The sequence below is a fragment of the Vicia villosa genome, linkage group LG4 (genome assembly GCF_029867415.1).
Source record: "Vicia villosa cultivar HV-30 ecotype Madison, WI linkage group LG4, Vvil1.0, whole genome shotgun sequence".
Taxonomy (NCBI): domain Eukaryota; kingdom Viridiplantae; phylum Streptophyta; class Magnoliopsida; order Fabales; family Fabaceae; genus Vicia; species Vicia villosa.
The window spans coordinates 172,080,768-172,223,724 of record NC_081183.1 but is presented as its reverse complement, the minus strand read 5'-3'; the positions used below and the strand labels follow the sequence as shown (position 1 = coordinate 172,223,724).

The 142,957-nt window shown below is 33.9% G+C and overlaps 12 protein-coding genes and 9 non-coding genes across 25 annotated transcripts; 15 read left to right on the top strand and 6 right to left on the bottom strand.

The window, feature by feature from the left end:
* Positions 1–1,722: 1,722 nt before the first annotated feature.
* LOC131595947 (DNA gyrase subunit A, chloroplastic/mitochondrial) lies at positions 1,723–18,115 on the bottom strand. The gene is made up of 27 exons (XM_058868489.1): positions 17,517–18,115; positions 16,333–16,402; positions 16,147–16,212; positions 14,773–14,874; positions 13,695–13,739; positions 13,503–13,601; positions 13,310–13,396; positions 12,691–12,761; positions 12,064–12,172; positions 11,904–11,966; positions 10,026–10,091; positions 9,804–9,892; positions 9,225–9,273; positions 8,470–8,556; positions 7,914–8,007; positions 7,602–7,672; positions 7,394–7,483; positions 6,202–6,327; positions 5,941–6,098; positions 5,024–5,105; positions 4,500–4,664; positions 4,280–4,381; positions 3,776–3,912; positions 2,982–3,102; positions 2,839–2,893; positions 2,384–2,483; positions 1,723–2,175 (listed from the first exon to the last, which is right to left on the bottom strand). Exons 1-27 carry the CDS (start codon positions 17,933–17,935, stop codon positions 2,067–2,069), a joined length of 2,832 nt encoding a protein of 943 aa, XP_058724472.1. The 5' UTR covers positions 17,936–18,115; the 3' UTR covers positions 1,723–2,066.
* Positions 18,116–26,395: 8,280 nt separating this feature from the next.
* On the bottom strand, positions 26,396–28,012 carry LOC131600302 (transcription factor GTE1-like). The gene is made up of 6 exons (XM_058872486.1): positions 27,939–28,012; positions 27,455–27,679; positions 27,280–27,375; positions 27,105–27,163; positions 26,810–26,960; positions 26,396–26,674 (listed from the first exon to the last, which is right to left on the bottom strand). The coding sequence occupies exons 2-6, from the start codon at positions 27,662–27,664 to the stop codon at positions 26,501–26,503; spliced, it is 690 nt and encodes a 229-aa protein (XP_058728469.1). The 5' UTR covers positions 27,665–27,679; positions 27,939–28,012; the 3' UTR covers positions 26,396–26,500.
* An 11,281-nt stretch (positions 28,013–39,293) lies between these two features.
* Positions 39,294–42,992, bottom strand: LOC131595946 (pentatricopeptide repeat-containing protein At1g22960, mitochondrial). The gene is made up of 2 exons (XM_058868488.1): positions 40,543–42,992; positions 39,294–40,450 (listed from the first exon to the last, which is right to left on the bottom strand). Exon 1 carries the CDS (start codon positions 42,809–42,811, stop codon positions 40,712–40,714), a length of 2,100 nt encoding a protein of 699 aa, XP_058724471.1. The 5' UTR covers positions 42,812–42,992; the 3' UTR covers positions 39,294–40,450; positions 40,543–40,711.
* An 8,177-nt stretch (positions 42,993–51,169) lies between these two features.
* LOC131595945 (uncharacterized) lies at positions 51,170–56,348 on the bottom strand. The gene is made up of 9 exons (XM_058868487.1): positions 56,159–56,348; positions 55,886–55,998; positions 54,571–54,700; positions 53,850–53,963; positions 53,664–53,717; positions 53,332–53,378; positions 53,056–53,166; positions 51,603–51,657; positions 51,170–51,491 (listed from the first exon to the last, which is right to left on the bottom strand). The coding sequence occupies exons 2-9, from the start codon at positions 55,961–55,963 to the stop codon at positions 51,475–51,477; spliced, it is 606 nt and encodes a 201-aa protein (XP_058724470.1). The 5' UTR covers positions 55,964–55,998; positions 56,159–56,348; the 3' UTR covers positions 51,170–51,474.
* A 32,350-nt stretch (positions 56,349–88,698) lies between these two features.
* Positions 88,699–91,651, top strand: LOC131595944 (probable NAD(P)H dehydrogenase subunit CRR3, chloroplastic). The gene is made up of 3 exons (XM_058868486.1): positions 88,699–89,036; positions 89,169–89,314; positions 91,328–91,651. The coding sequence occupies exons 1-3, from the start codon at positions 88,792–88,794 to the stop codon at positions 91,450–91,452; spliced, it is 516 nt and encodes a 171-aa protein (XP_058724469.1). The 5' UTR covers positions 88,699–88,791; the 3' UTR covers positions 91,453–91,651.
* A 1,409-nt stretch (positions 91,652–93,060) lies between these two features.
* Positions 93,061–97,286, bottom strand: LOC131595943 (uncharacterized). Of its 3 annotated transcripts, none has more exons than XM_058868483.1 (9): positions 96,919–97,286; positions 96,470–96,823; positions 96,153–96,368; positions 95,062–95,705; positions 94,881–94,977; positions 94,727–94,780; positions 94,534–94,649; positions 94,159–94,355; positions 93,061–93,928 (listed from the first exon to the last, which is right to left on the bottom strand). In XM_058868483.1, exons 1-9 carry the CDS (start codon positions 97,120–97,122, stop codon positions 93,282–93,284), a joined length of 2,529 nt encoding a protein of 842 aa, XP_058724466.1. In that variant the 5' UTR covers positions 97,123–97,286; the 3' UTR covers positions 93,061–93,281. The 3 variants fall into 3 exon arrangements, with proteins under 3 accessions (XP_058724466.1, XP_058724467.1, XP_058724468.1); XM_058868484.1 differs by having other exon boundaries at positions 93,061–93,919; XM_058868485.1 differs by having other exon boundaries at positions 93,061–93,916.
* A 6,808-nt stretch (positions 97,287–104,094) lies between these two features.
* On the top strand, positions 104,095–104,165 carry TRNAG-GCC (transfer RNA glycine (anticodon GCC)). Its single transcript has one exon. It is a non-coding gene; the product is annotated as a tRNA-Gly (tRNA).
* Positions 104,166–104,527: 362 nt separating this feature from the next.
* LOC131600901 (small nucleolar RNA R16) lies at positions 104,528–104,615 on the top strand. The gene has a single exon (XR_009283503.1). It is a non-coding gene; the product is annotated as a small nucleolar RNA R16 (small nucleolar RNA).
* A 550-nt stretch (positions 104,616–105,165) lies between these two features.
* LOC131600896 (small nucleolar RNA R38) lies at positions 105,166–105,253 on the top strand. The gene has a single exon (XR_009283499.1). It is a non-coding gene; the product is annotated as a small nucleolar RNA R38 (small nucleolar RNA).
* A 90-nt stretch (positions 105,254–105,343) lies between these two features.
* Positions 105,344–105,430, top strand: LOC131600908 (small nucleolar RNA Z221/R21b). Its single transcript, XR_009283510.1, has one exon. It is a non-coding gene; the product is annotated as a small nucleolar RNA Z221/R21b (small nucleolar RNA).
* Positions 105,431–105,929: 499 nt separating this feature from the next.
* LOC131600916 (small nucleolar RNA snoR64a) lies at positions 105,930–106,007 on the top strand. The gene has a single exon (XR_009283517.1). It is a non-coding gene; the product is annotated as a small nucleolar RNA snoR64a (small nucleolar RNA).
* Positions 106,008–106,253: 246 nt separating this feature from the next.
* On the top strand, positions 106,254–106,341 carry LOC131600895 (small nucleolar RNA R38). Its single transcript, XR_009283498.1, has one exon. It is a non-coding gene; the product is annotated as a small nucleolar RNA R38 (small nucleolar RNA).
* Positions 106,342–106,495: 154 nt separating this feature from the next.
* Positions 106,496–106,583, top strand: LOC131600905 (small nucleolar RNA Z221/R21b). Its single transcript, XR_009283507.1, has one exon. It is a non-coding gene; the product is annotated as a small nucleolar RNA Z221/R21b (small nucleolar RNA).
* Positions 106,584–107,325: 742 nt separating this feature from the next.
* Positions 107,326–107,413, top strand: LOC131600893 (small nucleolar RNA R38). Its single transcript, XR_009283496.1, has one exon. It is a non-coding gene; the product is annotated as a small nucleolar RNA R38 (small nucleolar RNA).
* A 149-nt stretch (positions 107,414–107,562) lies between these two features.
* Positions 107,563–107,650, top strand: LOC131600907 (small nucleolar RNA Z221/R21b). Its single transcript, XR_009283509.1, has one exon. It is a non-coding gene; the product is annotated as a small nucleolar RNA Z221/R21b (small nucleolar RNA).
* Positions 107,651–112,983: 5,333 nt separating this feature from the next.
* On the top strand, positions 112,984–117,158 carry LOC131595942 (cysteine-rich receptor-like protein kinase 43). The gene is made up of 6 exons (XM_058868482.1): positions 112,984–113,321; positions 113,396–113,535; positions 113,824–114,034; positions 115,452–115,686; positions 116,109–116,259; positions 116,538–117,158. The coding sequence occupies exons 1-6, from the start codon at positions 113,258–113,260 to the stop codon at positions 116,973–116,975; spliced, it is 1,239 nt and encodes a 412-aa protein (XP_058724465.1). The 5' UTR covers positions 112,984–113,257; the 3' UTR covers positions 116,976–117,158.
* A 2,466-nt stretch (positions 117,159–119,624) lies between these two features.
* On the top strand, positions 119,625–120,956 carry LOC131595941 (uncharacterized). The gene has a single exon (XM_058868481.1). It carries the CDS (start codon positions 119,756–119,758, stop codon positions 120,824–120,826), a length of 1,071 nt encoding a protein of 356 aa, XP_058724464.1. The 5' UTR covers positions 119,625–119,755; the 3' UTR covers positions 120,827–120,956.
* Positions 120,957–122,648: 1,692 nt separating this feature from the next.
* Positions 122,649–128,705, top strand: LOC131595940 (uncharacterized). The gene is made up of 8 exons (XM_058868480.1): positions 122,649–122,789; positions 125,445–125,578; positions 125,695–125,751; positions 125,878–125,970; positions 126,607–126,685; positions 126,796–126,920; positions 128,045–128,188; positions 128,263–128,705. The coding sequence occupies exons 2-8, from the start codon at positions 125,453–125,455 to the stop codon at positions 128,497–128,499; spliced, it is 861 nt and encodes a 286-aa protein (XP_058724463.1). The 5' UTR covers positions 122,649–122,789; positions 125,445–125,452; the 3' UTR covers positions 128,500–128,705.
* Positions 122,660–125,436, top strand: LOC131595939 (uncharacterized). Its single transcript, XM_058868479.1, has 2 exons — positions 122,660–122,789; positions 123,468–125,436. Exon 2 carries the CDS (start codon positions 123,474–123,476, stop codon positions 124,725–124,727), a length of 1,254 nt encoding a protein of 417 aa, XP_058724462.1. The 5' UTR covers positions 122,660–122,789; positions 123,468–123,473; the 3' UTR covers positions 124,728–125,436.
* Positions 128,706–129,798: 1,093 nt separating the features above from the next.
* LOC131595938 (uncharacterized) lies at positions 129,799–131,035 on the top strand. Its single transcript, XM_058868478.1, has 2 exons — positions 129,799–130,371; positions 130,695–131,035. The coding sequence occupies exons 1-2, from the start codon at positions 130,060–130,062 to the stop codon at positions 130,866–130,868; spliced, it is 486 nt and encodes a 161-aa protein (XP_058724461.1). The 5' UTR covers positions 129,799–130,059; the 3' UTR covers positions 130,869–131,035.
* Positions 131,036–131,211: 176 nt separating this feature from the next.
* Positions 131,212–135,124, bottom strand: LOC131595937 (glucan endo-1,3-beta-glucosidase 3). Of its 3 annotated transcripts, none has more exons than XM_058868475.1 (4): positions 134,850–135,124; positions 132,158–133,411; positions 132,004–132,031; positions 131,212–131,532 (listed from the first exon to the last, which is right to left on the bottom strand). In XM_058868475.1, the coding sequence occupies exons 1-4, from the start codon at positions 134,911–134,913 to the stop codon at positions 131,379–131,381; spliced, it is 1,500 nt and encodes a 499-aa protein (XP_058724458.1). In that variant the 5' UTR covers positions 134,914–135,124; the 3' UTR covers positions 131,212–131,378. The 3 variants fall into 3 exon arrangements, with proteins under 3 accessions (XP_058724458.1, XP_058724459.1, XP_058724460.1); XM_058868476.1 differs by lacking the exon at positions 134,850–135,124 and adding an exon at positions 134,296–134,807; XM_058868477.1 differs by lacking the exon at positions 134,850–135,124 and adding an exon at positions 133,669–134,261.
* Between the last annotated feature and the right edge of the window lie 7,833 nt (positions 135,125–142,957).

Sequence of the window (142,957 nt, the reverse complement as noted above, 5' to 3'; positions counted from 1 at the left end):
TCAAATGACTTGGGCCTGCTCGGCTAGTGAGAAGAGTTGGGCCTGCTCGGCCCAGGCCAGAACAATATATATATATATAGGGGACGACTCAAGTGAGAACACTTTGTTATTATGAGAAATGAGAACAATGAATCACGACCATTAAATTTTGATTTTGTTGATTTTAATGGACTCGATTGATTTCTCTTTCTATGATCCTTAATATTTATTTTAAATAAATATAGAAAGAGAAACCAATCTAGTCCATTAAAATCAACAAAATCAAAATTTAATGGTCGTGATTCATTGTTCTCATTTCTAATAATAACCAAGTGTTCTCACTTGAGTCGTCCCATATATATATATATATATATATATATATATATATATATATATATATATATATATATATATATATTACAGTTAATAATATGATATAGTTGATTAGAGACTATTTTAAGTGTATCCTTTGGCTACCAAGTAAGCTTTGAATCAATCAATCTTACAATATGGACCAACCTTTAGTGTATTAAACCAGCGACAACCTACCAAAGATTTCCTAGGGGAAAGAGGAACCAGTTCACAGAGGAACCAGTTCACATGTACCATTGCTTCGAAGAGTACACATCTTGTCAATCATTACTTGCCTCCACTCAGGATGAGATAACGCTTCACTTGAAATTTTAAGAATAGAAACAGAAGACAAGGAAGGCAAGCAAGTATAATGCAAAAGGGAAAGACGGTGATAACATAAAACAATATAATGTGGAGAAGAATTTCATGTTTGACGTATACCTTTTTGAATAGCAATCGGGAGATCAGACTCACGTGGCAGGATCAGATCTGGTGATGATGGAGGGCTTCGAATAGGGGTGGAAATAGGCTGGCTGAGCTAGGCTTTGCCAAGCCTAAGCCTGACCTGTAAAAAAAATAAAGCCTGAGTCTGACCTGTAAATAAAAATAAAGCCTATGTCTGACGTGTGGCTTGTCGTAGGCTTATATTTTAGGCCTGAACCTGACCATTTCGAAGGCCTAGTTAGTCTGCTAGCCTATATAAAAGCCTATTTGTTCTAGACATGTGTTTAAATAAACTAATTAAAAGACCAAGAGACTAAAAGTTTATTTGCATTGATTTATTTTAACTTACCTCTTAGCATAAGTTTTAGGAGACTATTTGTTTAAGAGAACTTATAAAAATAATATTTATCAGATGTTTTCATCTTATTTTCACAAGATAACCAAATTTTATTTATGTATTGTAATTCTAAGTATAAAACATATCATAATAATAATAATAAATATTCAAATTTATTTAAATAGGTCGGCCTTAAAATGCTTCTTTTAGGGTCTGAAGCCTAGCCTTTTTAATTAAATATGCTTATAAAAAAGCCTAAGTCTTTTTTATTTAAAAATAATGTATAGTCTGAGCCTATATAAACTAGCCTGGAGATCCCAGTTATCGGTCTGACCTATTTCCACCCCGAACATCGGAGGAGAGTCTGCAAGTTCTTTTGACATACTATTAGCCATGAATCGTGAATATTAGCAATGTATCCTTAGAATCTATGGAAAGAGTCTAACTTCTATGGCATAGTCTAATTGACCAAAACAGTCACCGATAATAGTTGTAAAAATGCTACTGATACAAAAAGTAGTATAAAAGAAAACATCACGAAAGACTCTGGTTTTTGCCTCTCTGCAATAAATACAATTCTAAATAAAAAACTTAATACTCGTCCCCAGTTGAAATTCATTAGTAGAATTTTGCATTACAGTTCTTTCATTACAAGCATTTTCCTTTAAACTAACCCTCAGATTTGTGGTTTCAATAGTTTAGTCACAATATACAGATGTAACAAACTAAAAGTGGCCCTTCTCTCAACCACAGTAGGAAGCCAAAATCACCTGCCTGTGAAAGGTAAATAAATATATCACACTTTACACGAGGACTAGAACAATCACCAGTGAAATCATATTTCGACGGACAGATTCAAGACCGAGCAGCAGCATATTGTAAAAGGCTCGAGTCCAAGTTAGATAGGCATCTGGGCAAGTATACTCTTCTAGACATGGAGTTGCATCTACAACTAGACTTGGGCAATATCAAGAACTTCTTCAGGCTCGCATTCTGTTGCTGAGATTAAGGAAGCAGATTGAATCTTTCCAGCGTGATCAAGTCGCATCAAAATAACTCCCCTGATCAAAATTCACCAAACAAAATAGTTATTAAAGATGCAACAGGTAAGTAGGTATCCATGACACCTGTCAGAAGCATATAGCTATAATGACTCAAATCAAATAATAAGCACTGAGGTAAGCGAGACAATTCATAACCTTACAAATCCTTATATATAATGACTCATTTAAGCAGGAAATATGTGAAAGGGGCACAATTCAAATTTACCTTGCAAATCGAGATTGAATCGAAATATCCCGAACTTTAATCCTGTTGACTGTGCCACTTTGGCTAACAAGAACCACTTGTTCATCACTTTCACCATCCTCTGTAGAGACGTATTTTTTATAATTAAATAATTTTCAAGTAAGCAGTAAAATCAGTACTTCTAAAGGTTCAGCCGTTTACATTCAACTCTGGCAAACTAGTGATAATTAAATAGCTATAGCTAATTTTACATATAACAAGTAACTAATTAACATAAATATTAAGAAATGAAGACATTAAATAAACATAAAATAATCATATGTGTTATGTAAGATGAATAAATAATAAACGCAACTAATCATATATTTCTAATTTAACCGACTACCATCTAATCTAGCCCAGTCCAATTTTTTAAACAATGATCGGAACTACAATCAAATGTATCAATGTTAAACAAAGTTACAGTGAGAGAATACCTGCTAATGTGAATCCTACTACAAATACGGCAGCCAGACAATCCTCATCAGAAAACTGAAACACAGACCAGAAAGAAAAAATATTATTGAATGAATAGTTTATTATTGTCAAGAGTCATTGCTGTGAAAGGTGAAAAAAATACCTTGTATCCAATCAGACCAGCTCGATTCAAAGATGACATTCGGAAACGGCTTAAAGGAACCCGCTTTCCATGACCACTCTCGGAAATAAACAACAGCCATGGGCCATCGTGGCTCTTTCCACTGTGGGCATATAGTAAATAAATATATTAAGGACAAATGTGATCAGTTATTCCCAACTAGCATTAAAATGACAATTAGTTGTGATTAAATCTTCCAGTCTGTGCAATTGGAGTCATGTCAAGAGCTAGAGAAAGAATTAGATTTATTATAATCTAACATATTTTGGGAATAAAAAAATCATGTTCCAAAAGCAGGAAAATAACAAAATAATGATAATACTGATGATGATAACCAAACAAATAGATTCTCACTTTATTATATAAATAAGCCTATGCATGCCAACAAGAGTCTTCAAATCACAATGCCATTTCATAAAATTTGATTTATTTTGTAATTTAAATATATTTAAACCTTCTGTTCCAAATTTTGGAGGTTTAAGTAGTCATAATAAAACTAAAAGATAACTGTTCAGTGCAAATGCAATTCTTGTTGACGGATCATCCAAAAAAATATGCCAATATTATTGAAATGAAGTTTGTCAGAAAATATACAAACCACATAAGGAAACTATATGAAAATTGTGTTGAACTTAAAATGTTCCAATTATGGAAAACATGCAGTTATAAGGACATCTGAATATTGTTTCCTAAACAATCAAGATCAAGGACAATTTTCTCAATCAGTGCATCATGAACTGACATATAGAAAACATGCAAGATCTCATCATAATTACTTGCTCCCAGGAAGATTTGATATGGTTTCCAAGTTGTTCCACATGGCTGCTGGTATGATGTCCACACTTGCCATCCTATCCCCTTCTTTGAGTCTCATTGCCGGGGCACCCCTCGTATTTCTTCCTTGCGTGCGAATCTGGGCTTAAATCAAGACAAACATTGTAAGAACAAAATTTTACAACTCATGGCAATAAACTGGAAACCAGACTCAATCACTCAACAAAGAAATACTAGTACTTCTAGCAGTTTGCTTGGATAGCTTGATAGAAATAAATGGGATTAGCGTGTTTGAGAGGTTTAAAAAAACACTTCTACAACGTGGTTTCTATTTTTGAAGTTATAGAGTTTAGTCATTTAGAAAGAAAAAGAATACTCGGAATAATAAAATAGATATGATGTGAATAATACATTAGGGATTAGTAGAAAAGGCACTAATTTTTGTTTATACAAAATATTTTAGGTATTAGTAGTTATTGTAGAAATAATAAAAGATAGCAACTTGCCTTACTGCATAGACACAATACGACCTTTCCATTGTGTGAAGCCATAGCCACAAAGTCATCATTTGTGCAACAACGGACCCATTTCAGCTCGTCACCAGGAACCTTTGAAGTTAAATGATATATATGAATATCCTTAGACAAGGATTTTAACCACTAATCTAATCACGCGACAACAAAATTAAGATAGCAATGTAGACAGAATTTAAATAAGAGAACAAACCAATTGTGTTGCAATGATTCCAGTTGATCTGATTGATGAAAATGAATTCAAGGGTACTCTCTTGACATATCCTTGCACTGTAAGCATCAGTAAAAACTGATCTTCGGTAAACTCACTCACAGGAATTATGGATGTTATTCTTTCGCCGTCAGATAAAGATAAGATCTGTCCCAAAAGAACAAAATATGTTATTTAGGGCAACGTGTGTTACTTTCAAGTCTCTACCTGTTAAACTGTTATTAAAAAGAGGCACAAATAAGTTTTCAAATAAAAATGTTATTTTATAATAACCCCATTAAATTGTACTATCTCGATTGCCACAGTCTCTAAACCATTTTATGAGCCCATAGTCTTACACTACACAGTACACACCCAAACATATGTATCTGTTGCTCATTTTTCTCCATTATCTCACTTTCACCCAAACCTTTAAGTTGCTGTATGTAAACATTGTATACAAGTATACCCATTTTTCTAGTGTGTGCAGGTGTGTTGGTGTGTACAGAGAGAATAAGAAGAGATACTTGAACAAGTGGTGTGCCAGAAGCAGTCCGGCTACACTCTGGAATTTTGTAGGCGCGAGCTGAGTATACCGTTCCCTTATCACTGAAAATTGAATTTCACAAGCCACGAAATATTCAAATGAAATGAACTAAATTTGCTACAAGGCAATGATTTCAAATACTAACAATAACATAATTAACCACAACCAAGAAAAGAAACAAAAACTAAGGATTCTAAATAATGACCATATAATGTCATTTCTTAGATAAAGAATGACTGTTAACAAGCACGGCAATACCATACCCTAAACCCACCTATAAGTTTAGTATTTGTTAGAGAGCATCTCCATAAAGAAGTCAGGACCAAAAAAACAGAGTATCTCTAGAAAGAAGCGAAACCATAATGCCATTAAATATATTATGAGTTTTTTTTTTATATGTATTTTATATCCTATAAACATAGAGTATCCTCTATTTTTCAAGGAACGATGTATCGCCATAATGGTAATACATATTCAATACTGTATCTGTGCATCACATGAAGGTGCATATTTATATTTAAAAATCTAGGTACTGCTCAAACCAAGATCGAAAACAAAGTTAAAAATATTTTTACTTATATTAAGATAAATGCTAGCAAAATTATCCTTGAGACTTGTTTCAACAGTATTTAATATTGGGTGAAATCTAATGCTGATCTCACTAATAGATATTGGATAGGGTGAATAGTGGGATTGTGGGAATAACATGTTCAGGCTATTTGTCCAAAAGGTTAGGGTTTTTTTTTCAATATGCCTTACAGAACTTCTATAGGTATGAGTCTCTTGAACAAAAAAAAAAAAAACAAGTCTCTTCATGTTTTTTCTGCATTGACCAAAATGGTTAGCTCGAATTTCAACAGATACCAGTCCACTTTAGAAACCACAATGAAAACATACCTGAAATAAAGGACATAATCATGTGCGCGACAAACAATGAAATCAGACATTGAATCATTCATTTTTAGTTTGCCTACTGATTTGCCAATTGTTCCACGATGTTGTAGGTTAAAAGTATTTGGCTTCATACGCTTCATATAACCTTTTCCACTAAGTGCCTGAAAGCAAAAGACACTGTCATGAACACAGTATCCATTTCCTGACCGATAGATAGAAGAAAAAAAGTGAAAAAGTAAGATTTATACTATAGTTGCCATGTACCAATAGCATTTCTTCATTTGGAATAACATCAATGTCCTCAAGCTGACCATTATCTGTGTCCTCCAAAATTGAACGCCTCGGACTAGCAAACTTGTTTTTCAAATCAACTGCTTCTTGTTCTATAAGCTAAAAACATGAGAAAATCAACAAAATTGTCAATCCCATATAAATTTAAAAAATTTCAGCAATGCTAACTGCCTCTCTATTAAGTCACATGTCACCTCTTTAAAAATTTAGAAAGAGGGAATAGTATGGTTTCGTAATTTCATTAGATCTCAAATATAAACTTCAACTATTAAAAATTGCAGTCAAGTCCAAACATTCACTTGAAGGTTGATGAGAATTGTTTAAGATAATTTTAAGGCCTGTTTTGAGACATCTATTTTTAATTACAAAATTGTCACCTTATTTTCCTTCTTAGAATTGGGAAATTAGTAGAATTTGTTATATAACTAAGAGGTGATGTGCATTTAATAGAAAAAACTTTAATAGAAATTGTCACTTTATTTTCCTTTCAAGGCCAATAAAGTTAAGACCTCCTAAGTAAACAAGCCAAGGATATTCCAAACAAATATCAAGTCTACAAGAAACACAGCATTCAAGAGGCATTCCTAGCCTTTCCCCTTGACGACAATGGAGCGTGTATTATTTTATTTTGGAAGTGGGGCATTGATAGGAAACCCTGAATAGGAGGGTTTATAAACGGAGAACAGCAATAACAGGAAAACTAAGTACAGTTAGGTAGTCAGGTTAGGTTGGAAATAAAAAAGTACTGAGGAAAGAGGGATAGTACAAGGATTCTTGGGAATTCTTGAATATAATAGCCTGGAAGATTCTTTGAATTATTCATGCTGTTGTTCTGTATTTCTCAATAACAGTGCACGATTGGAGCAGATTGCTAATTAGGAATTTCTAAATAAAACTAATTGGTTATCTAACTGCTGAACTCGTATTATGATCTATTGTATTTAGCCTTCACTTGTGCGCAATATCTCCTTGTTGATTATAGGAATAGCATTAACAATTTGGCTGAAACTTAAATAATACAATTTCATTTTTTTTTCATACCAGTATGCACTGACAAGTTGACTTAATAAGCTAACTCGGTAAGTAGACTGATCAACCAAAACTTCACAGAGCTAATTCAGTGACTTTTGAATGAGAAGAATACAGATTCAAAGTGATACTATACCTCCAGAATATTTTTCCTGGTGGACAACAGTTCCTCTAACTTGGAAATTTGTTCGATCAGAGATTTATTTTCAGCCACAAAGTGTTCGCTCTGCACAGTACAAAGCTTATAGTTCAGATATGCTCCTAGTACAGGTAAACTTAGAGAAATCTCAATAAAATAAAAACAACAATCATTATAGCCAGTGAAAGGTAGGATTCTAGAGCACCTCCCGAAGGGTCAGTCTTCTTAGGCTCATGTCCAAAAGAGCTTCAGCTTGTTTCTCAGAGAGATTGAACTCTGCAAAAAGATATTCTCGTTCACATTAAACAGCTATAAGATAGAGAATTTTAAGTCAAGGTTACATGGATATAATTTCAACAAAAAATAAGTTTTCAAACAACAAGGATGCAAAATAGAGTTTCCAACAGAAAAACTTCTAAGAAAATAGCCTATGTATATCATGTCTTAATTTACATATTCCGAGAAGAAAATTTGGAACCAATGAAATCAATCAACAAACTTAAAATTAGGAGTTCACCATTCCGTAGCCCGGCTGCAGCTATTGAGTTACTTGAAGCTCCACGTATTATGCGAATCACCGCATCCAGATTATTGAACCCAACAAGAATACCCTGAGTTTGTACATAACAACATTCAGTTAAAATGCTCATTAAAAAAGTGTACCTTCACTAATTAGTCTCACTCAATACTTGTCAGAAATTTAATATAAAACCATTCATACATTGACAAATGGGTCTAGAGTTCAATATTGCCGCCCACACACAAAATAATAGCAATCTATATGTTGGCCTTTGTAGCTTGGCATAGGGCATTCATTTGGATAAAAAATATTGTTCAATTAATCACTTAACACCAGCTTGGCCAGTTCCCACAAATTTGGTGATCAATCATTTTTTTTGGTTAAAGGGACCAAACCGAAACTCTTGTGATTAACCAATTTCGGCCAGACTAGTTATCCAGCCTTTCAACCAATGATTATACTTTGTGCAATGTGTCCAAGCTTTATACTCTATGTACAAGGGAAATTGACAGTACAAACACACACATAGATTCTCTGTTTTTTTGTGACATACCTCGACAATATGTCTTCTCTGTTGTGCTTTTGATAACTGAAATCTTGCACGTCTCTCAACAACAGAGCATCTGAAGTCTAAGAATGCCTGAAGTAACATTAAAGATTAAGCCAGGAAAATAGAAAGTAGCACTTCAACTTACAAAAACAAAGCCATCACCCTACAAAAAAATGACTAACACCAAATATAAAGAAAAAAAAGTCATTACAGGATACACACCAGTATAAGAAGCTAAAAATATTAGTGACTCCTGGCAGAAAGAATGTGTTATTAGGGAAAGTGGATACTGAATATAGTTTTTCAAATTAATAATTTTAGCTTTATTGCAGGTTAAATTTAAATGTTTCTATAGATTGTACAGGAAGAAAAATCAAATATTCATATTACACTACCAAAAACTCAAAAGAAAGCTTGTTGGCTAGAGAGGCCTTTTAAAGAAAGGGTAGGTTAAAAGAGCAATTTGGTCATGGAACTTGGACATGTAAAAAGTTACTTTACAACAACTGTGAGCACTCATTTTAAAGAGAGGATGAACACACTGCAGTTACAGTTGTGACAGCTAATGGTTAATTATTTGGTTGTTACTGGAAATTAACTAAATTGACTAACTAACACCTGAATAAACAAACTACGACAGAGAAGATTATTCTCTCACCAACGTAATGCAGTGGTGAGTCACTTAGAGAGATTTTTTTTCAAATAACCATAGATGATATGGGAAAAACACTGGACTACTGAAGCCATTAAGTACTCACCTGCAAAATTTCTTTCAATCCCATTTGTTTAGGTTGTCCGTTAAGAATGCTACAAAATTTCAAACGAAAAAGGTATGTTCAAATTAAGATGTGAAGTATTAATAAAGCATAATAATACAGATATAATATAATCAAGAAGTGACAGACAATATGCTGACAAATTCTTTAGAACCCATAGAGCCCAGATCAAGGACAAGAAGAAGCAATATGCATTTGGTTTAGTATATATAAAAATACCATGGAACCACTCCCTTCCAACGGAAGTGAAAAAAGAACCATCTATCATATGGAATAAGATAGAGGTCTGGCTCGGCCTATCCAATTCCACAATTCCAAATCAATATATGTAAATTTTCCTTAAATATACCAAGTACAAGTTGTATGCCGGTAAGAGAACCATACACCCACAGGGGATTCAGCGAGTGCAAAACTAAACGATATTTATTTATTAAAATGCAATCCCTAGATATGGCGAAAAGTAATAACAATCAATTGTCAGAATGGCCTTCATGATCAGAGAATCAGAGTATTTAAATTGGCTATTTTGAAGGAAAATAAAGGTGTAGACAACAAACTTACCCCACCATGTTACAACTAAATGTAGACTGCAGAGAAGTTAAGCGATAAAGATTATTCAAAACAATCAATGGATCTGAACCCCGCTTCAGCTGCAAAGTAGGCGAAATTAATCATCGTGTAATACAACAGTGTCTTTTTTTCATTTTTTTTTTAGGTTTCTTGCATGTGTCGTAGAACAAGAGAAAATAGGAATTAGAACCAAAGCCTATTTATATATTTTACCTCAATGACTACACGCATTCCAGAACGATCACTCTCATCCCTGATATCACTTATCCCATCTAAACTCTGCAAAGAAAACAAAATTAAAAAAAAAAAATGTAAAAGCAGAAATTTTAGGTTGTGGCTGCCTGTTAAAATGATTGGCACCCTTCAAAAACCCAGAGAAGGCAGAAAACATCAACAATATTTGAAACTTACAAAGTGGAAACCTCTTGAGTATAAAACATATGATATGAGACAAAAACCACAGGCAAAATCCAAAGGTTCAAAACAAATGTTAGAAGAGGAAAAACAAGAGAAAGTAAAATTGATATTTAATATATTTGTTGAATCTTTTCTAAACATAAGAATATATTCAGATTACAAAAGTTTATACGGACATCATCCTTCACTTAATTGGGGCTAAACCTGCTCCTATTTCTAACTAACTCTGACGCAGTTAATTAAGACTTACGACTAACGGTGCTGATGTGGCACTCTAACAAAACTAATTAGAGCCATGTGGCTCTATTACAAGCTGTCATATTGCATATTAATAGTAAACCCTTAGATAACTATCTCAAATACTCACACAACAAGATACAAGACCAGTGCAATATCTCTACAATACCGAATAGGAAATTGCATTTCCCTTGAGAAGGAAAACCAATAGAACAGAAGTTCTGGGAGACAATAGAACAGAAGTTCAGCTGAAATTCAAGAGGAGAACCAACAAGAACCAATGAAACAGGTAGAAACTGATACAGAAAAACAATAAAGGGCAGCACCCAATAAAGAGGCGAAGAATGTGGAAGCAAAAGCAAAGACATATAATGGTCAAGAATCCGAGTCATATTCAGCCATGTATGGGGGTAGAGGTCATGGAAACTAGCCTACAAATGCAATAACCTGCAGAATCAAAGTCATGCCGTGGACGGGGTAACAAAGGTATGTACACTTGTGACGTACAGTAAAAGCACCAATGGTTGTGCGGGTGATGATGGCGCGGATGAAATGATGAGGGTGCCAGAAATACAAGACCTGGTGACAACCTTGAAGACCTACCACCACTACCCAAATCATTGGACACGGTCTTGGCCAATCTGTGGGCCTAATGGGCCCTTCAAACCAAAAGAATTGGGTATTTCAGAAACAAAAGACCATCATCCATCTATATCAGAGCCATCATGTTTCATGCAATGGGATCCTGGTGGAAATTTTAAAAAGAATAAAAAATTCTTCTTTTTTCCACCTCAAGGACAAGGTCAATGTTTAGGGAGGGAGTACTAAAAATTGAGAGGGTTGTAAAGGCTCACTTTGTTAACAGAAAAACATAGGGAAAGTTAACGAGAGTTGAGAGGAAGACGGGTCTTTGGGTGAGGATTAACATCAAGGAAGGTCCAAGATCACTTGAATATCCAAGGATAGTGAGTGATCTGTTACATTCTATTTATTCGATAATAATTCAGTTTTATTAAATGTGGTTGAGTTCCTATAACAGCCCAGTATTATATATTATCCAATAACTACCCCTACAAATAGCTGAAGAAGAGAGAAAGGGAGAAAAGGTAGTAAGACTAAAGAAAAGTTGGGCTAGGAAATTAAAAAAGTTTCCACAAAATTTATATAATAATAATTAATATTGTCTCAAAAAACTTACATGGCACTCATGTTTCAAAATTTAGGTACTAAACACCTTGTTTAAAAAGTGACCTCACAGAAGTTAGATCAAATATCTAGTTTTAGAAGGCATAGTCCTTTTTATCCCTCAGACAGAGCCTTATTACACTTAAACAGAAGTCAGTTACATGCAATTCCAAGAAGACGTAAATTGACAATGACATTTATAGCATTTGAATGAAAAAGAAGAAAAAAATACTATTTAAAACACATCAATACCTTGCTTTCCACAAGATCAGCAATCTTCTCAACCAAAGCTGATTTGTTTGTCTGGTAAGGAATCTATTCCAATCATAAAACAGAACTTGTAAGGAATCTGAATCCAGAGAATAAAGCATGTATTTCAAATGTCAGAATCTGAAAGAATCTAGAGAACTACCTCTTTAATTATTATTGCATTCCGTTTCGACTTAGAATCAAGCAATTCAACATCAGTTTTTCCTCTGACAACAACACGTCCACGACCAGTACGGTATGCTTCCAAGATCCTTAAGAAAAGTAAGTATATACATCTATCATACGAGACATCAAACGGTGCATAATTTTTGGGAAGGCACAAAATGTAATACAACATACTCGTGAAGGTTTGATATCAAACTTATAGATTAAAACAAGGTCACAGTTTTCAAGTGCCACAGACTTCTGTAACAGAAGATGCCAGATTCTCTTCAAGGCTTGTTTTATTTTATGTGAAGCCCTCAATTTCTATCATGTAATCACCATTCTTGATTGAAGAACGAAAGAGATGAAAATGCAAATAATGTATGATGCAACACATCAACTTTCCATATACCATCACCAAAACATTCACCGTGTTTATTGATTTGCAACTGACAAGTAATCAGTTAAATTGCTACTACCAGCTAAACGGAATGCTACAGACAACATGATATTTTAAGTTTATATTGACACAGTTAATATAAATTTGTCAGCCAACATAAAAAACTAAAAACCTTTATGAAATATAAATAAAAAAGGGGTCCTTCCAAGAACTTGATAGACTCACCCAAGGTTTCCCATAATCAGCCCTCCTGTTGGAAAGTCGGGTCCCGGCATGTATTCAAGTAATTCTTGCAGCTACAACAGACCAGGTAAAATTATAAAAGTTAAAAGGAAAGAGGGGACAAAATAATAAGATTAAAAAGCCTACAAAATAGTAACTGAAAAATAATAAAATGACTATGCTTTCATTTCTCAAGAACTATTTTACTTATGAACGCTGAATTGGCATTTGCATTACACAGTTATGCAAATGAACAGTTACAAGACAATTCTTAATTTGACAACTGGCAAGTTTATTAAGGAATTGGCTGTTCTTAGTTAGTGGAAAAAATTTGGTTTGTTGTAACAGTGACTTTTTAGTTGTGATAAGACCAACACATTCTTCAATACATTATGATTGATCCATTCCAAAAAAGCTGACAAATTTGATTCAAATTAATCGCTTTTTGAAAGTTTGTCAACCTTCTAAAAAAAATAATCATGAAGTGTGTCTCAGAGACCTTTCCAAAAAGTGCATTGCAAGTAACTGTACTTTGTTAGCTGTTCTGTGGTGTATCTGGCTGTACCTATGTTCTTAATGGATTTCCATTTTATCAAAAAAGAAAGTGAATTTGGGCACTCACAGTAGCCTCTGGATTATGTATTATAGCACAGAGCACATCTACTACTTCTCCGAGATTATGAGGAGGGATATTAGTTGCCATGCCAACCTGGTGAATATAAGAATATAAAGCTCTACGTCAGAAGATGCATATGTATGATTTACTGATGAACAAATATCAGGAATTCCAATATGCAAAAGGGATCCAAAATCACCGCAATCCCAGAAGAACCGTTCAACAATAAGGTTGGAAGACGAGCAGGTAGGACTGACGGCTCTTTCTGTGAGTTATCAAAATTTGGAACGAAATTAACCTGCAACGAGGAATGAATACACATATAAAGCACTCAATATTGATGTCAAATTAAATCAGAAAACCCAAAAGGCAAAGAACTGCAGTGACTGACTGTATCTTGATCAAGATCTGCCAACAACATTGCTTCAGCAAGTTCCTGCATATTTAGACCAAGAACTAATTAAATTCTTTCAAAATGTATGCCAAAATGCAAATCTATTCAAAGAACATGAAAGACAATGATCGCAAATCCAAAACTCTGAACATTTTCTTTTAGGCTAATAAAACTTCATGTCAATCCCCTAAAACAGGTATTTGGACAAGAAAGATTCATACAATTCCTTCCCTATATTTTCATATAAGCAAAAGCAAGAACTATGTAACAATAAATTCTTTTAATCACTAAAATACTATGGAGAAATGCACTTCCAGCACCTTCTGCAAAAAATAATTAGTGACTCTTTAGGTTTAATTAAACACCAAGTTCTTAAGTCATGGTCCCTTTAACACTCCCTTCCAATATTAAAAAGGAATAAGACTCTTTGAAGAAGAGAATTCCAACTATAATCATTTGTTAACAACAGAAATTTAGATAAGAAATGTGCATATGATGTCTAAGCAACACAATACCAAACAATAACTAACTAAAACTCAAGAACTGGTCATTCATGTTTATGAAGACAAAAGTTGTGTTTCCTAGAAGTTCCTTGTTAGATTAATCCTCAAGACCCAATTTAAACAATTCTTTTTAGCACATCCTGCAATAGCTTCTCAAGAACAAATCCTTCAGACTTCTGATCTGTAGCTAAATCAAGTACAAAAAACATTATTTTAAAAGCAGAATCCCTTCAATAACTGATGGATGTAAGTTATATGATCTTTCAATTTTCCTTTCCTCACATTTGTGAAAAGGAAACATATCTCATAATATCAAATTTCAAGTTTGGCGTCTCGAATGTATTTTTAAAACTGCTTACAATTGGACAAAAAATAACTGTTTGTTTACTGACATCAGAACTCTGGCATGACTAAAAATTTGTGCACAACTTTACCTACCAGTAATTAGCAAACACAAATAACTATTGATTGGAGAGTCTGATAATATATATCAAACTTTGTGGTATAAAATTGAAGTTAAACTATTAGAAAAGTAGAGTTAATATTTAAAGAGTAAGGCGTTAAACACATACTTCCAATCTGCACTCTGTGTAACGCATCGCAGCAGGAGGATCAGCATCAATTGACCCAAAATTTCCATGACCTGAGACCAAAGGACTTCGTAATGAAAAATCCTGAAAAACATTGGAAAAATATAAATATAAAAGCAGAAAATAAAATGATAGTAAAAGTCTAGGAGAGAATCTGCAAACAGCATCACTACAAAAAGTAATTGCATAAATTACATGCCAAAAGACACTAGGTGAAACAACAGGAAATTGCACTCTCAGTAGAGAGAAAGGATATTTCTTCAGTTCCAACTTCCAATCCCCCATAACACACAAAACATAGGCAGACTAAGAAAATGATGGAATGTCAAATTACCACATCCAAAAAAACTAACATCCATCCCACGCTTCAGGGGAATAGCTAGAATATTTGGCCAAAAGAAGAAACTGGGTGGTGGGAAAACGAGTAGTAAGCACTGTTGTCAATAGCGCTCAATAAATTGACGGCCTTGTTTACACCAAGCTGGTGCCCTGCTCTCCAGTGACAGGTCGAACACCAGCAACTATGATATGTGGGCGTCTGACATCAACTTTGGCTTGGAGGTCTAGATTATGAAGATTGCCTCATCCATGACAGATGAACTTTTGCATGTCACTGACCGTCCTTGATGGGATAGCATTGATGTCCAACTTTGTATTGTCACCAAATCAACCATTTCTCATTTGGAGAGGAAGTTGTTTAACGCTACGGGCCAAACGCATTGAGAAAAATTGAAATTTTATTAAGGGTAAGAATTATCAGGGGAAATTATGATTAGCTTCATAAATTCAAATTATCCTCTTGAAGGGTAGTAGCTTGTCTCTTAAGTAAAATACTTATCTACCTGGTATCTATAACATATCCATAGATGGAAATAGCAATACTGTTGATTATTCCAAACTCATACTTACATAAGGCACCATAAGGTTACTTATAACCTAAGAATAGTAAAAACTTGGACAAATCATGATAAGACATAATCTTAACAAATTTCCATATACTACTTATCGTATAAAAGATAAATTCCCTACAAGTAAGGGAAGATATAATTTATAAATAATCTAAATAGTAAAATTTTTATCAAATCCCAAAATAAAAAAGAATCATAATCAATTGTGGAATGATAGTCGTGCATAATTAACTACAAAGAATGATAGCAATTTAGAGAAAAGCAGCTATTAAGTGTTTGGATTAGCTCATTTTAGGGATATAAATCACAATGGCTCCTTTTATCAACTTTCTATGATATGTGTTATATGATACTACAGATAAGAAACTATTGACTCGGCAATCCAGTATATCTTTAAGATGAAGAGAAAATAAAACAAAAACAAAAAAGCAAAAAAACATTGTTTTACCTGGGCCATCCGAACCATTGAATCATATACAGCAGAGTCACCATGAGGGTGGAATTTTCCCAATACCTACAAGAAAAATGGGGTATAGCAGCTTATATTACACTGTTCAAACTCCAAACATAGGTCTAGATGAATTTATTGAATGCTTCATTATTATTAACTAATATTTAAAATTTTGTTATTAACCTCTCCAACAACTCTTGCACATTTCTTGAATGGTTTTTTGGACGCAAGGCCGAGCTCGTGCATTGCAAATCTGCATTCAGAATATTAGCTTGTCTTGCAATAACATCTCAATGAGAACTGTCAAATTTAAGCAAACTCCAAATGTAAAAAGTATGATACAGTGTGAATTCCGTATGATATGTAATGGATAATGGATCTATATCCTAATTAATTACTTTTTTCTATAATTTCCTAAAGTTCCCTCAAGTTAAAAGTTTTATAGTATTCAAATAAGTGGTTAATGGTAAATTTTATGTGTCTATTCATGTTTCAGTTCCATCGATAGTAAGTTGTGAAACTAAAATCAAAAGAAGTTAGTGGAGAATTTGAATAGACATTCAAGAGTTCAAAATATATTCCCCTAGATTATTGCTACTTTGCAAACTATAAGTGGTCATCTCAAATTGAAAATCTTCATAAGAACTAAACAATGACAACAACCATTAATTCACTATATTGAGACATCAATCTGAGTGAGTTTTTCATTACAATATCTTTCAATGTTTGGTTTGAGATTTAAGAAAAAAAGAAGAAAATTATTAAAATTGGCCTCCTTTTAGGACTAAGTCAAAATTAAAGAAGGAAAAATCTCAATGATTAATTTAAAAAATCTCCGGCAACCCTCAGAAACTATTTAATAATTGATGTAAATAACCAAAACAAAAAAGCAACCGAATTCACAAATTTGTAAAATTTTTCAAACCAGAAAAATCACCACAAGGGGAAAAGCCATCAAATCCATTTAAATTTCAACCTTTATATCTCATGAACGAAATATAAATAAATTTCAAATGAAAAAATTCAAAACTTCCAACAAACATCAATCAGTAATCTCATTGACTTGTCTCCTAACAAACTAACTCAACATGAGAGTTTCGAAAATGAGTGTCAAAAAGACTCTACATGCTCTTGCAAGAGCGGCCACATCCCAAGCTAGTTTCCATATTTTTATCGATAGCCCGACATGCATTCAATTCATTATTATGAAATAAATCCTATAAACATCCTTGGTAGCAAAAAAATAAAAAAATAAAAACATGATAAAATTAGCATATACGTCAAAATTTTCTTCAGTTCTTCAATCAGAAAATCACACAATAATAATAATAAAAAAAACAATTAAGTTTGCAATAAAAAGTACTAACAGAATCCTTCTATGAACCGGCTTCAACCCATCCCTAACATCCGGCAAAGCACGACCAAGCAAAACCGACATAGCATACGCCATATAAGCTTCCGTCGCCTCTTTATGAAGTTCAGTCAACACAATCCTCCCCTCACTCCTCTTAACAACATCACTCCCGTTACTATCCACCACCGCCAAACCTCCATTTCCATTTTGCTCCGGTTCGTCACGGAATCCAACGGAACTAGAAGCCTTGATAGACGTGGAGGGAGGACGGCGTCGGGAAGAGGCGGAGAGGAATCGGATGTCCGACGTAGTGCGGCGGAGAAATGAGAGGCGAGTGACGGGAGTGAAAGGGGAGAGTGTGAGGAGTCTGAGTGCGGAAGAGAATGCCATTGAGGAGTTGGTGTGGAGATTGAGGGAAGAAGAGGGTTTCATAGGGTTGTTGAAGGCATTGGAGATAGTGTAGTGTGGATTTTGAGTTCGAAAATTTTAGGGATTTTGTTGAGAGAGAGAAGAAAAATGAAGAGATTCTTAAACCCTTTTGGTGAGGTTCTCTATGGTGTTGTTGCGCGCCAAGGTGTGGATTTCGGGATTTTTGGATGTAGAAATATCTATCTAATGCTCACAATCTATCTTCTTTACTTACAGTTTTTAATCTTAAACAAGGGTTTTTTAATTTATTATTTTTAAAAAAATTAAAGCTATAATCTCTAAATTTCTCTTGTTATTAATTTTGGAATTTTTTTTAAATAACCATGTATTATAAACAAATTACGCAAATAACCATACTTCGAAAAAAATTACACAAATAACCAAGTTTCAGAAAACATTGACACCAAGGCGCCATGTGAGATGGCGCCACCATTGTATCAGATGAAGGGAGGCGCCATTTGGGATAGCTCCTATGTACAACTTTTCTGCAATAAGCCATCTCAGATGGTGCCTTGGTGCATTTTCAAATGGAAAATTGAACAAAAATATACAAGGAGGCGCCATATGAGATGACTCCTCCTCCTAAAAGTTGAAGGGAGGCACCATTTGATATGGCTTATTGGGACTGAGTGTGCCATGTCAGATGGCGCCTAGGACTAAAAAAAAGGGAATAAGCCATATGAGATGGCGCCTTGGTGTTAAGGATTTCAGAAATCTGGTTATTTGCGTAATTTTTTTCGAAACGTGGTTATTTGCGTAATTTTTTTTTAATACATGGTTATCTTTAAAAAAATTCATTAATTTTAGTCTCGTTTATTTTTAAGATCAAGTTTCATATTTTAAATGATTTTTTATAAAATGTTATTTGATAAACCAAGTATTTGGGCTCTAGTGCTAAAGGACTTCCTGCAAAGGACGATATTCGGGGAATACTAAACTCTGGATTAATAGGGTCTTTTTTCCCTAGGAATCAGAGAGCTATAAGCCAAAAAAAAAAGTTATTGATAAAATTTTAAAATATTATTTATAAAATGGTATTTCTTTCGTTTCATAAGTGACTCAGCCTACCATTTTACACAGAAAAAAAAGTGAATAAAAACAAGAGAGAATAGTATTTTTAAAATAGTAGTGTAATTTAATTTCAAGTGGTTAAAATTTAACAAATTTTTGGGTTTGTTCCAAGAAGCTTGTCTTTGAAGATATCAAGAAATTTTAGTGATGATTCCAAGTTGAATGGATCAACATGCAAATGCCATGGTAATGATAAAATCTTGAGAGGTTGGTACATGGTTAAGTTACAATAACATAAATATGAAATTTGTAATTTGTACAAATGTCGTGTCATTCATTATATTGCAATACAATTTTTGAAAAATGAGCACAATCATCTGACCAAAAGTAATTTACCTTGTGACGGGGCGAGAATTTGTTAATTCATTTGAGCCTTAGTATCATGATCCATATCGATGTTAGAACTGTGAATTTGTGCATAAGTAATTAGTTCAACGTTGATTTTTGCATGGATTCTTATTTTGTTTTTTGAAACACCGGAACCAAAACCATGTATTGTGATTGGAAAATGTTGGTTGCTAGGAGGTTGAAAAAGAAAGAAAATTATGGTGAAGAAAAGAAAGAAAATTGTGGTGAAGAAAAGAAAGAAAAAAAGAAGAAAAAGAAAAGAACATGAAAAAGCCTTGAAAGAAAAAAATTGGCAACCATTATATGATAACATTAAGGTTTAGCAAAAGAGCAAAGAGAAAACGGTGAATAATTTTTTACTATTTAAAATTTTGAGAAGTGATTGCTCTCATAGGTTTAGGCAATTTTAATTCATTTACCTTTATATATGATACTTTTTTGTTAACAAGTCATGTTACAACCCATGAAAATACTCTGCGATTTGTACTTTTATGCTTATAATATGAGCTTTTTATCAATGCATAATTTAATCATGGTGTTAGCAAGATTGTTGGGTGTGAGTCAAGTCCTTCATTTTTGTTCTTTATCTTTTGACGAAGACGTGAGCTAGGTGTGATTCATAATTGAGCATGGGTTATCTTGGAATGCTGGACATTAGTTTTTTGTTTAGAATTTGTTTCTTGGTCATGGTTTGGTTGTAGTATAGTGATAAGCATTACTTTGATTGCGCTTTTGAAAATTTGAGTCATGCCTTTCTTGTTTCATCTTGTGATTTCTTAGAGGTTGCTCTTATTTTTTTAAAGGTTTTTAAGACTCTTGTTTGAGGACAAACAAAGATTCAATTTGGGGAGAGTTTGATGATGTAAACTCAAGCTTCTTAATGAAGGACTTTGTTTTGATAAAGACAAATCTCTTAGTATCAAGAAGGCAGAAATGTTATTCAAACATAAAGTATTTTAGTCAAGACTATGGTTCAAGCATAAAAAAAAAAGGTATAATAATGACTCTTACAAAATACTTAAGTCTTAGCTGCTCAAAGTAATAAAAATCACTACATACCTTATCCATGCCCATAACACAAAAGTCTTAGGCAAATTTATCAAGTTTTCCTTTGTGCAATGAATTGTTGCATTGGTGCAATTGATTGCTCACTGAAGCATTTTCAAAAATATTGCCTGAAAGACTTGGCAGATTTTCTGTCTTATTTGTGCAATCGATTGCTGTTTTTGAGCAATCGATTACTCACTGAAGCTTTTTCAAAAATATTGCCTAAAAACACTTAGCAGATTTACTATCTTATTTGTGCAACCGATTGTTGTTTTTGTGCAATCGATTGCTCACTGAAATTTTTTGAAAAAATATAGTTGTTGGCACTTGTGCAATCAATTGTTGTTTTTATGCAATCAATTGCACCCCGTGTTGAAGCAGGCATAGCGGCAAACAACAAAAGTTTTGGAAATATTTATCCGGGATTTATCATGTCCACAGAGATGGTGAGAATGTCATTCAACAGTTTCTACGGTTTCGAACTTGGGTTTGAATGACAAAAGTATAGGAACGGAAAAGTAAAATATATGAACAGAAAATAATCCATTCTTCGGAAAGATAAGACTTATCAAGCTTTGCACATGGTCTACTTCTTACAGACTTAAACTTGTCAACCAGTTATACTCAACCCACGATATTCGTCTATGTTATCACATATTTCTCACATAAGTGTTCATCTCTGAAGCACCTACGAGACAATTCACAACTAAGGTTATCTCTAACGCAAAGTCGCGAGAACATTCGTATTCTCGCGTCGACGATCGCTCGTGCGCCGCTCAAACACGAAAGCATTAAGTACAGATACCCACAATGATTGTTAGCTCTAAATCTATCTCTAGAGTTCAGAAACTAACAAATAATCATCCTAGATAAGGATTCAAGAAGTTTATCTCTAAAGCAACCCAAATCCCAAGCACAAAGCAAAAATCTAAGACAACAATCAACACTGATTTATAAAGCAAGTTAAATATAACGTCATGGGCGACAAATATACATGAGTTTAAAGTAAATACATACACAAAACCCAACTATAAGAGAAAACACAAAGAAGATGAGAAATAAACTGAAGATCTCCCGGGTTGTCAGCTCCGATTGATGAGCAATCCACCTCTGATCATCCAAATGCAAGCTCCATAGGTGTTTTCTAAGTTAATCTAACCAAAAAATGATGTTGATGGTGTTGGGACTCAAAAATACTCAACCCATGACCTAAAAATGTTATTTTTTTCCATTTTTAACAAGTCTAAAAATCTTCAGATCGCTTAGCGGCACAGACATCCACTTAGCGGACTCTGATGTCATGAAAAAAAATCAGATTTTGTTTTCGCCATAACTCGAGAACCGTAACTCTGATTTGCGTCTGGTTGAAGCGTTGGAAAGCTTATTCAATGCTCTATCTAATAATGACTAAATGGTAACCAAATTGATGATTTTTATCATCCTTATTTTAAGCCTTATTCTTTGATGAATTGGTAAAATTTGCATTCTTGAAGCTTAGCCTTTGGTCTTTATTATTCAATGCTCCAAATATGCATTAATACCTATAAAATGAATGGAAAACTATTGATTGGTATCAAAATAAATCAAAAACACAAGTATGCACATAGTTACACAAAAGTTAGGATTTTATTACAAAAACCATAAGAATAGCATTGATAAGTGCCACAAATATATACTCAAAATATCGATATTTTGACACTTATCGCCCTGTACGAATCTGAAAAACCATAAGTTTTTTCAACACCCTTTCATGCACCACTTCGTGGAACCATTTCATTTTAACTTGACATTTGTTCATGGTAATTCTTCATTCTTTTGTCATGTTTCAAAAGAGTGTTATGTACATATAAATACAAAGAATTTCAAATCACAAATTACCTCTTCCAATCAAACTTTTAGAAATTTCCAGAATCCACATTGTCATTCTTCAACCTTTATTCAAGATATTTTTTGCATACTTTCATACTATCCAAACCAGAAAATACTTGAGCAATCAATTACTTTAAGTACTTGTGAATTATTGTTATTGGAAGGGAAGATCAATCATATTGATACATCACTCAAAGTGATAATTATTCTACAAATTTCATATTCCTAAAAACTTGTTGTATTCATATCTTATTTCCAGGATTGTTGGAATTAAGATTACTTGGTTTTGTAATTTCTTGTTGTCCACAATTGTTGGAAACAATAGAGTAGCAAGGAAAGGATTGTTTTTTTTGTTCTAATTGGTTGGTTGTATCTTGCTGTACAGAATTGTTGGAAGCGAGAAAGTCACTTTGGGAGGATTGTTCTCTTAGTGGACTTAGTGTAAAATCCAATAAGATTGTTCTTGGTGTTTGTGTGGGTATTGTACAAGTCACAAACAATAGTAAAATCTCTTTCATGTTGAAAGGGGATTGGAGTACTATCGGACTGTGAGGGGAACCAGTATACATCCGCGTGTCCTTTATTTTTCCGCACTCTATTGCTTTCATAATCTCACCATAAACCAGAAAAATAATATCCTTCATAACTAAAACCAGATAATTTTTCAAAGTTCTAATTCACCCCCCCCCTCTCAGGCGCACTCTTAAACTTACAATTGGCATCAAAGCAGGTTATAGGTAACTTGTTTTCCAAAAGATCCTGATGGCTTCCGCAAATCAAAATCCAATTTTTAGAGACGGTGACAGCAACAACAGACCTCAATTGTTCTGTGGACAATACTTCGACTTTTGGAAATTTCGGATGAAGGCTCACTTAGAAGCACAAGGAGAAGAAGTATGGGAGGTTGTCCTAGATAGTCCTTTTGTTCTTACAACTGTTGTCGATGGCGTTGGTTTAAATAAACCTAAAGGCTCATGGAATGACAACGATAAGAAATAAGTTCTTGCTGACAAAAAGGAAATCAATCTTCTTCAAGGTTCAGTTAGCATGGATGGATTTTTTTGTGTTTCGGCATGCACAACGGCAAAAGGAATATGGGATACATTAGTAGAAACTCATGAAGGAACCGTTGAAGTTAAGAGATCTCTATTAACTACATTGAGTCAAGAATGCGAGTTATTTAGAATGCAACTTAGAGAATCCATTCTCGACTTACAAAAAAGATTTGTTCACTTAGTAAATCAATTAAGCGCACTTGGAAAGAAACTCACTACCGAGGAACAAAATCTAAAAGTGCCTAAATCCATAACCAGAGAATGGCAACCGAAAGTAACGGCGATGTGCGAGAAGAATAATCTATCTAGAATGACTTCTGCAACATTGTTCGATAAACTTCAAGAATATGAAACAAAACTCGGAAGACTTGAAACACATAAAATTCAAGTAAAAGATTCAAAAGACATTGTCTTAAAGACGATAGTAAAACATCATGATAGCAATCAAGAAGAGCCCACTAGTGAAGATGAAGATGATTTTATCAAGAAATTTGAAAGTTTCTACGAAAAGAAAGGAAAAAGGAGATCATTAAAGGGGAAGCACCAACAAAGAAGGTTAAATGCTTTGAATGCGGATAAAAAGGACATGTCAAAAGTGAATTCCCTACACTTGAAAAGAAGAATAATTTTTTAAAAAGAAATAAGGACAAAAGGCCAAAGAAAGCATATGTAGCATGAGAGGACAGTGAAATAAGTTCATCTTCAGATAAAGAACATGTGAATCTTGCATTGTTAGCAACACATCATTCTGATGATGAAGACGACGAGGTTAGTAATGAATTTTTCATTTATGCCAATGATGCACAAGGTGCCATAAATGAACTCTTGAATGAATACAAAATGTTGTATAGAACTGTATCAACATAAGAGAAACAAATCAAATCTCTTGAAGAGAAAATTGATATTATGCAAAAAGATTTCGAGGTTGCAAAATAATAATATGTTAATAAGAAAAACAAAAATCTACATGTAATAATTGTGAATCACTTTCTTTCCAAATTGTCCAATTAAAGAGAGTTCTTAGAAGATATGAAAAAGGACAAATTGGTTTGGAGGGTGTCCTTAGTCAACAAAGATATTCTAATGATAAAAGTGGGTTTGGTTATTCAAAGTTCTCAAAACCAAGTTCTAACAAAACTATTTTTGTTAAGGATAATGACCATACATCCCAAGAGAAAGCTAACAAGCCTAAAGTGGTTCATCACCATCCTAAGAAAAGATTTCCTAAAAAGAAACCTTATGTTCCTAGATATTGAAGTAATTTTGTTCCTACATGTTTTTATTGTGGTATTGTTGGCCATACACCTAATGCTTGCTATGTTCGAAACTTTAGTGTGGCAAGTAGACATTATGTGTGGGTTAAGAAGGGAACTAACTATGATGGACCCAAAGCATATTGGACACCAAATCAAACTTAATTTGTTTTGTAGGTGTGCTTAAGGGCCACGTAACTCTATGATGTTTTGACTAATGGTGGTTCTAAGCATTTGATAGGAGACATAAACTATTTTTCGTATCTAGTTCTAAAAGCCCAAGGGTTATTTCACATTTGGGGAATACCTTAAAGGAAGAATTCTTGGTATTGGCAAAGTTGAAGTACTAACTTTCACATCCAATTGAAGATGTACTTTATGTTGAACGACTAAAGCAAACTCTTCTATGTTCTATGTTAAATGATTAATGCATGTTTATCATTTTATTATCTTTCACCCATCTCTCCCTTCTTTTTTATAATGTCAAAGGGGGAGAAAGGTGTTATGTGTTATGCTTGTGTATTTTCTTGTCTTAAAATTTGAAGGTACAAAAAATCCTTCAAGATGATCAAGTTCAAATAATCATAAGTAGGGGTGCTCGCGGTGCGGTTTGGGCGGTTTTGACGAAAAAAATCATCCGAACCGCAAGAGAAAAAATAGTGCGGTTTGGTTTGGTTCGGTTGGCTTTTAAAAAAAATCCGAACCAAACCAAACTAATGCGGTTTGGTTCGGCTCGGTTGGTTCGGTTTTTTACAAATATTTTATTGAGCCATACATACACATATAGATGACTATATAATTTTGTATTTAGACAATCATACACTATCAAATAACAACAAAACTCGTCATATTTTGACAACAATTTTCCATTTAATATGTAAAAATTAAATTAGACAAAAGTGGAATATTAAACATAAAATAATAGCATAAAATAATATAAAAATTATTATAATGAAACAAAAAATTGAAGAGACGAAAGATTAGTGAAGGTGAAAAAGAAAAAAAAAGTGTTAAGAGATTAGATAAGAAGATGTGCGATAAAAACGAAACTGAAATACAAAACATTTACATAAAAATGAGAAGTTGAAAAAGAAAGAATATAAGAGAGTACAGAGACTATAGAAGAAGAGAGAAGATGTATGTGGCAAAGAAGGTGCGATAATGTTATTAGAGATTTGAGAAGATCAGGATTGAAATTATATGTGTAAGAATGAGAAAGTTGTTCGTAATCATAAGGCTAATGTATAATAGGTTTAAGTTTGGGTTGGATGTGAGTTAAGTAAATTTTAGGTTGTAACATAATGCGGTTTGATTCAGTTTGGTTCAGTTTACAAAATACAAACCGCAAACCGAACCGAACCGTGCAGTTTTGTTAAAAAATGACTCAAACTAATCCGAACCAAATGCAGTTTTTTGCGGTTTTGGTTTGCGGTTTTCTATTGGGTTGGTTTGGTTTTGAACACCCCTAATCATAAGCTTCACATACAAAGAGAGAAGCTAGACCGTAAACACAAGAAAGAGGGTCTACCTTTATGTCAAAAGTATATGGAGTGCGTATAAGGTGAATCTAAAAATATACTTCCGGATTAAATTTTGAAAAAAAATATGAGGTACATCTCAAACATATTTTGGTGGGAAAATGATGCGCCATGAAATGCAAAGAGGCATTTTCAAAAAATTTTAGGATGTTTGGTGGGATTAGCAATCCCCGTTTTATAAAATATGAACTATACACCTACCCAAAGTTTGAACTATATACCAGGTGAATGGATAGTCTAAAACTACTCAAATATTTTTCTGAGACAACTTATAAGCCATGAAATCACATCATACATTGATGTTTGCAAATACTCTACAAAGTTTAAGTTTGCAATGTGACATGGATAATTTTTCTGGGACTTTATTACATGTCATTGGCACGAGAATCACATCATTCTCCTCCTTTTGAAATCGGATTTTTTCTCTTCCTCAATATTGTCTGCACGAGTTATCGCTTCCTTTTCCTCAATGTTGTCTACGTGCGTAATCCCGCTTGATGCATCTTGAAGTTCTAGTGCATTTTTTACAAACATAAACAGTCTCCACAATGTGTAGTTGCTCTATATATCACAATGATAATAAAATGAGTGAGTAGTTCAATTACATTTGCTAAACAAAATCAAAACTTTACAGACAAGTTTAGAAATGAAGGAAAGCAAGCAACATCAGTATCGAAAGAAAATAACACGACAAACCTGAGAGTCAAGATCAAGGGTTACATCTTCCATATTAACTTTGAAATCTGGATTACTCTCATTAACTATCTCTAATGCCTTGCGGAGGTTATCATGAGACAATTTACTGATATCCGCTGCAAGTAACGGTTTCTCCATAGATGACAGTTTCCTAAAGTATTGTCAATCATAAGGGAGTTTTAGAAAAGAATAATTTGCGAGACTAAACACTAAACTAACAGATAATATGTAGCACTATTTTACTGAAATTTGACTTAGACCACAAAAAAGAATATCGGGCGACTCTTTCACAAACCTGCACTTTGCAATCATTGTTGATTTGAGATTCGTCAAAGCTTGATCAGCCTCAGACAACTGGAACAACAGAAATTAAATGTGCAAATTACCATCTGAAATACTTTTCCTAAGTAACATACATCAGTTGATTTTAAAGTTTAAACACAACTCTGTAAAAAAAAAAATGAACCAACCTCATCGCTTAATTTCCTAGTCATGTTGGCATAAGTGGCTTCTTGTGCAAGCTTTTTGTTCAAATTCTCATGTGCTTCCTTTGATAGTTCATTCTCCTGAAATAATCAAATAAAGAAAAATTATGTAGTTACCGACAAAGCAAGTTTCATTCATCTGAAAAAAGTTTAAAATTACCAATTTAGTGACTTTAGGCGAAAGATGCGACCATTTCTCCTCAAATTCGCCCAGCAAGAACTTGGCCATCTTATGGACATCATGGTCTTTATCATTGTACTTCATTGCATTATTAAAAATCAGCCTTACATCAGCATATATCTCCCTCGCATTTTTATAACCAGAGCCATCTTTAGCCTTCATTTTTCTTTGTATTGTGCTAAAATCCATAGGCTGTTCAATGATCTAGGGGAAGAAAAACAAACAAATTGGGTTTGAACGAAGAGTTAGCAGTGAGATATGATAAAATAGATAAATACCAAGCTCTCGGGAAAGCTACCACTAGTACTAGAAACTATGAAGCATGGACACTAGTAATATTTTTTCAGAAGTGTCGGTGCTACAATGCCAGAAACACTGACCAAGCAAATATCTAAACCATTTATGTAATGATTATAGTTATAGTATAAGGGAATAGAAAAGCTTAAAAATGAAGAAAAAATACCTCATAATAATCATACAGCTTAAGACCTTTAACATCTACAGGATCCTTAAAGGGCCATGCTTCTTTGTGCCGAGTTATCTGAGAAAAAGAAAATGAATCATTATTGAGCTATTGCAGAAAATAAAGTTTTGTTCAAATTCCGCTGCATAGCATTGCTATAGTGCTGCTATAGCTATTCTTTGACAATACTTTGTAGTAGTAAATAGTGTATCGCGCAAGAATAGCGATTTGTTCAAATTCCACTATGCTATAACGCTGTTATTTAACATCACTTGCCTCGCTTAAAATTTTGGAAACATGACGCATGATTTCTTCCGAAGCAAGTTGCAGTGGCTTCTTAGATCCAGTAGGAGGCTTCTTCCAGCCCTTGGTTTTGCAATCATTGTTTTGAACATCGGTAGATTGGTAAAACTGTTCAACCTCTGTTACTTGGTTCTCAAGCTACACTCAATAAGCAACACAAATAATGATCAAAATTCAAACTCACAAACACACAATTGATAAAAGATAAATTAACAAATAAAAATCAGAGAATTGTCTAGGGTTTAGTCATGATATGGAGCCCAATTTTATCTAGGGTTTATGGTGATCATAAACCTTTAAAGCCTTTAGAATCAAGAAATTCAAAATAGAATTGTGCAATATCATCCAGGGTTTTAAAAAACCGTCCGCGACAACCACGATCAGTGTCAGTTGTACAGACCGAACCGTGACCGTTTTTTAAAACCCTGATATCATGCCAAGCACATTTTGTACAATATTTCTAATTCAATATTCAATCGACCATGCTATAGAGAATTTGATTGATCACGATAAGACGTGAAAAGTATACAAAAGAATGATCATAAAATAAGAAATTATAAAAAAGAAAAAAAATAACCTGATTAATTTGGGTGTGAAGTTGATCGAGAAAACGTCCATAACTGATTAAATCTTGATTAGAGATATAGGGATTATAGGGAGGTTGATGAGAATAATACACCATTGGTTTAGTGATTGGTAATGCTTAATTTGGATTTATGAAATTGAAACACTCTGTAAGTGCTAATTAGTAGTAGCTTACACTAGTGTTAACGATAACGTGGCATGGCAAGTACAAAATCTATGCTGCAACTACATTTTCGGTCAAAGCTGTTAAGCCAGTATTTCTCTTTTTAATTTTTTTTTATTGAATTTTTCCTCTTAATATTATTAAATAGTTAATTTAACATTTATATTATTAATGATATATTGATTTAATTGATTCATTGATATGCTATAATAATAAAAAATTACGGTTAATAAAAAAATATATAAGGTGTATTTTTTAATTGTTAATCAATTTTATTTTAAACCCATGTAAAATTCTAGGAAGGAATTAGGTCACATCCTTTCAATTTATTTTATTTTTATTTTACAATTATTTGAAATTTTGGAATAGATCTAGGATCGTAAACAAAAATATTGTGTATTTTTTATTTTTTAAACTAATTTCATCTAAAATTTTGGGATTAATATGAAGCAGTAAATATAATACCATGTATTTTTTATTTAATAATTAATTTATCACAAATTCATTCAAAATTTAAAATTGTATGATTAATTTGAGACTATTGATGGTTAGAAATTAGAACTACAAGGTCGATAACACAATAAATAGAAATTTTGATTGTGGATGGTGAAAGCACTACGCCAAATGTTACATTTAGCAGCGCAGCTACGACAGCGCTTTGAGAGAAAGCGCTGCTATAGCTTTCACTAAAGACAAAAATATAAAACAAGGGGAATAAAACGCTGGTATATGGGGGTCCTACGAAAGCGCTTTTAAAAAACGCTGTTATAGGCTGGACTACGAAAGCGCTTTATAGAAGCGCCGGTATAGGGTAGGCTACGAAAGCGCTTTCAAAAGCGCTGCTATAGGGGTAGCCTACGAAAGCGCTTTTCTCCTAAAAAACGCTGGTATAAGGGGTGTTACTAAAGCGCTTTTCAAAAGCGCTCTCGTAGCTATTTTAAAATTAAATTAATTAAACTAATTAACACAAAAACACGTTTTGCCCCAATTAATTTCTCAGTCTCTCTTCTACTCCTCGCGTACCTGAAGCCCTAACCACCTTCATCACTGTTCTCCGACCGTTCCTCCGCCACGACCTTCATCTTCAATTGCAGCTCCGGCCGTCACTCCACCACTACCTTCATCCACAGTTCTCCGACCGTCCCTCCGCCTCTGGTTCGCCGTCTCAGTCGCTGGTTCGCCGTTCTCAGCCGCTGGTTCGCCGTCACCAGGTACATGATTCCTAACTGAAAATTGTTTAGAAGCTTGTTTTGATGAACCTAGCTGAGTTGTACAACCATAATATAAAAATGTAATCTTCTGAATGAAAGAATACCGTCTGTGCTGTGTCGACATTTTTATCTCCATTTTTGTTCAAATCAGGTTTGACAAATTTCTTGATTGCAAATATTTTGTCATTGGATTTGGAAGCATACTTTATGCTTCAATTGTGAATCTGAATGAATTTGGTATTACATGAATGCTTTGAATCAATGAATTGGTGTAGGTTTTGTTGAAAAATTAAGTCACGGTTTCTTTTGGATTTCTTCTACCTGGTGCTGTTTGTGGCTTATAGAGCTACTGTCCTTACTAGAGTTAATTGGCTTATAGAGCTACTGTCCTTACTAGGGTCTGTGGCATATGTTTTGATACATTGTTTTGATACATTGATACATTATTTTGATACATTGTTTTGCTCTGTTTGAAGACAAAAGAGGTTTAGTCACAACAACTTACAAATTATTATAGGTTTTTGAGTGAAGATAATTTGAGTGATTGTAGGTTATGTTGTGTGTAAATACAACACGGCACCGACAAATTAATGAAGATATTTTGAGTGCTATCTTATTTATTATTAAGATTTAATAGTATCCTTTGAAATTAACGATAGAATAACATTCTTATTTAGATTTTTCCAACAAACATGTATATAAATATTGTTCACATCTTTTCATTGTTAATGAGAAATATTCAATATTCAAGTAAAAAGAAATTAATATCATTGATGTTAGAAGTGACTCTTAAACATAACTTAGGCACTATTTAGATAAACAGTTTAATTAAGTACTATATTGCATTAGTGCATATCATATAAGTGCCTATCTATAAGCTATTTCTATAACAAAAGATAAAGATAAAGCATCTAGCCAAAACATATTTGAGCATTTCAGTTTTGTAAATTCGGGTGTTTGTAGTTACTAGCTAATTGATAATTGATTTCATATCATTTTAAATAATTGAGTTCTATATTGGGTTTTTTTTTATATTGTGTTAGTAGTGGTGTATTTAACTGCATCGTGTGTGTTTAATTTTACAGTTACTTTGAATCCTCTGGTTTCTACTTGTTCAACGCCGATTCAAACCTACCCGTCTCCCACATCAAGTCTAACTCAGGTTACTATCCCTTTCTTCTTGCTTATAATTTGTTGTTGTCTGCTTATAGTTTATTGTTTATGGTTCTATTTAATTTCAATTTAGTATCTCTCAATCCATTTTTTGGTTTGTGGACTTATATTACCTTGAAATAAGGTAATGTCTTCTTTAAGAAATTGGGTATTCTGATTGGGTATTCTATCATGATGATAGCTATTTATTATCTTGACAGAATTCCTTAGTACCTGATAGAGAAACCAAGAAGCATTTGTTTAGCTTAATTAAGACATGGATAAGACATGGATGAATTCAAACCGATTGTCGAAAGAGTACGAGAAAGGGGTATGGGAATTCGTTGAGTTTGCGGTTGCGCACTCCAAAGACCCGCTTCGAATGTCGTGTCCTTGCCTGGGTTGCTGTTATGGGGGTAAGGTTGACGGGAATAAGTTGGCATCCCATTTACTACGGTTTGGAATTGATAGAAGTTATACATGTTGGACAATGCATGGTGAGAAAAGTAACGGGAATGCTGAGTCGAGTTGTAATAGGAAGTATGCTTCAAACGACGATTGCACAGACACATACGATTGCGATCGAGTCGAAGAGATTCCAGAAGCGCTTGAATAAGATCTTGCAGATTGTCCCAAAATGTTTGAGAGGTTGGTAAGCGATGCAGAGAAACCGTTGTATGATGGTTGTTCAAAATTCACAAGATTGTCTGCGGTGTTAAAGTTGTACAACTTAAAGGCGGACAATGGATGCTCGGATAAAAGTTTCACAGAGTTATTAGCCCTTATGAAAGATATGCTACCAAAGGATAATGTTCTTCCCAATCGAACGTATGAGGCCAAAAAGATGTTGTCCTCTATTGAAAACATTGAAGATCAAGGTGATATTGGTGTTGGCATTGAATCTTGTACAAGAAACGATCAAAATGAGAATGAATCGTGTACTAGAAATGATCATAATGAGGGTATTTGGATCAATCCAACCGTCCGCGTTGTTAAGAGACGCGTAGAACACAATCCTACCAAGAAAAGAAAGAGACGTTAGTGATAAAGGTAATAGTATACATATTCCGACAAATTTGCTTTATTCAATTTGTACCGATTGTTTTATTCAATAGTATAGTACTTATTCAATTTTGGTGCATATTCTCGTTTTGTACATAACTTTTAAACCATGTATCCGTTTGTTGACTTCTTTACATGTAACTATACTATTTTGACGATTCCGGAGCTGCTCATGCACTTATCTTTACATTTCGGGACTGTGTTTTTTATCGGTTTTGCTTCTGCCCGTAATCAAAAGTCGGGCTTAGGGTCTGAATTTCGGAAAACCGACTTTATTTTTGAGTCCGTGGGGACGTTTTACCATAGCCATGTAAATTTCGTTCAATTCCGACAACTTTCTTTTTTGACGCTTATTTTGATTTGTACCGATTTCGTTTCCGATTTACTTGTACATGCATGGTTTGACTTCCATTTGACTTGTATAGATTGTTAGCTTATTAATAGTGTACTAATGTGCTTTAGTTTGTTTGATACACGTTCAATGGCTCCGGATAGAGATGCTCCACCTGAAAAATCACAAGAAAACTCACAAGAAAGAGATGCTCAAGAAAGAGATGCCACGGATACAAATGCTCCACCTGATACTGAAGCAAAAGAAGTTGCACGAGGCATCACCATTATGAAGGGAATCATTCGACATAGAGACCAAGGATTAGTATACCATTTGGATTGGAATTCTGATAAACAAGCAATTGGTCCTAATTCTGCAAAGTTGACAAGCTATATTGGTACAATTGTTCGTATGCATATTCCGGTCTCCATAGCTAAATGGAATCTGAAAAGCGAAGAGTTGGATGCGAAAAAAAAAACGATTTGGGACGAGCTTCAGGTATATATCATATATGGTTAATTGTTGTTATTATCTTGACGATAAATTGTTTAAATTACTTATACTAACACACTATGCGTATGTTTTTTTGCAGAGGACTTTTGAGATACCAGATGATCGTAGACGCTACATACTTAGTTTGGCCGGCAAAAGATATAGAGGGTGGAAAGCTTTTTTGACAAACACCTATCTTAAGGATAAAGATGGAAACTTTCTTGAAGAGGCACCGGGACGGCCAAAAAAGTATGAGATCTTCATTGATGAAAAAGATTGGGCTGAGTTTGTAAATCAAAGAGATGAAGATTTTCGGAAAAGGAGTGCCACGAATAGTGCGAGAGCACCCAAACCCGCGTATCCATACAAAAAAGGGCGTATGGGATATGCACGCTTAGAGGATAAACTTGTAAGTAAATAGAAATGCATTTTAATTAATTGTCTAAATGTGTTTTATTTGACGATTTTATCATTTGTGTCAATGCATAGTTAGAGGAGTCTAAAAGTGAGGAAACTTCACTTCCTGAACATGTGTTGTGGAAGGAAGCTCATGTGGGCAAGGATCGAGCTGTCGATCCCGATGTTCAGAGAGTTTATGCTGAATGTGTAAGTATAATACTGTGTCTTTAATTAAATCAAATGTTTTTTAATATATAAATGATTTTTTATCTCCACTAATAATTATTGAAATGTAAATGAATTACAGGAGACATTGTCGCAATCGGTGTCCACCGGTGAGGACCAGGATGATAGGAGCATACTTAGTAGAGCACTAGATGCTCCTGAGTATCTCGGTCGGGTGAGGGGTAAGGGTCATGGTGTGACTCCAACCTCTTTTTACAAGCATCCTAGGAGAAGAAATCCTTCAAATGAAGAAGTGTTGCAAAAATTGGCGGAATTGCAAGCACAAGTCTCTGAATTGCAAAGAGATAAAGATATGTATATGAGAGAAAAGTGCAATACTGCATCGGTGAAAGAAACTAGTGATAAAGCTTAGTTTCAACTGTCAAAGAAAACTTCCCGAGGTAATTATAAATTTCTTTTCCTTACAAATTGTTCTATTTTATTAACGATAATGACTTTATATTTACTATTGGTTTAGGGCATTTCTTCTTGCCAACTATACTTATCGTCACCGTCTTATCGCCTAGTTGGCAAGGGAAAAGTGCACAACACTGTGGGAGATTTACTTCACCATAGACCGCTCCCGGATGGACACCTAAAAGTATCGGTGGATGTTGTATTAGATCATGATGCGGTGCTACCGGTACCTGACATGGTCTCAGAGACGACATTGCTGCGAGATGCAATAGGGTCATTTGTTGCATGGCCCTCGGAGCTCATTATCATTGGTGATGAGGTATATTCAAAACCATTATGAATCATTTAGTTTTTGAATGTCAATTTTGCACCGTTACGTTAATTATTTTTTACATTTTAATTTTAGATTGCTCCTACAAAACCCGCAATTAAGGGCAAAGGGATTTTACAGGAGGAGGAGTCTGTTGCATCACTAAAAGAGGTACATTTAAGGTGTTAATATATAATTTGAATGTAAAACTCCATGATTTTATATTTTATCGATCGTTATTTGATTTTTAGGCATCTGCTCGGGAGTCACAACAAGTGACACAGGTCGTTCGTAGCGTACCGCCTAAGGGTCCTCCGAAGCAAGCGACAAAAAAAGGTGGTGCTTTTTTTCCTCGATATCGGACGACGCTCGGAACACTTGTTGATATGTCCGATTTGAAGGAAGATGCTCTCCGTCAAATCAATATGGAGGAAGGTATCTTTGGTGTTGAATTCATTTCACATATTGCAATAGATGACTTGGAAGAGATTTTTACACAAGAACAACTAGGCGTCGCTAATATGCACTCGTACATCCGGTAATATTCACTCATCCGATATATTATTTAATTAGTCGAACAATTTATTTACACATTATGTTTATTATGTTTTTCACTCATCCGCTAATATGTTTATAATGTTTTTATTTAAGGTTGTTGCATGACAGAGTGTTGCGCGGGACTGCATTGTCAAACAGATTCCGTTTCGTGTCTTCCGCCCATTGCAGCGGAATGACAATTGATTCGGAACCGGAATCAGTTAGACAGCGCTTAGTCGATAGATTCATGTCATCCGACAATACAAAAAGTCTGATTCTTTGGGCGTATAATACCCGACCAGTAGGGTTAGTTTCTCATTCTTGGTTCATTTAATCTTTGTTTCTTTTGCGTAGCAAAATTTTTATATAACCTATTGTTTTAATTTATAGAGCACACTGGTTGTTGCTTGCTATCAACCCGATAAGAGAAGTTGTATATTTTCTGAATTCGGTAGATGGTGAGTGGAGCAATTATCCGGCTATGAAGGAAATTATTGATTTGTAAGTGGGATCGTTCTAAATATTCTTGTATATTTATATATTTAATTATTTGTGAGATTGATCTAAATATATGCTTTTATATTTTTGTTAGATCAATACAAGTGTTCCGAAGTCAACGAGACGCACAGGTATCCCGGACTAAATCAAACAACATTACTTGGATCAAAGTGCAGGTACATTATTTTTCACAATTTTGCTTATAATATTTATGCTACTTGATAAAACAAGACAACTATAAATTCTTATTTGTTTTCTATGTAGTGTCCGATACAGCGGAACAGTTCAGACTGCGGATACTTTGTTTTGAGGTTTATGAAAGAAATCCTTCAAATGAAGAGATTCCAATCACGGTATGGATTTATAACTTAATTAGATAACTTCTTATAATTTATTTCATTTAACTAAATCATTCATATTATGTTTTTATTCTGTAGTACTTTGACGAATTCCGTGCTGCTTCTTACCCGAAACTTAAGTTGGAAGAAATCAAAGAGGAATTGTGTCAATTTTATATTCATCAGCTATTCATGTAGTTGGATTTGTGTCGATTTGAAGAGAATATTATAGTACTCCAGAATATATGGTTACTAACTTTGTTCATATTGTTGCCAATTAATATTTGAAGCATAATATTGTTGATGTTAGAGATTTAGTTTGATTGACATAATGATGTATATATATAATTTTGGATATTATAATGGTATTATATTAGTATATATATAGTCCTACCTATGGTTGAAAATATATCGTCGAAAATATATTACTGGTCGAAAATATTACAGGTTGAAAATATATTACAGGTCGAAAATATTACAGGTTGAAAATATTACAGGTCGAAAATATTACAGGTCGATCTGGGAGGCTGAAATTATAGGCTGCACTTTAAAATTTCTCATTTAGCAACGACAGCGCTTTTAAAAAGCGCTCTTAAAGGTCCCCCTACTAAAGCGCTTTGTTACAAAAAGCGCTGCCAAAGATAAAAAAAAAGGAAAAAAAAAAGCAACCTACCAAAGCGCTTTTGGAAAAGCGCTCTAGTAGGGGGGGCTACCAGAGCGCTTTTTCCAGAAAAAGCGCTCTTATAGGGGGGTCTACCAGAGCGCTTTTTCTGGAAAAAGCGTACTTATAGGGGGGTCTACCAGAGCGCTTTCAGAAGCGCTTTCGTAGCCTACGCCAGCGCTGGCTTTGGCAGCGCTTTAAAGCGCTGTTAAAGGCCAAAAAAAGCGCTTTTAAAGCCCTTCCGTGTTGTAGTGAAGAGAGAGAATTAGAGTGAGAGAGAGACAGTGTTAATTTAAGGTGGAATTAAAATTTCATTATTATTGGATGAGAAAGCCTCCAATACATTTATACAAATCATTCAAATATAATCCGTTGGTCTAGTGGTGATTGGTGATAGACTTGGTAGGGAGGACCATGGTTTGATCCCTCGCAGCTGCGATCGGGAGAGGGCTTGACCCCCTTGATGTCAGAACTGATCCCTCGAACCGGACTATACCGATGGTGTGTAACTGGTTAGGCCACATCCAAAATCACTTTTTTTTTAGCTTATTTGACTTATTTTAATATCAATAACTGGTTACACTATGTGTTAATTGATTACAACACTTGAACTATTGTTTTTCACATAACACACCAGCTTAATTTAAGTGCTTCAAGTCTTTCATGGTCATGTTCATCTTTAACCTCTTGAACACTTCAATTGTGACCCCCTTGATCAGCAAATCAGCCACTTGGTCTTCACTACCACAATATCTCAATCTCAAATTTTCTTCACTAACAAGCTCCCTGAAGTAGTGAAATCTCATACTAATATGCTTTCTCCTCCCATATGCAATTGGGTTATTATCATGATTAATAGCGGAAACATTATCAACTAAGAATGTAATAGCCTCACCAACATTGTTGCCCAGCTCCTTTAGTAGATTTATATGCTACACGGCTTTGGCACGGACATAATGAAACGCCCATATACTTGGTCTCACAAGACAAGAGTGCCACTATTGGTTCCTTCTTCGAACACCATGAGATTGGTGTTCCACCAAACATAAAGATCTATCCAACTGTAGACTTTTGACGATCTTTATCTCCACGACAATTGGAATCGATAAAGCCGAGTAAATTGCATTTTATGTTTGTATCCGCTGCGGGAAAGAGAATTTCGCGTCCAATAGACTCTTTGATGTATCTTAGGATTCTTTTTAGTGCTATCGAGTGAGACACATTCGGTCTCTCCATGAATCTAATGGAAATACCGACACTAAAGGTCAACTCCGGTCGCGTATTACACAAATGGCGCAAGGATTCAATCAAGCTTTTATATTGTGTTGGATCAACGTCTTTCTCCTTTCCATCCTTTGACAGTTGCACCTTTGGTTCAACTGATGGAATGACAACATTACAATGCTACATTTCACACTTTTTCAATATCTTAGGAGCATATCTTCTTTAATGCATAAGCAGTCCCTTTTTGAACTTGTAAAACTCTATGCCAAGGGAATATGCCATGACACCATGGTCGGTCATCTCGAATTCTTTCATAAGTTCACTTTTGAACTTAAAAATATTCTTCTCGTTGCTGCACGTGATTAACAAATCATCTATGTATAGACATAGAATGATACCCCCTTCACTTGTATCCGTCTTCACATAAACGACATGTTCATGTATAAAATAGAGAAAAATTAATTAAGTGTGGAATGAGGTTTTGACAGGGTTTGAAGAAGAAATTATGGTACAATCATGAGTGAAGCAAATAAGCAAGGTTGTGTTTTATTAAATTTCTCACTTGACAATTCCAAAAAGTGCACTTATGAAATATTCCGTAAGTTGAAAAATACATGCAAAATGGTATTCATTTTTAAATTCTCACTTGACAAATCTAGAACAACACTTCCATTTTTGTCATTGAGTTGTTAAAATCATTAAAGAAGTTTGTTCGAAGATACACTTCCGAACTAGTTTTTTGGAAAAATAGGTATGTCTCACTTAAAACGTGTTTTAGTGTCTCATTAATTTGTGAAATAAACAAAATTATTGTAGGAGTTTGTGAACTTGCAACAGATGGTAGGACTAGACAAGGTGGTCTTCAGATTTTCCAAGAGATTCCAAAATTTTTACAGAAGCAATTGAAGCTTGACCTTGACGGTCTGTCCGTGTCGGGTGTTGGTGTTGGGTAGTTGTTCTTCTTCTGGGCCTAAGCCCTCCTTTGTACCAAAAAAAAAAATACACTTCTAAACTAGTTTTAAAAAAAATAAAAGCGTGTCTCACTTAAAACCTATTTTTGTATGAAATAGATGTATCTCAAAATGTATTTCCAATATTAAAAGAATATTTTTAAATTTTTATAGTAATGTTAGTATGAAAAACATTTTTTTCACAAATCATGAAGTGTTGAACATGGCAGACAGGTTCTCAAAAGCCCAATAGAGTAAAACTATATTCAACATTAATATTGTTTTATTAATTATATTACTTGCAATTATTATTTACACCAATTACTTAAGTTAGTTAAAAATGGTAAATTCTTTGATATCTTGAATTTTAGTTGGATATTGAAATCTTTAGTGTAAAAGAAATTTAAATTTAAATTTATTGTTAAATAAAATAATATTAAAATATTAGATAACATTAAATATTATTGTTTCATTGGTTAACTCACTACAATTGTATTAAGGCAAATACTACTTAAGTACAATATTGAAAGAATTTTTTTTATTTAAAATTTATTATTTTCATTATTATCACAATCAATAAAAAAAAACTTTATATTTGTTATGCATATCAGTATGTTGAAATTAAAAATATTGATTGAGAGTGTAAAAATATTCTATTGTCATTTTATATTCATGACCTGAGTGGACGCACAATATATATTATGATCTACCGAGACAAAAAAGAAGAAGAAAAACCCCGACTCTTGATAGCCTCATCAACAACACACCATCAAGGAACCTATAATATAATATGCATACATAGCATCTTCACACAAATATTGCATAGCATTCTCACTCATGAATCAACGTAAAAATTTTCAAGCACATTGCATCATCTTAGGCAGAAAAACACAAAATCTCATCCAAACAGACCCACTATCAACCTAGAGTATTTAGTTATGCATCAAAAAAGGGATAAAGGGACATCTTGGCCGAATGAGAGCCATCTTCACCATATGAACATAAGTAACAGTCTAAAACAAAGGGATAAAAAGTCATCTTCATCCAATGAGAGATCCAGCTAATAGAAACAAACACAATAGAAAAAATCAAACTAGTTTTTTTCTTTTCTAAATTTTAAAACATTTATTAAACGGGGCGTAAGATATGGGTAGCATCTAACTGGTGAAATATATTAACTAACAAACAAAATGTAAGTGAATAACAGGATACAATACTCAGTTTTTCTGCAGTCAATGACCACTTAGTACTGTTGTACATAAGAGATCAAACCTTTTATTTTCCATTCCGTATACAAGTTGTGGTGTAAAAAATGTGTACCACTTGACTTAAAAATAATAATCACAATTATGATGCAAAGAATAAGCACCCACTGTGTCAAAAAAATCCCTTTCCAATCAAAAGACTAAGAAAAATGAATAAAAAATGGGGTATGATTATGTGATAGAATTCTTTGAAATATCTTGATAGAGGATTATGCTTCATCTGTATACTACTTGCCTTTGACGTGTAGTGCCATATCTTTGAAACTCAATGAATAAAGTCTACACTCTTCCAGGTATTACCTGGTCACAAATATATCATGTGAAAAGCCTCAAAATTAGTTGGAGTTTGCCCATATTAATCATTGGAAACAACCATTGGCATCTTTATCCTGAAACAAATTACGATATGTGTAAAGGGCTAAAGGAACATACAAGTTAGTAACACAAGGTATCATGCATCTGAGAAAAAAGGAATTCTTACCGTATCAGAGAAAAATGTACACGATCTGACGGTCACATCATGGCAAGCTTACACCTTTATGAGGCAAAACCCAACCAAATGAAGGGATCATGTTTACTCATTTGCCATGTGGGAATGCCAAAATGGAAACAATAAATAATCATTTCTTGGTCTTTCGTCATAAGCTTATTCACCCCCCTCTAATTACATTCTCAAGATGCTGAACTGCGTGCAATTTATAGTCTTTGCTTAGATGCTTCAATAGTGCACTATGTGTGCAAGAATCAGGCTCTATTTCCTTATCTAGCATATCTTTGTACAATCTCAAAGCTTCCTGCCAATGGCCTAAGTTGCAGTTCTCATTTATCAAAATAGTGTATGTATACTTATTTGCAGAAACACCCTTTGATTCCATTTCCGCAAGAAAATTGTATGCATGATCCATTTTTCTCTCTTTGCAAAGTCCATTGATCAAAGCATTGTATGTGATCACATTTGGATTAACACCCTTGTCTTGCATCTCAAAGAAGTACATAATAGCAAGATCCAGCCTTCCCCTAACAGCATATGAATGAATCAAAACTGTGTAAGTCACAACAGAAGGAGATATTCCTTTCTTCAACATATCATAGAACACCACTCTAGCCTTCCGAAGATGCCCGGACATCAAGTGAGCATGGATGATGCTAGTATATGTCACATGATCCGGAACAACTCCATTGCGGAGCATTTTCTGTACGAGTTCATTTGCTTCATCCAAATTTCCCAATTTATAGAGCCCATTAATGAAGACATTATATGTGATTAAATCAGGCGGAAAGCCTTTGGCTAGCATTTCTTCCTGCATGCCAAAAGCCTTTGATGGGTCACCAAGCTTGAGTTCACCAACTATCCGAGTCGTGTATGCATAACGGTCAGGCTGCAATCCTCTATGCAGCATTTCATCGAACAATTCCTTAGCCGTTGCCAAGTTCCCCACCTTACAAAATCCCCTAACAAGAATCGTAAAAGTGAAGACATCAGGAAAAGGTCCATGTCTAATCATATCATCTTTCATCCTCTTGGCAATATCCAAGTCCCCCAATCGGCAAACACCGTCTATAAGTGTGTTATAGGTCACAACACTTGGAACAAGATTTTTGTATCTTAACTCAACAAACAACAGAAAAGCCTCCCCTAAATTTCCCAATCTGCTATAACCATAAATTAGTGTGTTATACGAAACTAAGTCAGGCATCAAATTCCTACTTACCATAACATCCAACAACTTTCTCGCATCAATCACTTTTCCCAACCTGCAAAGACCATACATGACTGTATTGTACGTCGCCACCGTAGGCAAAGCTCCTCTCCGCAACATCTCCTCCTCAACATCACTAGCTTCCTCGAGCATCCCCTCCTTACAATACGCACGAATCAAAGGGTTATACGTATAAGCCGAAACCTTAAGTCCTAACTTCAACATCTCCTCCATCAACTCCTTCACCCGGTCAAAATCCCCTTTCCTCGACAAACCATTCACCAAAACATTATAACTAACCTCATTCGGATCACACCCAATTTTCCGCATCATAAACAACAACTCCATCGCTTGTTCAACTTCCCCGTGTTTACAAAACGAATCCAACAGAGTATTATACGTAACAATTGTAGGCTGAATCCCACACTCAACCATTACATTATAGACTTCCTTAGCCTCATTCACCATACTCCTATCTCTAAGCAATTTAAGAACCCTATTACAATTCCTAACATCAGGCAACAATCCATTATGAATCATTTTATAAAAAATCAACAAACACTTCTCTAACACTGATTTCTTCGCAAAAACCCAAAGTAATAAATCAAGAAGCTTAACAGACACTACCTCGGAACCCGAACCCGAACCCTCGCCACTGCCTCCAACCAAAACATCCAAAACGACGCCGTCGATTTTAGCTTCAATCGCCTTCTCCATAACCCAATAAGCACCTCTCATAAACCCATTTCTAGCGAGAATATCTAAAATCTCAACATAAGCCGATCCAGATCGGTTAAAGTCAGGATGCTTCTCCGCCCAACGGAAGAATCTAAGCGCGACGAGTGGTCGGTGTTTAACTGAGTTGAGAACTCGGAAGAACAACTCGGGCTGAGTAACCGCGGAACGTAAACGGCTGTTACCGGCGGTGTGGTGTTGAGAATGAGCTATGTTGTTGTTATGGGGGAGTGTTGAGAAAAGGGAGAGAAATGGTTTGAGACGGGTTAAGGTTTTTGAGAAGAATGGTGGTGAAGAGATGAGAGAGAGGGTCATTGACTTGGTGTGAAGAGGACTGAGGCCATGAAAAGCCACCACCACGGTTGTTGTAAGGGTGGCGAGAAACGGTTACGGTGGCGGCTGTTAGGGCCTCTTTCATTCATAAACCCCAGCTGTGTGTGTTTAGGTTCTTTTCATTTTCTCCCCCTCTTCGAACACTCGTGGAGCTTACATCCACCACTACTAACAACAACACTAATTTTTTTTTTTATTTCATAAATGCATTTTTTTAAATATTGTTTTGATGAAAAAAATTGTTAATTCATTTTTTTACTCCAAAACAATAAATTATTTTTGTTTTAAAATATATATATATATATATATATATATATATATATATTCATTTTAATTTGTTAATAGATATATAAAATTCATAAAAAGTATAAAATAAAATAAAAACAATACACGATTGCTTCTTTAATAAAAATTAAAATTAACACTAATTTTAATAAATAAATATTGTAATTATTTTTATAAAGTATATAAAATTTACTTTTAAAATTTTAAATATTTTCTATGATTATTAATTATTTTTATAAAAATGAAATTATTTTTATAAAGTAAATAAAATTTACTTTTAAAATTTTAAATATTTTCTATGATTATTAATTATTTTTATAAAAATGAAATTATTTTTATAAAGTAAACAAAATTGAAATCATTTTTACTTATATTTACTAATTTATGTGTTGAATATAATTTGCAAATAATTTATTTTATTTTATTTTTTAAAAACAATAATTCAATAATATATAGAGAAAAAGGGTGATGCACTGACAGTGTAAAATAGTTTTATACTGTCAACCAATCACAACCATGTATTCAATTTCATCACACTTTTATCTTTAAAAAGTTTTAATGACATGACAAATTACTTGTTTCCTATTGGATGACAGTGTAAAATTGTTTTACACTGTCAGTGCATATCCATTAAACCCTAATATATAAATGAAATATAAATATAAATTGCTGGTTAGTCTAATTTAATAGTTTAATTTTTAAATATATGGTGAACTAATGGATTTCCAAAGACAATAAATCTATATTTATCTTTCATTAAGAGTTCTGAGTTACAATGACTTCTTAAAAAGAAAAGGTAAGAGTTATGAATTACGATGACTTCATAAAAAATACAAGAGTTACGAGATATGGATTACGATGGCTTAATAAAACCTATCAAAAGAGCAACTAAAGGTTTGTTCTCGGTTGTCATTAACTTGTACAGGCAGATTAATCGGCATCAGAAGATTTTAAGGCACAAGTAAGGAATGCATCGAGAAGTAACTCAAGGCATAATTAGAATCAAGCAAAAGGTATTTCAAGGAGAATTGAAGAATTCCACAAGTTGTATCATGAAGATCTAGCATCGTAATCGATGTATGAGAGTTCAAATAAGCAAACCACTTTGCACTCGATGCGACTAGTATTAGTGGTCTTGTGGAAAGTACGTATAAGTGCTATTGCATGAATGCAAATCAAGGTGAACTGAAATCAACAAAATAAAATGTGTTTCACGTCAAGGAGAATTGTGACACCAAAGGCGAGTTAAAAGAGTAATAATTGGCAAAGTGTGAGTAGGGAAACCAAGATGTCCAAGTTGGTTAATACCCAAAGAGGATGTCAGAGTTGACTAAAGCTATAGCGAGACAAGAAGAATCCTAAGACCGTGCGGGTATGAGGTTGTTTAGTTGACAAAAAATATGATGATGGATTCGTATAGCCTGCATCAATAAATGTGCCTTAATTTTGGTAACCATACTAGAGGAACCCCATAATTTAATGGACTCATCGCAGAGCAATTTGAGTATAAGTGACCTTATAATCAATTCCAAAAGAGAAGTGCAAGGGAGGACAAACATATTGCAAGGATCAATACTTGTGTGTGTGTGTGTGTGTTGCATCTAGCTATAAGGAAGAGTCATGATGGATCAATGAGATTTCATTAAGGAAAATGAAGAAGTTGATTGAGCAAGTTTGGTCAATCAGGATGGGATGACAAGTCATAGCAAATGAATCAAGATTAGTCTATTGTTGAGGTCGGCCATGGAAATTAACCTATAAGATGTTATGGTAACGACTCTAGATATACCCAAGTATGAATCAAGACGTGTCAAAAAATTATGGAAGTAATTGATTGCCCAGAACGAAAGCAACTGTAAAAAGGTTGTGAGGCTAAGTGGATCTATAAATATGTGGTGATCAAACACTAGAAACCAGAAGAGTTATACAATCAGGGGACATATTAGAGTAGTGCAGTGGAAGCATAAGAGATGCTTTGTACCCAAGGAAAATAAGTGCAAGGATGGAAAATCCTAAGTAGTTAGCAAAGGTCAAAATAAATAAGTATTTAAGTTGTTCCAATCATATATCGGACTGCGTTCCCCCAGATGGCGAAGTAACTTGTCAAGCAATAGGTAGGATAACCTCCAAGGACGTAAGTTCTCTTCGAGAGGGCAGAAAATTACTTTGAAAGAAGATTAGCCAGAGGAACTAGTGTATCAAGGCATGATTAGTTAGGAAGTAGACGTGTGGGACCACTTCTATATTATTGAATTTACTGAAAGATCGCGTCAAGGGTAAAGGTGTGTAAAGGAAATATTAAGAATTCCAAAATGGGAATTAGTTGGACACCAATAGTAGAAATGGATAACATGCACAGACCCTTGTAAATATGGATGTGGTTGACTTTAGAATGATTTAATCAAGGATAAGAGAGTAGTTGGCCTATGGAAACCTTATACACCTCGTGTAGAAGAAAGTAATTGGAGAAATTAATCAGTAGTGGAGCAAAAATAAAATGGGATTCTTCAAATTAAAACGTAGAATGAAAAGCCCTAAGGCAATCTCAAGAGGTCAATTGAGGAATTGAAGACTTTTACCGAGCTGGTCTAGAACAAGCCCTATCGATGATGTATAAGCACTCTGAATGGAGAGGCAAGAGACATCTATCCATCAGAAGTTTTAAAATATTTTGATATATCCTAGTGTGAAGTTTTTTAAGGCCTGCTGTTAAGTTAAGCCATATATGGATGATTGAACGTGATGTTTATGGGAGAACAATGAAGACTGTTAAATTTCCACCTAAAGGCTAAGGGGGGAAATATTTATCAGGGATAATTAAAATAATGGTAACCTTGAACCTTGGGAACCAAGCTAAGGGAGCTCGAGTTGACTAAGCATGTGAGTAAAATTAGCATCAAGTCAAGCAAGTTTTATAGGAGGCTCGAGTGAAATGCAAATTTTGGGGAAAAAACTTGTTTAGGGGGAGATTGTGATATCCCGGTCTAGACCAATGATGAAAAACAATTATATCATATATTAATGGAAACTTGAGGTTATGGGTAAAACAAGCACTTTACTATGAAGGGAAATTTAGCCATTTCCAATTATGTCGCATGGTAGTTCAAGCCAAATGAGGATGCAATTAGGTTTAACAAAGTCATTAAGTCTTCAAACCAATATTTTGGAATTAAGGGTATTGGAAGATCCCCTTATACCAAGTAAACGATAAATGGTCTTTTAGGCCTTGGAAGTGTATTTACATTTGGTCCTTAAGATACTCCGTAATTTCCACTTCCTAGAGAGCAAGGAAGCACACATTGAAATAAAGGGAAATCAAGAACAATCCTCAAATCCACCATCCTTTCCTCCCATTCACAAGGCCAACTCTTGAATAAGAACAATGTAGTTCCAGCCCATTTCACCCTCTAGCTCAAAAAGGTAAGCACTTATAGTTCATCGTCTTACTCTTCTCCAAGACTAATCCCCTTTAACCATAAATTTGATCTTCATTGCATGATCAAGGCCATCAATTCATAAGAAAAAGCTTTTGGCCTCCAAGATCAATAATGATAATTAAAGAGCTTGAAAATGCTCTTGCATGTGGCTAGAACAAGAAGGAAACTCATAGTCATCATCATCATCAAATTAAGATGGATTTCCCATTCCCTAAGGTCATGATCCTCCATTGTATGAACCTTAAAATGGGATATGATGTAGGCATGTTAGTTTCCTAGGTTTTGAATGTTTAAATGATGTACATGGTACCAATTTTTGTGATAATGAAGTCATGAGAGCCCCTAGTAGGTTACATGATGGATAAAATTGTGAGAAAAATGTTAAGAGTTGGAGTTATGGTGTAGGGATGAAGAAAACGGATGGGTGATTATGGGCCTGCTGCGATCGTAATGCACACTATGACTAGGTAGTAATTTTTATGGTTTTTGCAAAAAGAGAAGAACAATATGGATTTGAGGGTGACATGTGCTTGCTTCAGCCGTAGAGCACACTACGGCCAGGCCGTAACACCCAATGTTTTCAACACTAGAGGGAAATCAACAAAGGCAACACACATGTAGGGCCATTACGATCATACTCAATACTAAGACCAGACCGCAATGTCCCAAAAATGTGTATAAATCATGCTTTTTATGTTCTAAAGTCTATCTTGAAGGATTTAATGATCATGGACATTAATAGTGTGATTATAGGCATGCATTTTATTGGGAATGAATGTAAAACGTGTCATACAAGAGTTTGATAACTTAGGTTTGAGGAATCAATGAATGCTAAGTAAAACTAGGGAGTTGGTTATGGCTTATCTAGTAAGGTAGAGATACCCTGAGCGATCGTTTGAGGTAGATAGCTGATAAAGCACTTGCCGTGAGTGATTACAAGACTAAATACTTGAATCTTTCTATTAATTTCACTACTCATTAGTTAAATTTATTGCATTTTTCTATTTTAAGATTTGTTTGTGAAGAGCGCAATAAGTTCTCTCTTTTGTAGTTTTTATGTGTTTGTTATTTGTGAAAGGTCATCTTCTAATAAGGTTTGGCGTCAGTCTGGGACAACAACTTGTATCCGAAGGAAAGTGGAAAGCTGGAAGGGGCTGAGAAAAAATAGAAACATCAATAACATTCCTAGGGCACATACGGTAGCAATTTACATTTGGAATGATAGCTAATTTGAAAGGATGAGAATGAGGCGCTAGAAGAGAAAAGCTAGTACTATAGTACGTCTACTAATGTGCCACGATGCTACAAGGACAACGCCGACTACTTGTCTCCGCCAACAGATTATCTCACTACACTTTGTCCCCCGTTACTGTTTTTATTGGATTCTACTTTTGTACGAATTTGAAAAAATGGAGGGAAAATGTTGATTTTCTTTGGCCCTGATTTCACAATTATTCTAAATCCCAAGATCCAAGTCAGTGTGCAGAAACCTACCTGAAGCAACTAAAAATACCAGTGAAGAGAGTGAGTAGAATGAGAATGGAGATTCTTCTTCTCATCCTTTCAAGTGCCTACTGCTGATACCTGATGTGACATAAGTCATCTCGTGGTGACTAACCATTGAAAGAAGACGAAGAAGTTTATTTTAGATTGTTATTTCTTTTCTTATTTTGTGTTTAAGAATGATTAGCTTAATAACAATTTTTTTGTATGTACTCGGCTCATTATGAGCTAAATATTTGATGTTGAGCAATGAGAAGTTAATATAATAAATTTTTTTATGTTAAATGATGTGTTGTTAATGTCTCGTTTTATCATGTGTTAAACTTTTATAAATCTGCTTCTTTGATTGATCAGCTTGAAAATAGATACAAGCTTGTTGTTGTGAGAGATCCAACAACAAGCGGATTTCACAGTAAAAGTGACTGAAAATAGTAGGATAGAAGTATTCACTAGATTAACTACTTTAGAGATAAAGAGTTACAATCATAAAAAGATATTTAGAATAAAACCAAACATGCGTTAGGGTTACAAGTGAGACTTAGAGATTTGTCCTCTTGCCTTGATGTATATATTCTTGATGTTATAGAGATATGCCATTAGATCACTTTTGTGGTACGACATAACACATAATGTATGCATAAATTATGTTATATTAATGGATCATTGTTCAACATGCTCTATATTATTGAATTCACTTACCTTCTTGACACTATTTTTTAGCGTGTTTGCTACTAAAATGAACTTGTGACAACCATAAACTATTTTTATCCAGTTTATGCTTAATTACAAAAGATAATTACTTACAAAATCAATCTAAGTTACTTTCCACTCCCTGTGGGTTCGACCTTCTTACTATTCTATCAGTTGCTACTTAAAACATACATGTATACTTGCATGTTACATCACACGTTTTCAACCAACAATAGCGATGTAATGTGATAACATCTTAGGATGACTAGGGTAAGTGCCTTAAGGAGGTACCGACGAGTGTGCATGAAGCAAGAATGGCATTTATGTTTTGGTTGATATAATATATGAATGAAGAAGATAATGGGGTAACATTTTTAAGATGACATACCGTATATCATAGTGAATGCATGGAGAGGTCTCGTGCGACTCTATATTACAATCACAGGTATGTTAGGGTTTCGTTGATTTGATTGAAGGATATGTAATGTATCTCAATGGTCCTGATAGAGGAATATGTGATTCATTCTACTACTCCCCTCGACGAATATGTGAATCACCCATAAAAGGGTATGTGATTTATCCTGGTAATTTTGTCATGTGGATGTGACATATACTAGCGACTTAACCAAAAGATATATGATTTATCTCGATACTTAGCTAGAGGATATGTGATTTACCCTAACGATCCCGATAGACGAATGTGTGATTTATTTTGATATTCTTAGTGATGTATATGTAATTTATTCATGGGAGGATATGTGATTTTATCAAGGGGATCTGGTCATGCAAATATATGATTTATTCCATGATCCAGACTTATGGCATGTGATTTGGCCCGATTCTTATCACGATGATATGTGATTTATCATAGTGAGTCAATATATAAGCATGTGATTTGACACTGATCAAGTTAGTAGAGAGGAATATGTAATTTATTATGATACTCCAATCGATGGATATGGTGATTTATCATGTAATCACATCAAGTTTTTTTTTGACACAATGTAATCACATCAAGTTAATGAGTATTAGATTATCGATCTTAGAATGTGAATGAGGAGATGATCTTGAATAGTTGTGAGTTATCAGCGAGTATATAATTTTCGATGTATCTATAGATTTTACATAAAATAAGTGATTATCATGATAGTCGGGTTTGAGTCATGTGAGTTACTCAGATAGATTATGCAACTGTACCTTGAACCAGGTAAAAGGATAGTGAGAGATTAAGTGATTCTTATATGAGATCCACTAAGATTAATATCTCACTCCCACATCGGTATTATGAGAAATGCTAACAACACTCTCTTCTCAACACTCCTTTGAACACTCAATCTTTTATTGGTTGAAACACATGTGAGTCCTACCATTTTATGTTCGATCCATTTCCAAAGTGAGGAGCTCACATGTGTTTCATCAAATAAAAGAGAGAATGTTAAAAAGAGTGTTTCTAGCACTCCTCATAAACATATATTTGAATTATATTTACGGCTTTGAACTTGACACCGAAAATCAGAAAAAGCATATTTCAGTTATGTTAAAGATTTCTGTCAAATAAATGATATACTAGTTAAACTTATTGTATTTGTGAAAATTTTATCTGATCCAATTGAAGACATGCATTGATGTATCATGTACCAAAATTACTCCTATATTATTATTCTTGACGTATACAGATCAAACTCACTTCTAAAAGCAACTACCTAATGTTATCGATTTCCGCCAAATCATTTTTGAGAACATGTGGAGATAAATTTTCTTTTCTTTTCCTCTTCAATTGATGGTTTCATGGGTAGGTAAAATTACCATCATGAACTAATTTGTTCCCCCAATATCAGTGTCACAAATTGCAGCCGACATCTTACACCAATCAACTCCATAACTCAACTCAATTTTCTCTCCACATTCAAATATATCCACCAATGTAAAATAAGTTCAAAGAACACTTCTCTGGAACTATGATCGACCATTTTAAGTCAAATGCTCATCGCTAATGAACAATCTCGAAGAACAGGCAACGTGGTTTTCTTAACTTTGTAGTATTATGCGCCAAGGGTCTATTTGGATGAGCTTATTGAACCTATCTACTGCCATGAGTTTTCTGACATTATTTGGGAGACTTGAGCAAAATAGTTTACGACATTTTTCATAATTTATTTTGAATTTATCTTTATAAATTCTTTAACATAAGTAATGGAAACAATTATAACATATATAGAAACAATTTAAATTTTTTTTATTCTGAGGCGTATATTTTGATAAGCATTTGTGCTATAAGCCACAAATAAGTTGTTTATCCAAACAGAGCCTAAGATGCATTTTATTCTTATTCAATCCATCATGCAATAAAATCCACACATCTAACTTTGATACTTGCAGCTCCACACTCTGGTCCAAACAACACAATGTACCCCAATTATACTAGTTGAACAAATTCTGTCTATAAGCCATATAAAACAGTATAAAATTAAACTACAGGCAAATGGTAAAAACTAACCTTATTTAACTTCTCTATCAGCAAACCCAAAAAATACTTATTAAACTACTCAATCAATTACATTTCTTCTGGCCAAGCAGCAAGTTAAACAAAGGATTTACAAGAAAATAGACACTGATGAGATTAAATTAACTAAATTAAGATATAGCAGCCAGGTAAAGGCCTAGAAGCAATAGTCCATGCTAGTATAGAAGCAGCCACAGGATGAGCAAGCAATCATTCTCCATAATATCTTAATAGACATCTTCATCTGCAATAAATCAAAACATATGTATTACTCAGTATAACATGCTACAATTCAAATTATGATCGCGGTGACAAGATGAATGAAAACTGCATTGAACCGGTAAAGTGATTATACCGTTCCCAGCCTCTACATCATTAAAATCATCATCATCGTCATCATAATCTACATTCTGCACCATTTTAATTTAGTTAGTCCTTTTATTGCAAAAACAAAAACAAAAACATAGCAAGGTATGCTTCGTATCAGAGAATAAATCAAACCACAAGCGCAACAAAAAAGGAGAAATGACTCTTCAAACGTCAAACTACTACCACCAGCCCCAAACTGTTGACAAATTACGATGTCACGCAATACTACCTTTTACACCACATCAAATTAATCGTCTTCTAAAATCCAATTTTACAAACAATTTACATTGAATGCTGAAATAAGTTTATACTACCACACCTGGTGTTAAAGGAAGAATGTGTAATGTATATGCCTTAACAAATGCCAAGTTTAATATAGGCTACACTCTTAAAGGGAAGAAACTTCAGAGCAAGAAAAATAGATTAAACCATTCATGATTCTTGTTTTATAATTTATTTTAATTCTCACAAATGTCAAGTTTCAAATAGACCCAACTTCTAAACTTTCAAAGAATCTCCTATGCAAAGGTATTGTCTTTTATGATTTTAATTCGTTTTTTCTTTTATGAAGGTACTTTCCTAGAAGTAATAAACATAACATTTGGGATGTGTAATGCCCCATCTACTTTTCATGACACTATGTAAACCATGCTTAAGACGAGGAAGTTCACTATTTCACTTACAATATATTGATCTATAGCCAACCAGTAGAGGATCAATTATCTCAAAACAGTCCAAATGTGGTTTTGCTAAAACTTCAAGCTTGATCTTAGGGCATACTGTTTTGGGGTAATTTAATTTTTTTCTGGTTTTGATTTGGAGAAGCCCAACTCGAAGCTTCTCCATCCTGCAATTCTCTATTGTGTGTATGTGGTTGCATTCTTTATTCTTAATTGTACAGTTTCTCTTTATAACTTCAATTTCACTCATTCAATGAGATTTTGAGAAGGTAGAGGATCTGCTCTCTCTTTAACTTCAATTTCATTTTCACATTGTATGATTATTTTGAAATGTTTGTAGCAAGCAATACTGCCAGTTTGCAGCATGACCAGTACAATTGGGAATGAATATAATCTATGCTGCGACGAGATTGAAATTTTTACATGACATGCACATGGTTTGTTTCTATAAAATCTTGTGTTGAAAAACTTGGTCATTCTGGCAAATATTATGCTAGAATATTATCATTTGTTTTTCTGTTTTCCAAATATGTCTTTCTTGTGGGTTGTAACATGGTGGATATACCTTCATAGTCTACAAACTATGTATCTAAATTTTTCAATTTTCAAGATGATTAACAATTTGAATTGGGTGTTTCATATATTCTAAGAACTTCAATTTGAAAATTTTACTGGGCAAGGTTAAGAATTGCAACATATTCTTTTCATAATTTTAAGAATGGCAAAATTAACACATCAAAGTAGAGGATAGAATGGAACCTGATTATAATCGCCATCGTTAAAATCGTCTTCCGACTCTTTTCCCTCTTCATTTTCTTCTTCATCTTCACTTTCTTCTTTTTTCTTCTTTTGATCTTTACCCTCTTCCGCCTAAATGTGGAAGAATCGTCAACATAAAATTTCACTAGATAAAATGTAGGTAACCCAACAATGTAAATCAAACAAGAAAATATTAACTGCTAAAATTAATGAGTTAACCCTGCCTTGTTAACAATAAAAAAATAAAGGAAATAATTGTAGGCATTGGTGTTCTACCAGGAACTTTTTCTCTAGTTCTTCAAAGAATGCCAGTTTTTTCGCATCTGCCACACAAATATCTTAATCAGTAAAAAGAAAAAATAAGGCTTCATCATTATTATAAGTAAACAGAGATTCATATCATATAATGCTCAGTACTCCTAGAATGGCATGTGTAAGTGTGAGTGTGAGTCTCAAGTGATGAAATTTTCATAAAGCTCTTTAAATATGGCAGGATATTTTTGGGAAGATAAACCCAGTGCTAATTATTAAAGTTTGAATAACTTACTCATATTTATAGATAATTAATAGATTGACAAAATAAAAAGAAAATGTTCATATGAAATCACCAGCTTCTGGGTTCCATCGAAATTTTTTCCGACTCGGCATCTGCTTAGATTTACCTGAAATTACAAAATTCGGCAAAATTATTTGTTATCAGGAACCTCAAAAATGCATAACGAAAAGTAGAAGCATTTTTCTACAAAACAAAAAAACATAAACACTGCCTTAAAAGCCCATTCCATGATTCACACCTGGAACCAACTCCTTAACAAATCCGTCGAAATATAAAACCTGAGACAGAGAATCACGAGTAAATGTGGTCTTCTTCTTGTCAGAAAATCTTTCTATGTGCATCCTTTTGCGCCCTGAGAATTAAGCAAGAAAAGCTAATATACTGATTAAGGAAGGGAGGAGCTAGATATTTAGGGACAGATATGGTGCCATGCAAATATTGAAAATATTCTAGATGAAGTCTAGCTTTTGATGGTGTAAACTTGCTCATATACCAGGAAACATTTGATTCCTTACTCTGCAAGAAGTATATTTAAGTATGATCAAGTCATGCTAGACAAGTAATATTATGGTTTCAATCCTTTATTTGGCCGTCCAATGATTAAGGCGTCACCATAATAATCCTTCAAAGACATCATCACCAAATGAGTCTTTTCAGAATACAAAGTTGTCACTAAATCCGTCCTATCCTATATCATTGTCATCACTTTAATTCTAATATGGTAAGAATTATGTGTGTTAGATGAACTAATTTGGTAGTTAATTCTTTGGATAACTAACATGGTCAAGTTTTTATCATTGAGAGACTAGTTTGATGAGAGAAATTTTTGTGAACTAATAAAGCGATATCCAAATTTTTAGAGGATCAAACTGAGATTTTCTCTATAATTCTGTATTGATTTCAGATATTGTAATGACAATCTTACAATATGTATCAAGTAAAGGCAATTGAATTCGTACCTTTTAATTCTGTGTCATCCAAGAGATATGGAGCCGCTTTATAATAACTATCAAAACTTAAATCCCATTTAATCAACTGTTTCATACTAGTACTATTTTCGCCGAGTTTAACCTCGGGCAAATTAATATTCTGTAACATCAGATTGATAAAGACAAGCATTAAGCAGCAAACAAATAATTACAAAGTGTGAATATAAATACATACTCGAAAAAAGAAACGTAGAAACAATAGATTTTCTTGCTTGCTTTCTGATGTATAGAAATAGTTATGAGGTCTTAACCATTTATAATGCTGGGCCTTATTTTTAAATGTCAGCAAAATAATGTTGACTATTATTAGACTACGCGTAGTCCAAGTTAGGGAAATATCATTCAATCACAAGATTAAGCCAGCCATTTTGTATGTATTTGTTTTCAGATCGACAATTGGATCCAACATGGCCTTTAACGGCTTAACGAGAAACTTGGTTGCAGAGAATAGAGAATGTAAGGAGCTATAGCACGAACGGAAGGATATGAGACCTATTTGGATTGACTTATTTGAGCTTATCTACTTACATAAGCACTTATGAGTCCTTGTGGAAACAACTTACGAGATGCATACATTTTGTTTTCAACTTATTTCTATAAGCTCTTCATGATAGTTTATGAAAACAATTTATATCTTGTGTGAAAACAACTTTTAACTTATTTGTAAACAATTTGACCTTATTTTATGTTATAGAAATAACTTTTACATAAGCAATTATATGATAAATGTTTATACCGGAAGCACTTCATTAAGTTGTTTATCTAAACAGGAGCATAGGGTTCATATTAATTGATTTCTTTGAGCTAAGCTACTTGTGTAAACACTTACGAAACTAATTGTGATAGATTATTATGAAAACAAATTATGACATTTCTGTAAGTTGTTTTCAACAAATTTCCATAAGCTCTCCAGGAAAGCTTATTAAAACAATCTATACCTTACCAGAGAAACAATTAATTTAGTCCATAAACATAAAGTATCAATCGCTCTAATTTAGTCCCTAACATTTATATAAATAACTAGTCCCTAAAGCATATGAAATCCATCACCCTTTTTGTTTCTACAATATGAAATCCGTCACTTTATTGACTAAAAACATATGAAAATCCGTCTAGTCGCGAATATCTTAAACAGAGGTTACTAAAGTGAGGTTTTTATAAACTTTAGGAATTACCGATAATATTTATATACATTAAAGACTAACTTATATGAAAAATAACTTATGCATAAGCACTTATATGACAAATGCTTATGTTATGAGTCAAAAGATGCTAAATATGTTACCTCAGGGAAAAGTACATATGGCTCTGGTTTTGTATATCGAATTCCGCCGGGTCTCCCTCCCCGTCCTCTGCCAGCCATTTAAGCTGAAATTCCAACTTGAATTGCAATTATGTCTACAAAAGAAGGAAGATAGAGAAAGGATTAAGCAAATTGTCCAAGGCTCTTCTCTAATGAGCATTTATGTTAACACACTACCAATTTTTCATTGAAATATTTTGAAAATTGATGAAACCTGCTTTCAGATGAAAGTAGCGCGATAATGAAGTACGTTACCTTAGAAAGAGGAAACCGAATTCGACAATGCAGTGACGGCGATAAGCGAGGATTAAACTTGCTGGGAGGAAGGAAGAGACGGAGCGGCACGGGGAGATGGAGTTGGGGGTTTAGGTTTTACTTTTGGTACAAATTAGGGTTTATGTTTGGGGTAATTACATTCTATTGTAGTTTCTTTAGATATAGAAAGTACAAATGGAAACAGTCAGTGAAAATTATATAAAAAAAATATTTTGTAACCTTACTAATAAGAATTAGTATAAAAATATTTGGAAAAAAATAGTTAGTTGTTACTGTTAGAGATAGAAAGTGGTGATAAGAGGTAGGAAAACATTCTAGAGGGATTTTTTGAAAGAGGCAATCTCATTGAGACTATTTGTTTGTCCCAAATTTAACGAATATGGGGTTTGAAAGCTTAACGAGTACGGGACTTTGAGGTGGTTATCTAGTCTGAGAGATGAACAATCGGCTTGTCGAAAATGAACGGAGGGATCCACATGCATATCGCATAGAGTCACCTTTGAGTCGCACGTGTCGGTGTAAAATGTTATTGTTGGTGTGATTTATGTGATATGAATTGTGTGGAATGATTTTGGCGGATATGCATATATGTGGATTTGGTGAATCATTTGATATGAAATGGTTGATGAGTTATGGATGTGATATATATGATTGAAGCATATGTGATGTAGATGTGAATATATATATTAATGATATATGTGGATATGTGCATCATGTTTGATTGATGATGATACATGTGGTAAGAGATGTGATTACTTGTATACTTGTGATATAAATGACATGATTCCAATGATATAAATATATTTTATGATGTTTTGTGAATTGGGATAGAGATGGATATGTGCATTTGGTGATATATGTCCATACTTGCGATATGTCGGTGAATTGTGTACATGTCTATATATTTGGAAAATATGTATACGTGACTATGTGAAGACAACTTGTATATTTGGAATATGATTATGTTTGTATACAATTGTTACTTCGTGAATGTTGTTGGAAAGGATATGTACTTAGAATCTATATGTTGGTGAAATATGATTATGCATATTGTTTAGTAATCATGTTTGATTACTTGGAATGGAATGAACTTTGTCGAATGAGATAAACTTGTTAATCTTGATATGTTGTATATGGAAGCATGTTCAATGCGACATCGTGCAGGTTTCGAGGATAGTGATGTTTCGAAGGAGGCTTAGCTCGGAGATTAGATCTCTTGTAGAGTGTCTTGACTAAGTAGTCATTCGTGCTCTGGTCATGTAACACTTGAGATTAAATTTTATAGTTTTTAATTGACTTGATGCTATGAGACTTTGTTTTACTCATATGTATGTCATATTTGTATTATGTTATATTCTGGATGTGTGGTCTTTGAACCAAGATAATTGTGATATGGTGGATGATGTATGGGAATCATCGGAATTTACCATTTATTGATGAGATGATTATTCCGTTGTGGTTTGACATGTTAATTATGAATCTTTAATCTCGTGTTACCTGTAATTGACCATTGCATGTTAAAGTGGAAATATTTTTATATTTTGATAATTATGTGTAATGCCCTCGTGAGATGCATGCTTCTTTACTCTGATTTATGCAAATGTATGCCTTATTTGTTTAATATAGAATTGGGGGTGTTACACAGTTGTATCAGAGCACGGTCAGTCGGTCGGCCAGGTCATTTATGTTTTCCTATCCCTTTTGTATTGGATTTGTGTATCTGACATAATCAATATTGTTGGTCTGTGAGTCGTTGGATGTCTTAGGACAATGGTTGCAGGAAGGAATGGTGACATTTGTGCGGACATAGGCCCGAAGGCGTAACCAGATTTGGTGCGGACATAGGCCCAGAGGCGTAACCGGCTTTGTGCGGACATAGGCCCGGAGGCGTAACCGACTTTGGTGCGGACATAGACCCGGAAGCGTAACCGGCTTGGATGCGGACATAGGTCCGAAGGCTTAACCAGCTTTGTACGGACATAGGCCCGAAGGAGTAACCGGCTTTGGTGCGGACATAGGCCCGGAGGCGTGACCGGCTTTGTGCAGACATAGGCCCGGAGGCGTTACCGGCTTTGGTGCGGATATAGGCCCAGAGGCATAACCGGCTTGGATGCGGACATAGGTCCGGAGGCTTAACCGGCTTTGTGCAACCTGCTTCCTATTATTCATAGTGGCGTTACATAAGTTTTTAGGCCGAGCGTTTATACTCACACTACCCAGCCACAACCGATTACAAATTTTCTTACATTCTGTTTGAATCTCACCTAGTTTTTAGATTAATGCGAGTAGGGTGCCTCGTGTCCCGCAGGGGAGAAGGACGACACCTTTACTTCCTTTAGTAGATCTAAATGTGATTTTAACAAACGGATTTATACAACAATGCTAACTAGGTAAAGCGTAAACGTGTGCTTTGTCCAACTTTGAGTCAGATATTTCTGCGATGAGGTGAGTCGACTTGTCAACTTTTTTTTTTGCAATTTCTGAGTTGTGCAATTTTGAATTTTGAAAGTTTTGACATCTTTTAAACTTTTCAAGTAATCTTTCGAATTCATGATACTTGTACAACCCCCCAAGCGTGAAGCCTGTGGAATATGTTGAAGCGCTTCGAACAGAAACTATCCCGGTCTTAATTTCTTTTGACTGTAATGTTCGTTGTCCTCTTTCTCATGTACAATTTATATATGAATTTAGAAAGTGAGGAGGTGTCTGCCTCCCGCGTAGGGGAAAGAAGCGACACTTATTATTTTGTAAGCTCTAAAGAGTTCTTTTAAAATAATTACATATGGTATAGACCATAATTCGGTTTGTACAACAATATAAATTTGCATATGTGTAGTCACTTGGTCCTGATACTCATAATGTAGTTGACATATCCTGCTTTATTGGATGGACTATATGATAAGCTTTTGTCTGCTAAATTCGCTTGCGGAATTCATTTGTTAGCTCGTCACTATGCCAAAATGGACTTTAGATAACGCTTTTATACAAAAGCGCTGTTATAAGTAAAATAAAAAATAAAACACGGAAACTGTTCACGAAAATGAGGGAAAGCGCTGCTAGAAGGGCAACCTTAGACAATGCTTTTTAAAAGCGCTGCTAAAAGGGTTGCTTTAGAAAGCGCTTTATAAAAGCGCTGGTAAAAGACCACATTAGCCAGCGCTTTTAAAAAGCGCTGCCTAAGGCATTTTTAAAAGCGCTGCCACATTAGCCAGAGTTTTAGTTTATAAAATATAATTAGTTTATAAAATATAAAAGAAAACTCAGAAAGCGAACATCAACCCTAATTCTCATACGGCGTAGCTTCTTTCTCTCACTCACAAACAAGTCGAGAACACAGTGAAACAGATCGAAAATGGCAGAATCAAAGAAGAACGACATCGTTCATTCACCGCTTGTCACCTATGCTTCCATGATTTCTCTCCTCACACTCTGTCCTCCTTTCGTAATTTTACTGTAAGTACTGATTAATTGATCCCTAATTGAATCTCTAATCTTCGATTTTGAATTTGAATTAGATCTAATTTGAAATTGATCGGTTTTGAACACTGACGGTTGCGGATGGATCGGTTTTGAACACTTTTGATTACTTTAGGATTAACGGTTTTCAAGGTTTTGTTGATTTGTGGCCTAAACCTACTCTTCTCACTTGCAAAATTATCGCTGCTTATGGTGTTTTTGAAGCCGTGCTTCAGCTTCTTCTTCCTGGTAAAACTGTTTACAACCCTATTTCTCCCACTGGCAATCGTCTTGTGTATAAGGTCTGTTTCTGTTTGTTTCTCTTTCATCTTCGTCTGATTCTGGCTCCTCTGAAGAGGATTCTTTGCTTCTTTGGTTTTGCAGGGAGAACCTCTGTGTGTATTTTATTCGCGGTAAGGCATATGCAAATTTGGCCCAAGCTGCAAGTTTGATCATCCAATAGGAATCTTCGCCTATAATGTAGCTGCATCACCTTTAGCTGATGTCCCAGGTAGGCGTCTGTTAGGCTCTTCATCCGGAACTGCTGCATTAAGTTTATCATCAGAAGGACTTGTTGAGTCGGGGACAGCAAACCCAAGGAGGCTTTCATTGTCAGAGACTAGACCGATTCCTTCCGGTGATGATAACATTGATGACGAGGGATAATGTTCTCTTGGAAATGGGTTATCTGCTTTTTACAATTTTTTTCTCAGGGGAGAAAGAGTAATCTGTGAATTGATTTCCCCATTGCTGGAGGTGTACAGAGTGTCGATTACATAGCCCATGTCAAAATGATTTTGTCAATCTACTATTGAATGCAGTTGACGAATCCAGTCGTTCTGGATTTCATGCTGCCATATTGTATAAATTCATAAGTATTTGTCACATTTGGTCAAAACCATATGTGAACATTTCTTCTGTTCTTAAGCCAATCTATCTATTTAAAATATTCTCCAATGTAAAAATATCTTTCTGGAAATCTATATTAATAAATATTTGGCTTCCGTGTGAATCTTTTCACAAATCTTTTTATTCCTGAAAACAATGTTAATGTATGTATTATTGTGTATTTATTATTGTCTCTTATGTATGCATGTATGTATACTTTCTTCAAGTGAAAACAAGTTAATGTTCCATTGGTCTAGAGTTTTATCTGTAGAAGTACTTTCTCATGTTAGTTTTGCAGTGAAGGACAATCTTGGATAGAGTTCATTTTGCAGAAGTTGTGGTCGTTCTTACGACAATGTTTTTGACGCACGTAGTTACTGTCCCGGTTCCTAAGTCTGTGTTAAGCTACGATTTTATCTTGTGCTATCGCGTATCTAGTTTTAATATAACACGCGATTGATGGTTAGTTTGGTTTTAAATCATTTTATGCCGACATTTTGTCGTTCATTTTGCTACCGAGGTGCTGTCTTGAGTTGATTTTACCTTATACCTGAACTGTTTGTGGCAGATTGAACACTCCTGCACTGATGTGCACTAAATTATACAGGTTAACCGGAGGTTGTCAAGTTGTGGTTATAACCTTTGGTATGAGATTTGAATATTCTTCGGAGGACCTGACAATAATGAAGTGCTTACTTACGGTATGAGAATAGTCGAACATCCTAACATTGTGCTAACTGTTGTTAAATTTGTGCCTCCACCCGGAACAACATTATCATTCGGCGCTAAGTTAGTCGGTGTTGCATCGGTAGAATATACTATGTTAGGAAGAATGTAAATAGGTTAATAGTTGATTGTATATTATCAAAGAATGTAAATAGGTTAACTGGTGATTGTATGTTATCATTTCATCATTAATTTTTTTACTGAGGTGCTTTTGAATTTTCATTTGTATCATATTTCCAAACAATGATATTATTATTATGATTATGATTATTATTATTGTTATTATTATTAGGGTTAATACTACTTTACCCCCCTGCCATATAGGCGAGATTCGGTTTACCCCCCTCTAAAAAAAAAATTATTGGACAAACCTTGCAAAATAAAGATTCCATCAAATTTGACCCTGATCAATTTTTTTGACCAAGATTCTTAGAATCTTGCCTACGTGGCATTTTTAGGAGTGCTGACTGTACAGCACATAAGCAATGTGGCACAGTCAGCACTGCCACGTGGAATTTAAATTTTTTTTTTTAAATTTTAAATTTTTTTTTTTTTTTAAAATTTAATATTTTTTTTTATAAAAAATAATATATTTTTTTTTAAAAAAAATAATATATTTTTTTTAAAAAAAAATAATATATTTTTTTAAAAACATTTAATTTTTTTTTACGCTTTTAAAAAATATTTGAGAGTACCTGCGGATTCACCTACGGATTCGACAATACCCGCGGATTTACCTACGGATTTGACAATACCTGCGGATTTACCTACCGATTTAAAAATACCTGCGGATTTACCTACGAAATGACAATACCTGCGGATTTACATACGGATTTACTTGCGGATTTACCTACGAATTTAAAATTACCTACGGATTTACCTTTAAAAGTACATGCGAATTTGACAATACATGCGGATTCACCTACGGATTTGACAATACATGCAGATTTACCTACAAATTTGACAATACCTGGGGATTTACCTGCGAATTTACCTACGAGTTTAAAAATACCTGCGAATTTATATATAATAAAAAAAAATTTTAATTAATAATAAAAAAAATTGGAAAAAAAAATTTAAAAACGTAAAAAAAAAAAAAAAAAAAAATCAACAAAAAATTTTTTTTAAAAAATTAATAAAATTTTTTTAAAAAAAAATTAAATTCCACGTGGCAGTGCTGATTGTGCCACATTGCTTATGTGTTGTACAGTCAGCACTCCCAAAAATGCCACGTAGGCAAGATTCTTAGAATCTTCACCAAAAAAATTGATCAGGGTCAAATTTGATGGAATCTTTATTTTGCAAGGTTTGTCCAATAAATTTTTTTTTAAAGGGGGGTAAACCGAATCTCGCCTATATGGCAGGGGGGTAAAGTAGTATTAACCCTTATTATTATTTTGTGTAAAAAACAGGTGCATATAAAATATATAATTCAAACAGCGCTATTTTTAGTAAATTATATAAAAAAAAATTGTATTGCTTAGATAGCGCTTTACACTAAAAGCGCTGCCTAAAGAAGTTTTTTTTTTTTTTAATTTTTGGTTTACTAAAAGCGGTGCCGTAGGTGGGTCTTAGGCAGCGCTTTTAAATTAAAAGTGCTGGCTTAGGTGGGCCTTTAGCAGCACTTTTAAACTAAAAGTGCTGGTTTAGTGGGGCCTTTAGCAGCGCTTTTAAACTAAAAGCGCTGGTTTAGGAAGCCTTTAGCAGCGCTTTTCTTTTAAAAAAAAAGTGTTGTCTTTACCTACAGTAGCGCTGGAATAGACAGCACTTTAAAACGCTGTCTAAAGCCAAAAAAAGTGCTGTCTAAGAAGGTCTTGTTTGGCGTAGTGCGTCAAGTCATGATAAATAATAAATTAAGACATGAAGTTAGTTATAAATCCTACCATCGACATTCATGATAAATAATAAATTAAGACATGAAGTTAGTTATAAATCCTGCCATCGACATTCATTAACAATCATCCTACATCATGGATAATATGAATGTAATAGAAACACAAAATATGCATAGTAGGCCAAAACCTGTCACTTGTTTGAAAAAATGTTCAAGACGTGAGCATGACAGTATTCCTATTATGGCCTTCAGTCCTTCACGTAGGCTGCTATAGAAATGTAATCATGGCTTTGTTTAATACTCCCACGTATAACCATGATTCAAGTTTTTCTTTTAACTTCAATAAATAAATAAGAAGTGATTTGTTTTCCTTCAATTTCCCGCGGATAATTTCCACGTGACGATCATCATACATGCAAGTTTGGAATATGTATACTGAGTAATATAACTTGTACAGTATTACTCCAATTGCTAGATGGATCCTTAAACTTATCTTATAAGAGTAAGTGTAAGTAATTAACTTATCTTTATGTGTGGGTCAGCGCATCTTCCCCTACTAGGAGCCGTTGTTGCCACCATATCTGGAATAACGTGGACAGGTATCAAAGATCGTGAGTCCTTCTGATTCATAGCCACACACACGCTTTGGAACTGAGTCAATGTTGCTTGGTATCGGAGCTTCTTGGATAAATCCCCTTTCAATACAATACTGCAATATTTACATTTATACAATAATACCACTTGGAGCAATCAAAACGATTAATATTCATTAGAGTTTATCTATTTTAACCCTTTGAAGTGGATACAGGGTTTAAATAAACTATATTTCATGCAATTCATTAAGATGGTACGTAGTTAAAAGATGAATTTGTCCTTATGATATTCACAATCATTAAAACGTTACGTTTAGTGTAATACCCTTCTAAACCCCTGCGAAATATTAATAAAATTTAGAGTAAAACATGTACAAGGGCATTACAACTCCAAAAGATTTAAAACATTCAATCATATCATGCCTTTTATGGAACATAAAACAACGTTATTCAGTAAACATGTTTAACACAGCGGAATAGTTTCAAAATCTGAATAACTCAAAATGACTAATATTCATCACCAAAGAGCCAACGACTCGTAATCCAATCAGAATAAACCAAATAACTAAAAACAAGAGTTTATGAAAATAACTCTAAAGCAAACGTTCCCCAGTGTTACATGACCAAAGCATGACACCGACACGATGTAACGAAAAAGAACTACTCTACGAGCTATCCTTACCAAAGCACAAGCCAATACTCCTCAATCTGAAAAATGTCAACAGTAAGGATGAGTCTCATTCACAATTAACAAATGTTATGAGTCCATAAACAATAAAACACCATAAGCATATTATTCACTTAATTGCAATATATTCATATTTACAGCAACATTCATCAAACACACCAAATAAAATCAACCGCATCACATCATAACATTGGACATCTTCCATTCATGTTATAATAATGCATACATACTAATGCAATGAACTACATGCATGTGGTACCAATTCATGTGATTAACCCATCTCACATATACAAATACCACCAGGATACGGCTACTGCCGACTCACTAATTCCACACAATGGAAATTAGCTACCGCTGATCCAACACCACCAGGATACATCTCCAAACGAATATGAATGCATGCACCACCTATAACATGCTAATCATCAACACCGAATAATGCATTCATATTTCAACACCGTGTAACAATCATTTCATGCATGCATCGCACTAACACAATATCAACAGAGCAAATATATTGCCAGAACACCACCGCATAAACACATTTATCATTTATGCATACAAGGTATAAATCACCACCATAAATATCGAGTTTTTAAATAAAATCGAGTTTTTAAATAAAATCACGTTACCATCTGACACACCATTTAAGTATATAAAATATTTCGTTAGCTTCACAACGCTCAAAACGACGCTTAAAACGGATACACGGTTTGAAAGTTATGAGTTTTAGAAAATATTAATTTTTTTCCAAAAAGCTACAGCGTAACCGGTTATCAAAATGGTGTAACCGATTGTACCCACGAAAAATCAATTATTTTTGCAAAATGCTTCAGTGTAACCGGTTACGAGCAATAGTGTAACCGGTTACGCTTGACGTAACCTATTCGCTATTTTTCCAAATAGCTGTAATAGGTTACCATAACCGATTATGAGCTCGAAAATGTAAAATTTTGAAAACAACACTCAGTATAATCGGTTACCGTAACCGGTTACACCCCCTCTGCAGCAGCAATTTCACTTTTTGACAGCAACTCAGTTCCTCCAACTTGAACCAAATCGCACCAGTTTGATTCTAACACTAATATAGAGCCCATTTCAGATGTTTCACATAATATTATCAGACAACAAGTCTATCAAACATCACCAATCATTCACAAACACTCAATTGCATACAATATATGAATTTGAACTTTAAACTTCAAAACCTCAAAACCTAACATACATCCCAATTGAATCAAACAATACACAAATTCAATCCTACTATTCACAAACCAATAAAAGATAGATTATAATCGGAAGAGTCTCCCCTTACCTTAGCCAAATTCTTAGATTCTTCCTCTTTCTCTGCTTCTGTAATTTCACGTTCTTGCTGTCTTATCCTCTTTTGCTATTCTATTTCTCTTTTTCCTTATTTCCTTGTTTTATGAAAAATAGAGCATAACTTTAGTAAAGGCCTAACAATTAGCACCTCCCCTTTACTAACCACAACACTGACCCAATTACCTTATTTCTCAATTCTCCAATTTAATCCGATTAAAATACCAACTAATCCCAATAGGTAATTTAATTTTACTTAAATTAATAAATGGAAAATACGGGGTGTTACAACCGTCCCCACTACAATAGTTTTCGTCCTCGAATATGTACCTCAAGTAAAGAGTTCAGGATAAGAGTCCTTCATCTGACTCTCCAGTTCCCAGGTAATATTATCACTTGCTGGTTCTTCCCAAGCTACTCTGACCAACGCTACCACTTGTTGCCTTTAATAATGGATAGTTTCATCATCAGCTTATCAACACCGTCTGACTGACCCATGGGTATCCTGAACAAATGTCTTACGCTTAGTAAATTTTAGACATTAAACCTGCACTTTATAACTGCTCCCAAAATAAACTCCAACTATCATATGTTAACTTAGGCTATGTTTGAGAGTTTGGAGGGGAAGGGAGGGGAAGGCTTTGGAAAATAGTAAGAATTGAGTGAAAAATATAAAAAGATTTTGAGTAGGAGGGTTTTGGAGGATTTGATTTTATTCATAACACCAAAAATCCCATAAAACGGGGGAACTAAAAAATTGTATTGAATGAGGGTTTTGGAGGGTTTTGGAGGGCTTCCATAAATTTTGCAAATATCGTTTAGGTTGTTATACTATTTTGAAAATTAAAATTTTTGTAATGATAATGAGTCTTTTATCATTCTAAACAAAATCATTTTTTCAAAAAATGTCAAATATTTTTCTATATTATTTTAAAAATTCGATTTCGGAAGCCTTCCCCTCCCCTCCCCTCCAAACTCCCAAACATAGCCTTAATGTATGTAATTTATTTGATGTAATTACTTCCAGCTTTATATCATTTATTACCATTTAAAATGGAAAAAAGATAAAACTTATATGGAATAGAACCGCCATAAAGCTTGAAGTTATGGTACGAAAGCGGACAACAACTATAGCGAGCTAAGCCAGAGTTGCGAACTACTTAATAAGAGCGTGAGACCTTGTTGTGAGTTCGTCGTTTCTGATCTCGATTCCTTACTTTCATAGTCCCATCTCATTGCTTCATTCAATCCTGAGATATAAGCTATGAAGTTGAGCTTGCCCGGGTTGGAAAGATTTCTAGAAATCCGAGATAATTGAGTCCGTCGTGAAGCCGATCGCACCATCAAAGATCTTGTTGCCTTTAATAATGGATAGTTTCATCATCAGCTTATCAACACCATCTGAATGACCCATGGGTATCTTGAACAAACCCCTGATTTAGCCGCCATAGTTGTCGGGTTAAAATTAGATCGGCAACTGGCAGTTTAGATGGTGGCTCTGGCTTTGCGATTTCATAAAACTGAGATTAGCACCGTAAGGGCGGACTTTCATGGCTTTTACTGTACTAAAATAGACGCGGAGTGCGAGCGGTGACGAAAATTATTATTGACGGCCCTGCAATTTATCTCCTTTCATAGGATGGATAGTAATTTACGAGAGAACAAATGAATAGTCATTTACGAATAAACAAGTGAACAATAATTTAGAATCATATTGACTTGTAGGATTCGATTGACAAGGAAAACTGTTCACTTTTAGTGAATCACCTAGAAAAAAGGTGATTGTTTGAGTATGATTTGTGGCCCAGGAAAATTTTACCGAGTTCCCACAGACGCCGCCTATGTTTTGTGTAAAAAACCAGATTCCGAGGAGCATGCCCTCAGAGATGAGGGAAGCCTCGAGAAAGGATGATTTAGTGATTGACTTGGGAGATTTGGAAGCGGTGGGCTAGGCACCATGTTCCAAGAGAGTGTCTGGATTATCCCTCGTACGGGAGTCCCTCTATGAGTCTAATCTCGTGATGGACCAACCTATCATTCTCTGAGGTTTTTTAGGCTTATTTATAGCATAAGTCCTAACCCCTATTGAATAGTCATGTTTTAATGACTATGTAACCGCCCATAATGATATGTAACGCTTGTAACCGCTTATTAATAGCTTATAATGTCTGTAACCGTATCTTAATGGCCTTATAACGCTTGTAACCGTCCCTAACGGCTGGTAACGTCCTGGCTTCCGATTAAGTATCCTATTATGCCTACACGCAGTTCTCGGCTGACATATATCTTGCCGGGTAGAGCTTAGTGCTCGGCCAAATGCATATTATATGCTATAGGTCGCGTCCTTATAAATATCCCGAGTCCGGAACAATATATATTTGATTAAAATTAGATAATGTTTTATTAAAAATTTGTTACAGTTGATTTATATGTATATTTTAATATGTTATGAGAGAGTCGTAAAAATAATAAAAACTAATTATTAATTATTTATGTTTGAAATTGAATTATTATAAAAAAATAAAAAATTATCATTTAATTGTAACACTTAATGAAATATAATGAAAAAGTGATGTGTATATGATATAATTTAATTAATTACCAAAACTGATAATTTTTTTTTTATCAAACCAAAACAGAGTTAAACTTCTATTTGTCCATATTTCAAAAAATAGCATCTCTTGTATTTCATTTCCATTCATCTAAGAATGAATACTATGATTTTCATTTCTAACATGTATGAATTAAGCATTTATAGTATAATTCTCAATGATTTTATTCCTTATTTATAACAATTTGTATTTATTACATTGTCCGAATATTATCCTATAAATAGGACCAATCTCTTTGTAGAAATACAAAGATGAAATAATACAGAATCATTCTATCTTTATCTCTTCTCTTTTATCTTCTTTCTCCTTATTTCATATCACGTTATCAGCACGAAACTCTACCAAACATGAAAAAGAAAAAAATTAAAGTTTTAACTATTGAAGGTAATATTGATCCTTTTTTTTAAGTTTCTTTTTTTTTTTTACCTTTTATTATATAATTATTGAAGAAATTACCAAACTATCTTGAAGGATAGCAAAATAATAGTTTAATATTTAGTTCCTAAACAACTTATCAAGTATCCATGAATGATAGAAATATAATAAGTTTATAATTTTCCTGAAGAAAATCGAAAAAATATTGAATTTCTTATATTGTTCCTGAAGAACATATAAAGCATCCCTAAAGGATCGAAATATATTGAATTTCTTATATTGTTCCTGAAGAACATATGAAGAATCCTTAAAGGATCGAAATATATTGATTTTTTTATATAGTTCCTGAAGCATCCCTGAAGGATAGCAAAACAAGTTATTTATATAGTTCCTGAAGAACTTATAAAGCATCCTTGAAGGATTGCAAATATTATTATTTCTATGAAATAAAAAATATGTGATTGACTTCCTGAAGAACTTATCAAGCATCCTGAAGGATTGCAAATATTATTATTTTTATTAATAAAAGATTTGTGTGACTGAGTTTCTGAAGAACTTATCAAAGATTCCTGAATGATAGTCAAATAATAATTTATTATATAGTTCATGAAGAACTTATCAAGCATCCCCGAAGAATAGCAAAATAATAATTTATTATATAGTTCCTGAAGAGCTTATCAAACATCCTTGAAGGATACCCAAATAGTAATTTATTATATAGTTCCTGAAGAACTTATCAAACATCCTTGAAGGATAGCCAAATAATAATTTATTATATAGTTCATGAAGAACTTATCAAACATCCATGAAGGATAGCCAAATAATAGTCTCTTATCCGAATAACTTATAAAACATCTCAGAAGGATTGCAAAATAATTGTTTGCTATGATTCTTGAAGAACTTATAAAGAACTTATAAAATATCCCTGAAGGATTGCATAATGAAATTTTCTTTTTGTTGAATTATAAAAACGTGTATGTTATAGTTCTTGAAGAATTTTAAATATTTGTATTATTGTAAAGTTTTTTTTATGTTAGAAACTTTCTAAAATTGTTAGGGTACCAATTGTTACCGGTTTGAGATATTATAGATTATATCAATTATTGCTTATTTGAAAAGTTATTATTTTATTGAATATAAAAGTATGTCTCCTTAGTAGTTGGATAAATTTATTTTTGTGATTTTGAAAATACAATTATTCTGAAATAAATAAAAATTTTAAAATGAATGTTTATCAATTAAAATTTTAAAATTAACTTTGATTTTAAAATTATTTGTGATATTTTAATTTTAAAAAAATCAATATATTTTATTATAGCAGAAAATTTTGTGTGTATAAAATATATTAATATCTACTTTTAATTTGAGTGTAATATAACTTATTGTGAGGGCGTGCATATAATATTTATATTGTGATAATATATTTGATATGTGTATTTATATGTACAAATAATAAGATTTAAGATTTTTCATTTTATTGTTAAATACTACTCAATTAATTTATTGAAAATAAATTAAATAATTTTCAAAGATCTATATATGATATGATTGAGATAAATAAGTGAAATGGAATTTTTTTTATTTTTGAATATATTTTTTGAATATTTGATAGAATCATAAAATATTTGTGAGATATCACAAATTATTATATATAGTATTTGTTGATTAATAATATGATGATTAATGAAATCGATCTTATGAGAATAAATATTTATATTCAATTTATGTACGATGAATGTGTATTGTAAAATATTTTTATGATGATAAAATCAATACCTTCTAAGTCATATAGAGATTCGTGATTTCTTTGTTTATCTAGATAGAAAATTTTATCACTCGCAAGTCATTTAGAGATTGAAACAAATTAAAAGAATATAATCTTATGTATTATTGTAAACAAGAAGTTTACAGATCACACCTAAGTGTATTGTTGGAAAAATTGGTTGGGTCATCTCAGATGTATTATGATGCGAGAATTAGTTTTGAAGAATCAGAAGTTTCTTCGATCCAATAAAATTTGTGTGTTTCCAAAGGAAAAATTGAGAAATTGAGTTTTTATGACATTAATTCTTGCATCGACTAAAAGATCATGCATATGTCTACTCACAATCAGAAGTTTGTGAAATTATTTTCTCAACTAATTAGACTAAGATCTTGTTTTCTGGATTTTTTTAGAAATTCATGTATAAGTATCACATATATTATTAAAATTGATATTGAACATCATGTAATATATGTTCATAAAAAGAAAATGGACCTGGAGATCCAGTCTTTAGACGTCTAAAGTTAATTATATGGTTGATACTTATGGGATCATCAATTATAAAGTATATATTTGAAATACCCAAAGTATGATATTAAGATATTTATTCGCATCAAGCCAACAATATACTATATCTTAGTCCTCCATAAGAATGGTAAAAATTTTGATTTGTTGCTCATTGATTTTCACAAAGACCTAAGATTGGTTTTGATGAAACATATCCACCTGTAGTGGATTCAATTAATTTTTCGATATTTTATTAGTCTTATAGTACTTGAAGGGCTTAATATGAACATGATGTATGTTGTAATATCTTATTTATACGGATCACTTGATAGTGACATTTATATGAAACTCCTTAAAGGGTTATGTAATACGGTGAACTGACTTTTATATTTATAAGCAACAATGTTGCGGTGAGCATGAGTCGCCACCGACTTTTATTTTGTCCAATGTTAGGAAGGGCAAAAAGTACAGAAAAAGACCCTTTTGAAAGAAAGCGGGCTCGGGGGGTAAGTTATGAAAAGGGAAGGTGCAAGCACCCTTTTCATCCGTAGTTATCTACGGGCTCTTAATTTACTTAGCTCATGTTTGTTTTGTTTGTTTTGAATTGAAAAGGGACATAAGGACTTTAGCGTAAATGCGTAGCCTTAGTCTTTAAAAAAGTGTTGAAAAGATGTTTTTTTTTTTTTTAATAGAGCTAGGCATATTAAGAGCACTACCCTAGATTGGTCTTTTTCTATGCTTTTTACGATTCCCAGGATTATCCATACTATATAGAAGTAGGAAATCCTTGTTATATTGGACGTGCGGGTCATCGAAGGGTCATCGTATGGTCGTTGAAGGCAACAAGTAGAGGAACCTTAGCATTTTAGCGGGACTATCATCATTTTCCGAAGGGACTCCGAGGGACAAGATCTTTTAGTGTAGGCAACAATCGAGGGTCATTGAGGGACTAAGATCTTTTCTAAGATGATTTTACTCGAGGGTCATCGTTTTGCTAAGATACCTCTACATTTCGAGGGACATGACCTTTTAATCGAAGGCAACCAAGAGGGGCGTACCCTAAGGGTGAGTGCGTGCAAGTGTGTTGTATTCAAATACTTATTTATCTTATATATTCTTTAGTGAGCTAATCGTTTAATTCGAACTTGCCATACACACCCTAAGTAGCATACATCTAAGCAATATATACAATAAAATATAGGAATTTAAAAGTGCGAGAAGATAAATAGGTTCACTATGATTTTTACATTTTGACCTAGCTACATTCTAATAATGAAATCAATAAAACAAAACATGCGCCATACAAGGGATTTTGAGGTGGGAGAAGAAATCGGGAGAATAGAAATTACGAGAAATTAAGTTTTTTGAAATTTATGTGAAAAAATTAAATTAAATATTAGTCTAATTAAACTAAAATAGATTAATTAATTAATTAAAAAAACTAATCCTAATTTTAATGTCTTTTTGGTGATTTAAAACTCTAATTCTAAGTTAAATTAAATTGATTTAAAAACTAAAAAGAAAATTAATTTATTTACTTTACACTAAATCCTATTTTTTTTGTAGTTTTAGTTAGTTGATAATTTTTTATTTTTTTTGCTTTTTTTTAGTTAATTAATAAAAGAAATAAACAAATAACACAAAGATACAAATAAAACAACAGAAACAGGTATTTGATCCTGTGCGTCACGCTTCTGTACGCTTGTGGTGGGTCTTCATCTCTGTTCGTTAGATCTGGATCCGTTGAAATCCAAGGGCTGGATCTGCAGGTGCATCATGGATGCATTTGGCCCAAAGCGCATCCAATCTGAGAGTTACCATTTGTTAGAAAAAAGAAACAAAATTGGCCCGCGTGAGGATCGAACCCGCGCATTTGTGGTCTATTACCTTTGCTTGTTACCAACTCTGCTAATGTGTTAACTTGTTAAATGGATGAACACAAAATATGAAATATTAAAAACAAAGCGAATCAGAAAGATAACGCGCAGCCAATCAAAACCCAGATGAATGGGTGACCTTTTGACTGGCCAATTGCACAATGCCACGCGCCCATCTTCTTCCATCTCCCCATCTTAAAAACCTGCACAATATTTTACTACAAAATAACTAGAATTTTGATACGGTTCCTGCAAATGTGTTTCGTAGCGAATTCCAACGACTTCCAAACCTATGAAATTCAATCAATAAAAACAAAAGGGAAACCCAGATCTACTAAATGGGACATTGCGAACTCGATAGTGGCATCGGTTTAAGCTGTAGGGGCCTGTGTCGATAAGGCCGAAGCTCTTGCATCTCTTGCCCTAACAATGGCAGGTTAAGTTTTCCACGTTAAAACTCTAAGATAATGGTCCATACCTTCTCTAATCTGCGTGCTAAACTCAAATATGTGATTAGTTGGGACATAAACACATGATTATGCAATATATGAAAACAAAATATACATGAAGATGATATTCATGGCATACGACATTATAAGAGTGCTCACGCATGAAAAAGGATCTCAACTTACTCTTGGACGTCTCAGGAAGAGAATAGAAGGACTAATCGTCTTTGAATGAGGCTGCAAATAAGAAAGCGAAACTTGGTTTTCTTTGTGAGATTTTTGAAATTTGAGAGGATAGTTTGGAGGCTAGGTTTTCGTCCTGTTTGAGGCTGCAATGTTGTGTTTATATAGTAGCATGTAATTAGGGTTAAAAAGAATGGAAAGAAATCAAGTTTTGATTGAGAAAAATATTTGTTTTTAAAATTGCATGAAGACTTTCCTTTTCCAATTGATTCTATTTGGTGCACTTTTTTTTCACGTTTAAAATCAATTTATGGAGTGTATTTGGACATATTTATATGAATGGTAAGTCTTGAATGATTTGATTTTAATTTCTTTTGATTTTATTTGATTTATATTGATTTAATATGAATAAAATCAAGTATAAATGAAATAATACCATAAGATAAATAAAATTTGAATCTTGGGCCCTCCATATGTTTAAAATTTCGTGGATGATTGAAAAAATATGGCCCACTACTTAAAAATGCAAAATTCTTCACTTAAGTTTTCACACCTTTCTTGAAAATCGACCAACTTGTACCAATCCTATCTCTCTCATTTTTTATCACATGAAGGCGTTCTTGTACATTTTAGAAAGCTCAAAGAGTCTTCTAAAAGATGCTTTTGGTTTCACCTTCATTGAACTTACCATGTTCATTTACCATCCTTTGAGAAAAAACGTCTCTTTTGCGATCCTTTAGGAGGACCTGTAATGTCTTGGCTTATATCTTCCAAATGAAGCATTTTTGGACTTGGCATGTGAGAGCCAAAGTTGTAGAGAATTCAATTTCCTTCAAATTGAGCTTTGGATGGGAAATTTTTGATGCTCCATGTGAAAGTTATGGCCGGTCAAAGTTCAGTTGACTTTCTCCTTAAAACCCTAATTTAGTAACTTCTTCCTTTGATAATTTTGGACTTGAATAGGAGAAATAGTATGGGAAAATTTTGGGGTATGACAGGTTAATATACCAGAGACACAATTCCGAATCTCGAGAAAGCTATTCCATAAAATTGAATAAATCTCTCTATGGTTTGAAACAATTTGGACGCATGTGGTATAACCGTCTTAGTGAACATTTGCTTAGAGTGAGATATACAAATAACTCCATTTGTCCTTGTATTTTTATAAAAAAGATCAGGAAAAGAATTTGCAATAATAGTTGTCTATATTGATGACATAAATATTATTGGAACTCCTGAAGAGCTTCCAAAAGCTATGAATTGTTTAAAGAAAGAGTTTGAGATGAAGGACCTAGGAAAGACAAAATTATGTCTAGGTTTACAAATTGAGCATTTTGATAAATGAATATTTGTACATCAAGAATGCTATATAGAAAAAGTTTTAAAATACTTCTATATGGACAAATGTCACCCGTTGTCTACTTCAATGGTTGTAAGATCATTAGATATAGAGAAAGATCCTTTCAGGTCTTGAGAAAAGGATAAAGAATTGCTTGGTCCTGAAGTACCATATCTCAGTATGATTGGAGCACTGATGTACCTTGCTAACTATACACGCTTGATATATCATTTGCGGTCAATTTATTAGCAAGATACAATTCTTTACCTACACGAAGACATTGGAATGGAGTCAAACGTATACTTCGTTATCTTAGCGCTAAAATAGACATGAGTTTGTTTTATACCAAAGCATCCAGACTCGAATTAACATGTTATAAAGATGCAGGTTACTTGTCAGATCCTCGCAATGGTAGATCACAAACAGGTTATTTACTTACATGTGGTGGTACAACTATTTCATGGAGATCGGTGAAACAAACAATAACAGCAACTTCATCTAATCATGCAGAACTTTTAGCACTACATGAGGAAAGTTGAGAATATGTTTGATTGAGATCCTTAATCCAACACATACAAAATACTTGCGGTTTGTCTTTTGGAAAAACAAATACAACGACCATATATGAAGATAATACGCCATGTATCGCTCAATTGCAAGATTGTTACACTAAAGGAGACTGAACAAAACACATCTCTCCAAAGTTATTTTTCACTCATTATCTTCGGAAGAATGGTGATAAAAACATCCAACAAATTCGTTCATGTGATAATCTTGCAGACCTTTTCACAAAGTCACTCACAAGTAGAACTTTTAATCAACTAGTACAAAAGTTTGGTCTTCATCGTCAAAGAAATGAACGCTCAGCTGAGGGGGAGAAATACATTTATTTTAAAAGGATATTGTACTCTTTTCCTTCACTAGATTTTTTTCCACTGGGTTTTTTCTAGTAAAGGTTTTAACGAGGCATATCCAAAACAAACATCCAAGGGGGAGTGTTATGAATAATTCGATATTTGTTTCTCAATGATTTTATTCCTTATTTATAACAATTTGTATTTATTACACTTATTTATAACAATTTGTATTTATTACATTGTCTAAATATTGTCCTATAAATAGGACCAATGTCCAATCTCTTTATAGAAATACACCGATGAAATAATACATAATCATTCTATCTTTCTCTCTTCTCTTTTATTTTCTTTCTCCTTATTTCATATCAGTTTAGTATTTTTATATGATTATTAGTGTTTTTATATGATATCACTGCTTTCTATCAATTTCTAGCATTGCCTAACACATTTGTTTAAACAGGCGGCGTGATCAATGAGAAGTTAACTTTCAGTAATAAAAAAAAACATGGACATTCTCCTAACCAACTAGGCCAATCTACTAACTAGATGTACAAATATTACAAGCAACATAAATTAAGCCATAAGCACTTGAGAATGCCAATTGGATGTGTGGGAAGTAATACAAACACACACCTATATTTCCCTAAGTTTGCTTCATGGTTATGCAATGCAGAAAGTCAACAATGCGAGGTTCTCTTCAGGTTTCCTTCCTAATTCTAACTGTCTCACTCATTTTCGTAGCCCTATTGACTAGAATGAAAGAAACCAGATAATGAACATTCCTTTATAGCACTCAACAACAAACAGTCGAGCAAACAATGATGAAATTATATTATTCAAAACTATAATAGTGGTACTCTTGCAATTGTTTCCTCCATCCTCCCTTAAAAGTTGGGGTGGCAAAATGGATGGATATGGATGGGATGAGATGGTTTAATGGATAGATAAACCAATCCATTAGTCTATTACCAATCCACTAACCTCTCTTAATAAAAATTCAATTCAATATATCCATTAAGGGAAAAAATCAATCTAAAAATTCAATTCAATATATCCATTAAGGGAAAAAATCAATCTAATTCATCCATTAACACATTTCTAATGTATAAATATTCATCATCCAAACAAAATCTTATAAATTGAGAATTATATTTTAAATTTCATAAATAAAAAATTAAATGTTCTAATATATTTTTTAAATTTCATAAAAAAAGTTAAACTTCAAAATGAAAAAATTAAATATTCTTAATTGTTTTTTAAATTTCATAAAAAAACTAAATTTTACATTTTTTTAATATTCTTAATTATATTTTAATTTTTAAAAAAATTCACAACAAAAAAAGTATCCTAAAATATTTTTTAAATTACATAAAAAAATAAAATTTCTAATTATTTTTAAATTTAAGAAAAATTTGATTTTTGTTTTTCCGAAAAAAATCAATTTTTTCGCTTTTTCAGAAAAACTATTTTTATTTTTCCGAAAAAACTCAAATTTTTGTTTCTTAGATTTTTTATTTCTTTAAAAAAAAACTCTATTTTTTCGAAAAAAATTTTCTTTTTTATGTTTTTCCGAGAGAACTTGTTTTTTTTTTATGTTTTTTCGAAAACACTCGATTTTTAGTTTTTTTAGAAAATAATAGATTTTTCGTTTCTTTCTACAAAACTCTATTTTAAATTTTATTATAAGACCCGATTATTTTGTTTTTTGAAAAAGAAATCGATTTTTTGCGTTTTTCTAAAAATATTTGATTTTTTTTGTTTTTTAGAAAAAACCCGACTATTTGTTTTTTCTGAATGTATTCGCTTTTTTATTTTTTCGAAAAAACTCAATTTTTTGTTTTTCTAGAAAACTCAATTTTTTTGTTTTTTCCGAGAAAAAAATCAATTTTCTTTCTTTTAAAAAAAAAAAGAAACTCGGTTTTTCATATTTTTCAAAGAAAGTCAAATTTTCCGTTTTCCTAGAAAAATTCGATTTTATATTTTTATGAAAAAATTTGATTTTTTGTATTTCCGAAATTTGATTTTTCATATTTTCGAAAAACTCGATTATTTGTATTTTTGGAAGAAAAAAATTTTAAAAAATAAAAACTATTTCTATTATTTGTTAAAACTAATTTAATGGATTTAAAGTATAAAAAAAATAATCCATTGGATCATCGAAATATGTATTTTGGTGGATGGATTGAATATATTTTGGCTTAATAGATTTAACTTCCACCCCTAATTAAAAGACATAAGCCAGAATATTTGTACACCTACCCCTCCTAAACCAAGGACAACAAGTAAGCATAGCTGACCAATTAACTGTATTGGAGTTTAAGTCCTATGAAACCGCCGAGAGTAAGAAACATCTGAAACGTAAAAACATAAATATCGCTCATTTTTTCCGTTCCTACACAATTAACAAAGTGCCATGGCCACGCTGAATAATTAAATAAAAGTATTTGTTATATTGGCTTTTCAACATACAATAAATACAAATGTGGGGGGCATATTGTAGAATTTAGTGTGACCCATTTTAAAGTTTTTATGGGTAGAATGAATATTTGAAAATTTTAATTGGGTTGTTCAAATAATTAAAAAGTGCAATATAGTATAAAAAATTGAGTGGGAACCATTTAAAGAACTCAAATGAGTATAATGGATGTTTATACTCTAACAACTCGAACCTCTAGAAAGTTATCTTCAGTCAGTTGCAGAACTGAGCGAATTGCGTCGGAGGCAGCTGTTTTGGTTGTTACTGTAGTACTCCCTCCGTTTTTTATTATATGTCGCTTTAGAGAAAAAATTTGTGTTTTATTATAAGTCGTTTTACGATTTCAATGAATCATTAATGTTATTTTTTCTATTATACCCTTAAGCATTTAATATTCTCTTTCTTCAAATTATTTTAATTTGTGTTTCCTATACAATTAATGAAGGACAACTTAGTAAAATCTTTTACAATTTATCTATTTCATACAATAGTTATTATTTTTCTTAATATGTGTGAAAATGCCAAAACGACTCATAATAAAAAACGGAGGGAGTATTTGTCAATGCTCCCCTAATCTAAGCACTACAATTGTATGTGATGTAAACAAATGTCAAAAACCAGATAAAGATCATTCCTACACCATATTCCATTCCAAAAAACCAAGCAAATGATGATGATATGACAACATTGAAAATCATTGTGACTAAGTTTCTTAAGAGACACTTTCTACCTTTATCCTCCATTAGGAGGTCCAGAAGCCACACATTATGAACACCTACAAGAGCAAAACCTAAGCCCCTGGCAAAAGAAAATATGTCTTCTTCCTTAAGAAAATCAAGAATCAGTTTCTAGAAAAACAGAGATGTGAAACCAGCTAGCACCACGAACAATTGATAAAAAAGATTACGAAAATCAGCAAAATTGTTGAGTCTCGACCTTAAGTGATGAAAGAGCAATTCAAACGCATTGCTAGTAGCATGATTAACCACAGACACGGTTACACTTACAGGTGATCTAGCAAATGCTCTAACTCGTTCATCGTAGTGCGACATAGCTGCAGAAACATCCGGGGTGCTAGTGACTGGGGTTCAGAACAAACCCCAAAGCGAGAAGAGCATTCAGAAGATTCTGTTATATATTCAGTATGATCATGGAAGGAGTAGAATCACCGCCATCTTTTTAATTTTAACCTAACGTTCAAAATATCATTAAAAAATTAATTAAAAATAATCACTTTAGCAAGAGAGACAACTTTTACCTGGAATTTCACATACCTAACATTGACAACTTTCGAAAAACTCTATTTTTTTTAATTTTTTTATCCGAAAAAACTCAATTTTTTAGAAAATACTCATTTTTTTAATCTTTTTCCAAAAAACTCAATTTTTCGAAAAAAAGTCTTTTTTTTTGTTTTCCCGAAAACACTCTATTTTTAGTTTATTCGAAAATAATAGATTTTTCGTTTCTTTCGATAAAACTCAATTTTCTTTTGTATTTTGGTGGATGAATTTGATGAATTTTGGCTTAATAGTTTCAATTGCCACCCCTACTTAAAAGAATAAAAGCCATAATATGTGGACACCTATCACTCCTAGACCAAGGACAACAAGTAAGCAAAACTGACCAATTAACTGTTGTTGGAGTTTCAGTCCTATGAAACCGCCAAGAGCAAGAAACATCTTAGACGTAAGAGCATAAATATCACATTCCACGCTGGATAACGAAATATAAGTAATCGTTATATTGGCTTTTCAACATAAAAGAAATATAAATGTGGGGTATATTGTAGAATTTAGTGGGACCCATTTTAAAGTTTTTATGGGTTGAATGAATATTTGAAAATTTTAGTTGGGTTGTTCAAATAATTAAAAGATCAATATAGTATAAAAAATTGAGTGGGACCTATTTAAAGAACTCAAATAAGTATAACAACTCGAACCTCGGGAAAATTATCTTCAGTCAGTTGCAGAATTGGGCGAATTGCGTCGGAGGCAGCTGTTCTGGTTGTTACAGCAGTATTTGTCAATACTGCCATAATCTGAGCACTACAATTGTATGTGATGTAAAGCAATGTCAAAAGCCAGACAAAGATCATTCCTACAACATTGAAAATCATTGTGACTAAGTTTCTTAAGAGACACTTTCTACCCTTATCCTCCATTAGGAGGTCCAGAAGCCATACAATATGGATAACTACAAAAGCAAGACCTAACCCATGGCAAAATAAAATATGTCTTCTTCCTTAAGAAAATCAAGAATCGATTTCAAGAAAGACAGAGATGTGAAACCAGCTAGCACCATGAACAATTGATAAGAAAGATTACAAAAATCAGCAAAATTATTGAGTCTTGACCTTGAGTGATGCAAGAGTAATTCAAACGCTTTGCTAGTAGCATGATTAACCACAGACGCGGTTACACTTACAAGTGATCTAGCTAATGCTCCAACTCGTTCATCATAGTGCGGCATAGTTGTAGAAACGTCTGGGGTGCCAATGACCGAGGCTCAGAACAAACCCAAAGTGATCGGTTAGATGAAGGTGGTGGTGATGGTGGTTATTGTCGACGACGATGGAGAAATGAGAACAATTTCAATAACGGTCACAAGAAATGAAAAGAGTTGGTTGAATATAGATAAAGTGATAAGAGCTTTCAGAAGATTCTGTTATATATTCAATTTGGTCAAGGAAGGAATAGAATCACCGCCATCTTTCTAATTTTAATCTAACGTTCAAAATATCATTAAAAAAATTAATTAAAAATAATCACTTTAACAAGAGAGACAACTTTTACCGGGAATTTCACATACCTAACATTGACAACTTTCGAAAAACACTATTTTTTAAATTTTTTTTCCGAAAAAACCCGATTTTTCAGAAGAAAAAAAACTTGTTTTTTTAATCTTTTTCCGAAAAACTCAATTTTTCGAAAAAAGTCATTTTTTTGTTTTTCCGAAAACACTTGATTTTTAGTTTTTTCGAAAATAATAGATTTTTCGTTTCTTTCGATAAAACTCGATTTTAAATTTTATTGAAAAACTTGGATTTTTCGGTTCCCCCCCCCCCCCAAAAAAACTTGATTTTTTCATTTTGTGGAAAAGAAATCGATTTTTTATTTTCCGAAAAAAATTGATTTTTTTAGTTTTTCTAAAAATATTTTATGTTTTTTTTCAAAAAAAGTCGACTTTTTGTTTTTTTTCTGAAAATATTCGCTTTTTTGTTTTTATGAAAAAACTCATTTTTTATTTTTTCGAAAAGAATTGTTTTTTTGTTTTTTCCGAGAAAAAACTCGATTTTTTGTTTTTTCATAAAACTCAATTTTTTGTTTTTTTTCCGAAAAACCTGGATTTTTTGTTTTCCCGAAAAAAACTTGATTTTCTTTCTTTTTTATATTAAAAAACTCGATTTTTCAATTTTTCTGAATAAATTCAAATTTTCCATTTTTAAAAAAACGATTTTATATTTTTACGAAAAAAATTGATTTTTTGTATTTCTTAAAATTGATTTTTTCATATTTTCGAAAAACTCGATTATTTGTATTTTTGGTAGAATTGTTTTTTCTTATACTAAAAACTCTTTTTATTATTTTTTTAAAAATAATTTAATGGATTTAAAGTATAAAAGAAAAATAATCCATTGGATTATCGAAATATGTTAGATGGATTTTATACAATCCATTAATTTCTTTTGTATGTGGTGGATGGATTGGATGAATATTTTGGTGGATGGATTTAATGAATATGGATTCAATTGACACCCCTAATTAAAAGACATAAAAGCCATAATATGTGGACACCTATCACTCCTAGACGATGGACAACAAGTAAGTAAAACTGACCAATTAACTATTGTTGGAGTTTCAGTCCTGTGAAACCGCCGAGAGCAAGAAACATCTGAAACGTAAGAGCATAAATATCACTCATTTTTCCGTTCCTACACAATTAACAAAGTGTCACTTGCCACGCTGGATAACTAAATAAAAGTATTTGTTATATTGGATTTTCAACATAAAATAAATATAAATGTGGGGTATATTGTAGAATTTAGTGGGACCCATTTTAAAGTTTTTATGGGTTGAACGAATATTTGAAAATTTTAGTTTGGTTGTTCAAATAATTAAAAAGTGCAATATAGTATAAAAAATTGAGTGGGACTCATTTAAAGAACTCAAATGAGTATAACAATTCGAACCTCAGAAAAATTATCTTTAGTCAGTTGCAGAACTGAGCGAATTGCGTCGAAGGCAGTTGTTCCGGTTGTTACAGCAGTATCTGTCAACACTGCCATAATCTGAGTACTACAATTGTATGTGGTGTAAACCAACGTCAAAAGCCAGCCAAAGATCATTCCTACGCCATATTCCATTCCAAAAAACCAAGCAATCGATAATGATATGACAGCATTGAAAATCATTGTGACTAAGTTTCTTAAGAGACACTTTCTACCTTTATCCTCCATTAAGGAGGTCCAGAAGCCACACAATATGGGCAACTACAAGAGCAAGACCTAAACTCATGGCAAAATAAAATATGTCTTCTTCCTTAAGAAAATCAAGAATCGGTTTTTAGAAAGACAGAGATGTGAAACCAGCTAGCACCACGAACAATTGATAAGAAAGATTACGAAAATCAGCAAGATTGTTGAGTCTCGACCTTGAGTGATGCAAGAGCAATTCAAACGCTTTGCTAGTGTTATAAAGTTATGCTAAGTCTGAACTCTTCATTTTCTATTTCTTTGATTCAATGAATAGTTAGTTACAAGAATCTAACAAATTGCATTTTATAGAAGCAATCCTGTAACCTGCTGTAGCAGGTTACCTTACTCTAGCTACTGCCAGGTGTCAGTTACACTATACAAACTACTATCTACTAGTATATTCTAATACCCCCCACAAACTCATGGGGAGCTAGCAACCCTGAGTTTGTGCTTCAACTCTAGAAACTTGGTGGATGGAAGAGGCTTTGTCAAAACATCTGCCAGTTGATCAACACCGGGGATATGAACAACATCAAGCTGCTTGGCTAGAACTTTTTCTCTGACAAAGAATAGGTCTATCTCCATGTGTTTGGTTCTTGTATGCATGATAGGATTGTGGGCCAGCAGCACTGCAGACTGATTGTCACATAATATGATAGGAGGTTTGGTGGTAATAGACAACTCCTTGAGAAGAGTTTGCACCCATAACAGATCTGCAGTGGCTTGGGCAAGACTCCTGTACTCAGCTTCTGTGCTGGACCTTGCCACAACTGGCTGCTTCTTTGACCACCAAGATATGAGGTTTGTGCCAAAGAAGATTGCTGCACCTGAAGTGCTTCTCCTGTCATCTGGGTCAGAAGCCCAGTCAGCATCACAGTACACCTGTAAAGAAGGCACAGTATGAGGGGAGAGAGGGGATAAATGTAAGCCATGTTGAAGGGTCCCTTTGAGGTATCTGAGAATCCTTTTGACAGCCACCCAGTGGGATTCAAGAGGAGCTGACATGAATTGGCATACTTTATTAACAGCAAAGGAGATGTCAGGTCTGGTGATTGTAGCATACTGCAAAGCACCAACTACAGACCAGTAAAGAAAGGGATCAGGAAGGGGTGCTGAACCAGTTTTGGTGAGCTTACAGGTGGATTGCATAGGGGTGGCAACTGCTGCAGACTCATGCATATTAGTTTTATACAGCAAATCCCTAATATACTTAGACTGAGTTAACAAAAGAGAGCCATTGGAGGCAGATTTCACTTCAATTCCCAAAAAATAATCAAGGTCACCAAGATGTTTTAGGGAGAAGGCTAGATTGAGTTTGGAGATGATATCCAAAACTAGAGGTTTGGAATTGCCAGTGATAATGATGTCATCTACATAGACAAGAATGTAGATGATGTGATTTTTGGAGGAATAGATGAAGAGGGATGGATTTTTGGAAGTGAAGTTTCAGGAGGGTTGCCTGCAGTTTTTCAAACCATTGCCTGGGGGCCTGTTTAAGGCCATATAAAGCCTTGTGAAGCTTGCAGACTAAAGAAGAATCAGCACTGATAAACCCCGGGGGTTGTTCCATGTAAACCTTTTCAGTCAATGTGCCATTTAGAAAGGCATTGTTGACATCAATCTGTTGTATGGTCCAGTGATGAGTCAAGGCAATAGTGAGAATTATCCTAATGGTGATTGGTTTGACAACAGGAGAGAAAGTTTCCTGGAAGTCAAAACCTTGCCTCTGGTGAAAACCTTTGGCAACCAACCTGGCCTTATACTTGTTGACAGTCCCATCAGGGTTTTCCTTAACCCTGAACACCCATTTACATCCTATGGCTCTTCTATAGGCAGGAAGAGAAACTAAGGACCAGGTCTGATTTTTCAGTAAAGCATCAAACTCAGACTGCATTGCAGATTTCCAATGAGAGTTCCCAAGGGCCTGCTTGACAGATTTGGGCTCAACAGTAGTAAGAAGAAGTCTGGGCTCAAGTCTGGGTTGAGTGAAGCCAGATTTCGCCCTAGTTTGCATGTGATGAGAATTAACAGGTGCTTGGGAAACAGGTGCAGCATTGGGGGGAAGCACAGGATGAGAAGCAGTAGAGGATGAAGGAGAGGAGGAGAAGCTGAGCCTGTCTCAGAAACAGAATTAGAAAGGGAAGAGTGAACAGGTTCAGAAACAGAGTTGGAAATAGGTGCAGGGGAAGATATAAGAGGAGCAGAATTAGACACAGAATTAGGTTCAGAACTGGACACAGACTTAGACTAAGAGGAAAGAGAAGGATTAGGCTGCGATTGGTGAGGAGTAATAGGTGAAGAGTGTGCAGAAACAGAGGTAGTAGGTTGAAAGGCAGACAAAGGCAGAGGAGAAAGAGGGACAGGCTTGGATAGAGAAAGGCTTTTAGAGGAAGAAGGAAAAAGATCAGGATAAGGGAACCTGGTCTCATTGAACAGAACATCCTTAGAGATGAATAATCTGCCAGAGGGAGACAAACATCTATATCCCTTATGAGAGGTGGAGTAGCCAAGAAATAAGCACTCATGAGACCTAAACTCAAGCTTGTGAGCATTGTAAGGTCTTAAAAGGGGAAAGCAGGCACAACCAAACACTTTCAAGAACTTGTAATCAGGTTTGGTGTGAAATAAGGCAGTGTAGGGAACCTGAAAATTAATGGAGGCAGAGGGAAGTCTATTAATGAGATAGACAGCAGTGGAGAAGGCATAATCCCAATAAACAAGAGGAAGAGAAGCTTGGCTAAGCAATGTGAGGCCAAGGTCAAAAATGTGTCTGTGCTTCCTCTCAATTACACCATTCTGATGGTGAGTATGAGGACAAATAATTTTGTGTTGAATGCCTAGTTCAGAGAGGAATTTTGTAAAGGGCCTAAACTCTCCTCCCCAATCTGACTGAACAGATTTGATAGGATATCCATGCTAAAGTTCAACCATAGCCTTGAATTGCTTAAAGGTACTAAGTGCCTCAGCCTTAGTTTTGAGCAGATATAACCAAGTGAATCTAGTGTGTGCATCTACTAAAGACATATAATAGGAATAGCCAGAAGTAGAAGTATTAGGAGAGGGCCCCCATAAGTCACAGTAAATCAACTCTAGAGGTGCAGTGTGTGGAGTGTGAGATAGAGTAGATGGCAATCTATGAGCTTTTCCCATACAACAGGCAGTGCAGAATAAACTTTCATCTTTGAATTGAAAAGGAATATTACAAGATTGGAGGACAAGCCTCAATGTATTTATACTAGGATGTCCTAGTCTCATATGCCAAATATTGGCCAGTTGTGATCCTATGCAAGCAGAATTTGCACTATATACAACATTATTTGGAGAAGATACACTTGACACACACAGGTTGGAAGAAGGAGGAGAAACTGTCAAAGCAATAAAGGGAAACTCATATAGGCCATCAGCACCAACATGTCCTTGAAGAAGCACTACATCAGAACCCTGTGATTTTACTAGACACTTATCAGCAGTAAACAAGAAATAAACATTATTATCCTTGCAGAACTGACTCACACTGAGCAGATTCTTTGTGATAGAAGGAACAAGTAAGAGATGATTTAATTTAAGCTGTGAGTGTGTGTGACTATGAGAGGAAAAGGTGCTGGAACCAATTGAAGAAATGGGCAAACCTTGGCCATTTCCAATAAAGACTTGCTCATGCCCTTCATAAGGTGTGCTCTGCTGCAGATTCTTAGCATCACTAGTCACATGGTAAGAAGCTCCAGAGTCAGGAAACCATGAATTGGACGAGGAGGGTGCTGAGTTTGCTATGAATGTGCTGGGAGGAACTTGTAGCACTGTGGGAACTTGAACCACTGAAGCAGGTCTCATCACAGCAGGTTGCCTGTTCCAAACCTGATTGGCAAAAGCATAAGTAGGCCATTGTTGCTGAGGAGTGCCATAGGAATTGGAATTGGCTGTAGGCTGAAAGTTCTGATTAAAGCTATGCCAGCAGTTAAGAGCAGAGTGACCAAACTTCATGCATAATTGACATTGAATGTTGGAATTGGAGGATCTACCACCACGACCTCGACCAGTTCTGCCTCTTCCACGACCATAACTGCCACGGAGAGCTTGATAGTGAGGCTCAGAACTAGCAGGAGGAGGAGCCGGAGTAGACTCTGAACTAGCAGTATTCCCTTCATCAGTGGTGGAGTTGGCATTGTTTGTGTGAGTAAGATTGAGGGACACAACTTCAGGCACAGGAGTTTTCTTGAATTTGTTGAGGCGTAATTCATGAGTAACAAGAAGGATCTCTACTTCATCAAGATCCATGATACCAAACTTGCTCTCAACAACAGAGACAACTGGAGCATACTCAGCAGGTAAGCCTTCAAGAATCACATCAATGTGATGTGAAGTAGGAATAGGATCCCCAATCGAAGCAAGAGCATCAACAATTGTGCGAATTTGAAGCAGATAATCTTGCACAGACAGATTATCCAAGGTAAGAGCACGCAATTCAACTCGCAATTGACGTGCCCTAGCTCGCGTCTGCTTCTGGAAATAGTTGAACAACCGATCCCATAGTTGATGTGTGTGAGTGCAACCAAGAACACGAGAGAGAATCTCGCTCGAAAGAGTAGATTGAAGCCACGAAAGAAGCATCTGATCCTTTTGAAGCCAAACAGAATAAGCAGGATTGATCGTACCTGAGACGCGAGCAGCATCATCAACGAACTGCGGAGGAACACGAGTACAAACCACGAACTCAGTGAGATTGTGAGCGTTGATATAAGGCTCCACTTGTTGACGCCATAAATGGAAGTTCTTCTCATCAAGTTTCGATGCGATCTTGAGAGAGAAATTGAGATGACGAAGATCGCCAGGAGAAGACGACGCGATTGGCGTCGCTGTGTTGGAGATACGAGCGGAAGACGGTGAACCAGGTGGCGACGACGGCGGCGGCGTCGCCGGAGAAGTAGTCATGACCGAAGATCGATTAGTCTACTGATACCATGTTATAAAGCTATGCTAAGTCTGAACTCTTCATTTTCTATTTCTTTGATTCAATGAATAGTTAGTTACAAGAATCTAACAGATTGCATTTTATAGAAGCAATCCTGTAACCTGCTGTAGCAGGTTACCTTACTCTAGCTACTGCCAGGTGTCAGTTACACTATACAAACTACTATCTACTAGTATATTCTAATAGCTAGTAACATGATTAACCACAGACGCGGTTACACTTACAAGCGATCTAGCAAATGCTCCAACTCGTTCATCGTAGTGCGACATAGTTGCAGAAACGTCCGGGGTGCCAGTGACCGAGGCTCAGAACAAACCCCAAAGTGATCGGTTAGATGAAATTGGTGGTGATGGTGGTTATTGTCGACGACGACGGTGGAGAAACGAAAACAATTTCAATAACGGTTGCAAGAAATGAAAAGAGTTGGTTGAATATGGATAAAGTGAGAGGAGCTTCCAGAAGATTCTATTATATATTCAGTATGGTTAAGGAAGGAATAGAATCACCGTCATCTTTCTAATTTTAATCTAACGTTCAAAATATCATTAAAAAAATTAATTAAAAAATAATCACTTTAACAAGAGAGACTATTTTTATCGGGAATTCCAAAGAGTTAACATTGTCATAAATAAAATTTATAAATATCGTATAGTGACTTTAAGAGGTGCGTGCATGTATGAATATAAAAATGAAGATCAATTTAAAAAGTTTGGAGAAATTTCCTTTTAAACTATGAAGTCAAAGAAAACATTCGGCGTTTGGAGAAATCTTCTTGTAAACTATGAAAACTATGAAATAAAAAAAAAACATCTGGTTGTAAAGAGTGTATACTATAAAGGAGAGAAGTGGATATTATGTTACTTGAATTTCTTTTTCTATTTTTTTTTTATAATTTAATTAATGACCAAAATTGATAAGTTAAACTTCTCTTTGTCCATATTTCAAAAAATAGTATATTTTATATTTCATTTCCATTCACATAAGAATCAATACTATGATTTGCATTTCTAACACGTATGAATTAAGCATTTATAGCATAACTTCCCTCTTGAATGTTGTTTAGTGTTCTTATATGATTATTAGTGTTTTTATATGATAACCTTGCTATCTCTCAATTTTTAGCATTGCCTTAAACTAAGAAAAACTATTGAAAAGAAAAAGAAAATCATTTTTATAACTCACTTACGATATTTTGTGGCAGTTACCTTATCCTCCCCAAAACACTCTGCAATGTTTTGTTCCTTGAGCAACCTTTCTATACCCAAACCCATTGTTGTTACTAATGCCTCCCTTCCCCAAAACCCAGATTCTTCTTCTTCATCATCTTCACCTCAACAAACCAATCTTCCCCAAAATCAAAAACCTTCACCTTCACCACCAAACAAGCTTCGCCATCGAGCTCCACAGCCTTCAATTATGCAAATTGAACGTGCCCTCGGCGCCGGAAGCTTCAGAGACGGCGAGCCTGACCTCAAGTACTTTCCCTACTTTCTTTCTCAGACTTTCTTAGTTCTGCTAGTCTATCAGAATTTGATGATTTTTTAATCAATTTTGTTGAAAGTGCTTCAATTTCATTTTGGATTTTGATATTTATATGTGTTTTAAAGAACGGAGAAAGATTTTGATGTAAAGAAGACTACTATGGATTTGTTTTTGGGGCAAGCATTTGAAGGGAAGGTGCAGAAAAGGCTGAGGGAAACTGGAGAATGGCTTGGTGAAAATGGGGAGACCAGATTTCGCTCCACTAAGACTAGTAAGTAACAATTGGCAGCGAGTTTTTCCGTATTTTTTTGTCTCTTCAACAAAGATTGTAGCATGTATTTTGCTTTGTTATACGAGAAGAATTGCATAGGTATAGGAGATGAGGGAGAAAAACTGAAGTAGTATTAAAATAGTATGAATGAGCAATTGATCATATTCTTGTAGCATTTATATGCAAGATAGACTTAGGTGGTGGAAAATAGTAGAAAAGATGGTGGAAAATGACTTAAGTGGTTTGGATAAGCAGAGAGAAGATCGGTAGATTTTGCGGTAAGGAGAGTTGATCAGATGAAAATGAGTCAAATAGCTAGGGGTACAGGACGACTTAAATAAAGTATAAGAGCAGTTATTAAGAAAATTTTCGAGATTAATGATTTAGATGAAAACATAGTATTCTATATGGCAAAAGTTGATCTATGTAGCCGATCCCATTTAGTGGAATAAGGCTGGCTTGTTGTTGTATAACTTTTTTCAAAAAAGTAATACAAATTTATGGGAAGTAATAATCTTTGGGACTAGCTAATTAAGACGAGGCCTTTGCTAAATTTTGGGCCCTATTGTTTGTTTGTCTCTGGACGAAACTCACAACAAAGTTTGGAAAAAATGAATTGAGATTGGAACAATCTCTAACAATGGTCGCCTTGTTTAGAAATATCTTCCTTAGGATTAAGAACAAGATCTATAACTCTTTGGTTATGTAGTTCAATTTCAAACACTACATGCTGCAAATCCAAGCCAACCAACCAATGCAGGGCCTACTGCTTCTCCCTCGGCAATAGGGAGTAGATTTTGTAGGTGGCTGCGGGTTAATGTTCTGTTGAAGTATCAAGTGTGAGTAAAAAATATAACATTGAATGGAAATATGAGTGTTGAGCATCATATAAAAAATGGGATTGTCTTAAAGTTTTGGGTAAAGGTATTGTGCTCCAAACCACTTTTGTGGGCGCTCTTAGTTCAATTTGACAATCATATGGTGTTTAAAGCCCCCAGTGTGACCCAATATGTTCCTTGCTTTCCACTAATCATCATATAGGTAATTATTAGCCTGGCTGTTTGAATTGAAGTAATATTTGCGTTGTTCCATTACTTTTCATTTCTTGGGTACCAAAACATGCCATCTGGTATGATTGTGCCCGGCTCTGCAGCAGGGAAATCCTATCCCAAAGTTGCACTTTCTCCCAACTGTCTTTACTATGATTACCAGTGAAGAATAAATGTCAAAGATTTACCACTCATATAACATAGCAAACACGTGATTCGATAATCAATACCCTTTCTTTGGAGTTGTGAGACAGTTTTGACATGCCTACCAAAGGAAAAGTTTGGCTCAGTAGTTGACTCTTTGAGGGATTCGGTTTCTATGACAGCATCAAGTCTCCTGGTTCTCTAAGGGGGTTCCTGTCAATAATATGACTAATGGAAAAGGAATAAAAGTGTCTGCATCATGAGTTTATTCCACTCACTCCTCACGAGGCAGCCACAATAACTCTGTTGAGAGACATTAGGATCCTGAGACTCTGCAAAGTTTGACCATTGTGCAACCAAAGGACATCCTCCATGTATAGGAAGATAGTGACTGATTACTACCTAGCCTTTAATATCCTTGACACCATAGCATTCGAATGCTTGATGAACTTCCAGGCTTGTTTGCCAAACATTACTATGTTGAAAGCACAAAGATTTTGAAATGACTAACCCTCAGTCCCTCACACTGTTTTAGCATGGATAGTTTATCTCAAGAGAACCATTGTATCCCTTTCATTTTCATATATAATATATGATATCTCTACTATTGGATCCATACCAGTAGGAAATCCTCAAGATAACTTAGAGGGTAATTAATATATTATTTCAATTATCATATTATTTCATTTACTATAATTTTTGAATTGGAGCGTATTTTAGTTACTCGTCATTGCAATGTTCGAATTCATTTTATCATTTTTCAAATAATGTTGAATATGAAATAGTTCTTTTTTCTTACTTATGATTTAAACTGTTGCAGGAAAAGGAATTCTGGTGTTTGCATTTCAATGGATGATGCCAATTTGGGTTTTATCATTCCTAATAGCTTCTGGAGCCATCAAGTTACCATTTAGTATCCCTTTTCTTGATGACCTCCTCTTGTAAACATTGGCCAGTTACTTTTTGTAGATTGAGTAGTTCTAAACTACTTATAAGTTCAAAGGAACACTGCATACATATACATTTGTATTTAATAGTATGACATTTTGGAATTTCAGTCTTTGGGAGATTGTACAGTCACTTCACTGATTTGATTGAACTTGTATTAGTTTAAATGTCAGATATCATAAATGTTAATTGATGTTGCTCACATGTAATTGCTTTTGTTTTGGGGCATTTGATTATATATTGTTGGACTATTGTAAGCAATGTAGTCAGACTCGAGATCCTACGCAAGCTCGGGTAGGGGTAACAAGATCGTGAATCGGGGATCGTGAAATCCTACCAAATTTATAAATTCATATATATTGCATATGGATTCATAATATGCATATGAAGCAACATAATTTTCTAGGAAAAAACGTCAAGTAACACCAAAATAACTTTAAAAACTGAAATTTAGGACGATAATATTCATAGAAACTAACTGAAACATTCAAAACAGTAGCATATCACACCTGAAAACATCTTAGATCCCCTTAAAAGTAAGTAGCAAATAACAATTAAAAACATCTAAAAAGAACAAGACCAAAACAATAACATTACGATCGAAAAAGCTTCAAAACAAAAATCACCGTTTCTACGCGTTTTCGCAGCGATTCCACCGTTTCTACACGTTTTCGCGGCAATTCCGGTCGCGCCTATCTTAAAACAATTCCAGCCATACTCCACATGGAGGGTTTTACAAGATTGCAGAATTGTCCGATCCTACGAGTTGGATCGCAATTCTGACTACCATGATTGTAAGCACTTAAACTTGATGCACCACGTCTCATAAAATGAACAGACAAGGGTTAGGGAGTAATACTTTCAAGCACCATCATGTACAATGAAGAAACAACAAGCTAGGGTTTTGTTAAAACTTTATTAGTAATCATAGGATCCCACGGTTCTAAGTATGTGTTTGGATTAGCTTTTGCAAACCTTAAATCACATCCCAATGCATATTTTGATGTCATTTTAAGAAGCTACAAATTGCAGCTTTTACTACAAGTGCGTATGTGGAAACAAACATAGCATAAATCATATATGCATATATGCATATGAAGGATAGAGATCATAAGATTCTGAAAATAACATTGTAACTGTTAATAATTTAATATGCGAGTTATACAATACATTATCCTATTTACAGAGCTAACTGTACTTACTAACATCTTAACTTCCTAACCAACCTATCTAACACTAACATTATAATATTATTTGGAACAAACTTCACTCAGAGGAGCCATAGTTTTACATAACTCAAATAACACTAATTAGTTATGACAACTTGTTTAAAACAAACAAGCACCATGGCTCACGAGTGCGTGTCTCGCTACATCCAAGATAAATAGTGGTGAGTCAAACACAGAGTACTTGTTGCACACAGTACCTCGGCTCAAAAATGTTTACTTTTATTACTTGTGGAATTTCAGTTAGCCCCAAAGTTCACAAAACCCCGGACATCGGTTCAAATCAGTATGAAAAACACAATTTGCTTAACTTGCTCTTTAGACTTGACAATATTTTCTGACGTAGATGACTATGCATACTCAACAAAACATTTCATCATTGAAAACAACCAAATATAGAACTTGTCAAGTTCATATATCATCATAACCCCAAGTACACTTTACCGTCGATTGGTACAAATCTAGGATATAAAACCAAGAATAAATTAGTAGAATTTAAATACATTTAACATATAAGGACTAAAGATTTTCTTCTAAATATATAATAAAGTACTGCATAAGATTTGTTTAAGGATTTCTTCCCTTGGACTCAATAACTCATCATATCTGCAAACTCCTGAGCAAATGAAGTGCCCTTTGCCACTGTGGTTTTTCTGACAGAACAATTCTTCTTAAAGCTGGGACTGCTCCAGCAGCTATAATTGCTGAATGGTTCTCACTATCCATACTCAGATTATACAGTATTGTCAAGCTTGCTTCAATGCCTCTTTCACTGCCTTCTTCAATCAGCTTCACCAACGGATTCACCGCCGCTAGAGAAATAATAGCTCCTGTGGAATCTACCACCCCTTTGGATACTATTCTATTTAGTTCGACAGCAGCATTTTCCTGAGCTTCTAAAGAGGATGATGTTTTGATCTGTTCTACAAGTCTTGGAATCGTCTCATAAAGGGTAACTTCGACATTGATTGGATTAGAACTTGTGTCGTAACCAGATAGAGAACTTAGTTTAACTAGGCAAGCAGCTACCCAATCTTTGCTGCGGAGAGGAATATTGGACTTGAGAATTTTGCGGAGCGTATCAATGAAACTGGAGAAATTTATTTTGTCGCGAAACTGCCGAGAGTCGAGCAGTCTTGTCAGTAACCGGGAAGCTGCAGATATTGCAAGGCCAGCTTCTTCAAGTTTAATAGCATATGCTGCTGAAAACTGATCTTCTGCATCAGATTCCATGTCTGCTGCATAGGCTTAACAAATAATGAGTCACATTTTTTATTTAAAGAAGAAAATGAAGGTTTGTGCAATATAAATAGTGCTAAAGATAACAACTAAAAATAAAAACCTTTTTCCACTATCAAAAATCACAATCAAGTTGAAACACATGTGATAATCTTTGTAATCATTTTCATATATCATTTTGTATATCCTAAAGCAAAAATGTTAATAAGCCCCACATTAAAGAGCAGAAACTTTTTACCCGAAATTTTCAAGAAATTTTGCTGAAACGTAGAACTGAGGCCATTTTCAATATCCACGGATATAATCGGAGTCAGTGTTGGGTCTGTCAAAGCCACAAACTCTAGAACAGAAGCAGCCTTCTCTTGTAAACTGGGTGAAGATGACTTTAAAATCTCAACAAGGCGTGCAATGAAAACTGAGTCCAGTATATCGTTCCTGAATGATTTATCAAATAAAACATAAGACGATGTAAACTAAGCTGTGCATAGCATATATCACATGTTGCTAAATCAAATACAATGTACATGACAATCTTCAAACTCTATATGGTCGAATTACAGCAAAAAAATCCTAAACCGTTTTAGAAACTCTGGTTCATATCCCTTTAGCTAACCTTGGGTTTATTTTCGATACGGCTTGCTCAGAGTTGGTGCTACTTAATCCCGTTGAACTATCATTTCTTACTCCACCAAATTCCTTCTCAGATTCATTAACTGATCCATCATAAAACTGAAAAGAATCAATGTACTTGACAATCAATCAGAAAAATTACAGTTCTAAATGAGCGCATAATATGTGATACGAACCTTCAACTGCATCTCTTTATTGGGGTCTAATATCTGAGCAAGTACGTTCAAAGACTGTAGAAGCACATCATACCATAATCAAAACCTCATTAAGTTTTCTACTTTATAATTGAAATCTTGCTAGAATTAATTAACATATAAGAAATACTATTACCTTTTCCACAATAGCTCCACCTATGTCTGAGCATTTTAAAATATTAACTAAAGGACCCAAACCGCCCTTGGATTCAATTACGCGACAAACAATGTTGCTGCATCAAGAAACCATAAAACATGATTACAATTTACTAAATATGATTAACTTTACAGCTACAAACTAAACTTTTTAGCATTACCTAGCAGACAGCTTTTCCAAAGCTTGAGTCGCTGCCAGCTGGACTGCATCATCATGGCAACTCAAAAGCCGTAGTAATTGCTTTACTGCACCAGCCTCCTTGAATGCAATACGCATATGTTCATTGATACAAGCACTAGCAATTGACTTTGCAGCTCTTAGGATTGCTGACTTATCTTCTAGTTCTAGTATCAGTACTAAACGAGCAACACCACCAATCCAAGGTAAAAGTGTAAGACGCGGCTGATCATCTGAATATTCAGAATGAGATGCCGTTTCTCCATTTTCTACGACGCCAATACGAACAAGGAATCGCTGTTGTGCCTGTCCAATCATTGCATTGGCTTTTGCTTCATCTATGTCAGCATTCTTATCAACATTTAATCCGACAAGAAATTCTGCACCATATCTGGAAGGTTTTGTATATGTCTTTTCAATTTCTGTACCATCCGGAAATGCGAGTGGTTCATATAAAGGTGGGGTGTATGACTTATAGGCTGAAGCACCTATTAACGGCACAGGAACTAAACCTTCTTCAATAACAAGAATTCTGTAGTAGTCGTCCTTCACAAGTTCCAGCAATGCTTTCTTTGCTTCCTTTGTAATGACTTGAGATCCTTCAGAGTAAGATGTTAAGAATTTTGCCTGAATTTGAAGATAAAAACTCATCACATTTTGGAATGTCATAAGCATCAAGAGAAAAGAACTTTGGTTAGAACATATATAGATGTACAAGTTGTTGGCAAAGAAATCGAATTGACTTGTTTTCAATATGATATAAATGGGAAATTCTACAAGGTAACTTGTGGCTCTCCCTCTCCAAAAATTACAATGCCATGTTCCTACTGGGCGGGAGAGGATCCAGGATAACCTGGAATGGAACTCCTCACCAATTGCTCAAACAGGCTTTCAAACCATGTCAATAATCATACCATATCATCCCTAGAGCACAATATTTTAGGTGCAAAAACGGAAATGATCGTGTATCATGCAGAATCCATCTTAACAACAATGACATAAGCTGATATATCAGCAAGTAAAACTAGTAATAACACGTAAACATTTCAGAGCAACCATTGTCAAATGTCTCACCAATTTTGGAATAACACCTGCTTCAACCATGATATCGTGGTTTTCACGGCTCAACGCTAAATTTGCCAAAACACCCCCAGCAGCTTCCTTCACCTTTACATCCTCATCATCAAGGTACTTAATAGCCAACAAAAGAATATCACTCTTTGCAAGTTTAACGCGGAGCTTCTCGTCAACCAATAAGTTCCTCAGGGTATTCAAACTCCGCACCTTCACCTGCGAAAACGAATTTCAGACATTCTCAATTTTCCACACACATAAAACATGCGGTCACCAAAGTTGTTGTATACTATAGTGTATACTAAGACCTATAATACCTCAGAACCCAAGGAGGATTGTGCTAGCAATCTATTTATCTCTTCTATAGCTCCACTATCTGCTACCGAATCCCTATAGAGATCAATAGAAGATATCGATCGCAAAAGGCCTGCAGCAGCCTCGGACGACGAACTTGACTCCGATCTAAGGAGATTCACAACAAGATTAATACAGCCAGGAAATTGCATTATATTGTCAATACACTTCTTTCCACCAAGTGAGTATTGCCCAAGAGTAACTATAGCATGTTCTCTATCAAGAGGGTTGTTATCTAGGCCTAGCATACGAACAAACAAGGCCACATAGCTATCACCAAAGTCAGACGATGATTCACCTTCTACTTCATCAATTCCCTGAAAGCAAAACTCAAGCATTCAATAGTTGTCTAATTCATAATATACATAATAAACACAGATAACCCACAAATGAACGGTTGACAGTTACTCACCGGAGAAGCGGGACCGACGGCGGGGTCAGGAGAACCGTTACTATTGGTGCTACGACTGAACCTGACGAATAGGGGGAGTTTTGAGTGTGGTTTGAAAGAGGAAGAAGATTGAAGGAATGTGACTCTGGATGTGATTGAGGGTGTGAAGTGGGAAGGTTTGAGGTTGGAGGAGGGTGTTAGGATTGGGGTTGTGGACGCTAACATGTTGTTGTTTTGGGGATACAGGAAACTGAAACTGTTGTTGAGTTTCACTGTACTGTTTGAGTTCGAGATTCTTCCTCAGGAAACAAGGAACAAGATAGGGTTTTTCTCTTTTTTCCTAAGCCCAAAGCTTTTTCTCATTTGGTATAAGTATAGACAAAATTGTTTCTGCTATAGTTTCTTTGATTTTTTTGTAGATGGTATTTTAAGTTTTGTTTCTGCTATAGTTTTTTTTTTTTTTTTTGTCTTTTTCACAAATTTAATTATAAAAAAAATGTAGAAAAAAATGGCAATAATCAAACTTTAAAAAAAAATACAAAAAAACATTAGGTTTTGAGAGAAATTATGTGGGTAACCGAGTTTGAGAGTGTCTCACACATAAGAACCACCCTCATGGCGCCTACATGCAAATTTGTAAGTGCATGCGCCACCCCAGGTGGCGCCTTAGTTCAAGGAGAATTAGGGTTTGCTACAAGATGGCGCCTATGTACATATTTTGTATATAGGAGCCATATGGGGTGGCTCCTATGTGTTAGGGCTTTTTCTATAAATATATCTCAAATCCCCCTTCATTTTCCACACATTTTCTCCACTGTTTTCTCACATTCTCTCCAAATTTTTTTCATGGTCGTCTTGCCGATTTTTAAGAGAGATGATCATGTTTGTTTCTCGCCTGTGAAACCTACGATTAAAATGAAATTTTGTAACATCTATTCCATGGACCATCTGAATAGGTCGTTGATGCGCTAGTTAGATGGCGAGTATGAAGCTGGTGAATGCATCAGAAGAATTCAAAGGCAGAGAACGAGGACGTTAATTGTCATGGTAAAAATGATGCATGAACACATGTGACATCGTTTTAATGGTTGTGGTAGCGTAAAAATGTTGTTGTATTAATGCTGTTAAATTTTGTCTGTGTTTAAAGTTAAGCTTTGTTTGTGTTGTTGTTATTTAAGCGTTGTTTGTGTCGTGGTTTTTTAAGCTTTAATTGTGTTGTTGTTTAAGTTTTGTTTGTGTTTGTTTAGTTGTAATACCCATATGTTTTATGAATAAATGAAGTCTAGTTGATTTCACAAAAGATAGTACAAATGAGAAATACAATTATTGGTTGGTGGAAGTTGCTCCATGATTAGGACAATTATTTCTATTGTGTCCGACCTGACGACGTATGCTACACTTTCTTTCCATTTTTTCATGATCATCCATATCGGTTCTAATACGTGTGCTATTGGGTCGAACCTTTTTCTTTCTTCGCATCATGTTATTATGCCAAACTACTTCCCCTCGTACGCAGGCCAGTAATCCTCTTTTGCCATCACTAGAAATGCATTATTGTATACTCTGAGCAAGGTGTCAGTCTTGTAAATGGGAGATAAAAGTGTTAAGGTATCTCGTTGCGCATATGAACATGCTGCTACGACATGAGAGCAAGGTATGCGGAAGACTTGAAACTTTCCACAGTCGCACCAACCTTCTTCTAGCAGAACCTTATACTCTTGTCTCGGCAAGCCCTTATATATGTTTTTGAGGATGTTTCACGATTCTGTTATCGTTCTCACGATTATGTCGCTCATAACTCGATGATAGTTATGTATCTGAAAGCAGCTGACTTTTGACATGTGTTTAATATTTCCAACACCACCATTGATCCAAAATTCATACTTGTCTTATTAGAACGTTGGAGATCTGAAACCCACACGTTTCATCTTTCAATAAGTGAATGTACAATCACACTCGAGGACGTCCACATGCTACTTGGTTTCCTAATTGAGGGAAAGACGGTTAATGGGTGTGTTCAACATGCAAATGTCCTATGTGAAAAGGTCTTGGGCAATGATATGATTAAGGGAAATGCAAATTCGAGGGGCAAAGCTATCAGCCTAAAGACCCTTAAAAAGTATTATGACTTTCTTAGATTGGACGAGAACTCGACTGAGGAACAAATATTCCTTAAAACTAAGTGTTATCTTATGATACTTTTCGATAATTTGTTATTTCCAAAAAGCATTGGTAACACTGTCAATTTTTTTATTTAAATTTGTTTGACAACATCCATAAAATTGGAAAGTATAGTTGGGGCTCCGCCGTTTTGACAATGCTTTATAGTTCCCTCTGTAAGAACTCAAAAAAAAAAAATACTTGCACATTTTATGGATGCACGTTCTTGCTTTAAGTATGGGGTTGGTGGAGAATGCCCACATTAGCCTTCGCTAACAATGCCCATTACATGTTCCCATATGCAACAAAATAAGTTTATATTTCTATTTCAATTTTACATAAAGAGAAAATTTAAAAAAATAGAGAAAAAGGGCCTATGTGTCACCCCACGTAGCAGCCTCAAATGGGCTTGCACGTTGGCGCCATGGGGGTGGCGCATGAGAACAAATAATTGCATGTATGCGCCATGGAGTGGCTCCTATGTGTAAGATACCCCTAAACTTGTCTAACCATGTAATTTTTCCCAAAACCTTTTTTTTTTTTTTTGTATTTTTATTTTAAAAATTGGTTATTGTCATTTTTTCCCAAATGTAACATTTTTGTTTATAAATAATTTTTATATCTGGGAGCATTGATATATAATTATGTGTATCCTCTTATCAAAAATAATTTTTTTAATATTAATGAATTAGATAGAAATGAATGTCTCTAATCTAATGGATAAATACTTTTGAAATAAAACAATAAAACTAAAAATATTGTCTGTAAAAAAATGAATGGCGGAGATTGTGGCAGGACCATAAGAATAAGAGAAATGGCTGGAGAGGATCCAGATCTCATAATATTATGGCGCCATTAGGTATATGTACTCAATTTCATTTAATAAATAGAAATTAGTTCACCAACTAAGCCATGAATATTTTACGGGAGTCTTTTTCGAACAAATGTTACCATTAGCTCGATGTAACCCCACAGACTAGTTGTCAATACATTGAACCTCTTAAGATCACAACCATTGTAAGGTACCAAATGTGAATCTATGTGATTGTAAGTATGATGTGTGCAACAACCAATTTGGTTTTGATGTTTATCACACTCTTAAGAGACGTCTTCATCAATTCTAATTAAAGCTTTTATTTCAGGTGATGATAAGTGACATTATCATCTATGTGATCAAGTGGCGGTGCTTGAAGATCAAGTGGTAGTGCTTTAAGATTAATATGTCATCTCATGTGATGATTAAGTGGCGTGCTTGAATATCAAGGTGTCATATGTTAAGATGATCAAGGTGTCAGCTATTGGGATGATCAAGTTGTGGTGATTAAGATATTAAAGCTCTGTTGTTGTGATCAAGTGTGATGCTTGGAGCCTATCTTTCGAGGACAACATCTTATGTCATGCAACATTTGGTGAAGTTAGTGAGGATCTCTCATCAAGTAGGGTGTTTAATGATAGTGTCTACCTTGACAAGTTATCTCAAGCATCATCAAAAGTAAATTCAAGGTTCCAGTAAAATGGGAAAGTCAGAGATAGTGTGGGAAGAAACTAGAAGCTCCATAGTTGTGAAAGTGAGGAAATGTGAAAGCTTGTCGAGTCCGTGTCGAGTGATTGGTGTTTGTAAAGGTATAAGACTAGCTCTCGAATTGACTAAGGAAAATCAACTAGGCATTTTTAATTGCTTGGAAAGCCACGCTATTTTTTATTGAAATCGCCATAAAATGTTTTTGTGCCTAAATGGTTGAGTATAAGCTCAAAAAGTTCTTTAAGGGTGCAAATTACATTAAATAATTGATTAACCCTTAGGCCTAATTGATTATTTCTTTTTGTAATGCCCATAATTGACTATTAAGGCTTATAATCGACTAGTGACAACTCTTTTGAAAATCTTCCATTTTTGCACTTGATACTCGATTATCAATCTTAAAAATCCTATCAACTGTTTCCATATTTGAGCCACCTTTTATTATATAAATAGATGACTCATTTCTCTTTTCTAACACACCACAAAATATATTCTAATACCTTTCTCTCACTCTCCTATGTCTCTCTCCTTACTTTCTGACTTTTTCCTCAGTACTTATGAGAGTGAAATTTTATATTTGTTAGGTGTTCTAGCCTGGTGTAAGAGCAATTATAAATTTTCACTGGGAGAAATTTTGCTTTGGGTTAAATCAATTGAAAAACTCTTATTTGGTTATTCAAGTAAACTAGTTAGAACCTATGTTTGGTTGGGGGTCTCAGAAATTCAACCTTCCCCTTTTTTGTGTTTGGAAATTTTGAGATATTCCGCGAGATCGATTCTAATCATTGTGCACCACACAAACGATATTGATTATCTTGAGCTCTCAAGCTCCCTATGCATTAAACACTTAATGCACGTAAAAATTTGATACATATCTTGAAATTATGTTCCTCATAGGACATATGTTGAACCAGGTGTCTGGAACAACTTGTCCAACTTGTTAAACCATAGTAAACATAATATGGAAGCAACATAAAATAAAAGTAAAGCAATAAAGAATACAAGAGAATTGGTAACCTAGTTCGGTGCAACCACATATATGTGTGTGATTGGCTTCCAACCTAAGAAAGAAATTCCACTCTACTATAAAATTAGTACAAAATGTCTTTGATGAACAAGCTCCTTGTTAAATGCCCCTCTTCTTAATTTTACACCAGTGTCTTTCATTTAGGACTCCTCTTAAATACGAGAATCCTTTCTCACTTTTTCTCAATCGCCAACTCTAGTGATCGACATCAATAAACATAATGATGAATGATGAATGTTATACAAACGTGAGGAATGAGTCCTTAAACAAAAATGTAATTTTGGATTTTTTTCTTTGGATATTTGTTATGATCTTGTCCATAATTATAGCAGTTTAAGTTGGATTTGATTTGTTCCACAAAAGCCTCCAACAAAAGATATGATTTATTTTGAATTCAAATTCAAATTTAAATCCTCATTTAAATTTATTTGATTTTCAACCAAATTGTCAAACAAATCACAATCACACATTGCTAAAAGATAGCAACAAATCTTATCAAAATGCAATCACAAAATCTGCTCCAAACAACAACAAACCTGCCTTGTTGTCAAGGGCCAAATTGCACACATGTTGAAACACTGTGTCCCACATGTGTCCCTTATTCACTAAAACATTTTGTAAACTCCATGTTGTTTTGCATGATGTAGCCATTCCAAAAGGAACAACAATTCCCCTTTTGGGAAATTTTGGCAAAATAACTCATTCAAAACTTATAAAATGTGTAAAGGGTAAATCAACACAGCTGAGCATCATAAGCATACCACACTCACAACAATCAGATCAAACATCAGCAACATAAGCACAAAATATAATAACACACATCATCAACATATTTCAATAACACATAGTCAGAAATTAAGTGGTTGTTACACACCAAACAGTCAATCACACAGCGATGCTCCCAAAATCAATCAATCAGTTAGTCATGCATGCGCACACATTGAGTAGTCACAATTAAAATTCATAAGATACTACTAACACACACATAGATCAACAAACACAATCACATAAAGTTGAGGGCCAAATGCTTCAACAAGTGAGCACACATAACCAGGTCAGACCAGTTAACATCGACTAGTTAGTAATAAGCACGTCAAAGTCAGTCAGCAACATATCAGAGGATCTCATACACCACACATTAGTATTTAGTAATCACACCACTCCACTACAAACCATTACTCCCCCTTTGCCAAAATTTGGCAAAGTTTGTAGTCAACACAATTATTAAACATCAGTTAGCATAATCAGTCAGGAGTAAACAAACATCAACACTCATGAGCACAAATGTTAAACATAATGCCATAACATCTTGACTTTGTTATTGTCATTAAAACTACAAGACTATCGAGCCATTACAGACCCAGAATAAGGAAACAAAACATATCGAAATACAACGATCAAACAAACAAGAACAAAAACACTTGAAATACACAATCTTCAAACTTGTTGTCCGGACTAACCACCCGAATTCATGAAGGTAACATAGTATTCATCAGCATCTAAGTCAGACTCATGAGTTTGAACATGTCTCTTCTTCAAAGACTTCATCTTTGTGACATACTTCTTCCCAACAACCTCCCCCAAACAAAGGGAAACACTTACCACTTTTTAAGTTTTCCTAAGTCTTAGGTCCAAGGACATCTATAATTATTTCTCCCGTAATGAGAGAATGAGACAAATCATTCATATCTAAACAAATTTTTAATTTGGGAGTTCTATTGAACACATATTCAAATTGTTCTAGCCCATATCTTCGAAGTCGTAAGACCTGATCAAAATGTCAAGTCTAATACCAATTATTGTGGTAAAATATGGGATTTGAATGAGTAAAAAAGGATTGAATGAACCATTCCCCTCAAATAAAGTTTGGCAAAATCGTTTTCTTCGAGAAACAGAGTATTTGAAGTTTCTTTAATTATCTTTCCATTAATTATCATACATGAGTAATCAATCATTTCTAGTTATTTCTATTATAAATATAGAAATATACACCTAATAGTCTAATTCTTGCATCCAAACTCTCCAAAGCTACCACTCTCTTATTGTGCTTAAGTGAATGAAAATAATAAACTTGAAATTGGTAATGTGAGAATGAAAAACAAATGAACTTATGATTGCTCATAAATTCTTCTGAATGACTCTAAAAAATGCTTAACCGTTTTGGGTGAAGAACATTCCGTTACTGTTTTTAATGATTGCCAAAGCAAGAACAGTTAATAGAAAACTGCATCACATTCTAAACTTCATTTGAATACTGCTTTTGATTAAAATTGGAAACAAATTTTCTTGCATAAAGATTCTACTTCATCTATTGTTGTGACTTTTAAATGTATCTATTTTACTATATACATATAGTATATCCAGAGCTTTTTCTATTATTCACTTTAGGTTTATGAACTAACTAGCTTGATAACATGTGAATATTATTGCAGACTTGTTTTTCTTTTGTCATTAGGTAATCTCTTATCGTTTGATTCGTTAACGTAAAGCACCAGTCGTCTAGTGGTAGAATAGTACCCTGCCACGGTACAGACCCGGGTTCGATTCCCGGCTGGTGCATTTTTTTTTGATTTTCTTCTGCATTCTATTGTTGAAAATGTTATGATATGGATCTAGCACCCCAGGCCCAATAAAACCAGTATAAATCACAACCTTTACAACCTAAAAAACGCAGCATTCATTTTCTTCCACACATAGCACCCTAGGTCTAAAATTTCAGTTCATTCTTATTTTCGGTGACATTATTTTCTCTCATTCTCAACTATGCTTCAATTTCATGAAATCCTTGTCTATATGAAATTGATTCATAGATCCAAATTGGGTCAAATGGATCTACGAGATCCAAAACAAAAACCCTAATATTTTCCTCTTTCTAGTTTTTATTTTATTTTTATGTATTTAAATCTATTTTGTTTTAAAAGGGTTGCAAATGATGTTAAAAATTATTTATGCTTAACGCTGATTTAATTCCGTGAAGATAAAAAACTCCGCTTATTATCTGATGCAACTCATATCGTACCTTTACTACTTTGATTTCAAATTTCAATTTTGTGAGTGATAAATCAATGATGATGAAAAGCAGACGGGCGGACTGAACTGATGCCTTGTTGATTGTCTGCCACTTCCAAACTATTGGAATTTCACTGAGATTTTCATATCAATACCTAAATTTTTTAATTTCTTACTCTAGTTTTGTCTATTAAATCTGCTATGATGATGTTGCATCAATATGTCTGGACATATGAATTTTCAATTCTGATTATTTGCTACTTTCTGAGCGGAATTGTATTTTCTTTGTAATTCTTCTATACTTTTGTTTTCATTAATTGTTTCTGCTGTTGAATTTTTGTGTGTTTATTTGCATGTTACTTAGGAATTAGGATTTGTTATTTAATAGTGAAGCCTATGATGCATACTTTAATTATGGTTCTGAAATGCAATTCTTTTGCATTTGATGAATATTTTGTACTAGGACGGTCTGAGGCTATATTAGAATGGTTCTGCAAATTTTTTATGTTTATCCTAATGTTAAATGTTGTGTGTTTGAGTTAAACAATGTTGTGGTGGATGATGAGAAAATCAATTTAACAGTTATCCCTGTCTGATACTGCAGTGCAGGTGCTGAAAATTTGTTATCTGACACACTTTGGTTCAATTTCATTTTGTTTATTTTCGTGGGTACTTCTAATCTTTCTTTCTGATAATAAAAGTGTTGTTTATCTTATAATTTTGTTTATGGGCTGTGATGAGTCATAGAGATAGTCATGCACCACTCTGAGTTTCTGTGCTGATAGTTTTCTCATACCCATTACATTTCTGAGCCCTTTTTCTTTCATTACTTAGTCATTGAAGTTTTGTAGTTTGATTTTTCCCCCTTCTGTTTTCTTAAATTAATTAACTTCTGAGGTTGTCTTGTGGGTGAACCATTAGGCCCTGAAAGTGTACATCTTCTATGCTGTTGCATCATTGAAGTAGAAACATGTTAACATGTTAAAAATTAAATCTTGTGGCATTGAATTTTGTCATTAGACATGCTTGTGGCTAGTATAGTTCTTGTCAAATTTTACATAATTAAATTTGTACTGTCAAACGTAATTAACCATTCTGTTTTAATCACACAGTTTAGAAAAAACAGATTTGTATTTTCTAAAATTAACAATTTTAAATTAGAGCCTTCCAATCTTTAATCTGTCATTAGAGTTTGAAGTGGTGATGTTGATGACTTATATTGTAGTTTTATAGTTAGGGATGATGTTGCATCATGTGCATTTCTAATTCTGATTATTGTAGTTTCTTTCTTATTATTATTCTGGACAAATGACGAATCTTTCAAAAAAACTGAGAGCTCAAACATTGATTTGAGTGCTGTGAATCTTCTATTTGAATAGGAAGATCTGATGCCAAAACATCATTTTTGTATACTTTTGTATTCATTTTATTGTTTATGTAATTGAATTTTTATGTTTTATTTACATATTATAGAATTAGTTATTTAACAATGTTGCCTATGATGCATACTTTAATTACGGTTCTGCAATGCAATCTTGCATTTGATGAAAATTTTGTACTAGGACTGTTTGAGAGAATGGTTCTGCATTTTAATGTTTATACTAATGTTAATTGTTTTATGTTTGAGGTAAACAATGTTGTGGTGGATGATGAGAATATGAATTTAACAGTTATCCCTGTCTGATACTGCAGTGCAGGTGCTGAAAATTTGTTATCTGACACTTTATATTTGTTTATTTTTGTTGGTGCTTCTAATCTTAGTTTATGGTCGTCAGATTTCTATAATGAAAATGTTGTTCATTGTATGAAATTTAATGCTCATTCAGATTTCTTTTTATTTGTTTATCTTTCCCATTACATTCATGCTACTCTAATTGCATGGGCTGTGATGAGTCATAGAGATAGTCATGCACCACTCTGATGTTTCAGTGCTGATAATTTTCTCATACCCATTATTTTTCTGAGCCCTTTTCTTTCGAAAACTTAAATTAATATAAAATAAAGTTATTTTTTTCCTGTTTTCTTTAATTAACTTAGAGTAATTATTTGCGGAGGTTGTCTTGTGGATGAAGCATTAACACCTGAGAGTGTACTTCTTGGTGATGTCTTAGAATCAAGATTATCTCGGTTAAAAGTTTGATTGAGACCTTGAGTGTCCTTCTCCTCTCAGGTTTGTTTCTGTGTACTTGTCTAACAATTCTGTGCTAAGTGAAGATGACTGGTTGAAGGTTTGATATCTGTGGCCATGCTTCTCTTCTCGTGTTTGAATCTCTCATGTTAGGGTTTGTTTTAAACTGGGTAAAACACTTAATATATATTAAGTACATTCTAAAACAGTAGATTAGTCAATGCTGCGTTATATGACTGTTTTGTAAGAAACCAACTCTTAATGATGTTAAGCATTGTAGAAGGTTGTTCCAAAAGACAACATGGTGCAACTGCCGGATCTTGAGGTTTGCTTGACACAAATTCTATAAAATTCCTTACGTGCAATGCAGTTCCTTACTATCTTTAAAATCAGTTATTCATTTTTCTAAAAAATTGAAATCGGAAACAAGAGTTAACATATATGATTGTTTTGAAGGACAAAGAATTGATGAAGTAAGAAGAATGACCAAGAGTAGAATCAATATCATCCATACTACGATTGTTCTGCTTAGTTTTGTAATGTTTATACTAATGTTACATGTTATGTGTTTGAATTAAACAATGTTGTGGATGATGAGAATATGAATTTAACAGTTATCCCTGTCTGATACTGCAGTGCAGGTGCTGAGAATTTGTTATCTGACACACTTTGGTTTTGTTTACTTTTTGTTAGTGCTTCTAGTCTTAGTTTGTGTTAATGAAAATGTTGTTTATCTTGTAAAATTTAGTGTTTGTATGAAATTTTGTTTTCATCGGTTTCTTTCTTTTCCATTACATGCTAGTCTAAATTTTAGTGCATGGGCTGTGATGAATCATAGAGATAGTCATGCACCACTCTGATTTTTCAGTGCTGATAATTTTCTCATACCCATTATTTTTCTGAGCCTTTTTTTTTTCCATTATGGTTAATAAATATAAATCATTCAACTTTCTTAGTTTGATTTTTTTCCTCTTCTGTTTTCTTTGATTAATTTAGAGTAATTAACTCCTGAGGGGTTGTCTTGGCATTATCACATGAGAGTGGGGCTTGTTGGTGATGTCTTGGAATCAAGATATCATGTTAGTAAAGATTTGAAACTTGAGAAGGTGATGTTGAGCTTTAATGAGTTTGATTGATCGGATGTTTGAAACTTGAGAGTGTGCTTCTCAGATTTTAACAGTGACTTCTCTCTGGTGTGAACCCTAAGCTTACTTCTCCCAGGTTTTGAAATGCAAAATTCAGTGACTTAAATCTGTTTTTACTGAGTAGTGTGATCAAGATAAAACGGTCGATAAAGATGTGACTGTGCGGTTGTGGCAAAAACCTCTCAGTTACGGCATTGAACCATTAATTTGCCTTGATTCTTCGCCAAAAATGAATTTGTGCTTTTATAATAAGGAAATCTTTTTATTATTGAATAAACCATTAAATTCAATCCCTAAATTATCATTCTCTCTATTAGTTGATAACTTATATAAATAAAATAAATAGTCTCAAGTATATGAAAATCCGTAAATACAGTCTTCAACATCTTAATAGTAATGATTGCATTGTATACTTTAAAGACCACTTATTATATTTATATTTCTTGGGTATTTTGATAAAAAGAAAATGATAGTTTAGAAACTAAATTAGTGATTTATATATTTGCAATTAGTCCATCAAGTCCAATACACTTGGAACTATATCATTCCTTGGATCTCTTCATATCAAATATACATCTAAATCAATTTCTTATGGAATTGAAAAGAGACATTTTTGAACTTGGCTTTCTTAAATTAAAATAAAGAATGATTAGAATTATATTTGTTAAATTTGAGTGGAATTTCAAAATAAAAACGAAACAATTAATTGGTGTGTACAATATACTAATGATTTTGTCAAATTCAACTTAAAATCAAGCATTATTTGATGGAAAACTAATTTAGGATCTTAATATTATGATTTTCACAATCCTCTATTTTTAATGAGAAACAATGAAATCTTGTTCAATTTTTGATTTTTTGATTGAAGTTTTCCTCTCTTTCTTCTCTTTTGTGTGTGTCAATTTTATAATTATCTTATTTCAACCGTCACAATTAATTCCTAAAGTCTTGTCTTAATAGTCATGAAGTGGAAGAAGAGAAATTTGATTTATTTTGAAATTCAAAATAAAAATCATATTAGCTTAATCATCCATCAACCTGAATAATCATCACGTTAATATATTTTTTATTTAAAATCAAAATTTTAATTATTATATTTAATAGATTAATAAATGGAAAAAAGAGATAATGTAAAATATTTTTACATTGCATAACCATTAAACTCTTAGTAAATTAATCCAACAAAACAGATAATTAGTGTGTACAAAATAATAATTAATATTGTCAAATTCAATGTGATTTTTTTTAATAGGATCAAGAACTTAAGCATTGTACTAACAGACATTAAGACAATGACTAAAACATGAACATTATTTGCACAAATAACCGACATACATCTCAAAATTATCTTGGCAACATCATTTTAACAAACAAGACATGAGTATAAAACAAAATTCTCACATTTAGCAAGTAATCTGACATCCCCAAATTTTGAACTAATATATACTACAAACAATTAAATTCATGTAAATACTCAATCATATTCATAATCAACTCCAACTCAAGAATGTAAAAGAAAGAAAATAGTTAGTTTCACATGTTTTTGCTTGGAAAATAAGAGAAATGAAATTGAGAAGTTTGAACATCTTCCCTTATGGGAGGATGTCTCTCCAAAGATACTATAATTTATTAGTTATGCATTTAAAATACTTTTTTAAATCTGTGTTCTTTAATTCGGGAAGAATATTTTTTTTGCCAAAAGATTTAGCCCATTTTCACTAATATGACCAAGTCTTTTGTGCAATAAACATGACTTCATGTCGTTAGCATTCACATTGTCCCTCTAGCCTCAACCAAGTTACCTTTATTGAGTTTTCATTTTTCAAAACCAAAGTGATTGTCATAACTACAATCATCAACCATATGCATAGAGATCAAATTAAAGCAGACATATGAAGCATGTTTGACACATCTAAGAAACAATTACATTTTGATGTTGGTTTGCATGCAAACATCACCAATAACAATTACCTTAGATACATCATCATTATCCATCTGTAACACTCCAAAGCCACAAGGAGTATAAGATGTGAAGAACTCCTTCGTTGGTGTAACATCCATGCAATGTAGCACCATTGTCAACTATCCATAAACTCTTATCATACACGAGATTAACAGACTTAACATCATGTAGAATAATAAGATCATAACTAATAACAACAATAACACGACATCTTCATCATATTCTTCACGATCTCTTTATTTATACTTACCTTTCTTGCCTTTATTATCCCTTTTCTAGATTCGTCCAAAATTTTGGAGGCCTTGTGTAGGTTAGCTATAATTTTACCTACGAGAAAACAAATAGAGACCCTATTTAATCACGACTTAACCAAACAAATAATTCTTAAAGCCATATTTACCTATAGTTTAACCCTGAAAATGTTGAGGCTCTATGCGGAAGCCTGCCTTGCACGCCTTCAAAGACGGCAGTGCCCATTTCCACTAATAACAATACTTATGTACGTGTCCTGTTTTGTGACAATAATGACACTCCAAATTTTTTTATCGCGGCTTGGACTTGCTTTCGCTATTCTCTCTACCACACTTTGGTTCCTTTTTTGATTTCTCCATTATTTACAGTGACAAATATGGTGAAGAACCATGTGCCTTCCTTCTCATCTCCTCATTTAGAGTACCACCATTAACCGTTTCCAAAGAAACAACACCTCTAGGAGCAAAACTTGTGATAGAAACCCGAAACATCTCCCGAGACTAAAATAAAGATGACAATAGAAATAGTCTCAAAAGTTCATCATCAAATTTGATATCCATTCCTGAAATTTGATCAAGGAGTCCTTGAAATTCAATCAAGTGGTCTGAAGTTGAATTTCCTTCCTAATACTTCAAACGTATGAAGCTATTTAATAAGAACAATGTATTATTCTCTTATTTAGAGGCATACAAGGACTTTGTCTTCCCACACAAAGTTTTTACATGTGTCTCATTAGCAATATGATTATAAACATTATCTTCTACATACTTCAAAGTAAAACCACATACCATAGATGTTCAAACTCCCATTCTTCATCAGACATCGAATTCGACTTTGCAGATTAGAACCGGTAATTAGAACCAGTAAATACAATTTCTTCACAAATAAAAAGTCGTTCATTCTTCCCTTCCACAAACGATAATTAGAACCATTCAACAATACCATTTTCATATTTGACTCCATTATTCAAAGAAATAAAATAGATTTTAACCAAGACCTCTGATACCAGTTGTTGGAAAAAAATCAACATAGAGAAAATAAAAGAACATAAAAGAACACAACCAGAATACAAAGACATAATGTGGAAATTCCAAAATCAGAAGAAAAAAAATCACGATTATCGAGTAAGGGACCATCTTGTACCTAAAATCTTCCTGACATGGTGGTGATCAGGTGGCGTGTCCTATTGAAGTGTCTGCATGGATGGAAATGATGTCAACGACGGTACAAGTGTATGTGGATGAAAGATTTTTCGCTTTCTAGAAATGCGAGTGAATGAAGTTTACTTGGATGGTAAGTGGAACTTAAACTCATTATATATTAATATTTATATAGCTGTTTGTGACCGCCTAAAAGTGCTTTGCATTTGTTTGAATTCTCTGGTTCCTAATGAATTAACTTGGAAAGGCAATTTAGACGATATCTATAATGCTCTTGATGGTTATAACTGGCTCAACAGACTTGAATTTGTTTAAAATACAACAAAACAATAACTCTTGAAAATGGATGTGGCAGATTAGTGCTCATGAGAAGATGACATTCTTCCTTTGGACGACTTTACATTAGACCATTCCTACAAGTTCAATGATGTGTTATCGTGGTATGCTCTAGGTGAATCTCTGTCTAGATGCAATCAAGACGCAAAGACGACTCTACACTGCTTGAGAGGTTGTGAGTTTGCTGCTCACTTTTGAAAATCTATTGGCTTCTTGGACCCACTATTCTTCCAAGGGGATGATTAATATGATTGGATTAGGCATGACATAAATGATGACTCTATCTTTTTGGCTGCTTGCGGGTAGTTGTGGCGCACTAGGAACAAACAGTGTCTTGCGAATGAAGTGACATCTTCCTATACTTTGAAACTAATCACAATAAATTATGTTAATTTTTTAACTAAATATTTCTCAAGCATAATGTGTCTCATCCAACGAGAACGATAGCATGGAATGCATACAAAGGTAGTAATATAATTTTGAATATTGATGGAAGTAGGCAGTAGCCTCGGTAAATGCGTCATCTCGGGTTTTGGAGGATTGATTCGAAATGTCGCGGTGCTTGGGTTCACGGTTTTGTGGGTAGTATTGGTTATTCCAACATACTTCATGCGGAGCCGATTATGCTATATCATGGTTTACTTGTTGCCTGAGAATTTGGCATCAAAGACCTGATGTGTTATTTTGACTTGAACTTTGTTATCGAGTTTATTTCAAAGTTTGTTAATGTTTGACATCACTATGTCGCGATTCTTCACAACATTAAAGAACTTCTCTCTAGGAAATAACGTGTTCAAATATTTCATACTCTTAGGGAGAGAAATGCTTGTGTTGACTACGTAGCAAAATATAGAGCTGGTAATGATGCGGCGTATCAATTTTTCATAGATTTTTTGTTGTTGGAATCATTAGTCTCCTACTAGCTTATAATAGTGAGACTTTATTTATTTTTTATAATTTTTTGCTTTATTTTTTAATTTTTTGTTCAGCTGTACCAAATAAAAGTTATTCAACCCATACAAAATGATGGAGCGTGTGTTTGGTTCTGCGGTGAAAAAAATTGATTTTGAGTGAATTGATTATGTAAAATTGATTCTGAATAAAAGAGAGTTAAGATAAAGTGATTTGTGTTTGGAGAAATTCTTGCAAAAGTGAGTTGAATAATAAATTCAAATGTAAAAATTACGTTTAAAAATCATGTTTGATCAAAAACTATAAATTTAACTTCAAGTAAAATCAATTTTTAAAAACACAATCAATTCTGATTGAGATCAATCAAACACATCAAAATCAATTCTAAATATCCAAAATCAATTCTAGATATATCAAACTCTAAACATGATTTTTCTTAGAACTCGTATAAGAATTAAGAACAATGTTTCATGAGGTTTGTAAACAATGGAGAGAGAGAATCCTAAGAAAGGTCAAATAGTCAAGAATGGGGCCGGCAGAAAGTTAACATGAAATAGGCCAACACGCCTCCATTTCATTAACTGCGACACTCTATCAACTTCACAACAACTTCTTCTCTCAATTTCTCAATCTTTTACCACTTCCAAAACTTTTCTCCCTTTCAACCAATTCCTCTTTCTCACTCATTTCTTCAACAACAACCACAACAATTTCATGGACTCGTTATGGGATATCCTTAAAGCGCTATGAGCAAATCCAAAAATTTCTTTCATAATCTCATTAAGCCCTTCAAATTTGGTTCCACCAGAGGTAACTAATCAACAAAATCCAATTCTTTGTTTTGTTTTCTTCTGAATTTTTTATAATTTGTGGTGTTTTGTTAGAGGGAAGAAGCGAAGACGATATACAGAACATAGCTACACAGGAACAAAGAACATTTTCCTATGAAACATTGGTTGCTGCTACCAACAATTTTCAACCTTCTAACAAACTTGGAGAGGGAGGATTTGGACCTGTCTTTAAGGTAAATCAATATAATTCAATGATCAAATGCAAGATTGTATGAATATAAGATTCAATTAGCTCAAACAAGTTACTGAATTGTGATTACTTATAGTGGCACTTGCAATTCTATGTCTGTAGTGATTTTTGAGGAAATTCATGAATAAGAAACCACCAAATTAAACATTAATACTTGTCTGCGAAGCCTGCGATTATAACTAAAGATATCAATTTGAAACTTTTGGTCCATTTGAAGTATATTCTAAATGTGGCGGTAGTTGTTTTTATTTGACTCTTTTTTTGGTTAAAGGGTAAATTGAATGATGGAAGAGAGATAGCAGTGAAGAAGCTATCACATGGTTCAAATCAAGGGAAGACACAGTTTGTTGCGGAGGCCAAGTTGTTGACTCGTGTGCAGCATCGTAATGTGGTGAATTTGTTTGGTTATTGTATCCATGGAAGAGAGAAGCTTCTTGTGTATGAGTATGTCCCTCGTGAGAGCCTTGACAAGTTCCTATTCAGTGAGTCTTTTTTTTCAGTTCCTCTTATTCTAGTCTCTTGAACAAGATTAAGATCACATATCAAAAAGTATAAAATCTCCTCCAAATTAAGTAGTATCTTTTATAACATATGAATCGTTTTCATACATAGCTTTTAAAATATATAGTTTAAAAACAGAAAAATTAAGTTACTATTTTAAAATTAAACACGTTATTATCTGGTGTGAACACTAAGCTTACTTCTTCCTTGTTTTAAAATGCTAAATTCAATGAATGATTTAACTTGCTGATATTTTCATGGACATTCTTTCTCGGATCTTTTCTGTTTTTAGTGCTATATATATTTTGTAATCTTGTAGAGTGTCTATTAAGCTAATTGACTGTTTGACTCAATATTTGTCTGGCCATGAAGTGTGTGAACATGTATTTTTTCCATCACAGATTTCATTTTTGTCAACTGAATATGGACCTTTTCACACTTTAGTACTCCTATTCCCATTTATCATTGAAGTTGATACACAAATCTTTTTTATGGTACATGAGTCTTTTATGCGGTTGCCTCATTGAAATAGAAACATGATAACATGTTAAAAAATTTATGTTTCGTTGAGTCATTGGAAATGCTCTTGGCTAGTTGTTCTCGGAAAATTTTACGGTGATAAGTGTGAGACACTATAGTCTTAATACTTCAAAATTGTTTGAAACTTAACGAATATAGCACCGCCTTCCAAAAGTAGAAGTTCAGTGTCCTCCTCACTCTCATGTGTGACTAGATTGGTGCCGGTTTGAAAAAAATAAGGAAAAAAGACTTGTGTCTCAAAATTCAACTCGTATTTGTTTCCTCATTTTTCTCAAAACGAGACTGATACAGTCAGCGTCTAAGGCGTATGGAGGAGAACCATTATCATAAGCTTATAATGCCGAGAGGCTTTGCCAACCCCAACTGTCATTGAAGTTTCAAATTATTTTTAAATAGCGATCAACTATAGAGGAATAGACCGCCTATACAGAACCTGCCTTGATTCTTAGCCGATATAAAATTTTGTGATGTTACAATGTGGAAATCTTTTTATTATTGAATAAACCATTAATTCAGTCCCTAAACTATCATCACTCTCTCTCCGATTTAATTCATAAGCTACATAAATATAGTAAATAGTCTCAAAAGTATATGAAATCCGTCAGTTTAATCTTTAAGGTGTATAAATATCCCTCAGTTTCGTCCCTAACATCTTAATAGCAAGGACTACACTCGCGGTTTTTATATTCTTTAGAGCCGACTTATTATATTTATATAGTTTGGGTATTAAATTTAAAAGAAAATGATATATTTATATAGTTTGGTTTTTTTATTCTCCATTTATGGTGTGTGTCAATTACTTTTTCTGCATAGCGTATGACGATATAAACAAGATTACGTGGAAATTAACATATGCAGGATCAAAAAAGAAGGAAGGGCTAGATTGGAAACGTAGATTTGACATAATCAATGGAGTGGCAAGAGGTTTACTTTATCTTCATGAAGACTCTCACAACTGCATAATCCATCGTGACATAAAAGCAGCCAACATTTTACTTGACGAAAAATGGGTCCCTAAGATTGCTGACTTTGGCTTGGCTCGTCTCTTTCCAGAAGATGAAACTCATGTCAATACACGTGTGGCTGGAACCCAGTAAATTACACTCTTTCTTGTTTTCATTTTTCAACAAAATGAATTTACTCACATCCATTCATTATAGTCCAAGTCAATATAAATCAATGTCAGTGCATTCTCCATTATAGTCCAAGTCATTACAAGTCAGTGTCAATGCATCTTAAAAACAAAACGTCTGATATATATCTATCAATAGTTGATTAAAGGTGTTACAACTTGCCAAGTATTTTTTCAAGTGGTGCATATTACAATCAAGTCCATGTAACGTTAAATCATATATACTTTGATATTGTTTTCCATAGAAATGGAATTCAAAACTGAAAATATTGAGAATTAGATCATTAGTCTTTAGTAAACTAGTATTATATATTGGATTATATAAACTTCATTTATGAAAATAGGTTTCTTACCAGTGTTATAAAAACCTGATAAATATGCAGTGGATACATGGCTCCGGAGTACTTGATGCATGGACACTTATCTGTGAAGGCAGATGTGTATAGCTATGGAGTTTTGGTGTTGGAGTTGATTACTGGCCATCGAAACTCATCCTCTGATCCGGCCTTCCAAGGAGACAATCTCCTTAATTGGGTAAATTTGTATTATTGTTTGATTTTTGACGTCTTATTTCAATACATATTAGTAAGCGTTGAATCTTAGGAAAGTTGTATGGTCCGACTACCTTAAACATGTGGTTATGAGTTTGATATTTGATTTATACATATAAAAACTCACCAGTAAGAAAGACAATCTTAAATGCGCTAATTTTTTTTAAGAAACTAGTCACTTAGTTGTGAAGGTTTCTCTAAAACAATTGGTGATTTAAATCACATTCTTTGATTCTTAATTTGTTATTTGTTTGTCTTCAGGCATACAAGCTATACAAGAAAGGGAGGTGGTTAGAAATGGTAGATCCTACAGTAGCATCTTCTGTGGAGATAACCGAACAAGTGGAAGTGTGCATTCGAGGGAGTCTGTTGTGCACACAAGGAGATCCACAACTTCGTCCAACGATGGCGCGTGTGGTGTTGATGTTGTCAAAGAAGCCACCAAGTCACATGGAAGAGCCAACAAGACCGGGTATACCTGGTTCTAGATACAGAAGAACAGTACCTCGCAGTCGCACCCCTTTTACTACTGATGACGAGAATGACTCCTCTGCTTCACACGTTGATTCAAGCAATTATGACACTACTATTGCTACTACTACAGCTACGAGTTCTACTTCTTCTGCAACAAGAACAAGAACAAGCTCTGCAACTGCACGAGCAGATTTGCGAGGGAAACGTCCAATGCTATCTTCATGATATCATTTGATCATTCTCTTCTCTCTTTGGAGAGAGATTTAGGGCTATATATATGATTCTTTTGTTATTCTTTATGTAGCATATTTTTTTGTATATGTCAGTTTGTAGTAATTATGGATGTAAATGTTAATAGGAGTAGGCTAAGAATAATGGATTGAAAGCAAATGTATGTTTTTTTGTTCCTGGTTTTGTCTTCCTACATAAATATAAGGTTAGCTTCAAGGGAACACACTAGGGGTGATCAAAACCAAACCAACCCAATAGAAAACTGCAAACCAAACCAAACCAAACCGAAACCGCAAAAAACCGCATTTGGTTCGGATTAGTTTGGGTCAGTTTTTACAAAACCGCACGGTTCGGTTCGGTTTGCGGTTTGTATTTTGTAAACCGAATCAAACCGCACTATGTTACAACCTAAATTTTACTAACTCACATCCAACCCAAACTTAAACTTATTATACATTAGCATTATGATTACGAACAATTTTCTCATCCTTACACATCTAATTTCAGTCCCGATCTTCTAAAATCTCTAATAACATTATCGCACCTTCTTTGCCACATACATCTTCCCTCTTCTTCTATAATCTCTACTCTCTTATATTCTTTCTTTTTCACCTTCTTCTTTTTATGTAAATGTTCCGTATTTCTGTTTCGTTTTTATCGCATATCTTCTTCTCTAATCTCTCAACACTTTTTTTCTTTTTCACTTTCACTAATCTTTCGTCTCTTCTATTTTTTTGTTTCATTATAATAATTTTTATATTGTTTTATGCTATTATTTTATGTTTAATATTCCACTTTTGTCTAATTTAATTTTTACATATTAAATGGAAAATTGTTGTCAAAATATGACGAGTTTTGTTGTTATTTGATAGTGTATGAATGTATAAATACAAAATTATGTTATCATCTATATGTGTATGTATGGCTCAATAAAATATTTGTAAAAACCGAACCAACCGAACCGAACCAAACCGCATTAGTTTGGTTTGGTTTGGTTCGGATTTTTTTTAAAAGCCAACCGAACCAAACAAACCGCACTATTTTTTCTCTTGCGGTTCGGATGATTTTTTTCGTCAAAACCGCTCAAACCGCACCGCGAGCACCCCTAGAACACACTACGAGAAAAACTGTCGTACTGCTTCAACAGTTTTATTGATTGAATCTTCTTCACATAATTTAAGCAGCAATGTTTCCTTTATTTTTCTTAAAGAACAAGGCCGAAATGTGCAGTCCTTGAAGTCTTCATTTTCTGTTCACACAAACACATAAAAACTTCCCTACAAAATGTGAATCAATTGCTAAAATTGCGATTAGTAAAATAGACTCGTGATAAGATGAAACAATATTATTGTTCAGGTACACCAAAAGATTGACATTGTTAATCGTGACCAATGATAGTATATATTATAATACCCACACTCTTCAATTTAAATGGACAATACTTCTTAGATGCAGTGATTATCGAACTTGAGGTCAATTGAATTGAAAGAGAGACTAGACCCAAAATTTTGAGGTTCGGACCCCTTAGTCTCGATTGGGGGTATATGTTATCTCTGATACTGATTTGAGCATTGAAATGTTAACTTTACAAATATTCTTTTTAATCAGCGAAAGCTTCACCATAGTAGTCATGTTCAACCTTTCACGAATTTTCCACTAAATTTCTTTGATCTTCGTCATTGTACCTCTCCAAGTGTTTTCTCTTATCGTTTCAACAATTGTATTTGTTTCATAAACATCTTTTCAGCTCCCTTCGGCAGATTCGAAAGCAACTCATAATCATAATGCAACTCCTGATGTCTAATTAATGATTCACATCCTTTAAGACAACATTTCACCAATTATCGCTTCAATTAACAAAGAACCTATGCCACACAAGATCTACCAGCACCATGTTTCTCCTCCTAATTTATTGCTCCCTCTGCCACAACATCATCTTCCTCCAACTCCAAATATTGTTCAGAGCACTAGATACGAACGTTTATGTTAAACATCTTTAATATGTTACAACAGCAAAATGCAAGGCTCCTTTGCGTCACAAAGGACCAACTAAATTTTTTAATTCATATAGCAATTTAACTAGAGGTGTTGCAACACAGTCAATTTGTAATCCTCCCAAAGATGTTCCCATCAACATTAGGTCGCAACTATCAAGAGTACGAGAGTTTCCAAAAAAAAAAACATCATTATCATCACCAAGAGAACAACTCTCCTCTCTTGACTCTAAGGGTGGGACAATAACCATACACCACCAGAAGATCATTGTGCTAAGAGATATTCCTCCCATCATTATCGGAAGGGAAACGAACACGGTCCCATATACCATGCCTTTGCACACCTTCGAAGAAATCTATTCACTAAACACAATTGATTGTCGTATTCCTAAATCTTTGGAAAAACCCCTAAAGTAAAGACCTATAACAAAATTGTAGATCTTCGTGAACACATCAAAGACGTGAATACAATACTTGAGTATCACCATCTTAGATTTCCGTTGAATATATGTATCCATCATGACATCATCTAACTATTTTATAATTATTTATAAATTAAAATTTTAAATTAATTAAACAAAAATACATGCATGTACCCAAAAAAAAAATAATGATGAGAATTTAAGAAAAAACAAGAGTTAACAAAAATGAATAAAAGAAATAAGACAGGGAAAAAAACGCAAAATAATAAACCGAACGAGAAAGGCAAAACAAATCTACCACGGAACCATCAGTCTCTCAACAACTACACTCCTCACTTCTTCGCAGAAGAAAGCAACAATGGCGAACACCGCCACCATCTCCTTCTCTCTCACACCACCGAAACTAAAAACCACCACAACCCTCTCTTCTTTCCCCACAAATTCCAATTCCAATCTCAAACCCAAACTCAACCCATTCTCTTTCTCCATAACCCACTCCACCAGACCAAACACCCCGCCCATTCTCAAATCCTTCCCTGACGACTCCTCCGCCTCCATCACCACCACCACAACCTCCCCTTCCTACCGCAACCTCAAAGCCCGTCTCCGCTCCGGCGAAACCCTCTACGGCCTCTTCCTCCTCACCTTCTCCCCAACTCTCGCCGAAATCGCCGGCCTCTCCGGCTACGACTTCGTCGTCATCGACATGGAACACGGCCACGGCACCATCTCCGATGCCCTCCCGTGTCTCCACGCGCTAGCAGCTTCGCAAACCGCCGCAATCCTCCGCGTCCCGGAAACAACCGCAACATGGGCCAAAAAAGCCTTAGATTTAGGCCCACAAGGAATCATGTTCCCGATGGTCGAATCCGCCAAATCCGCAGCTAAAGCCGTATCCTTTTGCCGTTTTCCACCCGCCGGAGTTCGTGGGTCAGCCCATCCAATCGTTCGAGCTTCGAGCTACGGTATCGACGAAGGTTACTTGAATAACTACCTCGACGAGGTTCTGATAATGTGTCAAGTTGAATCAGAAGAAGGAGTGAAGAATATTGACAAGATAGTAGCCGTTGATGGGGTTGATTGTATTCAAATGGGACCGTTGGATCTGAGTGCGAGTATGGGGTATTTGTGGGATCCAGGGAATAAGAAAGTGAGGGAGACGTTGAGGGAAGCAGAGAAGAAGGTGTTGAAGAGGAAGAGTGAAAAGGATGATGTTTTTTTGTCTGGTTTTGCGTTGCCGTTTGATGGGCCTAAGGATCTAAGGTCACGTGGGTATCACATGGTGTCTGGTGCTTCTGATGTCGGTTTGTTTAGAAGTGCAGCTGTGGAGGATGTTGTGATGTTCAAGGAGGGTTTGGTTGAGGATGGTGAGGATAGTGATAGGGATGAATTGGATAAAGATGGTGATGAGAAGTACTGGAGTGAGTGAATGAGAGATTCTAGTTTCTTTGTATTGGTTTTTTTTTTTTTTTATGTAAAAGTAAATGGTGTAGTATTGTTAGTTATGATAATGATATGCTTTTGTTCTTCAATGAAAATAAGCTCCTTTTGAAATGTTATATGATTTTCATCTGGATTGAGTTTCAAGTTTTCACCAGCTTAGCTTTTTAGCTAGTTGAAGTTTACTTCTTTTCTGAGTAGTTTTTGACATGCATCCAACCATACTGGTCTAAAGTATAGCTTTTGTGCCTTTGAGCAACTATGCTTTAAGTTATATACCATTTTCCACTACTTTTGATTCAACAGTAATGTCATTGTACCAAACTTGCTTCATTTGATAACTGTATTTACATTGGGAATTACTTTAGAAATTAGGCTAATTTGAGAATATAGTTTAAAATATAGGGTATTTTGATAAACATTTGATAATGAGGAGAAGTATTGAAAATTAACTTTCATAACATAATGTTTCCAATTAACACCTACTTGATCCTTTTCAATAACCTTTCTTATGCTAGTAATTATTATTTGAGTATTGAAAATGTTTCCATTGGTGAGACTCCAGCCATTTCAAGTACAATTTCTTGAGTAGGAATCACAATTTCTTGAGTAGGAATCTTCTATACACGGCATGATTAAAGAAAAACTATGAACTAATTAGTAGGAATCTTGGATACACGGCATGATTAAAGAAAAACTACGAACCATAATTAGTTGAAAAATTGAAGCATATTGAACTTCGTGACCACGAAATCCAAGAAAGCAATGGAAAGGGTTTTACAAAATGGTTGCAGTTGCGGTCACTGTCGCATAAAAAAGATTTAGCAATTTTGGTCAGTACAGATGTTGCGACATTGATTCTGATTGTTGCGGTGTAAATTTATCACGATTTATTCTTTAATATTAAGACGGTGATAATAATATCGGTATCGATGTCTGCCGATACAATTTTGTTGTGGCCGTTTTCAATGTTGCTCACCGTTTTTTAAAACATGGTGGCAACTTACATAAACACAACATTTATTTAAATTACATAAATTGGCTCATTTCCTCATGTCAGCTAGTGTGTATGTGTATGAATAATATCACATTGCTAAGTTGGTCTTAGTTATTCATCAAAAACATTTTATTTGGATTTTGATATCTCTTCATTTCTTTGCTGCATAACAGATTTATTAAATTATCGAGCTTCCATTAAAAAATATAGTTAAATTGATAGCCTTCTCAAATAAATAGATTCACTGGGGTATTCTCACCAAGAAATTCATCGAGTTCTCTGAGAAAATTTTAAAATAATTCAACATTATGTAGATATACTTACAAAAAAACTAATTTTTTTTAATAAAAATACTTCCGTAGATACACCTCCATCTAAAAAATTAAAATATAGTTAAATTGATAGTCTTCTCAAATAAATAAATTCACTGGGGTATTCTCACCAAGAAATTCATCAAGTTGACTGAGAAAATTTTAAAATAATTCAACATTATGTAGATATACTTACAGAAAAACTAATTTTTCCTAATAAGAATACTTCCGTAAATACACCTCCATCTAAAAAATTAAATTTTGACAAAAAAATACTTCAATAAATATTGTTAGAAGTCCATGGTATATGGTGCTTAAGAAACTCAAATATTGTTATTTGGTTTTTAAACATATAATTAATAAGGTTACAAAATATTTTTACACTAATTCTTATTAGTAAGGTTACAAAATATTTTTTTTATATAATTTTCACCGACTGTTTCCATTTGTAATTTCTATCGCTAAAAAAAACTACAATACGATGCAATTACCCCAAACATAAACCCTAATTTGTACCAAAAGTAAAACCTAAACCCCCAACTCTACCTCCCCTGCGCGCGGCCACTCCGCCCCGTGCCGCTCCGTCTCTTCCTTCTCCGCCTCCTCGCTTATCGCCGTCGCTGCATTATCGCCTTCTTTCTAAGGTAACCTACTTCATTATCATTATTTTGTGTAGGAATTTCATTTTATTCTCGGCTGTGTTTTCTATATTCTTCGTGAAGCTTTTGCTATCATTTTAAGGGTTTACTGCTACCAAGTTTTTGAGTTTGTTTGTTTGGATGATATATATAACTGTTAAATTGTTTAGTATATTGAGTCATATTTCAACTGCTTCAATTTTTATAGAATCATTCTTATTAACCTTTGAGTGTAACCACTGTCATAAATTGATTGGTGACTACAATGGACTTGATAGTTCTGCATAGAGTATTTAATTTGGAGGTAGAATTGAAATAAAGCAATTAATTTTAGATTGAAAACATAAAATGGTACTTATTTTGGCACAATGTTTATTGCTGATGTGACAATTCGTACGAGATGGAGGGAGTATTATGTTGCTTTTTATCTGTAATGGAAATTTAGAATTAGAATTGTAATGTGACTGCATAACCAGAGATGGAGAGATTATTTTCTTATGGGAACTGCAAACATTGTTCGACAAAACAGCTTGGATTAAAACTTCACCATTCTTTTGAAATCAATGGGCTCTTAGTATATCAGTTTTCCATTTGGGGTGGGGGATGTTTTACATTGTTTTCATCTTCTTGAAACTAGAATTTGCTTGGAAGGTGACATTTAGTTGCGGCATTTTGCCATGCCAGGTAGTAATGGCCTGTAGAATTTGGGAGCTGCTTTACGGTGGGAAACATTTTAGAACCAACAAATCAGCAGCTCTCTTTATGAACTCAATGCTTTATCACTCTTCACAAGATGTTTACGACATGCAATGGTATCAGAATGAGTTTCCAAAGATGATAAAGTTGACTCGATTGCTTGCAAATGTGGATACGATTAATGGAAGACTTGTTGATGTAAATAGTAATTCAGCCATTTTTGATGATCAAATCGATCATGAAATGCGTACATTCAAGTCTCTTGTCCGAGTGTTTATTGGGTCTCCGTTTGTTCAGAAAAATATGAGATCTATTTTAACCTCCACCACAAATACACAACATGATACATTTATCCCTTTCAGTAAAACAACCGAAAGAGAATCTATGGTGGTTGATTCGTTGACTAAGGTGAGTAATTTTCTCAATGTTTCTGCTCAACAGAGGAAGGTGGTCCGTTTCAAAGTATGCCCGCAGGTTACCCAGCACCATATATGGACTGGTGCACTTAAAGAAACTCTGAATAATTTTGCAGTTGATTTGGATTCTTTGGCTTCTCAGGGATTGGAAGAAGGTGCTATATTGGGTCAGCAAATTATTCACAGCTGCTTGAAATTTCTGACAGAAACTTCCAGTTTTTCTGATGCCGACTCATCTTCATGGATGAAGTTTACACCTACAAAAATTGTTACTTCTTCTGATTCCCAGAAATGGGAAGATGTTCTTGCAATGTTCAATGACCTGATTAAATGCTGTAAAAGTGAAACAAGATTAAAGCCTCATGTGGCTAAGGTTGAGGTCATGAAGGAGGGGCTCTTACATATCAAGGATATTATGATTGATAACAGTATTGCATACAAGGATGCTCGATATCTCCAAAACCTAGTGCAGAAGAAGCTTTCCAAAACGTTGGGCCACTCATCTGGTTGCTTATTCTCTTTATTACAGTATTACCTCTATGGAAGAGTTACAGATATTGATGTAGACTTGTGTGGTGGGATTTATAAAAATGGAAATGATAGCAGGTTTTGCTTGTTTATGGGGAGAATTTTGACTTCAGATAGTGAGAGGATGGTTGGGCGTGGTGTGAAGCAGTTGGATCGTGCACTTGGACTTTTCAAGTTTGTATGGGAAACAGCTGGATTGGAAGGCCATTTGGATTTGCAAGGCCATTTATGGTGTGTTGGAGCAAACAGTAGGATGCTTAGATATAGAGGAAACGTGTATTTTGTGCATGGCGTTTGCCTTTGATTAGAGATGGCATTGCAATACCATCTGTTTTTGTACTGTGTATTGAATTAATCTTCAGTTAGTGATACCAATACTTAAATTCAGGATGTGTTCTGGTGCTTCATTTGATAATAGTTTTCTCAAATAATCAAATGTTTGCTCTCCTGGTTTTTGTAGAAACTACGTAACAAACGTGGTTGTCATAGACAAAAGGGGTGATCAGGTGATGTGAAATTGGATAAAGTATTTTGGCAACAGAAGCAATAGAAATTTATTCCTTAATTTTTATATGATGTTTCTACTTCAATCCCCTGTGTATTCTCTTTTTGTTTTTATCTATATGCTCTTGACTTTTGTTTTTATTGACTTAATATTTATGCTGTAAACGGATGGTAATTGCATGTCGAGACCATAACTTTATTAATCAAGAAAGTCTTCAATTTTGATTTGATTGTTTTGAATTTTTTGGGAGCATTTATCTATATTATAAATTGTGAACGTTTATCCATAATCTTCAGTATAGTGGACATTTTTTGGGGTTCGCTGCTCCATATTGCTACCGGGGACAGACAAGTCTCAAATGGTATTCATAGTTTTGATATAGATAGCAGCCATCAACACTTACTTTTTCTTGATTGGCTGCTCCATGTTACACTGTCTAGGAGTGACAACTATGCTCAACACACAGTAGTTTTCTCTATGTAGTTTCATTCATAAAGCTTCTATAAACTTGTGCAGTTGTAGGAATGGTGGGTTTATCTCTAGGAGAACAACATTTCATTCAAGGTGGCATTGCTCAGGATCTTCGTTGTGATGGTAGAAAGCGATTGACTTATCGACCGATCAATGTTGAAACTGGAGTCATTCCTCAGGTAATGCTTTGATGACTTGGCACTTGCAAGGGTGTTCCAATGATTTGACCCCAGCCAGCTATTTCTTAATTGATTTTAATAGTTTTAATTTCTACATTTGATGACCTTCATGATAGGCAAATGGTTCGGCCAGAGTAAGAATTGGTGCTACAGAGGTCATTGCTAGTGTGAAGGTTTGTTAAAATGTTGGAACTGGTCTCTTCTTTCATGACTCAACTTCCTTTTGTTAATTGTACAATTATTTTTCAAATCACATTAATTCTTCTACTAATCATAATATATTGGCTACTCAAGTGCAGGCTGAACTTGGAAAACCAGGCATAGTGCAACCTGACAAAGGAAAAGTGTTTATATACATTGACTGTAGTTCGACTGCTGAGCCAGCTTTTGAGGTTGCCTATTATGTTGCCTGTCTTCCTTCTCTTTATCTAGTGAAGTCATTCAATTATTCTAGTTTACTTCATATTATTCAAGTACCTTGAATGGGGCTGAAAATGAGTTGAACTGAGTCAGACTTGGTTCGGTTGTTCAACTCGAAGCTTGACTCGAGTTCAATACGAACATGTTTTTTTTTCATCAATAAGTGGTAGACTCGTCAATATGTTATCAAGAAGTGGTCATGCTAATGCCATGATGGCACAGTGTCACAGTTATATTTACAAGGCCTCCATGATGGCATCACCAACGGAAATATCATTTGATTCGAGACTTCCAGTTGCCTCATCATACTCTTCAAAATATTGTATTTTTTAATATTCTCTTTTCTGACAACCTTCTTTTATTCTCCTTGCTATGATCTTTCACGTATTTCTGTTTTATTTCTCTACATCTCCATCCTGTACTATATTCTGGTTTTTACATCCTCTTTTGCCTTTTCCCTTTTTATCCTGTTTTTTGCTTCCCGTCCTTCAGTTCTCCAGTTCTCTTCTATTGCTGTTTATATTTATCATTCTTATTTTTAAACACCTTTTTACTGCTTCAATATAATTAGTTTTATTTGGTGTTCTATATCTTTGGTATGTATATAGGGTAGAGGAGGTGAGGAATTGTCAGCAGAACTGTCAACTGCTCTTCATCGCTGTCTCTTGGGTGCTAAAAGTGGAGCAGGTATGCCTTCCTCCTATTGTGAAGATTATGCTGATTCATACTTTCCTTCCAATCACTTCTTTTTATTTTTGTATTTATTGTTACTGAGCCATACTATTTTCCCCCTCCAGGTGCTGGAATTGATCGCACTTCGCTTGTAGTTGTTGAAGGAAAAATTTGTTGGGATCTTTATATTGACGGGCTTGTTGTCAGTTCAGATGGAAATTTGTTAGACGCTCTAGGTGCTGCCATCAAGGTACTACTTAAAATGCAATATTATTAATGATATAAATGCTTGAAAGTCATAAAAAGAATAAGTATTTCAGGCATAAAATACATTCCTTTCACAATGATGTCATTATTTGTTTACTTTCAAAATTTTCTTGTTCATTCATTATATTTTGGGGCTTATGTTATACATTTCATTGGTCTGTTCCAACACTAAGAGCTAAGATCTCCCCCGCCCTTTTTTTAAATAGCAGTACTGTGAAATGGTTTGAGGTTACCCAAAACGTGTGGTCTTTTCTAGTTGTTTCATTATTACTACATAATGTTTGGAGTAGTTGTTTTCTTTTCAAAGTATCCCAAACAATCTTGCAATCAGTTTAATGGAGGTTTTTGCTCATGGATTTTCTATATGTTGTGAATATAAAGTTATTTTTAGAATTAGAGATTTAGGGTGTGTTTGGAAGAGCTTTTTACAACTTATTTGAGCTTATCTTTAAACATAATCATTAAGTGCAAGTGTTTGGAGGAACTTATTATGGAAATAGCTTACAACATGTCCATAAATTGTTTTCAGTTATTTCAATAACCTTTCCTTTCCAAGGTAACTTTATACAAGTAACACGCAACTCATGAAACAAACAATTTAAATTACCTTTCTCTCTGATTATAGAAATAACTTATGCATAAGTACTTATATGATAAACACTTAGGGCCTGTTTGTTTAAGATTATTAAAAAAAATATTTTTGATGTTTTAGTTATCTTTGGGTGTAGGTTTTCTTAAAATGTGTTTTCTGCTGAAAATTTTTTTAAAAAAAAAACTTTATGATTAGCTTTAGAAAAAAAAAAAGTTAATAGAAAAGAGAAAATCATGTAAAAAAACAGATGAAAGGAAATACAAAATATTTTTTTGTAATTTTTAACAAACACAATAACTTATGCTTTTCTTAAAAATCTCTAAAAAATATAAATAGAGGAGTGTCAGAGTAGGTGTTGCTTGCACTACTAAAAAAATAATTTCTAAATTGTTTTTATCAAATTCACTTTTATTTTAATCTATAATAACAAACAAACTCTTATTCCACAAGCTTGTTTACCCAAACACAACCTTAATTGGAAATGTCCTGACAGATGATCCTTGTTATTCTTTTAGGCTGCTTTGAGTAATACTGGTATTCCAAGTGTTAAAGTTACTCCTGGTGCATCAAATGACGAACAACCAGAAGTTGATGTAAGTGATGAGGAGTTTCTGCAGTTTGACACATCTGGAATCCCTGCAATAGTTACACTGACTAAGGTAACATACTTATGCTATCTCGTGTTCTCGGATTAACAACATTTTATGAATTTTATACAATCTCTATTTCCTAGGTTGGGAGGCACTATATTGTGGATGCCACACCTGAAGAGGAATCACAAATGAGCTCTGCAGTTTCTATCTCTATTAATAGGAAAGGGCACGTCTGCGGTATAACCAAACGAGGAGGTGCAGGACTGGATCCAAGTGTCATTCTTGATATGGTATCTGTGGCTAAGCATGTAAGCGAGCAGTTAATGAATAAATTGGATTCAGAAATAGCTTCTGCTGAAGCTGAAGATGAGTCGTGACAGAGAACTTTGTGATCACTAGGATATGTTGTACACTATAGTTGGGACTGCTTTTCATAATTCATATTGAGTTGTGCTGACTTAATTTTAGCTAATTTTAGCTTTGTAATAGTCTTTTAATACCATACATGATTTTAAACTAGCTAGTGATGCACTTTTGGTAGCCACGAAGTGAAATGTTATGACATGTTATGAGATTTAAACAAGGTTCTAAATCTCGTATCCCACACTTCATGTTGTAGTTAGTATGGTTCGAGAGAAAACAGTGTGTGGGAGGAGGGAGTATTATTTAGTAATGACAGACCAATATTTGAATTGCAAAACAATGTTATTTAAATAGTTACATATATATACTCCTGTTTTAAAACAAATGTCTTTATAGGTGAATTTTTATTTTAAAATAAGTAATGTTTTACATTGCCAATGCAGCATCAATCAATTTATTTATACAAGGGTAATGCGATAAGATACTACTAATTCAACCGGCTCATTAATAGAAGCATCAATTTCGGCGCGGCTTTCTAAAATATATATTCACAAATACTTTGTTTTGTCGAATTCTAATGTCCTGGTCAACACGCAACAAACACAAAGGAAATAGGCTCCACACACATCTACCAACAAATGCTTCAAAAGTAGCAACTTTTATTTTTGACTCATCAAAAGCACCAACTTGGAGAAAATACTCCAATTCATTCGAATTTTCTCACACCATTATTTTTAAGACTGGCATTATATTTCCCTCTATCAAACTCTCGTATAGGTTGGGTTTAGCTTTTGAAAAACAATATAAGCAAAGTGTAAAATTGATTTCGAAATAGTTTTGAAGTACTTGTTTTTTCAAAACAGAATTGATTTTGCCTTCATAACTAATTTATTTGAAGTTAGAATCTATAGTTTTGAGTTTATGCGTGATTTTTACATTGAATTTTACCGTTTAACCCAATTTTCCATATAAACATAAATTAATTTACATTCGACTCACTTTTGAGTCTCAAATACACATTAATCTAAAGGTAATCATCACACTAACAACCACTTCTAACTTAATTGTTGGAGTATTCTACGTACACCCTTCTACATCAAAGTTGGAGATTGTAGCAAATTATTGTAGCAAATTTTTCTATCAGATATATCATTATCAACATTATTTTAAAACATCATTTAAACATAAAGGTCCTACTCAATTATAAAGTGTGGTGACATATAGACTATTTAAAAATATTTCATAACTTTAAAAAAGTATTTGCTAATTCTTGAAAATGAAGGGTTATTTAGGGGAATACTTATAAATTAGATAACCAATTTACTCAAAATAAAGAGACAGAAAACAAAGCAAATATGAAAATTGAAAGTTGAAAACCAACCCTTTTGTATTTTATTTCTTTGTTGCTCTTCCTATCATTCCATTATACTGTACATTTTCCTTTACCACACTCTCTCTCTTCTTTCAATCCAAAGTGCACAAAAATAGTTTCCAATGCTTTGAGAAGAAAAAGGTTGGTTAGGTTTGTTTTGTAGAGTAATGATAGAGTGAGTGAGTGAGTCAAGTCACAGCACATGGAAGAAGCAGAGAAGGAGTTAGAGAGAAGGAGCAAGTTTCTGAACAGTTTGATACAGAACAAGAAGAAAGCAACACAACAACAACATCAACATCAACACCAACAAAAACAACAAGATCAAGAACAAGAAGAAGAACAAGAGAAAGAACATGATAAAAACAGTAGTATGATATTCAGCAACATTCATGTCAGAGCTTGTGACATGTCTCTTACTTTGCAGAAACACGCCTTTCAATGTGCACGTGACCATCTTGATTCAAAGCCTTCCAAGAAGATTGACAGTAAACATTTGGCATTGGCCCTTAAGAAGGTCCACACTACTTTCTTTGAAAATTTTCTTCTTTTTTTTTTGTTCTTTCATATTTGATCCATGATTTGCTAGTTTATTGTGTTAGTCTTGGATGAAGTTGAAATTGGTGTGTTTTTGTTTTCTATTTGATTTACTTTTAGAGGAGACAATTGATTCCTTAAGCTTACACTCACTCGGTCTAGTCATAATCAATTTTACAGAATCAATTCACTGAAAATCAATTTTCTTTATGACAGAACCAAATACATGCTTATTTTGAATGCTCGTTTATAAAGGGAAAATGATTTTGGCTAATAATAGAAAGAAAGTTGTTGGTTTTGCAGGAATTTGATTCTTCCTATGGACCAGCTTGGCACTGCATTGTAGGAACTAGTTTTGGTTCCTATGTTACACATTCTGTTGGTGGTTTTTTGTACTTCTCCATTGATAAGGTTCATGTTCTTCTCTTCAAGACAGCTGTTGCACCATTGGAACATTCACAACAACCACAACTATAAGTTATGCATCCGGCCGATATGTAAAATTATAAACTTATACATTTACAGACATTTTACCTGATATTTTGTGATGTATTTGATGCACTTATATTTGAAGTTTTTCGCAATTGGTTGATCACTTTCAATGCAAAATTTATCGTGACAAGTTGTCACAAGATTTTCGTTCATGTTGTTCGGCTTAGCAGCAATTCGTTGGACTCAAATAGCAAATGAATTTTAACGGATGTCAAATTAATCGGGAGTACTTGAATGAGTTCTCTTCTTTCGATTAAATTTTCTCATACATAAAGATCATCATGATTCAACAATGATGAGCATGATTTTTCTGGTTTGTACAAAAGAATTGAAATGGCCAACTCATGTTACAATTACAATTACCAATATTGACCAACTTTGCCACCCTTGAAATCCTCAACAAGAGGAATACAAAATTGGGCATGCTACAATCTTACAAAATCACCATAAACTAGATTCTAATGCTAATTGGGTGAGTAATTAATATGTCTAGTTTTACAAGACAAAAAGTGCACTCAAAAGTAGTGCAAGAATCACATAGCTGGTGGAAAATCCATCATTGTAGTATTGTGAAAAAGAGGCTGAAGTTGTGGAGTTGATAGTAGGGGCTAGTGCTGTTCCATTTATGCTGCTACCATTTCTACCACCACTGCTCAACACAGATATAAAGAAGAAAACAAAATCAAATAAATATTAGAAAGCCCAAAAAAGCGAAAAATCGTCATTTTGATCCCTAAATGTGTAGCGGTCTCACTATAATCTGTGAGTGTATTGAAATTTCAAAAACATCTGTTAGTGTATCTTTTGTTTGTAATTTCATGGATTAAACTGACTAACGAAATACACATTCGAGGATCAAACTATATAGAAAGACATATCCAATAATGTTTTTGTAATTTTGATATATTCAAGGACTATAATGACAACGTTTGACGCACTCAAGCATCAAAATGATGTCTACTCAACAAAATAATGTGACAAAATTGTAGTGATGATGCATGAGAATTGAAAAGAATTTCAAGTTTGAGGCAAATGAGAGCAAGAAATCTATTACATTAAACCAAAAAAATTATTTGACATGAAGCACGTGTCAACATAAGCTTGAGAAATGAGACCATACCTTCCTGGAAATATACAGGAACCATGACCTGTAAAAATGATGATAATACAATAAATATATCAGTTGAATCAAGATGCTAAGTAACTTGAATATGCTATTTGTGAATGCAAGACATTTTTTGATTATAACATTTGTAGCGTGTGCAAATGCTTACTTGGGTTTGTGGTGGTGACAGAGGCAACTCCTTTGAAATCACAGGACCCAGGAGATTTACTCATTTTCTGATAATAAGCATTAAACGCATATGTAGCGTGTGCAACAACATTATCCGGTTCAGAACACGGTTGACCGTGCAGCAAAGGCGAACAATCCACCTTCCCCGGTCCACAAGCCCAATCAAGTGCTGCCTGTATCATCTTAGTATCTGCATTACTCTTAGCGACACAAAATGTTTGGTTCGTCGTATCGTTTGCAAACATATTACCAGCACCGGTCAAGTGTAGAGTATAAACCGGTGCTCCATTTGCATAAAAAAGGCCCCAATTGCTTTCGGATACTGCACCTGTTCTTAAGTCTTCGTTATAAAGCTCATAAATATATGTACTAACTGTAACTCTAGGTTGTTTCGGAGTCCCTGTATTATTCAAAACATGCCGGATAAGGTTACTATTGAAGGTGTTTGCATTATCAGGAGTTGCATCTGGCTCGGACGAACCACCTTTGGAGGGCCATCCTGACTCTGTGACTAAAATAGGGATATTAGTAAATTTCAAATACGACATTGCAAAATAAGCAGCATCGATAACTGCATCAAAAACATTTGTATAATGTAGGAGGGTGTTGCTATCAACAGCTTCTTTATTTGGAGGTAAGGGACGGAATAATGCATAATCTAGAGGGATTACGTCATTGGATTGCATGTAATCATAATAAGGATATACGTTGAGCATAAGATATGAACCGGTTGACTGCAAAAATTTAAGTAAAGGAGACATGACCGGATCCCAAGATCGATTGAAAAACGCTTGAGATGGTGGGAAAGAGTCGAGTATGATGGAAGTAGAAAGTGGAGTAGATACTTTAATTTGATCATCAAGATTAGCTGCAACAAGCGCAGAATGAATGAATTGAAGTGCGGATACAAGGACAGGAGCTGCATTTGGGAGCGAAGTTAAGACTTCGGAACCAACTGCTATGGCAGTAATGTTAGTATTAGGGACATGAGCTATGATATTACGGGCAACCCAATTCGCGGCTGTGGCATTGGACTGACCAATTCCGAGTAGCTCGTCATTAGGAACAGAAACAATAACTTGGATTCCAGTCTTGGCAAGTGCAAGAAGCATGGATCTGTCCGCGTCGTAAAGTCTCACGTGCTGGATGCTTTGAGCCTTGAGAAGGGCCACAGTTTCTGTTGGACTTGGCAAGTTAGTTATATCTGTACCAATGTTGACACCTATATAAGCATCTGCAGAAAAAATAAGCTGTTACTGGACAACACTTTATATTAAATTGTGTATGGCATAACAATTGCAGTTTGTTCAAATTTTGATGCACTATAATGCAATTGTAGCTTCTATTTGACAACATGGTGAATGAGGTATGAAAAGTAATGCAAGTGAAGTAAGAAATCATTCATAACAAAGGATTATGGATATTAGTTTCAAGAAATCTATTGATTTTAACAAAAGTTTCCCTCTAATAACACGTTGCAAAATTTCACACCTCAATTTCCTGCCATCATTTTCCTATATTCGTGCAATAGCACTAGATCTTCACTGGTTACTAGTTGTGTTCTACACGTAAATTTATCTCTTCTGATCTAACGGTCTAAAGACAGCTGCACCATAAACCGGCTATAGAGGATCCACTTTGTAATCTCAATTGCACAAGTAGTTGTCTAGAGGTATTATGAAGCGTGAAGGGAAAACAAGAGTGCTCATATTGGAAGGGTACTATGAGTTACTATGAGTAGGGGGTGGCAAACAGGTATGCCCGTCCCGTTTTAAGACGAATATTCTACGTTAGGCTCTTTTAACTCATGCACTTAGCACACAAGTTAGCATTAACCTAAGTTATAATAGGGTCTTGTTAACAAATGCCTTGAGGAAACTAGTTAAGGAAGTTCAAAGTAGAAGTTTTGTATTGAAAACAAAAAAATTTAAAAGGTTGAACACACCATTTTTCAACCCAACATTTCTATATTTGTTTACTGAACCACATTTTTCATAATAATAATAACACAAAGAAGAGGGTCAAGTTGTTCATCTAGCAAGTGACATAACCCTCGGGAGAAAAAACAGCACAGCCACATAATAACAACCTGTATGACAAAAATCAAGGCTAGTTTACCTGTCATGACATGCAATTCTAGTGTAAAATCTAGGGATATGGACTTAGCTAAAGAAGTGTACCACACTCAAAATTAGGCCAGATGGTAGGTTTCACAAGGGTATTTTAGTCTCAGCACATTTGTTATATAAAATAAATGAAGTTAAATGCAAACTGGAAAAAGCAATATCTGATGAGCTGGGAAGCAATAACTTGCCAAAATCTGACTTAAAAAATGGAAGGACAGATCAAAGATTCTAGACAACAACATTAAAAAAAAAAAACTATTTTTATTTCAAAACCCATTTGTTTTAGCCAAGAAAATAAAAAAAAAAAATATTAATTAATAGTCCCTATCTTTCTGTTTCAGCATTGTCATCATGTTGTTGTACCCTTTTCTTCTCAACACAAATTTATCAAATGCTAATGAAAATAATGAAAAACACAGAATCAACATAGCAATAGTAAAATAGTAATATCAAAAGCTATGAAACAAAAACCATTACTAATTATAACATAAATAGAAACATGTGTATTGAAAAACACAGAAAAGAGACAGAGAAGGGAGGAGTTACCTCCATGAAAAGAGAGAGAGATTGAAAGGAGGTAAAAAAGAAGAAGCTTAGCAATAGTAGCCATTAAAGCTTCTTCTTGTTGTTGTTCCTTGTAAAAGGCACTGCGGAAGTGCCTATAGAAACCCAGAACAGAAAACAAAGTGGAGGAGCTGCTAGAGTTTTGGAGGGAGGAAAAAACAAAAGAAAGTTCGCAACTTTTGAGAGAGAGAGAGAGAGAGAGAGAGAGAGAGAGAGAGAGAGAGGAACTGAACAGAGGAAAGAGGAAAGGCTTTATTCCTCGTTGGTGGTCAAAACTCAAAACATTGTGTGTGAGTTTGGAATTTGAATTTTTTATTTTTTATTTTTTGAATTTTTTATTTTGAGTAATACTAACTTACATTTATGCAGTATATTTAATTAATTTAAAATCAAAATTAAAAATTTTTATTATATAAATTAATTATAATTTTAAACATAATTTAAGTGAAATATTAAATTTGTTAAATTACTTACAAGTTTGCATTTAATTAATTAGATGTTGCAACTATAGAAAAATATTGGATGTGTTGCGGAAATTTTCACTATTTATATTGGTATATCAAAAATAATTATTTGTTTATTAATGAATTAAATATGAATATCGTGGAATAAGACTACTATATTGACATTTCGTTAAAAAGTAAATACTGTCATTGATTTTGAACACAAAAATATGAGAGACTGTTAAAATTATTTGAATTTAAGTTAAGAAAATTAGTGTTGTAAATGTGTTAAAATAAATATCAAAATTGTATTTAAATATAATAAATTTAATTCAATTATACTGTATTAAATTTGTGTTACTTTGAATTAAATAACTCACCCTTCATATATTTTTTATTTGTTTGGATGAATTGAATTGGTTAATTAGATCAATCAATTTAAAACATATGAAGAGACACTAATAAATAGTAATTTGTTTATTTTAATTCTAGTGAGTATTTCTTTTAGGGAAAAGATATCCATACACCACATTTTAACACTACACCGTATAATTATACATAATACTTATCAATTTTATTTTTTTAATAATTTAATTTTTTTGATTTCTGTACAAAAAATATTTTTCCTCGCTCTTTCATACGGTGTAGTGCTATAGGTGTAAGAAAAAGGTGTAAACCTAGCACACCTCTTTCTTTTATGTGTATCTATATTTAATTATATATATTGATAGATTATTTATAGATGATGAATATGAATGTTGTAAATTAAAAAGAGATGATGAATAAATGTGTGTGTCAGGAATCCAATACAACAAAGGCCAGAAATTGATTCAAGGACAACGTATTCAGGCTTTATTATCTATCAATGTTTGATCCATGCTTGTATTTTAGTAGTAGTACTTTAGTGAATAAATAACACTCTCATTAAATATTTAAAACAATAATAATAAAAATGTTAACTATTTTTCCATAGGGTATTTGTTAAAATTAATTCGCTGATATTTTTCTTCAATGTTACATTAACAATTTGATTATCAATCATTGTTGTGTGGAAGACAAGTATTTAGACGAGGTGTTGAGTTAATGACTTTAAATAGAACATTCATCAATTTTAAGTCTATTATAAATATATAAAAACTAAAGTACTTGGTTATTACACTTTAATCCATCTTATTAAAATTTAAATTAGGCTAATTTTAAGGATAAAATTGACTTATTACAAAATGCTGGCGTAATATTGATTTGGTCATTAATGCTGCTTATGTGTCGCACCATAATTTTTTATTGTAATTTTTATTTAATTATTTAAACTATTTAATAAAGGACTGCTACACGTATTTAATTTAAATCAATTGTACTTGCACTTGTAACTGCAAAGACTTAATAATTCAATACCTTTTTTGAAAAAACACAACTTCCAAACATCTTTCAACTTTCCATATCCATCATTAGCACCCATAAATATGAATGCAATATCTCCTCAAATCCTAAACTTCCCTTCCTCCGAACTGTGCAATCAGGTTTTCTAATTTTTCTTCTTCTTTTGAGTATGTTGTCGTTTCAATTCGCAAGCTGAAACAGTTTAACCCAGGTTTTTTCTTATTGGTGTATTTGTTTTTGTTACAGAGAGAAGCAATTAATCAATAAAAATCTCTTTTTGCTTATTCGTGTTTGTGATTTTGTTACATACAGAAATTTGGAAACACATAATCACGGAGAGAAAATTGCTTTTTGCTTTTTGCTTATTCATGTTTGTGCATTTTGTTAGACAAAAAATTGAAAACACATAAGTTATGCTGTATTTTCTTTGCGTTCTAATTTTAAAAAAGTTTGATTTATATTTGTGGACAGTATGTTAACTTTACAGATATGAGATTGCTTTGCTGAAGGAAGAATTAAAGGGAGGAAATGATAAGGTTACTGAAAAGGGAAAGGTCAAAGAAGCATTTAGATGCTGAAGAGTTAGTCCCTGGACTATATTTTGGAGCTCGAAACAGTTTGGATGATACGTCAAGATTTGTGAAGAAATGGAAGACTGTCACCGTGCACTAAATAAACAATGAAGTGATTTTATTTTCAACCTATGTTTTTTTTCTTTTTGTTGCAATAGCTTCTCGATCAACAAAATTTAAGGAAATTGAGGGTGAAACAGAAGAAAGGAATTAGAATCATAAACACATATAATACTTGCTAAAGTCACTAAAGTTGTTGTTTACAAGTTTCTACTGTCTATATATTTTTTTAGTTTTTACTTGTGATGGTTTTATCATATTAGAAATTCTAACATGCATCCATATGATATTAATCCTCATGGCAGTTGGTTTAAAATTATGTTGCCATTATTTTTTTTAGACACGATAACGGATAGGTGATCTTTCACATCCTTTAAAATTCTAATTAAAGTTGGTTAGTTTTGTAGTTTTATCCAACTAAATCAAACACATATGTCGGTTGTGTGTTTGATCGGTGCAAACGGAAGGTATTGGTGACAATGAATCCGACAGTGATGGTGGAAGCATTTGTGAAGGACTATCTTGGCAGCGATAAGGTTTCTTGGAATAGAGATTGAGGTGAATCCTAAGACAAAGAAAAACATTGGTCAAAAAAAGACAAAGAAAGATATTGGATTCGTGAAGAAAATAATTTGGAAATAAAAGAATATGAATTCTGGATTCATGTCTATTTTATACTTATATATTGAAACACCTTCCAGATTATGATTACTGTCCAAGTGTGTTTGCATACTTATATATCAATAATATAAAATTTGATATATATTATGAGCCAAAGGGTGAAAACCTTAATCGGTTGAAGTTTTTTTTTTTGCAATTTAGTTGTATTTTAAACATAATAAAGGCTTTTTAATATTGAGTTGGTACTCAAAATCAATTCAAGTAGAGTGAAGATTAATAATATTTAGAACTTTATTAGTAGCATTATTAGTAGTGAAGATTATTAATATTTATAAGATTTGCAAAATTAATCTCTGTCATTTTAATGGAATTTCACTGATTTGGACGGAACTGATTGTTGCATAAGAGAAGTAATATTGGAATTGTTAATGAAATCCCCAATTGTGGAGGTCCTTCGATCTGTGGTAACCATGTTCAAGGGATAGAGTATGAAAGACGACATATAGGTTCTTAACTTTCCTTCTTCCTTTCATTAAAAGTTGTAGTTCTGTATTCTTTATCGTACAATAAAGATTTAAAGATTTAAAACGCATGTGAATCAATGTTATGGCTTTTGATATCTAACAAAAATGATTTGATTAACAAATATATGGACATTGATAACGCATGTGAATCAATGTTATGGCTTTTGATATCTAACAAAAATGATTTGATTAACAAATATATGGACATTGATTTCAGGTGTAATATAGGTTTGAGGTTGATATAAAGGAGCAAATTGACACCACCACATACAGTAAGATGTTTAGTACTTAATGGCCTAAATTGTTCTACTGGAAGTTAAGATCGGTTCATTCTTTTGATGAAGAAAGTTTTGAAATTGTTCAGAAAAGGTTGGTCTCCTTTCTTTTCCTTATTTCTCGACTAAAAACAACTACGATTCTAGAAAACTTGCTCTACGGTATCCCAAAATTTAAAATTAATTTAAATTGAGCTTTAGATGCTGACTATTTTTTTTTTGTAGATTTGATATTACTACGGATTTCATGATCACGGCTATTTTTTGTATTGTTACTAACCAACCGATTTTGTTTTTGTTAGATATTCTTGGAGGAGTCATTGAGATTTATCAGACCCAAGTAAATGGTGACAACAACATGACAACAAGAATAGGGTTGTTTTTTCAATTGTAGAATAATTTTATACCATAAAATGGTTCTTTTTTATTTTTTTAGTTTTTGTAATATGTACCTACCTTTTTAATCTAGATTTGTTTCTAAATTTCTAAATGCATTATAGTTAATAAGTTTATATATTTTATATTATAAAATTGAATTTTATCTAAATTTTATTAAAATAGCATTTAATATTTGGAACTGGAACTGAACAGGCAGACTATTGTCAATGTTATCAACCTTAAAAAATCTCATTTTCCAATAAATAACACTTTGTAATCTTATCAAATCATATCTAATAATTTAGTTTTTGCAAAAGTGTTATTTTAAGAAGGTAGTATATCATGTCAAGTAACTCTATTAACATATTCAGATTTTTATTATTTGTTTAATTTTTAAATATTTTAAATATACATTAAACGTATAAATTTTTAATATTTGACGGGAGATGTCATACATTTTAGGTTTGAAAAAATGAACTAATATCTCAAATAGGTTTAATAAATTTTTAGAATTAACTCATTTGAATTCAACTAAGGTTTCATAACTCATCTGAATTGACGGGTAGATGTGAACGTATCTATGAAATATCAGTTATTGACGGATCATTTTAATGTCTATCTCTTAACTATTTCTTTTGTTACTGTTTTATAAATCTGAAGTTATAAAAATAATTGACGGGTAGATGTGAATGTATCTATGAGATATCAGTTATTGACCGATCATTTTAATGTCTACCTTTTAACTATTTCTTTTGTTACTGTTTTATAAAATTGAAGTTATAAAAATAATTGTACGGTTTATGATAAATATGAATCAATGCTTAAAAGTTGATACATATTATTAGTACATAATTGAAATAACGTGAATATTATGAACTGCAAAATAAGTTATATTATGTTTGATATTCCAAACACATGAATTAAATTTTGATAAAATCCATATGTTTATTGTTTTTCTTAAAGAGCTAAAAAAATTGATGTATTATTAGCTCTTTCATTGTTAACTATTATGTTTTTGGCATTAACATTAACTAAAATTTGTTTGCATTTTGGTTAAATATATATGGTTGATTTATATAAAAGAACTTTACAAGTGATATTTGGATATATGTAATGTGAAACCTCAACCAGACCCGTGCGATAGCACGGGTTTCCTACTAGTTAATGAATAAAAGATAAAAAGATTCTTTAAAAAAAAGAAAGAAAAAAATCAAAAGAATATAACATTAGGAAAAAACCATTACACCGAAAAATATAATATTAAGAAAAAAATCATTACATTTGGTCGTAATTATGATGTTTTACTCTGATTTTATTGTTGATTTTTTTTTATCACATGCATTTTTCTCAACTTAAAGATATCTAAGGTGGTAAGATTTGAGTCAAATTTTTCATTTTTTTACTTACTACTAGGGGTGGGAATAAACCAGATCGACTAACAGGGGGTTATGATTCAGCCTACGTAGACCTAGACCAGATCAGACTTTTATGTAAATAGAAAAGGCCTAAGTTTTTTAATAAGCCTATTTAGCTAAAAAGATTAGGTTACATGCCATGTAAAAAACCTTTTAAGCCTATAAGACTGGCCTACGATAGGCTATAGGCTTTAAATTTTTTAGCAGGTCAGACTCAGACTTGGCAAAGCCTAACTCAGCCCAGCCTATTCCCAACCCTACTTACTCGTTATATATGAGAGTATCTATACATTTGTTTATTTTCTATAACTTACAATTTTTATTTATAGTTGACTATCGTACAATACACACTAATATATATCTTCAGTATATTGAGTCTTTCCTAACCAACTTGTTATTTTACTATTCTTTGTTAGCCCTTTTGAGCATGATCTTTTTACATGCTAAAAGCACAGTGAGTGACAATCACGGGTTGTGAACGCTTTTAGGATTGTTGTGGTGTTAGAGCAAGCTCACGCAAGGGTGGTGAAAAGATATGTATCTAGATGATTTTTGAGTGAATTAAATATCTTTTCTTAATCTTTTGGTGGGTATTTATAAGAATCTTGATTTTGGACGTTAGGACCCAAGATAGTGGTTATCGTATTCTTCCTAATGAGCATGGGAAATGGAATCGTTATTTTTCCTATTATCTTGGAGAATGTGCCTTCCTTCCTTGACTTCTCCTCTAATATTGTTATAGGGTCATAACACATCATTCCCCGCATTTTTATATGTGGGTGAGTGATGTTACCAACAAGCAAGTGTACGAGACAATGGGCGCACATTGTGAAAAATGGGCGACTAGGAATCCTGCATTGGGTGATGGGTGTTATTCGCTTGCCCGTAATGAATCTCCTGTAACATTTTATGGGTCCTTTACAAATATTCTAGTATACAATCCCTCAAGCACAAAGGCTTGTAAAGGACAAAGTGGTTTAGTTTGATCGCCATTTCACATTTGAACGAGTCCCCGAAGCATGTCTTGAGGCAAGTCCTCGAGTGTGTCTTGGGGCGCGACTCTCAAGCATGTCTTGAGGACGAGTCCCTCAAGCATGGTTTGGGACAACTCTTGGAGTATCGATTAAGATGAACCCTCAAATGTCAATTGAGGTGAATCATCATAGGTTAGTTGAGTTAAATGCACATGCAACATTAAATGTGATTAATGAAGATTTGTTTAGGGAAGCCAAAACGATCACAATCCCTCATATGCGTGGAGAATATTTTGCAACTCTTGGAGAACATAGTGATGGGTTATTGATTACCCCTAGGGCTATCTTTTGAATCCCTTACAAAATGGGGAAAACTTTTACTAATTCAACTTATTTGCGTATCTTCTTCCCCGGAACTCCAGTAAGATTTCCTCATCATTCCTTAAGCGCACAACATATTATTTTCTTTGCTTTTAACAACATATTAGAGATTTAGATGAAAATGGTAGGACCATAAAGACCTCGAAGACTAGAGAATGGTCTCAAATACACTTGCATTGCACAAGTAATGTCAAATGGGAAAATGGCTCCATTAACTACAAACTCTTAGATTCATGTATGTTTGTGAGTTATGAAAACACTAGTAGTTGTGATAACGAGTTTTCTTCTTCCTGTTCTTTACCAAAAAACTCCTAGTAACTAATGATTACTTTAAACGCTACACATTGGAGTGATGAATATTTCACAACCCTATATATGAATGAGGAAAGGTTGTTGCCTTTCGGCGATAAATCGGGCTCTCCAACATTGGCCTTGAGAAGGATGCCATTTTTTAGGCATGTTTTAAATAATAGATGGCTAACACGGCCACTATAAATGACTTGTCCAACCTTTACTTCTACATGTACCTCTCAGTCATTCATGGTTTATAGGTTTTATTTATGGAGAGGAAGCAGTTTGTTGAGGTGCTAAAATGGATGCCTCCTATAGATAATTTGTCAATCTCAATGTTGATGGCGCTTGTGATGCAAATGGTATTGCTGGATGCGGAGGTGTTATTCGGGACGATCAAGGTAGATGGATTTGCATTTTCTCCAAGTTTATAGGCAAGTATAATGTTTTCATGGTTGAGATGTTGGGAGTGTTTTAAGGCCTCAAACTAATTTTTGCTCGGAGATACTCAAAAGTAGTGATACACGTTGATTCCAATAAAGCGATTGAAGCTATTACGAAGACGTGAAAGAACAAGAGAATTGATTTGGCCTTGATTCATCAGATTAGTTGGTTAATGGCTAAGCATGATGTTGTGGGTTTGGAGCATGCTTTCAGGGAAACCAATAGGATGGATGATGAATTAGCAAAGATGGGTAGAAATATGAAGGAAGGATTCAAGTCTTTTGTGGAGATTCTTGGTTTCATTAATAAGTTACTTCATGATGATTTGCATG

Coding starts and splice junctions, on each gene's coding strand:
- LOC131595947 (XM_058868489.1), bottom strand. CDS start 17,935: ATGAAACCCTCTTCTTCCCTCAATCTCCACACCAACTCCTCAATGGCA. Junction 14,875..16,146: donor CAATGGTTCGGATGGCCCAG/GTAAAACAATGT, acceptor AATGTTTTTCAG/GATTTTTCATTACGAAGTCC. Junction 9,893..10,025: donor GAATGCGTGTAGTCATTGAG/GTAAAATATATA, acceptor CCTACTTTGCAG/CTGAAGCGGGGTTCAGATCC.
- LOC131600302 (XM_058872486.1), bottom strand. CDS start 27,664: ATGGATTTTAGCACAATACAAAGAAAAATGAAGGCTAAAGATGGCTCT. Junction 26,961..27,104: donor ACAATGATTGCAAAGTGCAG/GTTTGTGAAAGA, acceptor ACAATACTTTAG/GAAACTGTCATCTATGGAGA. Junction 26,675..26,809: donor CCCTTGATCTTGACTCTCAG/GTTTGTCGTGTT, acceptor TGTGATATATAG/AGCAACTACACATTGTGGAG.
- LOC131595946 (XM_058868488.1), bottom strand. CDS start 42,811: ATGACCCTCTCTCTCATCTCTTCACCACCATTCTTCTCAAAAACCTTA.
- LOC131595945 (XM_058868487.1), bottom strand. CDS start 55,963: ATGGCTGGCAGAGGACGGGGAGGGAGACCCGGCGGAATTCGATATACA. Junction 54,701..55,885: donor CATATGTACTTTTCCCTGAG/GTAACATATTTA, acceptor CTGATGTTACAG/AATATTAATTTGCCCGAGGT. Junction 53,964..54,570: donor GGATGACACAGAATTAAAAG/GTACGAATTCAA, acceptor CTTAATTCTCAG/GGCGCAAAAGGATGCACATA.
- LOC131595944 (XM_058868486.1), top strand. CDS start 88,792: ATGTTTTGTTCCTTGAGCAACCTTTCTATACCCAAACCCATTGTTGTT. Junction 89,037..89,168: donor GACGGCGAGCCTGACCTCAA/GTACTTTCCCTA, acceptor TGTGTTTTAAAG/AACGGAGAAAGATTTTGATG. Junction 89,315..91,327: donor ATTTCGCTCCACTAAGACTA/GTAAGTAACAAT, acceptor AAACTGTTGCAG/GAAAAGGAATTCTGGTGTTT.
- LOC131595943 (XM_058868483.1), bottom strand. CDS start 97,122: ATGTTAGCGTCCACAACCCCAATCCTAACACCCTCCTCCAACCTCAAA. Junction 95,706..96,152: donor CAGGTGTTATTCCAAAATTG/GTGAGACATTTG, acceptor CTTCAAATTCAG/GCAAAATTCTTAACATCTTA. Junction 94,781..94,880: donor GTGGAGCTATTGTGGAAAAG/GTAATAGTATTT, acceptor GTGCTTCTACAG/TCTTTGAACGTACTTGCTCA.
- LOC131595942 (XM_058868482.1), top strand. CDS start 113,258: ATGAGCAAATCCAAAAATTTCTTTCATAATCTCATTAAGCCCTTCAAA. Junction 113,536..113,823: donor GATTTGGACCTGTCTTTAAG/GTAAATCAATAT, acceptor TTTTGGTTAAAG/GGTAAATTGAATGATGGAAG. Junction 116,260..116,537: donor GAGACAATCTCCTTAATTGG/GTAAATTTGTAT, acceptor GTTTGTCTTCAG/GCATACAAGCTATACAAGAA.
- LOC131595941 (XM_058868481.1), top strand. CDS start 119,756: ATGGCGAACACCGCCACCATCTCCTTCTCTCTCACACCACCGAAACTA.
- LOC131595939 (XM_058868479.1), top strand. CDS start 123,474: ATGGCCTGTAGAATTTGGGAGCTGCTTTACGGTGGGAAACATTTTAGA.
- LOC131595940 (XM_058868480.1), top strand. CDS start 125,453: ATGGTGGGTTTATCTCTAGGAGAACAACATTTCATTCAAGGTGGCATT. Junction 125,579..125,694: donor AAACTGGAGTCATTCCTCAG/GTAATGCTTTGA, acceptor CCTTCATGATAG/GCAAATGGTTCGGCCAGAGT. Junction 125,752..125,877: donor AGGTCATTGCTAGTGTGAAG/GTTTGTTAAAAT, acceptor ACTCAAGTGCAG/GCTGAACTTGGAAAACCAGG.
- LOC131595938 (XM_058868478.1), top strand. CDS start 130,060: ATGGAAGAAGCAGAGAAGGAGTTAGAGAGAAGGAGCAAGTTTCTGAAC. Junction 130,372..130,694: donor TGGCATTGGCCCTTAAGAAG/GTCCACACTACT, acceptor TTGGTTTTGCAG/GAATTTGATTCTTCCTATGG.
- LOC131595937 (XM_058868475.1), bottom strand. CDS start 134,913: ATGGCTACTATTGCTAAGCTTCTTCTTTTTTACCTCCTTTCAATCTCT. Junction 133,412..134,849: donor CTCTCTCTCTTTTCATGGAG/GTAACTCCTCCC, acceptor TTTTTTCTGCAG/ATGCTTATATAGGTGTCAAC. Junction 132,032..132,157: donor TGTCACCACCACAAACCCAA/GTAAGCATTTGC, acceptor TCATTTTTACAG/GTCATGGTTCCTGTATATTT.